This window comes from Taurulus bubalis (assembly GCF_910589615.1).
Source record: "Taurulus bubalis genome assembly, chromosome: 2".
In the NCBI taxonomy this organism is placed as follows: Eukaryota; Metazoa; Chordata; class Actinopteri; order Perciformes; family Cottidae; genus Taurulus; species Taurulus bubalis.
Genome location: NC_136590.1, coordinates 44454910 through 44599088, shown reverse-complemented (window position 1 = coordinate 44599088; position 144179 = coordinate 44454910). Strand labels below are relative to the sequence as shown.

Below are 144179 nucleotides of genomic sequence, written 5' to 3'. Positions count from 1 at the left end.
GTCATATACTGGTGATATACTGGTGATATACTGATAATATACTGGTGATATACTGATAACATACTGATGATATACTGATAATATACTGGTGATATACTGGTCATATACTGGTGATATACTGGTGATATACTGATAATATACTGGTGATATACTGATAACATACTGATGATATACTGATGATATACTGGTGATACTGGTCATATACTGGTCATATAATATATATATTATGACATATATTGTAATTTTTTATGAAATACTATACTTTATTTGATGATATACTGTCCTGTAACTTTCTGACAGACTATATTTGAAATTGGCTTTTTTTTGTTTAACCTACTTTTTGTAATGTTGCCTTTTTTTGTAATATATCTTTTTTTAATGTTGCCTTCCATGACTAAAATGTCATGAAAGGCATTCTGGGTAATCAGTACTTTCACTTTTGGTACTTTTAAGTAGTTTGATACCAAGACCTTTCCTGAAGTATGATTTAGGATGCATAGTCTTTACTTAATGTTAGTGTTTTTCTACTCTTACTTTAATTAAAAAGATATTAATACTTCCTCCACCACTGGTGGAAAATTATATTAAAAAAAAAATCCTAATTGATAACGTTCAAAATGTTGTGTCCAGTGAAAATCTGTCGGTACTGAACTCCCGTCTCTCGTCGTTCAGATCCAGAAGAACAAACTGGCCGAGGAGGCGGAGCAGCAGCTCGGACTCCGGAAGGACCAATGAGGAACGTCCAGCTGGAGAACGGAGAACACGAAGCCGGCCGGCAGAACACATCAAATGTGCAGGAGAAACAACATCCTGTGACCCTGTGATAAGAAACACGACTCTACCTGTACATGTGTATACTTATAGCATCAAGACCAAAACCAACAATGACTCCATTTTCCTTGTGTGTAAAAAAATAACTTTATTTACGTTTATTTTTGACTTATTTGAGGAACTATCTGAGGATCGTTTGTCTAAAAACCCCACAGAGCCCAAATGTTTGAGAAAGTTATACGCTTTTTATTTTTATTAAAGTATATATTCTGACCTGTGGCTGCACGGTGGAGCGCTCCCAGCCAGAGGCCCGGGTTCGGATCCCGGGCTGGACGGTCCCTCTGTGTGGAGTCTGCACGTTCTCCCCGTGGCAGCGTGGGTTCTCTCCGGGTTCTCCGGGTTCCTCCCACAGTCCAAAGACATGCAGCTCAGGTTAATTGGACTCTAAATTGCCCGTGAATGGTTGTCAGTATATATGTGTGATCGGCCCCAGATAATGCAACGGATGGACTTTCTGACCTGTGTGTGAGATTTAATTCTTCTCAGACAAACACATTGTTGGTTTTGGTTTTCACTCGTTTTTAATAATATTGATTATGAAGATCAGCGCAGAACTTGTTGCACATTTTGAACCACGGTTCTTTTTATCCTGTGAAAAGCTGCAACAGTATTTTTTTATCTCAACTTGAAATTAACTTTACCACATTATTAAAAAAACTCTTTTTCTAGGTTGAATAAGTGTATTTTTAATGTTGTTTAACTCTCTCCTTGGCTTGCAATGCATGAAAACATAACAATAAAATAAATGTACTAAAAGCGTTATAGAACAGTTTGTCATGAAAAGTAGAAAGACATTGGGAAAAGGCTGTTGTGTATTCATATATGATGTGATTAAGTCATAGTATGACAGGATTTTTTTATATTTTTTATTAAACTATACATTTGACTTTTTTTTTTAAAGGTCATATCCTCATGAGACAGTTGGAGAATATTTGTAGACACTGTTTATTTTTTGTGGGTTTTGTTAATAAGAATAACAGAACAGCGGACTTCTCCTTTAACATCATCCTCACGTTTATTAACATACAAACAAGCTGAAGACCGGCGTGAAGCTCATTTCTCCACCGGTCGTCTTCTGTATCCTGCACAAGAAAACAACTAAACTTTAAATATTTTTTGACTTCAACTTGACATAAGCGTTGCAGCACATTATTAAACGCAGACGTGGGCGGTTCTCTCATTCCAGGAGGAACGAGGGCGTCTCGTCCTCTTGGTGCTCGGCTCTCGGGCTCATTGAGGAACGCACACTTACTGAAAATGAGAAGTCTGCGGCGTTTGAAGAGGGCGAGCATCAAAGAAGAATTTCCACGCGCCGTCCAAATGACGGCGGGCTGCAAAGGATCGGATGTCGTCCGTCTGTCTAGACCTGAAGGACTCGGGGCCCAGAAATAGCTCCGGAGAAAACAAGCGCAGCTCCTGGCTCCTCAGACGGAACCTCAGGGTTTATTTTGCACTCTCTTTTTCTTCACTTCACATATTTTTGGGTCTGGATTCACGGTGCGCTCGTGGAGCGCGCCAAACGCCTACCAGTCGGGCTTGAAGGCGATCCAGCATCCGGTTTCCTTCAGAGGAAGTCACTTCGATGCCAAAGGAATGTACATTTAATAATAATAATGAGGTACTGATATTGATTCTACGGCCAGTGAGCCCAATTTTACATGTGAGATTTTAGTGACTTCTCTTTAGTTTAGAATTCAATAAAAATGTTTTTTTTTGTGCTTTTAGCAAACTATTAATGTCTCACAAAAACAGCTGGACGGATCTTCACTATGCAGTCTCCCCCGTGTGGTCAGAGAGAGTACAACACGGGAAATCTCATTGAAATATTAGATTTAAAAAAAGGTTCAGCTTCAAAAGTACATCATGTGGAATATTAAAGAAAAACAGCATGCAATGATATTTTAAATATATAAAAGATATATTTACAACTTTGTGGCAACAGTTTGTCTCGTTCCTCGGAGTTCAAAGACAGCTCCAAAAAATAAATACTTTTCACAGCTTGTGTGAAAGAACTGGACTCAGAGTTCTGACCTCAACCTCCTCCAAAACCTTCAAGGTCAAGTGGACCGGACCCCCATCATGGCGCTGGACCTCCCCGATGCTCTCGTGAGCCGAACACCCCCGTCTTAGTTCTCGGGCAGCGGGATCCCGACCGCAGTCTGCCGCCCCTGCGTCATCTGCCGCTCCGCTCGGGCCACCTGCTCCGCGCTGCAGCAGTCCTGCAGGAACACGGCGGCCAGGCTGCGCAGGCGGGCGCTCTCCGAGAGGGAGAAGCGCAGCATGCACTGCAGCACGGCCGGGTCGGCGACCCGGGAGCGGGACGAGGGCGCGGCGAGGTTCATCAGCGTGGTGATGGCCGACAGGACGGTCTCCTCCCGCCGGCTCGACAGACAATTCGTGACCAGGCTGATGCCCCGGCTCTCCAGGATGACGCGGCGGCATTCGGGGTCCATACTCAGGTTACACAGCCCCCCTGAACGAACACACACACACACACACACACACACACGAAAAGGGAGGGTATTTAAAAAGGTTGGGACATTTGCAAGATGTAAAAACAACGGCGGAGAGATAACAACGTAGTCACACCCATCCCAAACTCCACGAAGTTGTCGTTCTCCTCAGTGAGCATGTCCAAGAAGAGGTCGGCCACCTGCAGCTCCCTCAGGTGCTCCATGTTCTTTGGGTCGTACGCGAAGTTGGCCAAGTTGGCCAGCACCTGCTCCTTCGCCTCTGGCCGTGTGAAAAAATACAACTGAGAAATTACTACAAATGTATAGCCATTAATAAATTACATTATTCATGATATATTGAAATTGGAGAATGAATTGAACACTGAACTGTAATACTTCTGATATTAATAATACACTACCACAAATAGTTATCTTTTTTTAACGTTCTTTTTCATTCCAATATTCAATGTATTGATTGTCTTTATTACTTGTGATATTTAATGAGTATTGTAATGAGTAGTAATACCTAATATATTCTATTAATATTCACATTTTTCTCTTTTTCTGTTCTATCTCACTGTTTTGTCGTCCTCTTGATGTTATGTCTATGTATTGTCTTTTTACTTTTTCAAAAAAAAAGAATAAAATAATAAAAAATAGTAACACCACAGTTTAGAATACACCTTTAAAATCGTACTTTAGTAAATCCAAGAGTATTGGCATAAAAATATACCTTAAGTACCAAAAGTAAAAGTACTCTAATCATAAACATGATGTTCCTGGATTCTAATTATTTATGAATGAATGAGTTCATCACTTTTAATATGGCTGCTGATAAAGTTGGAACAAACTGTTAGATAGTCATATGTCATAAATTATAAGTTAATCATATTTTTTCTTATCTAAAAAAAAAAAAGTACAATATTTAGTATAGTATAAAGTAGCAGAAAAGTATAATTTATTAATTAATTTTATTAGAAAGTAAAGAAAAACACCCCCAACAGTTTTCAGAGGTGCAAATTCTCATTCAGTGTTTTTAATACTCTTTGTGGTTCTCATGGAACTTATTTCATTTAATCATGAAAACATAAAAGTAAAGCAGACCCACCGTCACAGTCCGTGTCCTGGAACTCGGTGACCAGAGTCTGAAGGTACTCGAACCGGTCGGAGCCCTCAGACGAGCCTTTCCTCCACATCTTTAGTTTAATTATCTTCCCTTGAATAAAACCAACACTAACAGATCACACTGACCGCAACAGGAGACTCGCAGCAGCTCAAACACACGCTGAAACACACGAATTAAAACGCAGACGGGTTACTTATCACCACTTCCTGTTTTGGTCCGTTTGTTGAATGTGTCCGTACAGAAACCCGCCCCTCCTCTAAGCTTCCTACTCACCAAAACCTTGACCGTTTTCACAATAAACTAGAATATCCACTTGAACTCGTTAAAGACACTTCAAAACATCATATTATATTTTATTCGAAAGTGGTTGAATATGTGTATTATATTTTTTTGCTTGGGGATAATTTGCGTTTCTTTAAAAACTGGGGAACGGAAGTCGTGTGACGCGAGTAAGAGCACTACAAGAAGGAGGCGTGTAACCAGCAGTTATCTAATGGTCGCTTCAGAGGTCAGATAAAAACACATGTAGGTTCTGGTTCTGCTCATATTTATATTATATATTTAGCAGTAATGAAGCAACACCAGCTGTCGGCTGTGAAGCGTCGAACGAAACCCATTTTATTTGGGACGCTGATCGTGGGACTCGCCACTGCTTTCTTCAACAGGCAAGTTGTGACGTAGTGCATGAGTATGTTTAATGTGCATTAACTGTCACGTGGGAATGTTCAGCATATACTAATAAAGGGGACCTTTAGATAATCGTGCATCGTAAACCTGCAGTGTTTTCTGATGCACGTTCCTTTACACAACACTGACATCTACTGCTTATTTCCCCTCTTATTCCCTTATTAATCTTGTTTAATTAAAATGCACTTATCAGTAATCAGCAGCTACATACAAAACATACAAAGTGCATGAAATATATATATATATTTGGCTTTTCTGCTTGAAAAATAGTTCATTTACTTTCTATTGATGGTTTGATTTGTTTAGGGGGATATTTGTGTCTTACATTAATACATCATCCTCCTCCTCCTCTTCCTCACCTTCCTCCTCCTCCATCATGCAGACACTGGTTCTTTCAGGATGTGGAGGTGCTCCGGGCTCAGGAGCGAGAACGCAACGAAGCCAAGAGGATGGAGGTCTTGGAGAGGAGGATGAGGCAGATAGACGAGGTGGCCAAGAGGAAGAGCGCTGCACTACACAACTCTTCAGACTCTCCGGGTGTGGACACGACAAAATAAATAACTCCCTGTACACAACCTAAAGACGTCTGTACTGGAGACTTCTGTACTAAATTCAGACGTCTGTACTGGAGACATCTGCAACGAAGCATCGGTGGATGAATGTTGGATAACTCGCACACATGAATAATAATGTAATCTTGTATTTTGTGTCTGTTTTGAGACATAATAATGATTAAATGACCAAATTGCTAAAATCAGCTCTTTTTCGTGTACTTACATAGTATCCCACCAGGGGGCGGTGTTGATCACTTAATTATAAAGTGCCATTTAAAAGGTGTTTTTACTCCTAAAGGTCAATCATGCTAATAGAAAAGATTAAATGTGATAAATTAGACTTCATTACTGCGTTATAATCATTATTACCATATGCTATAAAGGCAATTAAACCCAGTGTTGTAGCACCAGAACCTCAACCAATGAAGTGTAGCAGTTACTCCACAAGATGGTGTGGCTGCTACTGCTGTCAGACGTTAAATATATATACGCCAATATTAATAATACATTTTATTTGTATAGCGCTTTAAAAAGGTACTCAAGGCACTTTACATGTAAATACAAACAGGAGCAACAACAAAACAAGAAAGATGACAGTAGTACCAGCAGTTAGTTATTAAGGTGCATTATGCCAATACTACCAGGAGTAAGATGTATTATTGAGGTAAATTAGTGTTTGTATATGTGTGAAAAAAAGCAGATGTATGTATATATGTAGTTATGTATAAGAAAAACTAAAGAGACTCTTTATTTATACATATCAAATAATTACAATTTTCGAAATTATTGTATATAAATAATATTCAGTAAAAAGTACAAAAGAATATCTGCATTTTTAGCTTAATTTGACTTAATGAGGGGTTTGTCAGGCCTTCCTGGTGAGAACACAGATACTCTTACCCCTTTGAGACGGAGTCTTCCAACGGAGTGTGAACCCTGAGCAGGAATCATGGATCAGAGGAAACGCGGTGAAAGCATCATATAGCGACTGTGGCTCAGTGGTTAGCATACCCGTCACCGGTGGTTGGAGCCCCGGCTCCGCTGGTCCATGTCGTTGTGTCCTTGAGCAAGGCACCAAACCCTGAACTGCTCCCCGCTGCTGTGTGTACGGGGTGTAGAGCAACAATGTAAGTCGCTTGAGATAAAAGGGTCAGCTAAAAGTAATAGATGCTTCAGCGAAGACGTTCATCGTCTCTGTTTAGCTTTTAAGCAATGTCTAATGTTGTGCACCTTCCGCCAAGAAAAACTCCTTGTTTGTGTAAACATTCCTGGTAAATAAACGGTTTCTGATTTAAATGCTTATTGATATCATATTTGGCGATAAATGTGCATTTGCAAAGTCTTCGTTTAGTGAATGTATGTCATAATGTGACTAAAAGGTCATTTATTTATTTTGAGATAAAGTTGATATTACAATTCACTAGTTCAAGAATAAAGTTGATCAATAAAGTTGATCAATTCTTTATAAATTCCCAATTTGTCTCAATAATAGTCGCAACATTTCGCAATTGCATCATGTTGCAATTTTGAGATAAAGTTGATATTATAATTCACTAATTCAAGATTAAAGTTGAACAGTAAAGTTGAACAATCCTTTCTTATAATTCACGAATTCATTCACGTTTCCGCTGTTCAGTGTCTTCTCACACTCTTGACTGAAGCGTCATCAATGTCTTCAGGCTTTTCGGATTTCATTTGAGAGATCTGATCAATCTGTGAGGAGGATGTAAAAGTACCCAACCTGTAACTTCCTGTTGCCATTAGGTCGCGCTATTGCTATGATTCTAAATTGTCATGTGGATGTTATGGAGCATCAAACATTTGGCTCTGAGGCCATGACAAATATGGGAAAGGACACAGTGGATGATGGTGAATTAAAGGTGTTTATTATAATCAAATAAAGACAAAACTACAATTGTGAAGTGTGTCAGTCAGGGACAAAAAGGGACAAACAGCTGACAACGCCACACTTGCCGTCACAATGGCGAACACGTTTTTTGTCGTCAGGGATACATAGCTCAATAACTTTTTGATCTTTCGATAACTTTTGCAAAGGTCTCAAGATCATACTGACCGAATTGTAAGTCAATGGGGTTTAATCTCTTGAAGGAGTTTGTTAAAGCATGGTGCCATGAAATGGTCAAAAAACTGAAAATTAAAAAAAAGCGGACTTCCTATTGGGTTTAGAGCATACCTCCTTCATACGTCTCACCATGTTACAAATACCTATGAAATGTCACACAGCTAGGTGAAACCCACAGCAAGGGCTATACAATAGGGGGCCATAATAAACATAAACATAAGGAAAACAATAGGTCCTTCGAATTTTCTCAAGTGCATTGTGGAAATAATGAAATAATTGCTTGAAATGGGCAATCATTTAGATACAAGCACTATGCTTTTAATAAGCATACATGGCAAATGGCCACTGGTTCCACCTTCTTTATTGTGAATATCACATTTTTCTTTAGTCCCAGAGGCCCTGCGCTGTCCTATGACTATATTTTAAATTCCCAACTTCAGACAAGACCTTGCTTTGATAACATCGACACAGAACTGAATTGATTCCAACTCTATATCCTTTTGTTATTTGGCATTTTATCTTCTCCAACCAACTGAGAACAGATCTTTGCACCTTGAAATGTTCTGGTCTGATTCATAAAAGGTGCATCCTCAAAATATCTGTAATATCACAAGAGAATAGTCTGTGAAATGTGTGCGTCAAGGCAACATGAAAGTAAAACAAATGTTGCTGCCTTTGCAGCTACATTTGAGGGAATGATTCATGTTGCATTGGTTTCATAATAATAATTGTGGGTTCATTGCTAAAAGCAATCACATGTGGAGGTTGTAGTCTTCCATCAAAATCCTTCAGCAAAGCCCATCTGAGGCTTTACAATTCCCACAGGGTCAGTTGTCTCCAAGCTTAAGGTGAACCGGACAAGACTTTTACACCACCAGCATAAAGGCCCTTAATGTGCTGCTGATGGCAAACATGTGTGAACATATTTGTTAGCAAGTTACGGACGCCACCATTTCTTTTGGCACAAGTCCTCATTCCTATCAAATGTTTTTACCACATATCTATGCATTCCTTTGTTAGTTCCTCTGATGGAATGCAGTCCTTTAGTAATACCGCCGCCTTGACATCTGATAGCTGACCATTCTTTGGTCCAATATTTTTGGTTTTCAGTGACTGCTTCAATCTAGCCATATTAACCTTGCTGGAAATGCAATATTTGACCACGTTAATGAAAAAAAAAAAAAAAAAACACATTTGCAAAGGCTCAGTTATTCTAGACTTGTGAGTTTTGTTCTTTGCTATATAGCCTGCAACAGGTCACCATAAAATTATCTTCTCAAATCTTGAAAATATTGGTGAGACTTATATCAACCGCATTTTGGAACCGGGCGGATGACTTCACCCCACGAGAAGGTTGTTTCACTTCCCACTGGGATGTCGTGTACAGGGGTGAGCATCAATTCATTACATTAGGTCCAAAGCAAGAGAAGTGAAGACACATCTCTGTAATCTGATGGAAGACATTCACAGTAAGTTACTATACATAAAAGTTAAGTGAAGAAAAAGTGTCTTAGAATAAATGACCCAAATGACACTCAATAGGAAAAAGGAAGAGCAGACTCAATTGATTATTGCATAAATTCCATGATCACATCCAAACCAACTACTTCAATTAAAACCTCAAATCATTGAAATGGTGCGCGTGAACAAATTTCAAGGTTTGTTTTGATCTCTTAAAAAGTAAGATGGATGGTAATTATAGTGGCTGCAATTACCGTAAAAGTCGGGTTAGAAGCCGCTTCTACATTCGGAGGGTGTCCCTGCTGTAGCAAGCTAGCGCTGCTGCTAGCTAGCGCTACTGCTGCTGCCGCGTCCCCTCTGCCCGAGTCGGGTGTCGAGCCGGTGCTGGTCCCGCTTCCTTTGGTGGTTGTCGGGGAACTAGTGTGAGCTAGCAGGAGCGCTAGCAGGAGCGCTAGTGGCGCGCTAGCAGGAGCGCTAGTGGCGCGCTAGCAGGAGCGCTAGTGGCGCACTAGCAGGAGCGCTAGTGGCGCACTAGCAGGCTACAGCAGGGAGCTAGCGGGGACACCGACCAGAGGTAGTAGCGGCTTGTAACCCGACTTTACTGTATGTATGTATGTATGTATGTATGTATGTATATATGAAAGGCAGATTGTATACTTCTTTGTTAGGTCCGTTGGAAAACAAAAAAAGGAAAAGCTCATCAGTGGCCTGTAGTGCGACGCAGGACTTGGGGCTAACCCTGCGCTTTCAGTCCTATGACGGAGGTTCCCTTCATACCAGGGGTAGATTACGATGGTAAGCAGGTTATGATGGAGAGAAGAGATCACTGCGTATAAAAGCACCGTCTGTACTGTCCAATCAAAGCTTCGGCAATACTAAACAAATACAAAAGAGGTTTAAATCACAATCCAGAGTAAAAGCAAAATACTGATTAAATCTCCAAATGTGAAAAGGACAGCTGGCAAGAGACGGCATACTGTATGACTCTGTAAATGATCAGGCTTATAACATAACATTCACTGCCCATCTAGATAACGACTAATCAATGTAAATTGCATATGCGTATTCGGCTAAATGAGTGTTATTGTTTTGAATTATGTCTGTTTCACACCGCCGGGGTTGCCGTTGAAAGAATGAGGCTATTATTGTTGTATAAGAATACATCTAAGCAATACATTCTTTGAATAGAATACACAGTCAGATCTACTCATGTATAGATGCGGCAGTGATATTATAAACGTGTTTATTTACAATAAATCACACAATAGGCGATGTATTGCCAGCCATCCGTCCTGCTTTTGCCAGTGGATACTTTGTTAGTGTCAGCCTGTTTAACTTCTTCATAGGACCCGCGAAGCAGGATCAAGGTTGTTAGAGTCAGTCAGGTAAGCCAGGTAACAACACATAGCCTGGTATGTTGAACTTGCTCTGCAGCACAGGGCCCACGCTCTACATCTGAACCCAGGGCGCTCGTTCAGCCGGAAGGCAACATGTCACAGGGGACGCATCATTTCTCATTATACGAGTGCCATGTCTAACAGTTTAAAAAAAACATTGCACATAAATACAATAGCTAGTGTCAGAAATCTTAAAAGTAATATAGAAAAAAAGAAAAATAAGTAGTGCAATATATGCAACAAAATGGTAGCCGATATCTTTGGTCCAACCAGCGTCCACCAACACTATTGGAGAGTTTACATATCTCATGTTTCCAAGCTGCTTTCTCTTGCAGCTGAACTCCTGTAGCAAGGCCAGTTCTGTTCTCATCAATAATCATTTGCTTGCATGAAGTAAAAGGAAAAAATTGCATATGCCCAAATGTGCTGAATTGACGTTGCCGTGGCGAAGGCTCCCCTCCCCAGGTCAAAAGGTAGTGCATTTAAACAAAGTCTTCCACAGCGAATCATCCAACAGTGACAAAAAGAACATTCCTTCACCTTAAATGTTTGCATGTGTGGATTTGTGAATGTGTATGCTCTACATGTTGAATTTAACAGGAAGACATTGAATATCAGGCTCGCCTATTCATTTTTAGTCAACCTAAGAGCATACGAAGACTGAAATAAGAAAAGAGGTTTTGTCTACAATTTGGATGAATTAACCATCACTGTAAACAAAGGGCACCAAAAGCATCAAACAAAGTTGCATCAGAAAAACAGGAACATCTTTTACATTTTGAAGTTCCAGCTGCCACGTCATATTAACAAATTTATGGGAATTACAAAAGCTGAGATGAGACAGTAAGAGGGGCGGAGCGCCTCTGCTTTTTGCATCTTATTTCTGGATTTTCCTCAGATGATGAACAGTGATTTAGTGAAGGAATGAAGGAAATGTATACCATCTCCAGTCAGGCTGGATGTGTTTGATTGAATCAGTCAAACTGTGGTAAGCCGTTAGGATTTACATGTCTGCTTGTCGAATGAGCTGCTCTCCAAATCACTGAAATGGATGGTTTTTCCCCAGAGGTCATGGGGTCAGATGAGGATCTCCACCATGTCTTTTTCTACTTCCTGTTGGGTTAGAGAGGCCTGTTGGTGTGGATGGGACAGGACGGGCAGCCTTCGTTCCAGGGTGCTGCTTTGAAACACATCTGCAAAAGAGTTGACGAAAGAAGTTCAACAAATTATCAGTCCAGCATCTGGGATGATCCAGTATGTTTCGGACACTTTTAAACAGACAAAGTCGGAGTGAAGGACCTTTTGTTCTTTTCATAAATATTATTAAGGCCCTGAGCGCCAACGAAGTCGAAGCTAAACATGTCAGTGGGCAGTAGTGGAAATGACCTGTTCAGCATTAATACATAAGAACATGATGGTACATGTTGCAATGAATGATCCACACTACAATCTGAAAATGCAGAAGAGGCTAACATGACCACAAACTATGTGTAAATAAATGTTGACAGTGTTTAGTTAAAGTGTTCAAGTAAAAGTACTTTCAAAGTACTGTTCTTCCTCACCCTCTGCATTCACTGCCTGTCCCTTTCTCTGTGACTATTAACGGCGTTAATTATTTGATCATGCGTTAACTCGTTTTTGTTTTTTTTGGCATTGGAGGGGCTTAATGCTGCCGCACACAGGTGCTGCACTTTAAATCTCTCCCAGGCGGCGTAGTCCAGACCTGGGCATCTTACGGCTCTCCCAGCCCGGCCTTCTTTATTTTATCGTTTGAGTTGTGCAAAAATAAATAATAATATATATTAAAAAAAGGGCTCTACTTTCAGTCAAAATCAGCAATACATGCTATATGCATACGTGCTATATGCATGTATTTACATGAGGTAATATGCATTATATTGGTGCAAAATTGGCCGCTTTCTATGCAAATGAGCACGATTGCAAAAACAGTCCAACTCCCAAAGATCAGCGCTAATAGTCACACAGTTACAGTGACGACATTAGCATCTTGGTAACAGAAACTCATTCATAAGGGATGCCATGCTCATGCCATCTTTTACAGTCTGAAGGTGTGTATTTAATAACAATCTTCATGTTAAATCCCAAATATACTTTCTCTGTCATGTTTAAATTCCTTACCTGAAGTTGAGGAATGCCTCTAAACCTCCTCAGTAGGGACCTGTAGCTTACGATCAAAAAAATGCAAATGATCTTTTCTCTTTGCCATTTTTCTGCCTATGGTTTTTGGCACCAAGGCAACATTTATACTTTGCCACATTGCAAAAAAAAGAGAAGGCAAATTGCACTCAGCTGTAAAACGTAACGCAATCAATTCTTTGTGAATTTGCCCTCGAATTTTTTCCCTGATTACCACAAGATATCGCTTGCCAACTGAGACGCATGTGAGTGTGATCAGAGCCTGAAGACATCCACCAGCTCCTACGGATATGTCTGGCAGTGTGAGCTGACCTGCGATGCGGTCTGGGATGTACACTGGGCTGGGGCTGAACAGGCGAGCAGGCAGCGTCATGCTCTGCAGGCCGGGCGTGCCGGGCTTGCCGGTGTCCTGACTCTGTCCCTTCTCGGTCTGCGTGCAGCTGTCTCTGCTGCCCGTCTTTGAGTGACCTGCCGTCATGGGGGTGGAAGGAAGGACCGGTGAGGGAGATGAGGAGATTGACCCCGTCCTGAGAGACTCCGTACGAAACTCGTAACCCAGCAGACCCCCTGGAGGAACAACAGAAGAAAGCAATCTTTACTCACAAGCACTGTAGCCATGATGCCAACCTCCTGGCCATTCCACTGACCAAGCACCGGACATGGGGAGACAGAGCCTTCTCATAGCTGCCTCTGGAACTCTCTCTCCAAACTCAGACACTGCACACTTCCATATTCAAATCTCAAACGAAAAACCCACCTTTTCAGAACTGCTTATCATGTGTGTTCAATGTTTTATTGTATATCTTGTATGATGATTTTAATGTTTGTAAAGTGTCTGAGAATTTTGAAAAGCGCTATATAAATCAAATTATTATTATTATTATTATTATTAAGTAACTTCTATCCCCAATTCTCACTCATCGTAACATTCAGCTGCTGTTCTTAAAAAGTATTATCGTAAACGTCGGGTTACGAGCCGCTACTACCTTCGGTCAGTGTCCTGTTAGCTCCCCGCTGGCTCCTGCTAGCGCTCTGTTACTTCCCCGCTAACTTCCGCTAGCTCCCCGAAAACCACCAAAGGTAGCGGGACCAGGCTCGACACCCGACTTGGGCAGAGGGGACGCGGGCAGTAGCAGCAGCAGCGGGCAGTAGCAGCAGCTACTAGCTAGCGCTGCTACTAGCTAGCGCTGCTACTAGCTTGCTACAGCGGGGACACTGACCGGCCGTAGGAGCGGCTCGTAACCCGACGTTTACGGTACATGGGTAAAACGCTTTAGATAAGATAAAAATAAGATAGGAAATTGCAGGATTACAGCAGCATTGCACACAGGAGACACATAGTAAATACAAAAATCATCAGTAATATAAATAAACAGTAATACAAACAGTAAAGAAGAAGAATACAGTAGCAATATTAATTAAATATACAGACTGAATAAAAAATGTATATAACATTTTCCATAAACTGACATGGGGTAAATGCTAACAATGACCGCTAGTTCTGGTTCTTACCCAGACTGCCCTTCCAGCTGGTGTCCTTGCGTTCTTCAGTGATGGGGGAGCTACTGAGGCCCAAGCCGTGAGAGAGCACTCCTGATCCACCAGATCCCGTGTTGGAAATGGACATCAGGGACTTGGTGGGCCTCATGGCAGATTGCGCATCTGACTTGATGGGTTCCTTCCTGGAGCGCTGGTGAAGCACCTTGATCATAGCGTCTTTCTCTATGATCTGAGCGTGGAGATTCTTTATCCTGAATTAGGCAGAACAAGAGGGAGGACCATAAGGAAACCACTGGACCTCATTTGTCATCAATAACAGTCGTGTAGAAACTAGAAACTAGAAAAAACGTAATATTAGCGTAATTCCCAAATGTCTACTTTTAATTTAAAACCTGCCAACATACACAACACACCTCTCTTTTAACTTATTTTCACATTATTTTGCATCAGGAATAATCCATTCATTTTGCAACATTTAGGCCTACATCAGCTATAGATTCAGGTTTCTTTGTGCGGTGGCGTTTAAAGATTATTGAAATCTATGGTAATTTTAGGATAGGGCTAGTTTTAGGTCACGTTTAGCTGGACACCTTAGTGGATAAACGCAGGTAAACGGCATATTCCTCTTTCTTTCTTTTTTGTCCGCCATCCACTCCTAAAGCAACAATCTCTAATGCGAACGAAGCTCCTCAGGGATTGAAGCTGTTATTTTTCTAATTTTGACAATCTAACCAATGAAAACGCATTATTTAACCTTCCTCTTGTGTTAGGGTCGGCACCGACCCGTTTCAGGTTTTAAATGCACAAAAGAACCACATAACATGTGTTAATTACATCAAGAACCTCTATTTCAACAACATTTAAAAATGTTTCATTAAATTATAAAATGCTCTGGTTGAAATTATGACCTTTGTGTTGTTAGGGTCGGTTTTGACCCAATTATAAAAACAAGATTTGCTTAAAACGCACGGCCCGACACTGATGTTGTGTAATGACTTGTTCTGCTTTTCATTTTGTGTTTGTATTAAAGTTCTATTGCTGAAAAAAAAGCTTTTTAGCCTTTTTCTTGAAGTAAATATATATGGGTCGAAATTGACCTGCAACATCATAGATGTTACTATAGTTAATAATATTTAAAAAAAAAAAAAAAAAAAAAAAAACTAATTTATTTAAGAGATGTGTTCTAATACACAACAACAAGCTTTTATTTATTTATAATATTCTCTTGAGGTTCATTTTACCATTTTTTTTATTGAAATCGAGGTATCCTGACAAAGAAAAGGCCCAGAGTCCCACACCAAAAATATTAAAACATACAAAAATATGTTCATGGATAAGGAAGCCTAACAAGGAAACCAAGAGATGAGAAATAAATTGGATGATAGATCATTGTTTTTAGTGTATTTTACAGCTGATTTAAGACATGGGTCAAAACCGACCCGCTAACACAAGAGATGCTAACAGAAAGCTAACACAAGAGATGCTAACAGAAAGCTAACACAAGAGGAAGGTTAAGGTTTACAACCTTATCCTTCCTCTTGTACTGTGGCTGTCAATAGCTGTTCTTTACTTTGTTTAAGTACACTGAATAATTGTATGGGTTATTGTTGTCCATTGTATGTGGAGAGTGCTTTACCTGCTTTCCATGTCCAGACAGCGTCGATTGGCCATGAGAATCTCCTCTTCTTCCTTCTGGATTCGAGCCTCCACCGACGTGTCATAGCTGCTGCTTGGAAAATGGCTCATCACTGCAATAGATGTATCCCTGCAAAACAGACAGTTCAAAACTAACTCATCCACGGGACTTCAGACTAAATCACTGACCTGTTCTGAATGCTGAGATAGGGGGTCACACACATGCATGGAAAATATATATATATAAAAATACAATAAACACAATGAAATATAAAAAGCGGGTTATGCTCATACATTCAATTATTTGCTGCTGAATTCTGAAAGAGATCATTGGGATTTGGTCTGAGGGTAATAGTGTAATGTGAATTGAATATTCTTAGTTGTATTTTATGTTTCTATTTAAGTTAACTGGTGTCCAAACGTATATGTGCCATCTCTTATCCTGCGGTGGAGGACTGGCGGGGTTTATGAAGCAAAGCATACCTCCCGTACCTGGTGTCAAGTAATCAAATTACCTCTGTGGACAGGTCATAAATTAAAGGGCAGGACATAGACCTCTGACTGTTTTGGTAAAATGTGCCGTCACAGTAGCCCCCAACCAAATGCTGCAGACGCTGTTCGCCATGAAACAGGAAGTTGTTACAACTTGGCCGTATATTCATTAATCTGCTCAATAACATTTCATAGCTGATGGAAATCCACTGGTCTTGTTCAAATTTATCCCAAAATTGCCATACTTAAAAAAAAATATTGGCTTGAGGATGTCAACAAGCCAATTTCCCCTCAGAGTCATGGTGCCATTTACTTGAAAAAGTAGGTCAAAGCTATGTAACAAACCACTTTATGTGACATTTACATGATGTGTTGTACACTTAACATAGAGCAACATAATGCATTCCTGCACATTACATAATACATAATTTCCAGCGTCACCCACAGGAAAAAAAAAACCTTCTAATTTCTAATTTGTGCCCGTGGTCACATCAACCGGCATCCAGCAAGTACCGCAAAGGTGCGAGGGCCCGTCCAATGCTGCTTGTAGCTTTTTAGATTATTCGAGCCCATGCACTGTCAAAAGTGGAGTGGAGGATCTAATGATCTTCTAATGTTTTTATTATTATTCTATGTTACAACAAAATTCCTTCCCCCCTCTGTTGTCCTGGGCTGTGGGTGAGATACAACTTGCAGGAAACTACAAGTGTTATCACTCTCTCACACACACAGTTTCTTCAATAGCAATTGGATGGGTCTCTATGAACTGATCATAACCTGAAAGGTGGGGTCATAAAACATTGTAAGGTCAGCCGTACAAAGTCCTATCTTGAGCGTATCCAGGCATATGGTAAATAACTTCTTAGTGCTTTTTGGGTCAAGATTTCCCAAACATGTCTTTTGGAGCGGTCGCCAACTTGTACAAACTGTAAGGTGCAGGCCCCTTACCAACATCCCACATACTAATAAGACAACTTTTTGGAAAGACTAGGACCTAAATAATCGGAACCTGCAAAGAAAATCACAGAAAAACAAAGCTTAGGGCTGTTGTGACTGATTTTTAGTCAAAACACTGTGTTGTTTGGTTCAAAAATGCTTTTTTAAAAAAGGGAAAACCTTATCTCACTGAGGGCTGCTGGGTCTTTACATTTGCATAAGCCTTCCCTCTTGTTGGGTGACGTGTTTTTAGAAACATGGGCGGTACAGGAAAGGCACAAGACACGGAAATGCGAGACAGAGCGAAAAAACAAAAAACAAAGTTTGCCGTTTTGTGATCGTTCAGGTACTAATAGGGGGTTTATATTTAAGGTTAAGAAGTAAAAATTCTCCTGCCAAGTTCTGCTCAACTTTTCCAGAAGAGCAATATCCTGACTGGCATGAGCTATGCAAAGTAGCATGCCTATAAATTAACCTTTCGCCTTGAACATATGGCAACAGTGTCTGAAACAATGGCTCAGATAATAGAATGGCAATAACCGTCATGTACATGTACCTCTCAGTGGCGACAGAGGCGGCGGCGTCCAGGGCAAATTGCCTCATCACACTCTCCTCCAAGTACTTCTGCTCCCATTTGGTCATGTCAGCCTCCAGAGCCAGGATCTGCTCCTCCTTCTCCCTCAAGTGCTCCATCAGCGCTGTGGCATTGTACTCAGAAGGCACTGCACCACTGCTTTGAGGGCCTCCCTGACGCTGGGAGGGAGAAGAGGGGAAGCAGAAGGATGAGAGCGACCGTTCACGCCAGTTGTGGATTCAACATCAAATCTGTTGCTAGCTGTGTTAACTTCCACATCTACTGGTGTTGTATTGGGAGAAAAGTGTTGCAACATCTTAAACTTATTTGTTAGTATGTGTGGGAAAAGGTTGTGAACACAAAATTAACTCATCACTTCTCAAGTTTATATACTGTAAAAGTCGGATTACAAGCCGCACCTACCTCCTGTCAGTGTCCCCGCTGTAGCAAGCTAGGAGCAGCGCTAGCTAGGAGCAGTACTAGCTAGCACTGCTGCTGCTAACTAGCGCTGCTGCAAGCTAGCGCCCGCTGCTGCTGCTACTGCCCCTCTGCCCAAGTCGGGTGTCGAGCCTGGTCCCGCTAGCTTTGGTGGTTTTCAGGGAGCTAGCGGAAGTTAGCGGGGAAGTAACGGAGCGCTAGCAGGAGCCCCAGCTGGCTACAGCGGGGAGCTAACGGGGACACTGACCGAAGGTAGTAGCGGCTCGTAACCCGACTTTTACGGTATGTTGAACTTGAATGCATGTCCCATATTCTTTCTTTCTCTTTTTGCTCAGTTTTTGGTCCATCAACTCCTGACAGAAATATCTCCTTAGCTGCTAAATACTGCACTATATTCACCAACTGAGCCGAGTGACAACTAAAGGAGCCAATCAGTCAGATGTTGAGAGGCACTGAGACAGATATACACATCTGTGAGCTGAGGGTCCATTATATTAACGTCTATTTTCAAATTTAAAACATATATAGGGATTTACTAGCAGAACTAGGAGAGTGATGATAATTTTAAGTATTAAAATGGGAAGGGGTACAAGCACAACCTGATAGTCTCTCCATTCATTGATGGTTCGTGTAAACGTCAACCAGCATAGGGTGTTACCTGCTGCATGCGTAGCGACTCAAGCTCTCTCTCCAGTCTAATACGGAGGCGATGCTCAAGTTGTTCTCTCTTCTGACAGGCGGCCTGGAGCTGAGCCAGAGCTTGCTGCATCCTCTCCACCTTTTCCACGTAGACCTGCTTTTTCTTGAGCTGCAGAAAGAAAGAAAGAAAGAAAGAAAGTATGAAAGAAAGAAAGAAAGAAAGGAGTTCCAGGCCTGCTTTGACTGAACTAAATTGAGTGTTTTTAGATAGATCTGGATGACCTCCCTGACAAGTGTGTGCCAACTAAAACCTGTACATATAATTACAATAACAGTACCATCAGACCAGAAACACATTGACAAAGGAGATCAGAGTAGTAAAGAGTAGCTACAGGCGTTACTGGTTTCATTTGAGGAAATTGCCATCGCTATACCTACCATTAATGCTTTTATCATCATAATCATAACCATTACATCCACTGCTGCTGTTATTATTAGCATTGTTCTATTATTGCTCCTGCTATTATCATTAATCACCAATTCTCCTGCTTCAAACACACCATCATCCCGGTCCCCAAGAAACCCTCCAACACAGGATTAAATGTTGGTAATGAAACCTTGCTCCATCTCCATATTTATTTCCTTTTGTATAAATTCATGCACCATTAATGCACATAACTTTGCTCCTTTTTCCGGGGTCTTTGTGCTCTTTGTCCTCAGAGGTTTACATAGATCGTGGTTTTATCTGGACCCTGGTCCTGCCCGACACCTCCTGCTATAATCATTATTATTAGTTGTTGCATTGCAATTAGTATCGCCAATACCCTTTGTATATACCAATATTGTGTCTGTCTTTATGATATAATGGCGGGGTCAAAAGTGAAAGTGGAAACAAATTGGGGAGAGGGTTGTGATGCGACTGTGGCTCAGTGGTTAGCATGCCCGTCTTTCATTAAGAGGATCGGTGGTTTGAGCTGTGGTTTTGCTGTTATTATAGTTAGTTGTTACTTTTTCATCATGCCTACTGCTCAGTCATATTCATTGAATGTGTTGTAACTCTGTTATGTTGTTCATTCTGAAAGAGGGATCCTCCTCTGTTGCTCTCCCAAAGGTTTCTCCCCCTTTTCTCCCCTTAAAGGGTTTTTTGGGGAGTTTTTCATGAACTGATGTAGTTAAAATGATGGAAACGGAACAAAAACTTGGCAAACACATTTCAATTTCAAAATGTAGCTACCTGATGTGGCTGTGATGCTTGGGATTGGCAAGGGTTTGACCTAAATGTTTAAATTTGGTAGGTACATGTAGACTTAAAAATTTATTTATAATGTAGTTTTTGCCATTTCCGGGTGCTGGACTTTAACGTACTCCTCGGGAATTATTCGGACCCACTTCAAATTTGGTCAGGACAATCTAAATACCTTTGTGATTAAAAAAAAGCTATGGCACAGCCACCATTAAACGTGATTTGCCAAAAAAAACAAGCTGATGTAACTCCACTGGACTGGCGTTTAAACCTGTACCAAACGTGCTATGCTTGATAACAGTCATGGCCTGAGGATATCTATAAGCCAATTTTCACACAGCCATAGCGCCATCTATTGGCAACCGGAAGTCAGCGTTATTTGACAAACAGAATCCACTTTACATTTTCATGTGTTCTTTACTTTCTCTAGGGCCACCTAGTGGATACAGGAAGTGGTGGAACGTTTGCAATGCATTATTTCTAGGGCTGCAACTAACGATTATTTTAATAATCGATTAATCGGTTGATTATTTTTTCGATTAATCGATGAATCGGATAAAAAAGCAAAAAAACATGACTTTCCAACCCTTTGTTCAAAAACAGAAGTGACAGTGCAAATTCACAGTGCAAAACATGTTCAGAAAGCACAAACAGGTCGCTCCTTGAACATCCCCGAGCTGTTAATTAAACAAATTAGATTAAAATGGACTAACACTAAAAACATACACATGTATGCTTTACATCTGCCTTTTTACTGTAATTGATCTCCTTGGAGTAGAGGCTGCTTTAGCATGCCCTGCTTTATCAATATGTATGAAACACTGGGACAGAGGGAAGCTGTACTGCTCCTCTCACGTCTGTTTGGACCGAAACCTCCAGGCCCAGCTCCATCTCATCTCAGCTCTGCAAACTATTTCATTCTGGGCCTCTTACGACCACGAAATGACGTTGTTGGCTAAACCCAACTACGTGATTTGATTCAGTCTACTTTGAGTAAAAAAACAACCTGCAGCCAGATCCGCCAGTGTGCCGATTAAACGTTAACGAGTGACAGGTGAACTGAACCAGACCGGGGGGTGACGACATGTTTCACCACGTTACGGTTTTTTACAAGCAAGACTGAACTGTAACAGAACATAACGTAACTTTAACGACAATACACAACCCAAACATGTTAGCTAACGTGATAGCAAGCTAGCAAGCTGACTAGCTTCCATTAACAACAAGTTTGAGGGAAATGAAGCCGCTGTAGACGCTTAACGCTGGTTGGCCAAGACTCGACACGTCACATCTAAGGTGTTCTATTTTTGCTAAGATCACGGCTTCAGCGTTTCTCAGTCTCTCACTCCAATCTCAGACATGTTGGCGGCTCTGCGCCGCTCTTTTTTTCTCTCCGCGACTTTATGACTGCCGTAATAATCGCGCGACACAACGAATCGATAATGAAATTCGTTGCCAACACTTTTGCTAATCGATTTTTATCGATATTATCGATTCGTTGTTGCAGCCCTAATAATTTCTAGCGTCACACACTCCACAAGAAAAAACGTTGAACTCGTACACGAGGTGCCCGGTGGTCACAGACAGGCCGCATCAAACTCGCAAGTACTGACCCACAGGTTCACACAGTTATGTCTCTCTGCCATACGGAAAATGTAAAAAGTTGTCATACATATTTCAGATATAATCAACAAGACATAACTGGCCTGGGAAGCTTAGACTACCGTAAAAGTCGGGTTACACGCCGCTACTACCGTCAGTCAGTGTCCCATTTTGCTCCCCGCTGTAGCCAGCTGGCGCTCATGCTAGTTCCCCGCTAGCGCTCTGCTAGTGCTCCGCTAGTGCTCCGCTAGCTCCCCGACAACCATCGAAGGTAGCAGGACCAGCCCCGGCTTGACACCCGACTTGGGCAGAGGGGACGCGGGCAGAAGCAGCAGCAGCGGGGAGCTAGCAGCAGGAGCGGGGAGCTAGCAACAGCGCTAGCTAGCGCTGCTCCTAGCTTGCTACAGCGGGACACTGACCGGAGGTAGGAGTGGCTTGTAACCCGAATTTTACGGTACTGTAGCTGTTAAGATTATGTGTTTCTTGTTTAATAAGAACACTTCATGGTTGGAATAGTTCATCTTCATCGAGGCTTCTTTATCTGATTCTGACCCAAATCCAACGACCAGGATTATATCCAGTAAGAGTGGTGTTATTACCTCCTCCTCAAGCTTGACCACTTTGGCCTGGGCATTGTTGAGCGCCTGGTCTCTGATCTCGATGTGTCTTCTCTGGTCGTCTGTGGTAGAACGCTGCGCATTCAACTCCATCTCCAGCTTTTCCCTCTCACGGACCGTCTCTTTGTCTTGAACACGTACAAACACAATAACTTTTCTCCATATTTTTTTAGAAAAGGTTATTGTTATGCACAGCATAAATCACTTGTGTTAAATTGTAATCCATGCAAGATATGAGAACTAGATTTCTTCAGACACATCTAATCAGATACATGTGTTGTCACCGACATCATGCCTGAAAAACGCCTGGGGTAGCATGTTGAATGTGACGGCAGCTGGGAGGCACTCACTCTGTACAAGCAGCTGGGAGATGGTTTTGCGGTTGTCGTCTGAGCAGTCGCACTCTTTAGCAGTGAGCTGCTTATTGGCTGTCTCCATGCGCTCTTTTAAAAACAACAAAACACAAGAGTTGGGAAAAACACAGAAACATTAGCAGCAAATATAGGGACAAGCAGCCATTCCAGGTTCTAACCCTTTTTTGATCAAAAGAAGGAAGCAGCTCAAAGGATATTATCAAAATGGCAGGCAGCTCCAAGCTGGTTTTGGGGCTTCGCTAAGCTGAGGAACATCACCTTAGTTGGTATATATATAAATAAAGAAAGACTGAGGCCAATCACACACTTCTTTTATCATGACATACGTGGCATGTCAGTACTTGTACATTCAAAGTCCCACCAGACAAGTCTTGGCATAATGGGGACATGCACAGGATTGGAACGGTTGGCGCCACCTATTGAGCGATTTCAGAATAGCTTTCCATATTTGGTTTAACATCGTCATGCAACATATCCTACAAGTTTTGTTTTGAGTAAATAATTCTCATTTGGGCCCGAGCACCGAGCCGTTACAACTCGCCATGAAAAGGGAACGTTTGTTTGAGGGGACAGAACCAAAGTTGTCACACACACATTTAAAGTCCTAAATGTAATGACCAGATATGTTTGAGGTGCTTGAGATCGGCAAGGGGGCTCAATAGCGCCCCGTAAAATATTTTGACGAAGGCACATGTATTACATGTAGACTTTAAAATAAGTATCTTGGAGCCATGTTCTCAACCCAACTGGACGACAGACATTTTTTCGTTTTTTTTGCCACTTTATGCCGGTCCCATCCGTGTAGTAATATGTTGAATTTGCAGAAAGACTGTGACGAGTTATTGCATCTCCACGCTCTCTCACCTCGGAGGTCCCTGTTGAAGTCGTGCAGCCGGCGCACCTCCAGCTCCAGTTTATTCCTCATGGTTTTCTCCAGGGCTTCCCTCTTGGACGAAGACTTGGCAAGGTTTTCATACGCCTCTGACACCAGCTGGATCTCGGTTTCCAACTGCCCATAGCCACAGGAGAAGTTAAAGAAACAGAGCAAAGACAGGGAGATCCAAATGTGTCATTTATTTCTAAACTGTATATCCAAATTCACATCCAACTATTGACATGAGACAAAACGGTCCTCACCTAAACACCGTTTACAGCCTGATCTTCACCAAAAGTGAAGTCTTCCCTATTCACCCTGCCATGTCTGGGCTTTTTGGTCTTAACAAACTAAGAATCTAAAGCCAAACAGAATTCTATCGAAGCACAAAAGAATGATCATGCGTTTGTCCAAAAAAAGGGGGTTGAATTAATTATTTGAACCTGAACTTCAACTGTTAGCCCTTTGCACTGTAAAGTATGTCATCACATTTGCATGATGTACACCATCACTGCAAACACAATAACGATTGAATTAGCATGATAGTTGTAGTGCTGAAATATTTGATCTTTGAAAGGACACTGCATATATCCACTCTACTTTGCAAGATCCAAAATTTGTCCAGTTTCCCCTTTTAAATGAGAGAATGTCGACGCTTCATCGCACTGGATTTAGCATAGATGTGTTTGCTTAACGTCACATTCATTTTGCAGTTCATTTATTTTAAAGCAACTTCAGCACGACTGCAAAATTCTCATATAGAAAACTTTGAGCTTTTTACTCTTTGTGGTCACTATGCACAGGTGTAACAATTACAGCAATTACATATTCTTACCGTGTGCATTTGGGCATTTCCGTATGCATAAATCATAAAACATTGATAGACTTAAACCAATATTAACCAAATATTTCAAGCTTACCTTGTGCAACTTGGTGACTTTCTCGCGGCTGGCCTCCATCTCCTGTCTCATCATCCTGTTCTCCTCCTTTAGCACATCTACCATCTGGTGGGCGCGCACCATCATGCTGACCGGCTCCCCTTGCAGGTGGTAGAAGGAGTACGGGTGAGGGAAATGTCCGGCCTGGACTGCCGTCTGGGGCTGGGGAGGTGGAGGTCCTTGGAACTGCTGCTGCTGCTGCTGCTGCTGCTGGTGTTGATACTGATGGTGCATCCTCGGGGTGGAGCCGTAAGGGTCGTGAGGTAAACCGACAGTTCTTGGATGCGCCGGGTGAATGGGCCCCAGGGTGAAGTGCTCGCCTGCTTGGTGGGAGCTGGGACTCTGCGAGCTATGGAGCCCCATGCTTGGGAAGGGCTCTCCTTGGCTCCGGGGGTGCTGGTGAGGGAAGGAGGAATGGGTGGCACTGTGCATGCTGTTTAGGGTGGAGGACTGGGTGCGGGGCAAGGAGCCCACAGAGGTGACAGAGGAGGTAGGACTGTGCTGATGAAGAGACCTCTGGATGTAAACCGAACCCTCCTTACTGGACCTGAGGAGAGATCAGCTGTGTGGTTACACTGTTCTTAACCTCAGCTGGTGTCTTATGCTGATTTATAGCTGTTATTGGCTGATTTCATTCACATTTGACTCAAAGAGAAAATAGCTAGCAGAAATGTTATCAAACCATGTCAGTGCGCATTAGTATACATTATCTTTCCAGCATTATTACATGAGATTCAGGTTAAATATTGCATTGAAGGATCCACACTACAAAATACAGAAAAGACTCAAATGATCCCAAAACATCTGATCATGAATGCTAAAAGTGTTTAAATATTAATTAACATATGCACACTACTGTTCTCTTTCATCTACTGTATTCACTGCTCGTCCTATTTTGTGTGACTTCAATCATTTATGTATCCAAACATTATGTTATTACATTTTTTGTATCGTAGTTCACAGATGTTTTTTATCTCACAGATGATGATGCCTTATTATAGAGTAAACAACCCAGCAGCACATGAAGGAACTATGCTCCCCGTTGTGTCTGCGGTGTATAGAGCAAACATGCAAGTCACTTTGGATAAAAGCGTCAGCTACATGTAATGTAATTAAGATTAATTAGACCTTTACAAGCTGCAACATGCATCAATACATATATGACTAACATAATATATAGTGTTTTGGATGATTACTTGACTTTTGTTTCATTACTTTTTCTTTAGTAACATTTTTAAACAGAACATTTACTTTTAACAGAATATTCTACACTGTATTATTCCTACATTTCACACATGCATGTTAAAATGCGCTTCGTGAAATATTAAACTTTAGATGCATTTTATGTGCAGTGTACTGTGTGCACTATTTACCTTTGAATGTATCTCTCTTTTGTGTCCGTGTCTTTCTTTCTCTCTCCACTGAGACTTTGAACAAATCACGCTTACGTGGAGTTTTTATTATTACTAAAGTGAACCGTTTATTTGTTCTGGAGCCACGCCATAACATCAAGTGTGGCGTGTCAAGTAATTTAATGCAACGTGAAGTTTGTTAAATAAAATTTGCACCGTGTCTAATTCATATTTTAGATCACACGACATGGGCTCACTTCTTTGCATGAACTTATATCAACAAAAACGTATAATCCACATGGAACGATATGATTTGAGGACTGATTGCCACAGCCCACTTTTATAAATTGTATTCACAGCTACACTCAAAACATCCGACGCAAAAAGACCTGGCTACGCCGCTGGTCAAAGCAGGAAATCCAGTCCAACTCTACGTGCATCGTCTGCTCACGGAGATGCACGGCGGCGTCAACCAGAGTCCTGCTTGTACCCTCGATGAGCGCAAAAGTGAGCCTGTGAACCAGGAGGTCGAATACGACGACCACTGGTCCCATAGTTGGTAGTTTGATCCCCAAGTTGCTCTTGATGGTGTGTGTTTGTGTTTAAACGGGTGAATTTTGAAGCACATTTTGAAGCAGTCTGAATAAGAAAACATCTCAATGCTACAGCCGGAAAGTAATAAGACTGACTTTGGTAATTTGTTAATAACATTGCGAAGATCAACTGATGGGCATGCAGGCTTATGTCAGGCAAGATGGGAAAAAAACATCTTGCTGGCTCAACTCTTTTATATTACTTTGATTGAACCTGATTGAGTATGATGTGAAAGCACAGTGTCCTGGTTGTGTGTTTTCAAGATCCATGGGTGACTGACAGGTTACGGTAATTTAAAATGAGTGAATCAGTCTTTTCAGCAGCTAGGATCACGCATCATTTAGACGTAAGAACACAAATTCCTCAAGAGAGCGGTGTCATCAAGCATCTTTAAGTGCATATATTTGTATGTAGGTGAAGGGCTGAGTGTGTGTAATCTTACCTAAACGAGCCATACTCCGGCGGGGGCTGGTATCTGACGTGGGGCATTTCCCTTGAGTGCTCCCTCCCTTGCTGCTCTTGGTAAAAATGACTTTGAGACTCCTGCTGCTTGGTAGGAGAGCCCATTTCCTTGATGGGGTAGTCTGGTGGCGGACCGCGGTGCTGCGGCTTGTAGTAGTCACCTGGCGGCCCTGGCCGGGGCAGCTGGGGCGAGAGCGGGGCGCTGCTGACGGGAGCGTGGGCCTTCACGCCGCTGGTGGCCAGGGACAGCTGCATAAGTCTTTCGCTGAGAGACCGAACGTGTCCGTGCTTCAGATCCTTCAGCCCGTCGTCCTGGTGCACCCTTCCTATTCCGCTCACCCGCTGCACCATGGGGCGACCTTCAGTGCGCACCTTGGCACCGGTCAGCCCGGTGACGTAGAAGGCGGTGCCCACCGATGCGGGGAGAGGTTGCTGGGACTGATTGTTCTGCTGCTGAGGCTGAGGAGGAGGACCATGCCCACGGAAGTATTGTGACTGCACTTTGGCTTCTTCATACGTAGGGAGGTCCTCCAGGTTTGGGCACTGCCCTTGCACGCTCCCAACACCCCCACTGCTGCCACCTCCTGCTACTCCACTTCCACTCCCTGCACTTCCTCCCCCTCCATTGCTCCCACCATCTCCTACTTGGGTTGAGCCCAGTTTCTCCAGGCAGTTGTCCGTCTGCAGCTCCTGTCCCTGGGGCTCCTGACGGGCAATGTGCGGGGTCATGGAGTGCTCATCCGAGGGGCCCATCTGTCCCTGCCCTGAGTAACCTCCTCCTCCTCCTCCTCCTCCGACCCCAGCCCCTGCTCCTCCATGTTGTTGTTTCTGCTGTTGCAGCACGTAGTTCCGGTTCATCTGCTCCTGCAGGAGGCGCTGCAGGACGGTGCTGCCACAACCTCCTACACTGTTGTTGGACGATTCCTCGGCTGCGGCCCTCATCTCTGCCTGGCGCTGTCCACGCACCTCGTGGAAGGACAAGCTCCGCCCACGATCAATACTCTCTGAGAAGAGGAGAAAGTGGAAAGAGAGAGAAGGAGGAAAGGGAAGCAGTGTGAAAACGGGATGAGAATTAGAGTTTTACAAGGGTCAAGAATGTGAAGGAATGGAAAGAGAAACTATCCAAGAGAGGGACAGAAAAGACAGAAAGAGTGAATTTATTGCACACAAAAAAACAGGGAAAAAAGGAGGACAAGAAACTAAAAAGGGACTGAAGGTATAAAGGAAGAAGAAGCATGTGGACCATCCCTGTCTCCCTTGCAGAATGAGACTGGAGGAAGATTTCTGAAAACCGTAGGAACCAAAACCCCAAAGCTTGAACCCATACTGCTAAAGAAAGAAAGAAAAACATCAAAGCTTACATTTTAACCGAAGAATAAAGACTGTGACAGCTGCGTTATGTCATTTAACCCTAAGAGATTAACATAATACGGAAGTATTCTTTACTTGGTTTTGGGCACATGTTAGCATTGATTGCACTAAAACTACTGTGATTTTATGACTTAACACTTTACAGTGTGTTTGTTCTTGAAGAAAAAACGTAGGAGAATATTGTTCATATATATATATATATATATATATATATATATATATATATATATATATATATATATAGGCCTAATTGTAAAATCTTGGTTTTGGACAAAACTAAAATAACATCACATTTGATTTCACCTTGTGCTTATTTATTGGCATTTATCTCTCTCGTTCTTGCCCTTTTTAATGGATGAGATAATAAACTGATAACTCAAGGGAAATTTTAGTGTGATTTAAGTGATTTTTCAGAGGTCACATTGTCGAGGTACTTCAGGAATGCTTAAACATTTCCTTCCATCATGTGACACACAAATCATTGCATTTATGAACAATATTCTCCTACGTTTTTTCTTCAAGAACAAACACACTGTAAAGTGTTAAGTCATAATATATATGTATATATATATATATATATATATATATATATATATATATATATATATATATATATATATATATATATGCGCCTAATTGTAAAATGTTGGTTTTGGACAAAACTAAAATAACATATATATATATATATATATAAAAAACAGAAAAAAGTTGTCATTGAAGAAGCTGGGAGCAAAGAACAATTTGCAATTTGGATTAAATTAAATGAAACACCACGTCAGTCACCAAACAAGCAATGCGTTCTCAGTTGCATATCCTATGTTGTCAAAGTTGAAACCACCAAAAAAATGTTTTTGCTATGAAGGTGCAAATAAAGAGGATACTTTCCTCTTTTAAAAGAACCTGTATATAACATGTCAAAAAAAGTGAAATGACCTTTTCATATACATTAAAATAGTTTTCACATTTGTCTTCGTTTGCTTTTTTTACTTTTATATTTGTTTTTATGTTTCATTTATTTTTCTGCATTGACATTTGTGTGGTTTCTTCTGACAACACTGAATGTTAACAACTACATCATTTTACACTTTAGAAAGAAACGAGCATATCTAGCACCTTTCTCATCTAGCATTCTTCTCATTCTCAAGGAGGAAGATGCTTTTTTCCGAAACATCTGTAAATAAAAAAATAAAAGTGAGACAAAAGAAAACATGTTAGCGTTGAAGAGATGTCAGCAACTGGTCGATTATCTTCCAGCTGAAGAGACAAAAGACAAAAAAGCATTTACAGAATAAAATACACATGTAGTGGAAGTTTAGATTTCCAAAAAGCTTATATTAACTCAAAGACTTCGACAACATTTTAAATGTAAAAATAAGAAATCTAAACCAACAATCTAAGGTCACAAACCTTTCCGTTACACATAGATACACGTCGACAGTCTTAAAAGATAGAATAAGACACTTTTATTTTGAAATGTTCACAAGCTCTCATCTTCCAGTCGGCCGGACTATGATATGTTATGCTTGGTTGCTCGCATATTGGGATAGTTCTAAAATGTTTAGGCTTGCAAATCGTCAGGGACCAAGCAGGCAACAAGGAAACAAAAGTTGCGAAATAAAACATGTTTATATTTCCACAAAAAAATACAAAAACAACATTAAATCTGCAAGCAGCGACGTACGGGCCCTCGCACCTTTGCACGGGCCCGGGGTATTGTCTGGGTGCCCCCAGACCGCCGGACAACTAGGGGTGGGAATCACCAGAGGTCCCACAATTCCATACGATCACGATACTGCGATATATTTAGTATTGCGATATGTTGAGTATTGTAATTTATTCCCTTTTTTTCCAACTGCAAATTGTCCCCAAATGAAAACTTTGTCAACATATTTGATCTAATAAGATAAAGTTTTCAGTCTGTTCATCTCGCTTCAATCATTTTTATTGCAGCAAAATGTGAAGTCAAATTACATGATATCCACAATCTCCCATGGATCGTAAGGCGTCATTCAACACAGACACAGTCGTCAAAAAAGACCAAGTAGAAGATGTACTTCCTGCGCCGGCTCAGGATGTCCAACCTACCTCAGTGGCTGCTGATCCAATTCAACACTGCAATCATCCAGTAGTTTGGATTGGCCACCAAACAGGACAGCAGAACAAAAAGAGCCACTGGTGCCAAGCTGCCCTCTATTCAAGACATATTCAGAGTCAGGTAATAGCAGGAAACATTGCATGTCCACATACCCTTCACACCCTGAACACAACCTGTTCCAACTTCTCCCCTCGAATAGGCACAAAAGAGCACTGAACTAGACACACACCATTTACTCCCGCAGGCCATCACTATAATATATCATATAGTGTCAGATGCAATAACCCTGGGACACTTAAACATCCACTTCTTCCAATCTAGATTATATGTTTACAGTTGAAATGCAGAATGCTTTTAACATGGACATATCATCCTACATGCTGTATATATCAATCCATCCAATGAGTCAATACATACGCTTCAAACTTACAGAAACACTTAACTTTGACAGTGTGACCTTATTGTGTGACCAACTTATTCAGAATCTAAAAAGGAAAAACCAAACTAAGTTGTCTTTTAGTCTTAAATGCAAGTACGCACATGCTTTTCCACGCTGCCACATTCTTTAGTCGTCACTCATTTAATCTTAGGCTTATTGTTTGGATGTTATTGTTTCTGTTCAAAACATTTTAGAGGTTGCTTTTAGACATTTTTGCTGAGCACTGCTCTGAATACCTCAATGACAACAGATAGAACTGATTAGCGACCGATACTGTCCTGTTTGTGCTGAAAACAAAACATTTTCAGGAAGCATTGAAGTTCATCTTTTATTTGCATGTCTTTGAAATGCATTTAGTGTTTTAATCTCCTATTCACTCCGCAACAACTTAATTTATGGCTTTTTTTCCATTTTCTCTGTACACCTTATAGCCCGAACTAAATTACACATCCAGCCGTTTTCACCTCCACAGCATAAACTTGTATTCAGCTCTCATCCTGAGGCCATTTATTTTAGAGTCACTGGCGAAAACGGGCTCAGAAAAAAACTGTCTTACCTGCGTCTTCCTTAAACAATCCCTTCCTTATATTCTTCTAAGTGAAAAATAAAGTGGTAATCCAATGTTTGTCTGTTTCACCAACTGTCTCATTAATTTCTACCGCGCGCATGTTTGAGGCAGCACACCCCTCTTTCCCTCATTCCAACAGGTGGGGCCGGGAGGTAGAGACAGGTGGATCTGGCAACCAGTCAGCACTGAGCCACTCCTTCATACCTGTGCACCAGTGTAACTGCTTTACTAGCGTTTACTTAGCCAACCGTCAATGACATTTATACTTCCCCTTTTGACCAAAACAACAACCACATGGACTTCTGGGTAGTGTTTCCTTCTTGTACTCTGTGATTATAAAAAGATGTTGAAAGCAGAATTTGTACTACGCAGATAAGCTTTTGTTTGTTTTCATTTATAGAAGACAGTCCAGTTCAAGAACATAAAGTATCAGGTCTCTTTTGGGTCTCATGTGGTTCAATCAGTTTCTAGGCATGTGCTTGACATGTGGGCGTCTGTGGTTCAGTGGTAAAGCAGGGTCGTCCTTCAATCAGAGAATCGGCGGTTTGATCCCCAGCCCCGCTATAGTCCATGTGTCCTTGGGCTTAACTCCACTTAACCCCAAATTGCTGCCGCAGGTACCGTAAACGTCGGGTTACGAGCCGCTACTACCTTCGGTCAGTGTCCCGTTAGCTCCCCGCTGTAGCCAGCTGGGGCTCCTGCTAGCACTCTGTTACTTCCGCTAGCTCTCCGCTAACTCCCCGAAAACCACCGAAGGTAGCGGGACCAGGCTCGACACCCGACTTGGGCAGAGGGGACGCGGGCAGTAGCAGCAGCGCTAGCTAGCAGCAGCGCTACTAGCGTCCTACAGCGGGGACACTGATCGTCCGAAGGAGCGGCTTGTAACCCGACGCTTACGGTAGCTCCTCCCATCAGTGTGTGAATGGGTGAATGATGACATGTAGTTTTAAAGTGCATTTACCAAATATTATATACAGCTTATATACAGCTGGTTCAGACATGACAGGAAAACATGGTCTCAATGCATCAAATTGTCAAATGATTTGTTTAATTATTGCGGAGCAGGAAATTCCTGATAATAACCCTAAAAAACAAGTTGTTTGATGTTCACACTGACTTGATTTTAAACTTGATTACGTCTTGCCCTGAGGACAGAAGACGCGCCATCATGGCTGTCTCGTCTTGTTCTTCTCTGTATGTCAGAAACATAACACAGTACACCCGTCTCAGCTCGACATGTTGAAATGTTGCCCAAATTGTAAAAAGCTTCTGCAGCCCTTTGTTGAAACACTTCTGCAGCCTTTCTTCTTTATGTTCACAACCAAAGCCAAACTGCAAACGGCATGGTTCCCCATTTATATTTTGACAGCTGCGTAAACATTTTTTTTTTTGTCCTGGCCTCATGACTTCAGCATTGATGAGGCTACAATGGACATAATATTAAAATCTATTTAACTTTTGGGAGATTTATCTCTCAGTGTTTGTACAATGCTTAGTTAGACTCAATAACAAACAGACCAGGGCAAGTGAAAGGTAAAGAAAAACGGGCGTATAATAACCCATCAGTGGCAACAACAAGCACTTTTAATAGACGTATATGGACCGCGCGTAATTGCACTGAAGGACTATATTGCAGCACTCTCGCTCAATATCGGACCAATTTCAGATTGTGGTCTCCACTGTGAAATTAGCCTTTAAGTAGGAACGTTTTCAGGATGTAAGATGAAACTTGACATCAAGAGGAGTGCAGAACCTGCGTTATTGACATCTAAAAGTGACAAAAGCCAGTAGAAACAAAGACATGAGTCAAGCTGGGTGGTGTAATTACAAAATGACATCGATGGGAACCCAACCTCAGGTATTTGAACCGGCAGGTAGACTAAACAAATACAGGTCCAACAAGAAAGCTCCCAAAATATCACACACTGGGAAGGATGAAAAGAAGGAGGAAGAAATGATCCTTTATTGATCCCCTTGGAGAAATTCTTCTCTGCGTTGTATCCAGGGTAGCAATTAGGGGGCAATTTTTGCCCCCACCGACTGAAATCCAGGGGCATTTCAATAAAAATTGGGGGCACTTTTTGAAATAACATTTAACCGTTGTTCAAAAATAATAAATATACCTATTTAGGCTTAAAGTATATGAGCAATTGTCATCAAATGGCAATAACAAGACTATTAGGCAGTAGTCTACAGATTCAAAGTGTTTTCTTAGATTTTTTTTAACAAAAGAACAAACAGAAAATCATATTCAATTGTATTCTTATTTCTTTGTGGTAATTCATTGTTATTAAACAATTTTAAACAACTATTAACAATTATAACTTTTTTCTTTCTTTTTTTATAATTCAAAATTATATTTATTGATTTTTTTTGTTACCTTAATCACGTTGTACCTACTAGGGGTGGGAATCGCCAGAGGTCCCACGACTCCATGTCATCACGATACTATGATATGTTGAGTTTTGCGATTTATTCCCTTTTTTCCACCGCAAATTGTCCTCAAAGGAAAACTTTGTCAACATCTATCTATCTAAGAAGATAAAGTTCAGTCTGTTCATCGCACTTCAATCATTTTTATAGCAGTAAAATGTGATTGTCAAGCATTTAAGTCACCAACACTGTGAAAAATGTTGTTATTCGAGCTGGATGCGCCAAGGTTATTGAAGTTATGAAGATATTCAATTAATGATGCCGCTCGGAAAACAAAAACATCTTTATCTGGGAAAAGTTCAGTTAATTCAATTCAGTTTATTTTATATAGCCCAACATCACAAATACAAGTTTGCCTCAGAGGGCTTTACAATCTGTACACATGACATCCTGTCCCGGGACCTCACATCGGATTAGGAAAAACTCCCCCAATAAAGATAGTAAAAACCCTTTCACAGGGGAAAAAGGGACCTACAGGAGAGCAACAGAGGAGGATCCCTCTCCCTGGATCATAGTTAAACAATTCAGAGTTGCAACAGCTTTTGGAGCCTTTCACACACGACCCGAAATTATTTTTAAGACCTTGCACCGGCTTCACTACGGTGAATATAAACGTGTAACTTCTTAAAATGTATTTTACAAGTCCCCTCAGTAACATCTTTAAAACTGAAGCTGTGGATGGATCTTCCCGGGAGCCTCAAGTTTCCATGGATCGTGGCTGTGTCTGGAGCCGGTCCAGCCTCCTGCACAGGATACGTTTCTTTACGTGCCAAGATGGATGGTAAATGCACTTTTAATGCTACACGTCATCATTCACAGCCATCCATACACTGACGGGACAAATCAGGGTTAACAGTTTTGCCCAAGGACACATCGACATGGAGCAGCGGAGCGGTGATTGAACCACCTCTGATTGAAGGACAACATTGCTCCACCACTGAGCCACAGTCGCCCCGCTAGATACCATTTCATCCGTAATAATCCGATAGAGAAAGAACTGAACATGCATGACAGATATTCGGTTAGGTCAGGGGTCGGCAACCCGCGGCTCTTCAGCCCCTCTGTTGCCGTTTTAAATGAACAGTGGACAATCTTTCAAAGGGAGCAACCCTTATCTTGTTTGAGGTGATACTGCGTCACTAAAATTAAAAATGTTTTTACATTTCTTTTACAAAAAATGTGCGTCACATCGCATCACGTCGAGCCTCTTTCCCTGCAGGTGGCTAATCACGTTTCACACAGCTCCGTCCTCAGTAAACTGTCAATGGATAAATAAAACAAAAGAAAAATAGAGTTTAATCCTGCATGGACGTATTAATTTGCTTTCACTGCCAACTGTATGCTTGATATGTGCAAGGAATTTAGCAAACGAAACATTTAATGCTGAAAGACTCTTCCAGAAAAAGCACACAGTATTTGCTGAAAAGTATCAAGCTGCACATGAGCGAAGAAGAGCGATTCCTCAACTGCTGCAGCAAACGTAAAAAGTAAACGAACAAATCCATCCATCAATCCATCCACTTTCATCCGCTACCCGGGGTCAGCAGGCCGAGCCAGGCTTCCCTCTCACCCGCAACATTTACCAGCTCATTCTGGGGGATCCCGAGGCGTTCCCCGGCCAGCTGGGAGATATAATCCCTCCAGAGTGTTCTGGGTCTTCCCAGTTGGACGTGACTGGAAAACCTCTAATGGGAGGCGTCCTGATTTGATGCCTGAACCGCCTCAGCTGACTCCTGTTAACACGAAGGAGCAGCGGCTCAAGAGCTCCTTACCCTATTCTCCAAGGCTGAGCCCTACGGAGGAAACTCATTCTTACCCATCTCTTATGCTGCGTTCACACCGAACATTACCGCGTCAGTTTACTCGCTCGACAATAAAAGTGCGTTCACACCAAATGCGGCGCGAATATTCGTGAAAAGTCTCAAAAATCAAAAACAGTTTATTACCACAGAAAGTCACTCTGATGCAAATACAGTTATATCTGTGCCCAAAAATAACGAATCAGCCACTTCTCCACTATAAATCTGTTTAAAACGTGGTTGCAGACTTCATACATATTCATGCTCAACATGTATTTTGTTTCAATGTTGAGCTCAATTTTGTAATTGTTTGTTAGTGCTCTAACAGAAGTTGATTGCATCTTGAATGGTTCGCATCAATCGAATCACAAGAATCTCAGCTTTCCAAAGATACCTGCCTATACATGTGTACATAACTGGGTTCATACACATTCTGACCAATGGATTCCATGACTTTAAACCAAATTTCCATGACCAAACATTTTGTGAAATCTCAGTGTAAACATGAAAAAGTGAGAAAATGTAGTATTTAAACTAACAAAGACGATGAGAGCGTATGCCTGCTTATATTTTGAGCGTCTTTCTTTTTAAAAGCATGTTAATTATTTCAAACTCAGCGTAATTGAACACATGAATATAACACATTTACACGACATTTTCCAGGGCTGGAAATAACCATTTTAAAATCCCATGACTTTTCCAGGTTTTCCATGACAGTACGAACCTTGAATAGTTGCACACAACACATTTCAACAGCTTAAACGGTACATTTATTTTCTAATTTTCTACTAATTTAAAACTAAATGTTCATTATTTAGGAATGTGAAGGTTTTCAAATCAAATAGGTGTGATCAGGGATGCATGACGCCACGAAGGTTAGGGTATTAGTACCTGTACTTTCACCCCTGCACTACTTCTCCCTGTGAAAACCCTGTGATAGTCATCTCCACAGATTATAGTGAGCACGTGAACGCAACAGTGAAGCCTTGTAACACAACTTCCAAGCTTTTTCCGCCTCCCTGAAGCCCCTGGAAACACTTCACTTATGTGGCACTCGCACTGGAAAAAATCAAAACTCGACGCAAAAAACAAGCAGCTAAACAGAAACCTTCTGGTAACAAAGCCACGGGAAGAAGGAAACACTCAGCTACACTTCACACAATCCGTTTAGTTTAGCGGTATTTTCAGAAAATGCTCGAGTTATTTGGGAAGCACCCATCACTGAATGCAGAATAAACCCTGAGGGACTGACATGGAGATTAGATAACGTTAGGCCGAGAAAAGCGCAAGCATTCTGAAACAACGCGTTAGTTCTGATACTTAAGACACATTCTCTGAAACAACGTTGCTACAACATTGCTACACAGTATCACGCATACGCATGAGGGAGGGGGACTTTTTTTAAACTTCCGAACTATATGCCAAGTGACCGCATTACCTTTCAGTTGAGTTCTTCCGTTTACTTTCGCGGTCCTTCATCTCTGTTCATTTTTCTCCTTTCCTGGAGGACTGCAGCTGCAGATAATCTCCTCCACACAATGCGACTCGAGCCGTGGTTCAATGGTGGGTGTCGCCGCACGTTTGGATCCGTGCTTCGGCAAAAAGGGCCGTGTTCACGGCCACAAAGGGTTCGCCTTTCCCTGTAAATCTCATGTTTTTTACCGTAAAAAGAAAACGGGAACAGGAAGCCCCCCCTCCTGCTGGTCTGCAGAATGAGAAGAATGTCCAGCCTCCTCGCACTTCTCCGCTAATGCAATCTGGAGGAAAAGTTTGGAGTACGGAAATCCCTCCTCCTCAGATTTTCTCTAGTGTTTTTTTTCTTATCAAATACATCTCATTATTATCATGGTTCTTTTGGAAAAGTTATGGAATTTTAAAATGGTTATTTCCAGGCCTGGAAAAGTCATGGGAAAAAAATTAAATCCAAAAAATGTTTTGGGAAATGGAAATGTGTTCTATTCATGTGTTCATTTACGCTGAGTTTGAAATAATTAAAATGCTTTTAAAAAGAAGGATGCTCAAAATATAAGTTAGCATACACTCTATCTATAAATGTTTATTCTTTTAATCAAACTATACTGTACACTATGGAAGCCCGTTTCCTGACTTTTTTTATCTCATTATTATGACTTTATTATCTTATAATTATGACTTTTTATCTTTTTTTGTGTGTGTGGCTGAAACGGGCTTCCATAGTTTACTGTATGCTTTGGAATTCTCATTGTTAGTTTAAATACTACATTTTCTCACTTTTTCATGTCTACACCGAGATTTCACAAAATGTTTGGTCATGGAAATCCACTGGTCAAAATGTGTATGAACCAGCTTATTGAAGTAGCATAGTAGTTAAAGTGCTAAGTGGGTTTAAAGCACCAAAAAGGACGCCTAAATATTCAATACAATAAAATGGGTTCAATGGTCAAATTCCAGTATGCTTTAAATTTGGATGGTAACTTTTTTATGTGATCTTTTTAAGAATAAAGAGATCTGACAAAAGGCTCATCTTGAAATAGAAAAAAATATGAAAATGGAATATTCAATTCGATTTATCTTGTATAGCCCAACATCACACTTTGATTAAATTAAGTTAAATGTTTTTTAGTAATTTAATTAGTCCACATTTTCCCACATTCTGTAAGTCGTGAGCTTTCCAGAAAGGTGCGCGAATCATGTGTGGCATCAAGCTCGGGATATGATGATGTATATTTCCATAACTTGGGGAGCTATTTATGGTTGATGTTCATATTTATGGTTGAATTGTGTTATAAACATGTAAAATGGACTTATATACCCTTGTAAGGCCAGGCTGTGCCGTTTTCTTTTGCTATGTCACACCAGTGGCTCTGGTATTGATTCATGGGAGTAGAGGACTTGGAGACTGAGGAAGACCTCCTGATGAAGAATTTAGCCTCCGTTTTCAGGGTCTGTAATGTACATAATTCACAGTTCTAATGCGTAACTTTAACGTTCGAAAATCTTTTAACTTGAACAATTTTTTTGGGGCCTCGGATATGCATTGTTTCAGACAGTTCATAGATTGGTCCAATCAGAAAGAGTGTAGTTTTGCTCTGTAGTTTTGCATTCATTCAGTATATGATAACAGAAGAGACAGAATTTCAGGGTCATAGTGAACACAAATATGAACTTTTCTCAAATAACGAGAGAGAAATACTTTTCCTGCTTGTAAAGGAAAGACGGATAAACTAGCTTTCATATCCAAGTCGCTCCCAAATCCAATGGATGGAGACTTGTTTTATTTTGAGCAGAAGGGAATAAGATTTTGATCAACATTTACATCTATGTTGTTGTCTGTGTAGTTTTTACAAACCAGTGATATTTTATGCTAATTTGGACACTATCACTGAGATAAAGATGAGCTAGTTCAGTGTCAAATATAGCATTCAATAGAAGAAAAAAAACATGAATAACAAAAATTCGGAAGTGCTGCCGAAGAGCGTCCTGGGCCCTTTGGAGACCCGGGTGGCAGGTAAGTGTGGGCCAACTGGAGGACGTTGGACCGAAGAGCCTGAGAAGGTGGTTAGGAGGACTCGCACTGGGGCCGGCTTGACCCTTAGTGGCCCTCACTGATTCCTCAATCGCCGAGGTGAGGACGACTTGGCAGGAGTCAGGAAGGATGGAAGACGAGCCAGAGGTAGGTTCCTCCTCCGGCCAGCTTCACGACTGGTAGTTCCCGGTTGCCAATGTCATAGTTTCTCTCGGGCGGGGGAAAGCCGACGAGAAAAAAAAGGCGCAGGGATGGAGCTTCCTGTCAGGGGCGGAGCGTCGGGAGTTTGGGACAGACCAGGTAGTGACGGCTTCAACCTTCACGGGGTCCATTTGGATGGCCATGGGAAACGATATATCCCAGAAATTAAACTGTGGAAACGTGAAAGTCGCCTTAAAGAAGCTCAAAGGCTGTCGTGATGGCCGGCGAGGAGACGACGAGCAGCGGATGAGATGGATGGATGTGGTTAGAAATGTCCTGAACATGTACATATCGGTCAGCCATTCAGATATTATTCAATTTATTATCTTTCCATTAACCGTCAAATCAAAGATTAAAGACACTTCAAGCATAATTCAGTTGTATTTTTCCTTTTACTCACTAGTTGCAGGTCAAATGTTTTATCCTTAATGTCAGTGGTGGCCGTCAGGGCCTGCTAAGCCTTCTCTGCTGGTCTAAACAGAATCACAAAGTTAAAAATTGTTGAACTTAACAGACGGAGCATGCGTAGGTACCAAATCCAAAACGTACCTCCTAACATCTATTCCTGACCACTTCTCCTTGACCTCTGTGGAAAAGGCCACGGGGTCAAGGAAAGATGGGAAGGAGAATTCACGAGGAAATCTTCACTTTCTCTAAGCTACGTAGTTATAATGCGACGGCAGGCGGATGTTAGGAGATGGACTACAAAAAAGCGCATCTTAAATACTTTGTCTGCGTTCTTAGTGTTGCATCATGCAGATGACAAACAACCGGGTTACATTACATTTCATTTAGCTGATGATGATAATTTAGATATGCACTAATATTTAGGGAGTGTTTGTTGTTATTTTTATTTACACCTTAATATGCACATACATACTTGCACTCGTGCACTTCTACTGTTTAAGTTTAACTTAATTTAATTTAATTGAATTCCTAAATTAATACTCTATTCTTTCTTTCATCCAGCTATTTTATTGTTGTTATTTGTTATCTTTATTCTATTAGTATTATTATTGCATATATCTTTCATCCCTGTTTTTATATCTTATCTTATTTTCTGTGTAAATTGCTGCTACGCGACACAAAATTTCCCCTTGGGGATTAATAAAGTATATATTCATTCATTCATTCATGTCAACATGTGCTTTATAAACGTGTTTTAATACTGCTATTCATGGTTAATTCAGGTAGCTACTAGTCGTTAGTTAAGCATTTTATGTGACCTCATCTAAAGTGAGGGCTATCTATGCCTTAGAGCATTAATAAATGTCATGATTAATGCATGACATTTATAAATGTTAGTTTTTGTTCGCATATTCTGTAGAGGTGTCTTTTACTGACATTCTGATATTTTACGTTAGATGGAAACCGTTTTAATAATGCCTTTTCTACCATATTTACATTTGCTATAAAGTAAAGTAATGCCACCTGTTTGTACTAATATAATACATGCTCATGCGTGATTATTCAATGCTCATTGAGTAACTCCTTTAGGAGAGCGGAGGGAAGTACACCAAGCCCAAAAATGAACCCCAACCTTATCAGCTGACCCCAGACTCAGAGTGTGGTGTTGCCCCACCCGTCCATCGAAGAGTAAACAACTTCCTGGGTGTCACATCTCTGACAGCTCGACGCAGTGGCCACTCAACGTCTGGAGAGAAGAGATATACAATGTTTTTAGGATAACAGCACAAGCCTGCCACAGTCACACAGATATATAGTTTAACACCAACAAGCACAGACCTCAAAGGACTCGCTTAGATGTGCCGAGTACTTTGAGCCTCACGCTGTTTACTTTGTGTTTTTGTACACAACTCAAGACAAAAGGCAGATGAGGTAAGAACAAATGTGTGTGTATATGTATGTATGTATGTATATATATATATATATATATATATATATATATATATATATATATACATATATACATATATATGTATATATATACACACATATATATATGTATATATATATATACATATATATGTGTGTATATATGTGTGTATATATATACATATATATACATATATATGTATATATATACACACATATATATACATGTATATATATGTGTGTATATATATATATATATATACATATATATGTATATATATACACACATATATATATATATGTATATATGTGTGTATATATACACATATGTACATATATGTGTGTGTATATGTACACATATATACATATATATATATATGTATATATACACATACACATATATATGTGTATATATATATATATGTATATATACAAAATGAAAAAAACACAGGATTTTGTTTAACTTTTAACTTTTATTTTTTTCTATATATATATATATATATATATATATATATATATATATATATATATATTATAACTCTGCAATGCAATGCACGTTTTCTAGAATTTTCTAAATTAAAATTGTATTCTTACTCAAACCTGTGATCTCATTGAAAACACCAGTTTGTAATATGGAAACATATCTAGAGACCATGATAAGTGTATTTTATTCCTCAAAATGATTGTGTTTGGTGCATGAATGTGTTCTTATGAATCATCATTACACAGTAAACACACCTCACATTGTACAATAAACCTCCACTGAAACTCTTTAAAGCATGTTTAAAAGAATAGGTTTGAACATCTTATGTTTGTTTAAGTGAAAATACCTTTAAAACTGAAGGAGCATTGAACAGATAGCAACACATTATCCAATTCATTTGTAGTGGAAAACCTCCTGGAGGAGTTCAGGGAGCAGAAGCAACTGGAGCCATCATAAAGGCCTCACAGAAGACAACAACCATCACTGAGGAGCAGACCAGGCCGCCGTTTCAAGTTGTGGAAGAAGGAACATCACAATCCAAAGTCAACTTTTATAAGATACTTTCAAAGGAGGAACCTGGGTAAGACACACCTGGAAATATGCATTTTAAATATCAGCATAGGGCTGTTATTGAAGGTACAAGCGTACACACACACACACACACACACACACACACACACACACACACACACACACACACACACACACACACACACATACACACACACACACACACACACACACACACTAAAAGTCCAAAATAAGTCCTGTAGGAACAACCGTAACATATTTTTTAAGGTTTTACTTATTTGTAATCATTACCATGCAAGAGTATTCAGTCACTGCACAGTGTGTTTAAGCTCTTCTCAGTAAAACATATATAAAGTATGAGGTAACGGTTAAGTATCACACTATCATGATGTTCAACTGATGTGTTGTAATGTACAAAATGTAGTTTTTGGTGAGAAATGTGAATAAATCCAGTGAGATTTAATGAGATTAATGAGATCAGGCGAGCAGCAGAGTTCTGGATCTACTGGAGTTTATTTAGGGTCTTGGATGATGTGCCATAAAGACGGATGATGATGATGATGAAGCCTTTCGCAGGACTTCACTGTGGCAGGGTTTCGTCTGACCGTGCATATCAAACATTTGGAAATGTTAAACTTTTGGAGAACTTTAAAGAGTTGTGAGGAGCTAGTGGACGATACATGTTGTTGTTGCTTTTCTTTATGCTTTCTTCCTGTGTTTTGGGTTTCACTAAAGAGGATTAACATGCTCAACATATTTTCAGTTGGCTCTGTTGTTCCACACGTTTTTTTCTGTCCTGGTTTAGTATCAGATGTGGACTGGCAAGTGATATTCTGTTCCTTTTTCATGACCAACAGAGCAAAGAACAGCAGAATGACCCAAACCGAACACGAGTGGACAATGGAGAACAGCAAGCAAATGGAAGACAAACAAACACAAGCGTTCATAAAAACCAAGAGGGAAACCATTAAAAGACAAAGACAATTAACGTGTCAAGTACTGGGAGAGCTTGAAAAGCTTTTGGAAGAGACAGAAAGTCAGAGAGATGAAATTGACTTCCTGAAGACAAATACAGAGCAACAACAGGAGGACATTGACAGACTGACAGCTGAAAAACATGAGCAGCACTTATTAATAAAAAGACTGAGGTTACAGGTAGAAAATGTTATTGAGAAACTCGAGGTGAATAAAAATGAAGCTTCTCAGGAAAAAATGCAACTTCTGAAAATGCAGACTGAAATATACCAAGAGAGGGAAACTCTGGAAAGACGCCGCAAAGAGCTCATTAATGAGCGACACAAGTGGGAAATGATCAAATGTGAGCAGGCAAAATGGAAAGAAAGTAAGGGACCCGTGGAGCAGATGAAGAGAGAGCAGGAGATCACAGAGGAGATCACAGAGGAGATCACAGAGGAGATCACAGAGGAGATCACAGAGGAGATCACAGAGGAGATCATGGCCGACAGTATGCTGAGTCGGATTCAAGAACATACAAAAAGAATGCTTGCAGAAAAGCAGGTAAAAGAAGAAATGAAAAAAACCATGGCGGACATAAAGCGAGAGATAAATAGAAATAAAAAGGTTATTTCACAACATCAAGATCACATTTACCACATCAAACATAATATGAATGTAAATATCAACAAGATGAAGCGAGGGTGGACCAACATGCAAAGCAGGGAAAGGCAGAAAGAAGAAAAAGACGCTTCTGGAAGGGTCAGAATTGATTTCAGCAGAATCCAGGAAGAGATGGAGAAACTTTGGGAGACGTTAGAAGAGGGTGAACTTCAACTGAGAGCGACTGTGAGAGAAGGGCAGCAGCTGAAGACAGAGAGCGGTCGAGCGGAAAATATGAAATCTGATTCTCAAAAGCAAAGAGAAAGCATGAAGACAACACACTGGGAAACTGATATGCAGACGCAAAATCCAAACCGAGAAAAAACGTTGGCACTGCTCCAATGTGAAGAAGATGACGTACGAAACATCAAGACTAAAATACTGACTGACAGGGAAAACATGGAAGAGGCTGAAGCTGCTAAACAAGACATGGAGGGAAGACAAGCTAAGAAGATCATAATTCAGGTGGACAGAACCAGAGATTTAACACAACATGAAGAAAATCAGTTTGAGGAAGACAACATAGACCCAAGCAACGAGAATGAAGTGAGAGAAGATGCAGAGCAAAGCAGGCGAGACTCCACAGAAGAAAAGAGACAAATCCAATGGAGGAATTTCCGAGTAAAAAAAAAGAGCCGCGAGCTTGACCGGCGGCTGGAGAGAACCATGAGAGAGAGGGATGAGGTAGAACTCATGAAGGTGAAGATACAACGACAAGGGAAGGAGATGGAACAAAAAGTGGAAGACACAAGGACTACCATCCGGACTATGAGTGAGATAAAAGCCAGCATGGAAAACGCTGCTGCAGAGATGAACCTCACCAGGGAGGACATGCTCAAAGTCCAGAGAAAGATGGACCAGAACAAGGACGAGGTCAAAAAGATCATGGTAAGTAAATGCGTCTCTTGGGCCCGTAATTATCCATACAGCCTCAGCCGTATTTAATGTATAGATTCATTATTTTGAGCATATCCAGCTCAAAAGTATCTCTATTGTTCAAATTCGTAAAAATAAAAACCCCAGAAAGAAAACAGAGATTATGTACCATGACACCTATAGCTAGCCCAGAAAGAAGCATTACATATTACAAACATATTGTTTAATTTCTTTATGCAAACGTTTCCTTTTTGTACATTTACAGGTTAAAATGTAATATGTTGTTGTCACAGTAACACATGGCTGCTTACGTTTCATTTACATTTTTAATGCAAACCTTTACTGAGTCAGATGCCAGAGAGGCAGAGCTTATTGAAGTCTGGTATCATTACTTTTAATTAAGTCAAATATGTGAGTGCTTCTTCCAACACAGCAGCATAGCAGTGAGTTTAATCATTCGTAGGATGCACAGCTGTATCGCTCGCTTATAAATACAAAAGTGTGAGCGTCTATTAAAAACATAGTTGATTTTACTCAATAAATACAAGGATAATATACTAATAAATAAAACTAATGCCGCAATGACATTAAATCGTGGGACGTTCTTTGGTTGGTTGACCTTCAAATTACAAGAAAAACAATGACAATTATTTCTTTTTTTGTGAAGGACAAGATGACTTCCATGAAAGCTCAGGTCAGCAAATGGATATTGACTGAATCTGCAATCAAAAATTGCCCTTTTGCAGGGAATACATCTAAACATCAGGAACCACAGAAAGAAACCGATCAAACATTTGAAATTCCAACAGACAAAGAAGATGCAGAAGATGAAATGACTAAAGACACCGTGTCTTTGCAAGAGTCCGTAACATTAGAAGACTGGCATCGAAGTGAAGAAGTAAAGGAACAGGAAGATATGCGTTCAGAGCACGAACAGAGACAAGACAACCAGAAGGAAGAGTATAATGTTTTCTTACAGATGCAGACAATAATTCATGAAGAAACATTAATGGATGATGATCAGAGAAAATGTGCAATGCATGTAAGAGAAATGGAAGAAGTCAAAAAGCAGATATCCAAACTCAAAGAGAGAGAGGAGAAAATAGGGGAGCAAATCAAGAATGCCATAGAGAGCATGGAGCAAAAGAATCAAGAGATTAAAAGGCTCATTACGAGTATAAATGTCATGCAAAGTCAAAAAACAAAGATTGAAGATGGTTTACAAATTAGAGTCAGAGAAAGCACACGTGTTTTCGAACGTGAAATAGTTCAATATGAATTGAAGGTGCACAAACAGGAGAAAAGCAGTGAGCTGAATCAAGAAGTGAACGATGTTCAGAAGCAAAAACAAGGTCAGGAGTCAAGAGAAAATATACAGACCCAGACTGAGGAGATAGATGGATTTCCTGGTGAAGCAGACTCAAGAAGTACGGATACACAAAGACTTCGGGGAGAGATTTATAGAACACGAGAAATCATAAGACTAGTCAATCTAGAACTTGAAGACCTCACTGAAGTAAGTTACATCAACGCACACGATGAGGAGGAGGAGGAGAGTGAAATTGAAGGATTGCTCCATGACATGAAACTGTTCCAAGAGCTTTTGAAACACGTAAAAGCTGCAATAAGGCAAAGCGACGTGCATCTGAAGGATGAAATGAGGAACATGAAATCGATAAAAACCGCAGCAAAAAAACAGAAAATAAAACTGGATCAGAGGTTGGAGAAAACTTTGAGAGAGAGAGATGAATTTGATATTTTGAAAATAAAACTGCAAAGACAAACTGATGTGACTGAGCAGAAGTTGGAGAAAATGGCAAAAGTCATGGGCACCATAGAGAAAATTGCTGCCAAGACTAGACTGAAAAGTGAAGACGTAAAGATTGTTATGAAGGAGACTGAAGTACAACTGAGACAGATGGAAGACCTGCACGATAAGATTGAGGCTTCAAAACAAGAACTGGAAGACAGACATCCTTTAATATCCCGAGGAAGAGCTCACCTAATAAAAGTCAACACTGAAATCTGTCAGTATAAAGGTAGAGAACGTGCCTTTGAAAGGACTGAAAGAGAGGAGCGATGCATAAAGAAACAGGACAGAGATGAAACTGATTCAGAAAGTGACAACATGACAAAGAACAGAATGGAAAAAGAAAAGGAAGATGAAATCTTCCAACTGAGATCAGAAAACTGTGAAATTGAACAACTGAAAAAGTCTATATGTGAGGAGGTGATTGAGAGAAAAGATAGTGAGATGCTGACTCAACATATTCACATAGAGAGGGACAATGTGAGAGGAGAAAGACAAGCTGAGGCAGAAATACACGAGGTGAACCGTTTGAGAGAGAGCATGGAAAGACAGAAACAGGAACTTGATGACAAAGTGCAAATGACTAAAAGAGAAATAAGAGAAATGGAGCTGCTGATGTCTGAGCTGGAAATGAAAAAAAGAGAAAGTAAACATGTATTTAGAAAAAGTATGCAAATGAAGGAGGAGAGTGAAATAAAGTGGAATGACCTACAAAGAGAAAAGAAAGTGCTGAGGAGAGAGACCAAAAAGAGAAGAAGAGAATTGGAGCAAAGACTTGAAGAAACCATGAGAAAAATGGATGAGTTAGAAATATTGAGGATGAAATTGCACCAGCAGAAGGAGGCGCTGGATGAGGAGAAGCAGAGATTCAAAGACCAGACTACTCTTATCCAAGTTTCCAGAGAGGATGATGAACAAAGTCTGGAAAAGCATCCATTGAAAAAAATCAGAGAGGAAGTTAAGATGATACAGCAAATCTCAAAAGTCACACATTCCATTATTGACCTTCCAAACATAAGACAAAAGATTCATGTACATTTGGAAATGATGCAGAGGGAAATGGGACTTCTGGAAAATGTAAATGTGTGTTTAGGGGAACAAAGAGAAGGACTCAAGGCATTACAAACTGAGAACAGGACTGTAAGAGACAACATGAGCCAGATAAAATATCAGATAAAAATGGCAATACAAGCAAACGCAGAGATGGGTGAAATGATCCACATGCGGAATAAGATCCAAAAACAAAAAGAGGAGCTTGGAATCAGACTAGAAGAAGTGAAAAGAGAAAGAAGAGAGATGGAAGTGTTGAAGTCTGAGTTGGAGATCGAAAAAATCGAAAATCAACAGATGATCCGAAAAGGCATTCAAAAAGAGCAGGAAGGTAAAAAGATGTGGGCTCAGGTAAAAGTTGAAAAAGATGCACTGAAGAGGGAGACACAGAAGAGGAAGAAGGATCTGGACCAGCGACTGGAGAGGATCAACAGAGAGAGGGATGAGCTGGAGATCATGAAACTGAAGATGCAGAGAGAAAAAGATGGGAGAGAAGGTGGAACGGGAGAGCGGTTCATTCAGTTTCAAAATCTTGTTCAAAAGCACGGGAAACTAATTCAGACATGTATGGAGAAATGTAAAGTCATGAAAGAACAGAGTGAAGATGTGAATGAATACTTTAAAGATCAAAAACGGCACATGGAGGCCGAGGCAAAACATATAACCCAGGGAAGAGAAGAAGTGGAAAATATCAAGATGGACATTAAAAGACAAAAGGAAATTATGATATGTGCTTTAAAAAATGTGCAAGAAATGCAAACGCATTTGGAGAAAGAGAAGGTAAATGCCACCAAAGTCAATATCAATCAATCAATCAAAAAAGAAAAGGAGAGAATCATAGAAAAATCTGAAGATTTACCACTGAGAGAGAAAGAGTTGGGTGATGAACAGCTACTCAAGGACAAGGTAATTATGCTCAAACATGAACAGCAGAAAGAAAAGAAAGAACACAATGAAAAGAAGAGACGGATTAATGATACAGCGAGTGAGAAAGAAATTAAAGTCCCAAGAACTAAAAGGAAACTAATGCAGAAGAAGGGAGATGTAGAAAAGGAAATAATGGAGAACGTCCAAAGTGGAAAAGGGCATAATGAAGAAGAGGTGTTGATAAATGAAGAAATACCGTCAAAGGATTCTGAGGACGCTCTTCTTTTACAACTGAATCAACCATCTGAAGACAGCGTTAAAGAAGAGGCAGACATTTTAAGAACCAAGAAAAAACTACACGTGAAACCTGAAATTACACGACGGCAAAAGAAATTGCACTGGAAAAGGAAACATGGAGAAGAAAATGAAACCAGGAGAGAAATACAAGATATTGGGCTGGCAAATAGAGAAGAACTGGAACCGGATAAAACAGAAGAAAAGAGTGAAAAGAGCGTCAGACTTTTAGAAAGAGAAGGTCTGATAAGAAAATCAAATGTGGTCATATTAAAACAAAAAGAACAAGAACTCAAGGAAGATGAGTTCAAAAGACAAACACAAGAACTGGAAACCAGCAAGAACATGGTACTGGCTGAAAGAGAGGAACTGGTTCTTTGGAGGAAGGATCTCAATAACAAGAAAGAAGAGGTTGAAGCTGCCATGAACATCATCAATGGAGAGAAAGAACAACTCCGTCAGATGAAGAGTAGTACTGACATGGACAGACACAGGTTGGAAACTGAAAAGGATAGACTGGAAGGAGAAAGGTCTGAACTGCAAATAAGAGAAGATCACCTCGAGAATAAAATGAAATCAATTGAAACTCTAAGAGAAAAAATTCAACAGCTGAATGAAAGGATGAGTAAGGACATGGAAAAGAAGATGGAAAGATTACAACAAAACAATGAAGGGACAGTAATGCTGTACTCTGTATTGGAACAAACGCTTGCAGCTCAAGATGATCAGAAGGAAAACATGGCTTGTTACACTGAGCTGATAGAGAGAGAAAAGGAAAGTCTGAGAAGTGTACTATCAGACATGGTCATCCAGAGAGAAGACATGGAAACCCAATGGAAGCAGAAGTTTGATTTGGACAAACAAGATGGTAACAAACTGAAGGCAGAGCTGAAGAAAAACAGAGATGATCTGGATAGAGAGAGTGAGATGATGAACAAAGAGAAGCTGGACTTGGATTTGATGAGATCTGAGATCCTGAAACAAAGAGACATGTTAGAACAAGAGAAACAAGATATGAAAGGGGAAAGCTTCAAGCTGGCAATCACAAAGACTGAAATACAACAGAAGAAGGAACTTGCAGAGAGTCAGCTTTATGAGATACAAAGAGAGAAAGGAAACATAGAAGAAGTGACCCTTCAACTTCAGACAGAGAGAGACACACTTCAGAACAACATGAACATGTTTATCTTACAACAAAAAGAACAAGAACTCAAGGAAGATGAGTTCAAAAGACAAACCCAAGAACTGGAAACCAGCAAGAACATGGTACTGGCTGAAAGAGAGGAACTGGATATTTGGAGGAAGGATCTCAATAACAAGAAAGAAGAGGTTGAAGCTGCCATGAACACCATCAATGGAGAGAAAGAACAACTCAGTCAGATGAAGAGTAGTACTGACATGGACAGACACAGGTTGGAAACTGAAAAAGATAGATTGGAAGGAGAAAGGTCTGAACTAAAAATAAGAGAAGATCACCTCCTGAATAAAATGAAATCAATTGAAACTCTGAGAGCAAAACTTCAACAAGTGAATGAAAGGATGAGTGAGGACATGGAAAGGAAGATGGAAAGATTACAACAAAACAATGAAGGGACAGTAATGCTGTACTCTGTATTGGAACAAACGCTTGCAGCTCAAGATGATCAGAAGGAAAACATGGCTTGTTACACTGAGCTGATAGAGAGAGAAAAGGAAAGTCTGAGAAGTGTACTATCAGACATGGCCATCCAGAGAGAAGACATGGAAACCCAATGGAAGCAGAAGTTTGATTTGGACAAACAAGATGGTAACAAACTGAAGGCAGAGCTGAAGAAAGACAGAGATGATCTGGACAGAGAGAGTGAGATGATGAACAAAGAGAAGCTGGACTTGGATTTGATGAGGTCTGAGATCCTGAAACAAAGAGACATGTTAGAACAAGAGAAACAAGATATGAAAGGGGAAAGCTTCAAGCTGGAAATCACAAAGACTGAGCTACAACAGAAGAAGGAACTTGCAGAGAGTCAGCTTGATGAGATACAAAGAGAGAAAGGAAACATAGAAGAAGTGACCCTTCACCTTCAGACAGAGAGAGACAAACTTCAGAACAACATGAACATGTTTATCTTAAAACAAAAAGAACAAGAACTCAAGGAAGATGAGTTCAAAAGACAAACACAAGAACTGGAAACCAGCAAGAACATGGTACTGGCTGAAAGAGAGGAACTGGTTCTTTGGAGGAAGGATCTGAATAACAAGAAAGAAGAGGTTGAAGCTGCCATGAACACCATCAATGGAGAGAAAGAACAACTCAGTCAGATGAAGAGTAGTACTGACATGGACAGACACAGGTTGGAAACTGCAAAAGATAGATTGGAAGGAGAAAGGTCTGAACTGAAAATAAGAGAAGATCACCTCGAGAATAAAATGAATTTAATTGAAACTCTGAGAGCAAAACTTCAACAGCTGAATGAAAGGATGAGTGAAGCCATGGAAAAGAAGATGGAAAGATTACAACAAAACAATGAAGGGACAGTAATGCTGTACTCTGTATTGGAACAAACGCTTGCAGCTCAAGATGATCAGAAGGAAAACATGGCTTGTTACACTGAGCTGATAGAGAGAGAAAAGGAAAGTCTGAGAAGTCTAGTATCAGACATGGCCATCCAGAGAGAAGACATGGAAACCCAATGGAAGCAGAAGTTTGATTTGGACAAACAAGATGGTAACAAACTGAAGGCAGAGCTGAAGAAAGACAGAGATGATCTGGATAGAGAGAGTGAGATGATGAACAAAGAGAAGCTGGACTTGGATTTGATGAGGTCTGAGATCCTGAAACAAAGAGACATGTTAGAACAAGAGAAACAAGATATGAAAGGGGAAAGCTTCAAGCTGGAAATCACAAAGACTGAGCTACAACAGAAGAAAGAGCTTGCAGAGAGTCAGCTTGATGAGATACAAAGAGAGAAAGGAATAAGTGAAGAAGTGACCCTTCAACTTCAGACAGAGAGAGACACACTTCAGAACAACATGAACATGTTTATCTTACAACAAAAAGAACAAGAACTCAAGGAAGATGAGTTCAAAAGACAAACACAAGAACTGGAAACCAGCAAGAACATGGTACTGGCTGAAAGAGAGGAACTGGTTCTTTGGAGGAAGGATCTCAATAACAAGAAAGAAGAGGTTGAAGCTGCCATGAACACCATCGATGGAGAGAAAGAACAACTCATTCAGATGAAGAGTAGTACTGACATGGACAGACACAGGTTGGAAACTGAAAAAGATAGATTGGAAGGAGAAAGGTCTGAACTGAAAGTAAGAGAAGATCACCTCCTGAATAAAATGAAATCAATTGAAACTCTGAGAGCAAAACTTCAACAGCTGAATGAAAGGATGAGTGAAGACATGGAAAAGAAGATGGAAAGATTACAACAAAACAATGAAGGGACAGTAATGCTGTACTCTGTATTGGAACAAACGCTTGCAGCTCAAGATGATCAGAAGGAAAACATGGCTTGTTACACTGAGCTGATAGAGAGAGAAAAGGAAAGTCTGAGAAGTGTACTATCAGACATGGTCATCCAGAGAGAAGACATGGAAACCCAATGGAAGCAGAAGTTTGATTTGGACAAACAAGATGGTAACAAACTGAAGGCAGAGCTGAAGAAAGACAGAGATGATCTGGATAGAGAGAGTGAGATGATGAACAAAGAGAAGCTGGACTTGGATTTGATGAGGTCTGAGATCCTGAAACAAAGAGACATGTTAGAACAAGATATGAAAGGGGATAGCTTCAAGCTGGAAATCACAAAGACTGAGCTACAACAGAAGAAGGAACTTGCAGAGAGTCAGCTTGATGAGATACAAAGAGAAAAAAGAAACATTGAAGAAGTGACCCTTCAACTTCAGACAGAGAGAGACAAACTTCAGAACAACATGAACATGTTTATCTTACAACAAAAAGAACAAGAACTCAAGGAAGATGAATTCAAAAGACAAACACAAGAACTGGAAACCAGCAAGAACATGGTAATGGCTGAAAGAGAGGAACTGGTTCTTTGGAGGAAGGATCTCAATAACAAGAAAGAAGAGGTTGAAGCTGCCATGAACACCATCAATGGAGAGAAAGAACAACTCTGTCAGATGAAGAGTAGTACTGACATGGACAGACACAGGTTGGAAACTGAAAAAGATAGATTGGAAGGAGAAAGGTCTGAACTGAAAATAAGAGAAGATCACCTCAAGAATAAAATGAATTTAATTGAAACTCTGAGAGCAAAACTTCAACAGCTGAATGAAAGGATGAGTGAAGCCATGGAAAAGAAGATGGAAAGATTGCAACAAAACAATGAAGGGACAGTAATGCTGTACTCTGTATTGGAACAAACGCTTGCAGCTCAAGATGATCAGAAGGAAAACATGGCTTGTTACACTGAGCTGATAGAGAGAGAAAAGGAAAGTCTGAGAAGTGTACTATCAGACATGGTCATCCAGAGAGAAGACATGGAAACCCAATGGAAGCAGAAGTTTGATTTGGACAAACAAGATGGTAACAAACTGAAGGCAGAGCTGAAGAAAGACAGAGATGATCTGGATAGAGAGAGTGAGATGATGAACAAAGAGAAGCTGGACTTGGATTTGATGAGGTCTGAGATCCTGAAACAAAGAGACATGTTAGAACAAGAGAAACAAGATATGAAAGGGGAAAGCTTCAAGCTGGAAATCACAAAGACTGAGCTACAACAGAAGAAAGAGCTTGCAGAGAGTCAGCTTGATGAGATACAAAGAGAGAAAGGAATAAGTGAAGAAGTGACCCTTCAACTTCAGACAGAGAGAGACACACTTCAGAACAACATGAACATGTTTATCTTAAAACAAAAAGAACAAGAACTCAAGGAAGATGAGTTCAAAAGACAAACACAAGAACTGGAAACCAGCAAGAACATGGTAATGGCTGAAAGAGAGGAACTGGTTCTTTGGAGGAAGGATCTGAATAACAAGAAAGAAGAGGTTGAAGCTGCCATGAACACCATCAATGGAGAGAAAGAACAACTCAGTCAGATGAAGAGTAATACTGACATGGACAGACACAGGTTGGAAACTGAAAAAGATAGATTGGAAGGAGAAAGGTCTGAACTGAAAATAAGAGAAGATCACCTCGAGAATAAAATGAATTTAATTGAAACTCTGAGAGCAAAACTTCAACAGCTGAATGAAAGGATGAGTGAAGCCATGGAAAAGAAGATGGAAAGATTACAACAAAACAATGAAGGGACAGTAATGCTGTACTCTGTATTGGAACAAACGCTTGCAGCTCAAGATGATCAGAAGGAAAACATGGCTTGTTACACTGAGCTGATAGAGAGAGAAAAGGAAAGTCTGAGAAGTGTACTATCAGACATGGTCATCCAGAGAGAAGACATGGAAACCCATTGGAAGCAGAAGTTTGATTTGGACAAACAAGATGGTAACAAACTGAATGCAGAGCTGAAGAAAGACAGAGATGATCTGGATAGAGAGAGTGAGATGATGAACAAAGAGAAGCTGGACTTGGATTTGATGAGATCTGAGTTCCTGAAACAAAGAGACATGTTAGAACAAGAGAAACAAGATATGAAAGGGGAAAGCTTCAAGCTGGCAATCACAAAGACTGAGCTACAACAGAAGAAAGAACTTGCAGAGAGTCAGCTTGATGAGATACAAAGAGAGAAAAGAATAATTGAAGAAGTGACCCTTCAACTTCAGACAGAGAGAGACACACTTCAGAACAACATGAACATGTTTATCTTACAACAAAAAGAACAAGAACTCAAGGAAGATGAGTTCAAAAGACAAACACAAGAACTGGAAACCAGCAAGAACATGGTACTGGCTGAAAGAGAGGAACTGGTTCTTTGGAGGAAGGATCTCAATAACAAGAAAGAAGAGGTTGAAGCTGCCATGAACACCATCGATGGAGAGAAAGAACAACTCATTCAGATGAAGAGTAGTACTGACATGGACAGACACAGGTTGGAAACTGAAAAAGATAGATTGGAAGGAGAAAGGTCTGAACTGAAAGTAAGAGAAGATCACCTCCTGAATAAAATGAAATCAATTGGAGCTCTGAAAGAAAAACTTCAACAAATGAATGAAAGGATGAGTAAGGACATGGAAAGAAAGATGGAAAGATTACAACAAAACAATGAAGGGACAGTAATGCTGTACTCTGTATTGGAACAAACGCTTGCAGCTCAAGATGATCAGAAGGAAAACATGGCTTGTTACACTGAGCTGATAGAGAGAGAAAAGGAAAGTCTGAGAAGTGTACTATCAGACATGGTCATCCAGAGAGAAGACATGGAAACCCAATGGAAGCAGAAGTTTGATTTGGACAAACAAGATGGTAACAAACTGAAGGCAGAGCTGAAGAAAAACAGAGATGATCTGGATAGAGAGAGTGAGATGATGAACAAAGAGAAACTGGACTTGGATTTGATGAGGTCTGAGATCCTGAAACAAAGAGACATGTTAGAACAAGAGAAACAAGATATGAAAGGGGAAAGCTTCAAGCTGGCAATCACAAAGACTGAGCTACAACAGAAGAAGGAACTTGCAGAGAGTCAGCTTTATGAGATACAAAGAGAGAAAGGAAACATAGAAGAAGTGACCCTTCACCTTCAGACAGAGAGAGACACACTTCAGAACAACATGAACATGTTTATCTTACAACAAAAAGAACAAGAACTCAAGGAAGATGAGTTCAAAAGACAAACACAAGAACTGGAAACCAGCAAGAACATGGTACTGGCTGAAAGAGAGGAACTGGTTCTTTGGAGGAAGGATCTCAATAACAAGAAAGAAGAGGTTGAAGCTGCCATGAACACCATCAATGGAGAGAAAGAACAACTCAGTCAGATGAAGAGTAGTACTGACATGGACAGACACAGGTTGGAAACTGAAAAAGATAGATTGGAAGGAGAAAGGTCTGAACTGAAAATAAGAGAAGATCACCTCCTGAATAAAATGAAATCAATTGAAACTCTTAGAGCAAAACTTCAACAGCTGAATGAAAGGATGAGTGAAGACATGGAAAAGAAGATGGAAAGATTACAACAAAACAATGAAGGGACAGTAATGCTGCACTCTGTATTGGAACAAACGCTTGCAGCTCAAGATGATCAGAAGGAAAACATGGCTTGTTACACTGAGCTGATAGAGAGAGAAAAGGAAAGTCTGAGAAGTCTAGTATCAGACATGGTCATCCAGAGAGAAGACATGGAAACCCAATGGAAGCAGAAGTTTGATTTGGACAAACAAGATGGTAACAAACTGAAGGCAGAGCTGAAGAAAGACAGAGATGATCTGGATAGAGAGAGTGAGATGATGAACAAAGAGAAGCTGGACTTGGATTTGATGAGGTCTGAGATCCTGAAACAAAGAGACATGTTAGAACAAGAGAAACAAGATATGAAAGGGGAAAGCTTCAAGCTGGAAATCACAAAGACTGAGCTACAACAGAAGAAAGAACTTGCAGAGAGTCAGCTTGATGAGATACAAAGAGAGAAAAGAATAATTGAAGAAGTGACCCTTCAACTTCAGACAGAGAGAGACAAACTTCAGAACAACATGAACATGTTTATCTTACAACAAAAAGAACAAGAACTCAAGGAAGATGAGTTCAAAAGACAAACACAAGAACTGGAAACCAGCAAGAACATGGTACTGGCTGAAAGAGAGGAACTGGATATTTGGAGGAAGGATCTCAATAACAAGAAAGAAGAGGTTGAAGCTGCCATGAACACCATCAATGGAGAGGAAGAACAACTCCGTCAGATGAAGAGTAGTACTGACATGGACAGACACAGGTTGGAAACTGAAAAGGATAGACTGGAAGGAGAAAGGTTTGAACTGAAAATAAGAGAAGATCACCTCGAGAATAAAATGAAATCAATTGGAGCTCTGAAAGAAAAACTTCAACAAATGAATGAAAGGATGAGTAAGGACATGGAAAGGAAGATGGAAAGATTACAACAAAACAATGAAGGGACAGTAATGCTGTACTCTGTATTGGAACAAACGCTTGCAGCTCAAGATGATCAGAAGGAACACATGGCTTGTTACACTGAGCTGATAAAGAGAGAAAAGGAAAGTCTGAGAAGTGTACTATCAGACATGGTCATCCAGAGAGAAGACATGGAAACCCAATGGAAGCAGAAGTTTGATTTGGACAAACAAGATGGTAACAAACTGAAGGCAGAGCTGAAGAAAAACAGAGATGATCTGGATAGAGAGAGTGAGATGATGAACAAAGAGAAACTGGACTTGGATTTGATGAGGTCTGAGATCCTGAAACAAAGAGACATGTTAGAACAAGAGAAACAAGATATGAAAGGGGAAAGCTTCAAGCTGGCAATCACAAAGACTGAGCTACAACAGAAGAAGGAACTTGCAGAGAGTCAGCTTGATGAGATACAAAGAGAGAAAGGAAACATAGAAGAAGTGACCCTTCAACTTCAGACAGAGAGAGACACACTTCAGAACACCATGAACATGTTTATCTTACAACAAAAAGAACAAGAACTCAAGGAAGATGAGTTCAAAAGACAAACACAAAAACTGGAAACCAGCAAGAACATGGTACTGGCTGAAAGAGAGGAACTGGTTCTTTGGAGGAAGGATCTCAATAACAAGAAAGAAGAGGTTGAAGCTGCCATGAACACCATCAATGGAGAGAAAGAACAACTCAGTCAGATGAAGAGTAGTACTGACATGGACAGACACAGGTTGGAAACTGAAAAAGATAGATTGGAAGGAGAAAGGTCTGAACTGAAAATAAGAGAAGATCACCTCGAGAATAAAATGAAATCAATTGAAACTCTGAGAGCAAAACTTCAACAGCTGAATGAAAGGATGAGTGAAGACATGGAAAAGAAGATGGAAAGATTACAACAAAACAATGAAGGGACAGTAATGCTGTACTCTGTATTGGAACAAACGCTTGCAGCTCAAGATGATCAGAAGGAAAACATGGCTTGTTACACTGAGCTGATAGAGAGAGAAAAGGAAAGTCTGAGAAGTCTAGTATCAGACATGGTCATCCAGAGAGAAGACATGGAAACCCAATGGAAGCAGAAGTTTGATTTGGACAAACAAGATGGTAACAAACTGAAGGCAGAGCTGAAGAAAGACAGAGATGATCTGGATAGAGAGAGTGAGATGATGAACAAAGAGAAACTGGACTTGGATTTGATGAGATCTGAGATCCTGAAACAAAGAGACATGTTAGAACAAGAGAAACAAGATATGAAAGGGGAAAGCTTCAAGCTGGAAATCACAAAGACTGAGCTACAACAGAAGAAAGAGCTTGCAGAGAGTCAGCTTGATGAGATACAAAGAGAAAAAGGAATAATTGAAGAAGTGACCCTTCAACTTCAGACAGAGAGAGACACACTTCAGAACAACATGAACATGTTTATCTTACAACAAAAAGAACAAGAACTCAAGGAAGATGAGTTCAAAAGACAAACACAAGAACTGGAAACCAGCAAGAACATGGTACTGGCTGAAAGAGAGGAACTGGATATTTGGAGGAAGGATCTCAATAACAAGAAAGAAGAGGTTGAAGCTGCCATGAACATCATCAATGGAGAGAAAGAACAACTCAGTCAGATGAAGAGTAGTACTGACATGGACAGACACAGGTTGGAAACTGCAAAAGATAGATTGGAAGGAGAAAGGTCTGAACTGAAAATAAGAGAAGATCACCTCGAGAATAAAATGAATTTAATTGAAACTCTGAGAGCAAAACTTCAACAGCTGAATGAAAGGATGAGTGGAGACATGGAAAAGAAGATGGAAAGATTACAACAAAACAATGAAGGGACAGTAATGCTGTACTCTGTATTGGAACAAACGCTTGCAGCTCAAAATGATCAGAAGGAAAACATGGCTTGTTACACTGAGCTGATAGAGAGAGAAAAGGAAAGTCTGAGAAGTGTACTATCAGACATGGTCATCCAGAGAGAAGACATGGAAACCCAATGGAAGCAGAAGTTTGATTTGGACAAACAAGATGGTAACAAACTGAAGGCAGAGCTGAAGAAAGACAGAGATGATCTGGATAGAGAGAGTGAGATGATGAACAAAGAGAAGCTGGACTTGGATTTGATGAGATCTGAGATCCTGAAACAAAGAGCCATGTTAGAACAAGATATGAAAGGGGAAAGCTTCAAGCTGGAAATCACAAAGACTGAGCTACAACAGAAGAAAGAACTTGCAGAGAGTCAGCTTGATGAGATACAAAGAGAGAAAAGAATAATTGAAGAAGTGACCCTTCAACTTCAGACAGAGAGAGACACACTTCAGAACAACATGAACATGTTTATCTTACAACAAAAAGAACAAGAACTCAAAGAAGATGAGTTCAAAAGACAAACACAAGAACTGGAAACCAGCAAGAACATGGTACTGGCTGAAAGAGAGGAACTGGTTCTTTGGAGGAAGGATCTCAATAACAAGAAAGAAGAGGTTGAAGCTGCCATGAACACCATCGATGGAGAGAAAGAACAACTCATTCAGATGAAGAGTAGTACTGACATGGACAGACACAGGTTGGAAACTGAAAAAGATAGATTGGAAGGAGAAAGGTCTGAACTGCAAATAAGAGAAGATCACCTCGAGAATAAAATGAAATCAATTGAAACTCTAAGAGATCAAATTCAACAGCTGAATGAAAGGATGAGAGAAGACATGGAAAAGAAGATGGAAAGATTACAACAAAACAATGAAGGGACAGTAATGCTGTACTCTGTATTGGAACAAACGCTTGCAGCTCAAGATGATCAGAAGGAAAACATGGCTTGTTACACTGAGCTGATAGAGAGAGAAAAGGAAAGTCTGAGAAGTGTGCTATCAGACATGGCCATCCACAGAGAAGACATGGAAACCCAATGGAAGCAGAAGTTTGATTTGGACAAACAAGATGGTAACAAACTGAATGCAGAGCTGAAGAAAGACAGAGATGATCTGGACAGAGAGAGTGAGATGATGAACAAAGAGAAACTGGACTTGGATTTGATGAGGTCTGAGATCCTGAAACAAAGAGACATGTTAGAACAAGAGAAACAAGATATGAAAGGGGAAAGCTTCAAGCTGGCAATCACAAAGACTGAGCTACAACAGAAGAAGGAACTTGCAGAGAGTCAGCTTTATGAGATTCAAAGAGAGAAAGGAAACATAGAAGAAGTGACCCTTCAACTTCAGACAGAGAGAGACACACTTCAGAACAACATGAACATGTTTATCTTACAACAAAAAGAACAAGAACTCAAGGAAGATGAGTTCAAAAGACAAACACAAGAACTGGAAACTAGCAAGAACATGGTACTGGCTGAAAGAGAGGAACTGGATATTTGGAGGAAGGATCTCAATAACAAGAAAGAAGAGGTTGAAGCTGCCATGAACATCATCAATGGAGAGAAAGAACAACTCAGTCAGATGAAGAGTAGTACTGACATGGACAGACACAGGTTGGAAACTGAAAAGGATAGACTGGAAGGAGAAAGGTCTGAACTGCAAATAAGAGAAGATCACCTCGAGAATAAAATGAAATCAATTGGAGCTCTGAGAGAAAAACTTCAACAAATGAATGAAAGGATGAGTAAGGACATGGAAAGAAAGATGGAAAGATTACAACAAAACAATGAAGGGATAGTAATGCTGTACTCTGTATTGGAACAAACGCTTGCAGCTCAAGATGATCAGAAGGAAAACATGGCTTGTTACACTGAGCTGATAGAGAGAGAAAAGGAAAGTCTGAAAAGTGTACTATCAGACATGGTCATCCAGAGAGAAGACATGGAAACCCAATGGAAGCAGAAGTTTGATTTGGACAAACAAGATGGTAACAAACTGAAGGCAGAGCTGAAGAAAGACAGAGATGATCTGGACAGAGAGAGTGAGATGATGAACAAAGAGAAGCTGGACTTGGATTTGATGAGATCTGAGTTCCTGAAACAAAGAGACATGTTAGAACAAGAGAAACAAGATATGAAAGGGGAAAGCTTCAAGCTGGAAATCACAAAGACTGAGCTACAACAGAAGAAGGAACTTGCAGAGAGTCAGCTTGATGAGATACAAAGAGAGAAAGGAAACATAGAAGAAGTGACCCTTCACCTTCAGACAGAGAGAGACAAACTTCAGAACAACATGAACATGTTTATCTTAAAACAAAAAGAACAAGAACTCAAGGAAGATGAGTTCAAAAGACAAACACAAGAACTGGAAACCAGCAAGAACATGGTAATGGCTGAAAGAGAGGAACTGGTTCTTTGGAGGAAGGATCTGAATAACAAGAAAGAAGAGGTTGAAGCTGCCATGAACACCATCAATGGAGAGAAAGAACAACTCAGTCAGATGAAGAGTAGTACTGACATGGACAGACACAGGTTGGAAACTGAAAAAGATAGATTGGAAGGAGAAAGGTCTGAACTGAAAATAAGAGAAGATCACCTCGAGAATAAAATGAATTTAATTGAAACTCTGAGAGCAAAACTTCAACAGCTGAATGAAAGGATGAGTGGAGACATGGAAAAGAAGATGGAAAGATTACAACAAAACAATGAAGGGACAGTAATGCTGTACTCTGTATTGGAACAAACGCTTGCAGCTCAAGATGATCAGAAGGAAAACATGGCTTGTTACACTGAGCTGATAGAGAGAGAAAAGGAAAGTCTGAGAAGTCTAGTATCAGACATGGCCATCCAGAGAGAAGACATGGAAACCCAATGGAAGCAGAAGTTTGATTTGGACAAACAAGATGGTAACAAACTGAAGGCAGAGCTGAAGAAAGACAGAGATGATCTGGATAGAGAGAGTGAGATGATGAACAAAGAGAAGCTGGACTTGGATTTGATGAGATCTGAGATCCTGAAACAAAGAGCCATGTTAGAACAAGATATGAAAGGGGAAAGCTTCAAGCTGGAAATCACAAAGACTGAGCTACAACAGAAGAAAGAACTTGCAGAGAGTCAGCTTGATGAGATACAAAGAGAGAAAAGAATAATTGAAGAAATGACCCTTCAACTTCAGACAGAGAGAGACAAACTTCAGAACAACATGAACATGTTTATCTTACAACAAAAAGAACAAGAACTCAAGGAAGATGAGTTCAAAAGACAAACACAAGAACTGGAAACCAGCAAAAACATGGTACTGGCTGAAAGAGAGGAACTGGTTCTTTTGAGGAAGGATCTCAATAACAAGAAAGAAGAGGTTGAAGCTGCCATGAACACCATCGATGGAGAGAAAGAACAACTCATTCAGATGAAGAGTAGTACTGACATGGACAGACACAGGTTGGAAACTGAAAAAGATAGATTGGAAGGAGAAAGGTCTGAACTGAAAATAAGAGAAGATCACCTCGAGAACAAAATGAATTTAATTGAAACTCTGAGAGCAAAACTTCAACAGCTGAATGAAAGGATGAGTGGAGACATGGAAAAGAAGATGGAAAGATTACAACAAAACAATGAAGGGACAGTAATGCTGTACTCTGTATTGGAACAAACGCTTGCAGCTCAAGATGATCAGAAGGAACACATGGCTTGTTACACTGAGCTGATAGAGAGAGAAAAGGAAAGTCTGAGAAGTGTACTATCAGACATGGTCATCCAGAGAGAAGACATGGAAACCCAATGGAAGCAGAAGTTTGATTTGGACAAACAAGATGGTAACAAACTGAAGGCAGAGCTGAAGAAAAACAGAGATGATCTGGATAGAGAGAGTGAGATGATGAACAAAGAGAAACTGGACTTGGATTTGATGAGGTCTGAGATCCTGAAACAAAGAGACATGTTAGAACAAGAGAAACAAGATATGAAAGGGGAAAGCTTCAAGCTGGCAATCACAAAGACTGAGCTACAACAGAAGAAGGAACTTGCAGAGAGTCAGCTTGATGAGATACAAAGAGAGAAAGGAAACATAGAAGAAGTGACCCTTCAACTTCAGACAGAGAGAGACACACTTCAGAACACCATGAACATGTTTATCTTACAACAAAAAGAACAAGAACTCAAGGAAGATGAGTTCAAAAGACAAACACAAAAACTGGAAACCAGCAAGAACATGGTACTGGCTGAAAGAGAGGAACTGGTTCTTTGGAGGAAGGATCTCAATAACAAGAAAGAAGAGGTTGAAGCTGCCATGAACACCATCAATGGAGAGAAAGAACAACTCAGTCAGATGAAGAGTAGTACTGACATGGACAGACACAGGTTGGAAACTGAAAAAGATAGATTGGAAGGAGAAAGGTCTGAACTGAAAATAAGAGAAGATCACCTCGAGAATAAAATGAAATCAATTGAAACTCTGAGAGCAAAACTTCAACAGCTGAATGAAAGGATGAGTGAAGACATGGAAAAGAAGATGGAAAGATTACAACAAAACAATGAAGGGACAGTAATGCTGTACTCTGTATTGGAACAAACGCTTGCAGCTCAAGATGATCAGAAGGAAAACATGGCTTGTTACACTGAGCTGATAGAGAGAGAAAAGGAAAGTCTGAGAAGTCTAGTATCAGACATGGTCATCCAGAGAGAAGACATGGAAACCCAATGGAAGCAGAAGTTTGATTTGGACAAACAAGATGGTAACAAACTGAAGGCAGAGCTGAAGAAAGACAGAGATGATCTGGATAGAGAGAGTGAGATGATGAACAAAGAGAAACTGGACTTGGATTTGATGAGATCTGAGATCCTGAAACAAAGAGACATGTTAGAACAAGAGAAACAAGATATGAAAGGGGAAAGCTTCAAGCTGGAAATCACAAAGACTGAGCTACAACAGAAGAAAGAGCTTGCAGAGAGTCAGCTTGATGAGATACAAAGAGAAAAAGGAATAATTGAAGAAGTGACCCTTCAACTTCAGACAGAGAGAGACACACTTCAGAACAACATGAACATGTTTATCTTACAACAAAAAGAACAAGAACTCAAGGAAGATGAGTTCAAAAGACAAACACAAGAACTGGAAACCAGCAAGAACATGGTACTGGCTGAAAGAGAGGAACTGGATATTTGGAGGAAGGATCTCAATAACAAGAAAGAAGAGGTTGAAGCTGCCATGAACATCATCAATGGAGAGAAAGAACAACTCAGTCAGATGAAGAGTAGTACTGACATGGACAGACACAGGTTGGAAACTGCAAAAGATAGATTGGAAGGAGAAAGGTCTGAACTGAAAATAAGAGAAGATCACCTCGAGAATAAAATGAATTTAATTGAAACTCTGAGAGCAAAACTTCAACAGCTGAATGAAAGGATGAGTGGAGACATGGAAAAGAAGATGGAAAGATTACAACAAAACAATGAAGGGACAGTAATGCTGTACTCTGTATTGGAACAAACGCTTGCAGCTCAAAATGATCAGAAGGAAAACATGGCTTGTTACACTGAGCTGATAGAGAGAGAAAAGGAAAGTCTGAGAAGTGTACTATCAGACATGGTCATCCAGAGAGAAGACATGGAAACCCAATGGAAGCAGAAGTTTGATTTGGACAAACAAGATGGTAACAAACTGAAGGCAGAGCTGAAGAAAGACAGAGATGATCTGGATAGAGAGAGTGAGATGATGAACAAAGAGAAGCTGGACTTGGATTTGATGAGGTCTGAGATCCTGAAACAAAGAGACATGTTAGAACAAGATATGAAAGGGGAAAGCTTCAAGCTGGAAATCACAAAGACTGAGCTACAACAGAAGAAAGAACTTGCAGAGAGTCAGCTTGATGAGATACAAAGAGAGAAAAGAATAATTGAAGAAGTGACCCTTCAACTTCAGACAGAGAGAGACACACTTCAGAACAACATGAACATGTTTATCTTACAACAAAAAGAACAAGAACTCAAGGAAGATGAGTTCAAAAGACAAACACAAGAACTGGAAACCAGCAAGAACATGGTAATGGCTGAAAGAGAGGAACTGGTTCTTTGGAGGAAGGATCTCAATAACAAGAAAGAAGAGGTTGAAGCTGCCATGAACATCATCAATGGAGAGAAAGAACAACTCAGTCAGATGAAGAGTAGTACTAACATGGACAGACACAGGTTGGAAACTGAAAAAGATAGATTGGAAGGAGAAAGGTTTAAACTGAAAATAAGAGAAGATCACCTCGAGAATAAAATGAAATCAATTGGAGCTCTGAAAGAAAAACTTCAACAAATGAATGAAAGGATGAGTAAGGACATGGAAAGAAAGATGGAAAGATTACAACAAAACAATGAAGGGACAGTAATGCTGTACTCTGTATTGGAACAAACGCTTGCAGCTCAAGATGATCAGATGGAAAACATGGCTTGTTACACTGAGCTGATAGAGAGAGAAAAGGAAAGTCTGAGAAGTGTACTATCAGACATGGTCATCCAGAGAGAAGACATGGAAACCCAATGGAAGCAGAAGTTTGATTTGGACAAACAAGATGGTAACAAACTGAAGGCAGAGCTGAAGAAAGACAGAGATGATCTGGATAGAGAGAGTGAGATGATGAACAAAGAGAAGCTGGACTTGGATTTGATGAGGTCTGAGATCCTGAAACAAAGAGACATGTTAGAACAAGATATGAAAGGGGAAAGCTTCAAGCTGGAAATCACAAAGACTGAGCCACAACAGAAGAAAGAACTTGCAGAGAGTCAGCTTGATGAGATACAAAGAGAGAAAAGAATAATTGAAGAAGTGACCCTTCAACTTCAGACAGAGAGAGACACACTTCAGAACAACATGAACATGTTTATCTTACAACAAAAAGAACAAGAACTCAAGGAAGATGAGTTCAAAAGACAAACACAAGAACTGGAAACCAGCAAGAACATGGTACTGGCTGAAAGAGAGGAACTGGATATTTGGAGGAAGGATCTCAATAACAAGAAAGAAGAGGTTGAAGCTGCCATGAACATCATCAATGGAGAGAAAGAACAACTCAGTCAGATGAAGAGTAGTACTGACATGGACAGACACAGGTTGGAAACTGCAAAAGATAGATTGGAAGGAGAAAGGTCTGAACTGAAAATAAGAGAAGATCACCTCGAGAATAAAATGAATTTAATTGAAACTCTGAGAGCAAAACTTCAACAGCTGAATGAAAGGATGAGTGGAGACATGGAAAAGAAGATGGAAAGATTACAACAAAACAATGAAGGGACAGTAATGCTGTACTCTGTATTGGAACAAACGCTTGCAGCTCAAGATGATCAGAAGGAAAACATGGCTTGTTACACTGAGCTGATAGAGAGAGAAAAGGAAAGTCTGAGAAGTCTAGTATCAGACATGGTCATCCAGAGAGAAGACATGGAAACCCAATGGAAGCAGAAGTTTGATTTGGACAAACAAGATGGTAACAAACTGAAGGCAGAGCTGAAGAAAGACAGAGATGATCTGGATAGAGAGAGTGAGATGATGAACAAAGAGAAGCTGGACTTGGATTTGATGAGGTCTGAGATCCTGAAACAAAGAGACATGTTAGAACAAGATATGAAAGGGGAAAGCTTCAAGCTGGAAATCACAAAGACTGAGCCACAACAGAAGAAAGAACTTGCAGAGAGTCAGCTTGATGAGATACAAAGAGAGAAAAGAATAATTGAAGAAGTGACCCTTCAACTTCAGACAGAGAGAGACAAACTTCAGAACAACATGAACATGTTTATCTTACAACAAAAAGAACAAGAACTCAAGGAAGATGAGTTCAAAAGACAAACACAAGAACTGGAAACCAGCAAGAACATGGTAATGGCTGAAAGAGAGGAACTGGTTCTTTGGAGGAAGGATCTCAATAACAAGAAAGAAGAGGTTGAAGCTGCCATGAACATCATCAATGGAGAGAAAGAACAACTCAGTCAGATGAAGAGTAGTACTGACATGGACAGACACAGGTTGGAAACTGAAAAAGATAGATTGGAAGGAGAAAGGTTTGAACTGAAAATAAGAGAAGATCACCTCGAGAATAAAATGAAATCAATTGGAGCTCTGAAAGAAAAACTTCAACAAATGAATGAAAGGATGAGTAAGGACATGGAAAGAAAGATGGAAAGATTACAACAAAACAATGAAGGGACAGTAATGCTGTACTCTGTATTGGAACAAACGCTTGCAGCTCAAGATGATCAGAAGGAAAACATGGCTTGTTACACTGAGCTGATAGAGAGAGAAAAGGAAAGTCTGAGAAGTGTACTATCAGACATGGTCATCCAGAGAGAAGACATGGAAACCCAATGGAAGCAGAAGTTTGATTTGGACAAACAAGATGGTAACAAACTGAAGGCAGAGCTGAAGAAAGACAGAGATGATCTGGATAGAGAGAGTGAGATGATGAACAAAGAGAAGCTGGACTTGGATTTGATGAGGTCTGAGATCCTGAAACAAAGAGGTGTGTTAGAACAAGAGAAACAAGATATGAAAGGGGAAAGCTTCAAGCTGGCAATCACAAATACTGAGCTACAACAGAAGAAGGAACTTGCAGAGAGTCAGCTTGATGAGATACAAAGAGAGAAAGGAAACATAGAAGAAGTGACCCTTCAACTTCAGACAGAGAGAGACACACTTCAGAACAACATGAACATGTTTATCTTAAAACAAAAAGAACAAGAACTCAAGGAAGATGAGTTCAAAAGACAAACACAAGAACTGGAAACCAGCAAGAACATGGTAATGGCTGAAAGAGAGGAACTGGTTCTTTGGAGGAAGGGTCTCAATAACAAGAAAGAAGAGGTTGAAGCTGCCATGAACATCATCAATGGAGAGAAAGAACAACTCAGTCAGATGAAGAGTAGTACTGACATGGACAGACACAGGTTGGAAACTGAAAAAGATAGATTGGAAGGAGAAAGGTCTGAACTGAAAATAAGAGAAGATCACCTCAAGAATAAAATGAATTTAATTGAAACTCTGAGAGCAAAACTTCAACAGCTGAATGAAAGGATGAGTGAAGACATGGAAAAGAAGATGGAAAGATTACAACAAAACAATGAATGGACAGTAATGCTGTACTCTGTATTGGAACAAACGCTTGCAGCTCAAGATGATCAGAAGGAAAACATGGCTTGTTACACTGAGCTGATAGAGAGAGAAAAGGAAAGTCTGAGAAGTCTAGTATCAGACATGGTCATCCAGAGAGAAGACATGGAAACCCAATGGAAGCAGAAGTTTGATTTGGACAAACAAGATGGTAACAAACTGAAGGCAGAGCTGAAGAAAGACAGAGATGATCTGGATAGAGAGAGTGAGATGATGAACAAAGAGAAACTGGACTTGGATTTGATGAGATCTGAGATCCTGAAACAAAGAGACATGTTAGAACAAGAGAAACAAGATATGAAAGGGGAAAGCTTCAAGCTGGAAATCACAAAGACTGAGCTACAACAGAAGAAAGAGCTTGCAGAGAGTCAGCTTGATGAGATACAAAGAGAGAAAGGAATAATTGAAGAAGTGACCCTTCAACTTCAGACAGAGAGAGACACACTTCAGAACAACATGAACATGTTTATCTTACAACAAAAAGATCAAGAACTCAAGGAAGATGAGTTCAAAAGACAAACACAAGAACTGGAAACCAGCAAGAACATGGTACTGGCTGAAAGAGAGGAACTGGTTCTTTGGAGGAAGGATCTCAATAACAAGAAAGAAGAGGTTGAAGCTGCCATGAACATCATCAATGGAGAGAAAGAACAACTCAGTCAGATGAAGAGTAGTACTAACATGGACAGACACAGGTTGGAAACTGAAAAAGATAGATTGGAAGGAGAAAGGTTTGAACTGAAAATAAGAGAAGATCACCTCGAGAATAAAATGAAATCAATTGGAGCTCTGAAAGAAAAACTTCAACAAATGAATGAAAGGATGAGTAAGGACATGGAAAGAAAGATGGAAAGATTACAACAAAACAATGAAGGGACAGTAATGCTGTACTCTGTATTGGAACAAACGCTTGCAGCTCAAGATGATCAGAAGGAAAACATGGCTTGTTACACTGAGCTGATAGAGAGAGAAAAGGAAAGTCTGAGAAGTCTAGTATCAGACATGGTCATCCAGAGAGAAGACATGGAAACCCAATGGAAGCAGAAGTTTGATTTGGACAAACAAGATGGTAACAAACTGAAGGCAGAGCTGAAGAAAGACAGAGATGATCTGGATAGAGAGAGTGAGATGATGAACAAAGAGAAGCTGGACTTGGATTTGATGAGGTCTGAGATCCTGAAACAAAGAGACATGTTAGAACAAGATATGAAAGGGGAAAGCTTCAAGCTGGAAATCACAAAGACTGAGCCACAACAGAAGAAAGAACTTGCAGAGAGTCAGCTTGATGAGATACAAAGAGAGAAAAGAATAATTGAAGAAGTGACCCTTCAACTTCAGACAGAGAGAGACAAACTTCAGAACAACATGAACATGTTTATCTTACAACAAAAAGAACAAGAACTCAAGGAAGATGAGTTCAAAAGACAAACACAAGAACTGGAAACCAGCAAGAACATGGTAATGGCTGAAAGAGAGGAACTGGTTCTTTGGAGGAAGGATCTCAATAACAAGAAAGAAGAGGTTGAAGCTGCCATGAACATCATCAATGGAGAGAAAGAACAACTCAGTCAGATGAAGAGTAGTACTGACATGGACAGACACAGGTTGGAAACTGAAAAAGATAGATTGGAAGGAGAAAGGTTTGAACTGAAAATAAGAGAAGATCACCTCGAGAATAAAATGAAATCAATTGGAGCTCTGAAAGAAAAACTTCAACAAATGAATGAAAGGATGAGTAAGGACATGGAAAGAAAGATGGAAAGATTACAACAAAACAATGAAGGGACAGTAATGCTGTACTCTGTATTGGAACAAACGCTTGCAGCTCAAGATGATCAGAAGGAAAACATGGCTTGTTACACTGAGCTGATAGAGAGAGAAAAGGAAAGTCTGAGAAGTGTACTATCAGACATGGTCATCCAGAGAGAAGACATGGAAACCCAATGGAAGCAGAAGTTTGATTTGGACAAACAAGATGGTAACAAACTGAAGGCAGAGCTGAAGAAAGACAGAGATGATCTGGATAGAGAGAGTGAGATGATGAACAAAGAGAAGCTGGACTTGGATTTGATGAGGTCTGAGATCCTGAAACAAAGAGGTGTGTTAGAACAAGAGAAACAAGATATGAAAGGGGAAAGCTTCAAGCTGGCAATCACAAATACTGAGCTACAACAGAAGAAGGAACTTGCAGAGAGTCAGCTTGATGAGATACAAAGAGAGAAAGGAAACATAGAAGAAGTGACCCTTCAACTTCAGACAGAGAGAGACACACTTCAGAACAACATGAACATGTTTATCTTAAAACAAAAAGAACAAGAACTCAAGGAAGATGAGTTCAAAAGACAAACACAAGAACTGGAAACCAGCAAGAACATGGTAATGGCTGAAAGAGAGGAACTGGTTCTTTGGAGGAAGGGTCTCAATAACAAGAAAGAAGAGGTTGAAGCTGCCATGAACATCATCAATGGAGAGAAAGAACAACTCAGTCAGATGAAGAGTAGTACTGACATGGACAGACACAGGTTGGAAACTGAAAAAGATAGATTGGAAGGAGAAAGGTCTGAACTGAAAATAAGAGAAGATCACCTCAAGAATAAAATGAATTTAATTGAAACTCTGAGAGCAAAACTTCAACAGCTGAATGAAAGGATGAGTGAAGACATGGAAAAGAAGATGGAAAGATTACAACAAAACAATGAATGGACAGTAATGCTGTACTCTGTATTGGAACAAACGCTTGCAGCTCAAGATGATCAGAAGGAAAACATGGCTTGTTACACTGAGCTGATAGAGAGAGAAAAGGAAAGTCTGAGAAGTCTAGTATCAGACATGGTCATCCAGAGAGAAGACATGGAAACCCAATGGAAGCAGAAGTTTGATTTGGACAAACAAGATGGTAACAAACTGAAGGCAGAGCTGAAGAAAGACAGAGATGATCTGGATAGAGAGAGTGAGATGATGAACAAAGAGAAACTGGACTTGGATTTGATGAGATCTGAGATCCTGAAACAAAGAGACATGTTAGAACAAGAGAAACAAGATATGAAAGGGGAAAGCTTCAAGCTGGAAATCACAAAGACTGAGCTACAACAGAAGAAAGAGCTTGCAGAGAGTCAGCTTGATGAGATACAAAGAGAGAAAGGAATAATTGAAGAAGTGACCCTTCAACTTCAGACAGAGAGAGACACACTTCAGAACAACATGAACATGTTTATCTTACAACAAAAGGATCAAGAACTCAAGGAAGATGAGTTCAAAAGACAAACACAAGAACTGGAAACCAGCAAGAACATGGTACTGGCTGAAAGAGAGGAACTGGTTCTTTGGAGGAAGGATCTCAATAACAAGAAAGAAGAGGTTGAAGCTGCCATGAACATCATCAATGGAGAGAAAGAACAACTCAGTCAGATGAAGAGTAGTACTAACATGGACAGACACAGGTTGGAAACTGAAAAAGATAGATTGGAAGGAGAAAGGTTTGAACTGAAAATAAGAGAAGATCACCTCGAGAATAAAATGAAATCAATTGGAGCTCTGAAAGAAAAACTTCAACAAATGAATGAAAGGATGAGTAAGGACATGGAAAGAAAGATGGAAAGATTACAACAAAACAATGAAGGGACAGTAATGCTGTACTCTGTATTGGAACAAACGCTTGCAGCTCAAGATGATCAGAAGGAAAACATGGCTTGTTACACTGAGCTGATAGAGAGAGAAAAGGAAAGTCTGAGAAGTCTAGTATCAGACATGGTCATCCAGAGAGAAGACATGGAAACCCAATGGAAGCAGAAGTTTGATTTGGACAAACAAGATGGTAACAAACTGAAGGCAGAGCTGAAGAAAGACAGAGATGATCTGGATAGAGAGAGTGAGATGATGAACAAAGAGAAGCTGGACTTGGATTTGATGAGGTCTGAGATCCTGAAACAAAGAGACATGTTAGAACAAGATATGAAAGGGGAAAGCTTCAAGCTGGAAATCACAAAGACTGAGCCACAACAGAAGAAAGAACTTGCAGAGAGTCAGCTTGATGAGATACAAAGAGAGAAAAGAATAATTGAAGAAGTGACCCTTCAACTTCAGACAGAGAGAGACAAACTTCAGAACAACATGAACATGTTTATCTTACAACAAAAAGAACAAGAACTCAAGGAAGATGAGTTCAAAAGACAAACACAAGAACTGGAAACCAGCAAGAACATGGTAATGGCTGAAAGAGAGGAACTGGTTCTTTGGAGGAAGGATCTCAATAACAAGAAAGAAGAGGTTGAAGCTGCCATGAACATCATCAATGGAGAGAAAGAACAACTCAGTCAGATGAAGAGTAGTACTGACATGGACAGACACAGGTTGGAAACTGAAAAAGATAGATTGGAAGGAGAAAGGTTTGAACTGAAAATAAGAGAAGATCACCTCGAGAATAAAATGAAATCAATTGGAGCTCTGAAAGAAAAACTTCAACAAATGAATGAAAGGATGAGTAAGGACATGGAAAGAAAGATGGAAAGATTACAACAAAACAATGAAGGGACAGTAATGCTGTACTCTGTATTGGAACAAACGCTTGCAGCTCAAGATGATCAGAAGGAAAACATGGCTTGTTACACTGAGCTGATAGAGAGAGAAAAGGAAAGTCTGAGAAGTGTACTATCAGACATGGTCATCCAGAGAGAAGACATGGAAACCCAATGGAAGCAGAAGTTTGATTTGGACAAACAAGATGGTAACAAACTGAAGGCAGAGCTGAAGAAAGACAGAGATGATCTGGATAGAGAGAGTGAGATGATGAACAAAGAGAAGCTGGACTTGGATTTGATGAGGTCTGAGATCCTGAAACAAAGAGGTGTGTTAGAACAAGAGAAACAAGATATGAAAGGGGAAAGCTTCAAGCTGGCAATCACAAATACTGAGCTACAACAGAAGAAGGAACTTGCAGAGAGTCAGCTTGATGAGATACAAAGAGAGAAAGGAAACATAGAAGAAGTGACCCTTCAACTTCAGACAGAGAGAGACACACTTCAGAACAACATGAACATGTTTATCTTAAAACAAAAAGAACAAGAACTCAAGGAAGATGAGTTCAAAAGACAAACACAAGAACTGGAAACCAGCAAGAACATGGTAATGGCTGAAAGAGAGGAACTGGTTCTTTGGAGGAAGGGTCTCAATAACAAGAAAGAAGAGGTTGAAGCTGCCATGAACATCATCAATGGAGAGAAAGAACAACTCAGTCAGATGAAGAGTAGTACTGACATGGACAGACACAGGTTGGAAACTGAAAAAGATAGATTGGAAGGAGAAAGGTCTGAACTGAAAATAAGAGAAGATCACCTCAAGAATAAAATGAATTTAATTGAAACTCTGAGAGCAAAACTTCAACAGCTGAATGAAAGGATGAGTGAAGACATGGAAAAGAAGATGGAAAGATTACAACAAAACAATGAATGGACAGTAATGCTGTACTCTGTATTGGAACAAACGCTTGCAGCTCAAGATGATCAGAAGGAAAACATGGCTTGTTACACTGAGCTGATAGAGAGAGAAAAGGAAAGTCTGAGAAGTCTAGTATCGGACATGGCCATCCAGAGAGAAGACATGGAAACCCAATGGAAGCAGAAGTTTGATTTGGACAAACAAGATGGTAACAAACTGAAGGCAGAGCTGAAGAAAGACAGAGATGATCTGGATAGAGAGAGTGAGATGATGAACAAAGAGAAGCTGGACTTGGATTTGATGAGGTCTGAGATCCTGAAACAAAGAGACATGTTAGAACAAGATATGAAAGGGGAAAGCTTCAAGCTGGAAATCACAAAGACTGAGCTACAACAGAAGAAAGAACTTGCAGAGAGTCAGCTTGATGAGATACAAAGAGAGAAAAGAATAATTGAAGAAGTGACCCTTCACCTTCAGACAGAGAGAGACACACTTCAGAACAACATGAACATGTTTATCTTACAACAAAAAGAACAAGAACTCAAAGAAGATGAGTTCAAAAGACAAACACAAGAACTGGAAACCAGCAAGAACATGGTACTGGCTGAAAGAGAGGAACTGGTTCTTTGGAGGAAGGATCTCAATAACAAGAAAGAAGAGGTTGAAGCTGCCATGAACATCATCAATGGAGAGAAAGAACAACTCAGTCAGATGAAGAGTAGTACTGACATGGACAGACACAGGTTGGAAACTGAAAAAGATAGATTGGAAGGAGAAAGGTCTGAACTGAAAATAAGAGAAGATCACCTCGAGAATAAAATGAAATCAATTGAAACTCTGAGAGCAAAACTTCAACAGCTGAATGAAAGGATGAGTGAAGACATGGAAAAGAAGATGGAAAGATTACAACAAAACAATGAAGGGACAGTAATGCTGTACTCTGTATTGGAACAAACGCTTGCAGCTCAAGATGATCAGAAGGAAAACATGGCTTGTTACACTGAGCTGATAGAGAGAGAAAAGGAAAGTCTGAGAAGTCTAGTATCAGACATGGTCATCCAGAGAGAAGACATTGAAACCCAATGGAAGCAGAAGTTTGATTTGGACAAACAAGATGGTAACAAACTGAAGGCAGAGCTGAAGAAAAACAGAGATGATCTGGATAGAGAGAGTGAGATGATGAACAAAGAGAAACTGGACTTGGATTTGATGAGATCTGAGTTCCTGAAACAAAGAGACATGTTAGAACAAGATATGAAAGGGGAAAGCTTCAAGCTGGAAATCACAAATACTGAGCTACAACAGAAGAAAGAACTTGCAGAGAGTCAGCTTGATGAGATACAAAGAGAGAAAAGAATAATTGAAGAAGTGACCCTTCAACTTCAGACAGAGAGAGACACACTTCAGAACAACATGAACATGTTTATCTTACAACAAAAAGAACAAGAACTCAAGGAAGATGAGTTTAAAAGACAAACACAAGAACTGGAAACCAGCAAGAACATGGTACTGGCTGAAAGAGAGGAACTGGTTCTTTGGAGGAAGGATCTCAATAACAAGAAAGAAGAGGTTGAAACTGCCATGAACATCATCAATGGAGAGAAAGAACAACTCCGTCAGATGAAGAGTAGTACTGACATGGACAGACACAGGTTGGAAACTGAAAAGGATAGACTGGAAGGAGAAAGGTTTGAACTGAAAATAAGAGAAGATCACCTCGAGAATAAAATGAAATCAATTGGAGCTCTGAAAGAAAAACTTCAACAAATGAATGAAAGGATGAGTAAGGACATGGAAAGAAAGATGGAAAGATTACAACAAAACAATGAAGGGACAGTAATGCTGTACTCTGTATTGGAACAAACGCTTGCAGCTCAAGATGATCAGAAGGAAAACATGGCTTGTTACACTGAGCTGATAGAGAGAGAAAAGGAAAGTCTGAGAAGTGTACTATCAGACATGGTCATCCAGAGAGAAGACATGGAAACCCAATGGAAGCAGAAGTTTGATTTGGACAAACAAGATGGTAACAAACTGAAGGCAGAGCTGAAGAAAAACAGAGATGATCTAAATAGAGAGAGTGAGATGATGAACAAAGAGAAGCTGGACTTGGATTTGATGAGGTCTGAGATCCTGAAACAAAGAGACATGTTAGAACAAGAGAAACAAGATATGAAAGGGGAAAGCTTCAAGCTGGCAATCACAAAGACTGAGCTACAACAGAAGAAGGAACTTGCAGAGAGTCAGCTTTATGAGATACAAAGAGAGAAAGGAAACATAGAAGAAGTGACCCTTCAACTTCAGACAGAGAGAGACACACTTCAGAACAACATGAACATGTTTATCTTACAACAAAAAGAACAAGAACTCAAGGAAGATGAGTTCAAAAGACAAACACAAGAACTGGAAACCAGCAAGAACATGGTACTGGCTGAAAGAGAGGAACTGGATATTTGGAGGAAGGATCTCAATAACAAGAAAGAAGAGGTTGAAGCTGCCATGAACATCATCAATGGAGAGAAAGAACAACTCAGTCAGATGAAGAGTAGTACTGACATGGACAGACACAGGTTGGAAACTGCAAAAGATAGATTGGAAGGAGAAAGGTCTGAACTGAAAATAAGAGAAGATCACCTCGAGAATAAAATGAATTTAATTGAAACTCTGAGAGCAAAACTTCAACAGCTGAATGAAAGGATGAGTGGAGACATGGAAAAGAAGATGGAAAGATTACAACAAAACAATGAAGGGACAGTAATGCTGTACTCTGTATTGGAACAAACGCTTGCAGCTCAAGATGATCAGAAGGAAAACATGGCTTGTTACACTGAGCTGATAGAGAGAGAAAAGGAAAGTCTGAGAAGTGTACTATCAGACATGGTCATCCAGAGAGAAGACATGGAAACCCAATGGAAGCAGAAGTTTGATTTGGACAAACAAGATGGTAACAAACTGAAGGCAGAGCTGAAGAAAGACAGAGATGATCTGGATAGAGAGAGTGAGATGATGAACAAAGAGAAGCTGGACTTGGATTTGATGAGGTCTGAGATCCTGAAACAAAGAGACATGTTAGAACAAGATATGAAAGGGGAAAGCTTCAAGCTGGAAATCACAAAGACTGAGCTACAACAGAAGAAAGAACTTGCAGAGAGTCAGCTTGATGAGATACAAAGAGAGAAAAGAATAATTGAAGAAGTGACCCTTCAACTTCAGACAGAGAGAGACACACTTCAGAACAACATGAACATGTTTATCTTACAACAAAAAGAACAAGAACTCAAGGAAGATGAGTTCAAAAGACAAACACAAGAACTGGAAACCAGTAAGAACATGGTAATGGCTGAAAGAGAGGAACTGGTTCTTTGGAGGAAGGATCTCAATAACAAGAAAGAAGAGGTTGAAGCTGCCATGAACATCATCAATGGAGAGAAAGAACAACTCCGTCAGATGAAGAGTAGTACTGACATGGACAGACACAGGTTGGAAACTGAAAAGGATAGACTGGAAGGAGAAAGGTTTGAACTGAAAATAAGAGAAGATCACCTCGAGAATAAAATTAAATCAATTGGAGCTCTGAAAGAAAAACTTCAACAAATGAATGAAAGGATGAGTAAGGACATGGAAAGAAAGATGGAAAGATTACAACAAAACAATGAAGGGACAGTAATGCTGTACTCTGTATTGGAACAAACGCTTGCAGCTCAAGATGATCAGAAGGAAAACATGGCTTGTTACACTGAGCTGATAGAGAGAGAAAAGGAAAGTCTGAGAAGTGTACTATCAGACATGGTCATCCAGAGAGAAGACATGGAAACCCAATGGAAGCAGAAGTTTGATTTGGACAAACAAGATGGTAACAAACTGAAGGCAGAGCTGAAGAAAAACAGAGATGATCTGGATAGAGAGAGTGAGGAGATGAACAAAGAGAAACTGGACTTGGATTTGATGAGGTCTGAGATCCTGAAACAAAGAGACATGTTAGAACAAGAGAAACAAGATATGAAAGGGGAAAGCTTCAAGCTGGCAATCACAAAGACTGAGCTACAACAGAAGAAGGAACTTGCAGAGAGTCAGCTTGATGAGATACAAAGAGAGAAAGGAAACATAGAAGAAGTGACCCTTCAACTTCAGACAGAGAGAGACACACTTCAGAACAACATGAACATGTTTATCTTACAACAAAAAGAACAAGAACTCAAGGAAGATGAGTTCAAAAGACAAACACAAGAACTGGAAACCAGCAAGAACATGGTACTGGCTGAAAGAGAGGAACTGGATATTTGGAGGAAGGATATCAATAACAAGAAAGAAGAGGTTGAAGCTGCCATGAACATCATCAATGGAGAGAAAGAACAACTCAGTCAGATGAAGAGTAGTACTGACATGGACAGACACAGGTTGGAAACTGTAAAAGATAGATTGGAAGGAGAAAGGTCTGAACTGAAAATAAGAGAAGATCACCTCGAGAATAAAATGAATTTAATTGAAACTCTGAGAGCAAAACTTCAACAGCTGAATGAAAGGATGAGTGGAGACATGGAAAAGAAGATGGAAAGATTACAACAAAACAATGAAGGGACAGTAATGCTGTACTCTGTATTGGAACAAACGCTTGCAGCTCAAGATGATCAGAAGGAAAACATGGCTTGTTACACTGAGCTGATAGAGAGAGAAAAGGAAAGTCTGAGAAGTCTAGTATCGGACATGGTCATCCAGAGAGAAGACATGGAAACCCAATGGAAGCAGAAGTTTGATTTGGACAAACAAGATGGTAACAAACTGAAGGCAGAGCTGAAGAAAGACAGAGATGATCTGGATAGAGAGAGTGAGATGATGAACAAAGAGAAGCTGGACTTGGATTTGATGAGGTCTGAGATCCTGAAACAAAGAGACATGTTAGAACAAGATATGAAAGGGGAAAGCTTCAAGCTGGAAATCACAAAGACTGAGCCACAACAGAAGAAAGAACTTGCAGAGAGTCAGCTTGATGAGATACAAAGAGAGAAAAGAATAATTGAAGAAGTGACCCTTCAACTTCAGACAGAGAGAGACAAACTTCAGAACAACATGAACATGTTTATCTTACAACAAAAAGAACAAGAACTCAAGGAAGATGAGTTCAAAAGACAAACACAAGAACTGGAAACCAGCAAGAACATGGTACTGGCTGAAAGAGAGGAACTGGTTCTTTGGAGGAAGGATCTCAATAACAAGAAAGAAGAGGTTGAAGCTGCCATGAACATCATCAATGGAGAGAAAGAACAACTCAGTCAGATGAAGAGTAGTACTGACATGGACAGACACAGGTTGGAAACTGAAAAAGATAGATTGGAAGGAGAAAGGTCTGAACTGAAAATAAGAGAAGATCACCTCGAGAATAAAATGAAATCAATTGAAACTCTGAGAGCAAAACTTCAACAGCTGAATGAAAGGATGAGTGAAGACATGGAAAAGAAGATGGAAAGATTACAACAAAACAATGAAGGGACAGTAATGCTGTACTCTGTATTGGAACAAACGCTTGCAGCTCAAGATGATCAGAAGGAAAACATGGCTTGTTACACTGAGCTGATAGAGAGAGAAAAGGAAAGTCTGAGAAGTCTAGCATCAGACATGGTCATCCAGAGAGAAGACATTGAAACCCAATGGAAGCAGAAGTTTGATTTGGACAAACAAGATGGTAACAAACTGAAGGCAGAGCTGAAGAAAGACAGAGATGATCTGGATAGAGAGAGTGAGATGATGAACAAAGAGAAGCTGGACTTGGATTTGATGAGATCTGAGATCCTGAAACAAAGAGCCATGTTAGAACAAGATATGAAAGGGGAAAGCTTCAAACTGGAAATCACAAAGACTGAGCTACAACAGAAGAAAGAACTTGCAGAGAGTCAGCTTGATGAGATACAAAGAGAGAAAAGAATAATTGAAGAAGTGACCCTTCAACTTCAGACAGAGAGAGACACACTTCAGAACAACATGAACATGTTTATCTTACAACAAAAAGAACAAGAACTCAAGGAAGATGAGTGCAAAAGACAAACACAAGAACTGGAAACCAGCAAGAACATGGTACTGGCTGAAAGAGAGGAACTGGATATTTGGAGGAAGGATCTCAATAACAAGAAAGAAGAGGTTGAAGCTGCCATGAACATCATCAATGGAGAGAAAGAACAACTCAGTCAGATGAAGAGTAGTACTGACATGGACAGACACAGGTTGGAAACTGAAAAGGATAGACTGGAAGGAGAAAGGTTTGAACTGAAAATAAGAGAAGATCACCTCGAGAATAAAATGAAATCAATTGGAGCTCTGAAAGAAAAACTTCAACAAATGAATGAAAGGATGACTAAGGACATGGAAAGAAAGATGGAAAGATTACAACAAAACAATGAAGGGACAGTAATGCTGTACTCTGTATTGGAACAAATGCTTGCAGCTCAAGATGATCAGAAGGAAAACATGGCTTGTTACACTGAGCTGATAGAGAGAGAAAAGGAAAGTCTGAGAAGTGTACTATCAGACATGGTCATCCAGAGAGAAGACATGGAAACCCAATGGAAGCAGAAGTTTGATTTGGACAAACAAGATGGTAGCAAACTGAAGGCAGAGCTGAAGAAAGACAGAGATGATCTGGACAGAGAGAGTGAGATGATGAACAAAGAGAAGCTGGACTTGGATTTGATGAGATCTGAGTTCCTGAAACAAAGAGACATGTTAGAACAAGAGAAACAAGATATGAAAGGGGAAAGCTTCAAGCTGGCAATCACAAAGACTGAGCTACAACAGAAGAAGGAACTTGCAGAGAGTCAGCTTGATGAGATACAAAGAGAGAAAGGAATAATTGAAGAAGTGACCCTTCAACTTCAGACAGAGAGAGACACACTTCAGAACAACATGAACATGTTTATCTTACAACAAAAAGAACAAGAACTCAAGGAAGATGAGTTCAAAAGACAAACACAAGAACTGGAAACCAGCAAGAACATGGTAATGGCTGAAAGAGAGGAACTGGTTCTTTGGAGGAAGGATCTGAATAACAAGAAAGAAGAGGTTGAAGCTGCCATGAACACCATCAATGGAGAGAAAGAACAACTCCGTCAGATGAAGAGTAGTACTGACATGGACAGACACAGGTTGGAAACTGAAAAAGATAGATTGGAAGGAGAAAGGTCTGAACTGAAAATAAGAGAAGATCACCTCGAGAATAAAACGAATTTAATTGAAACTCTGAGAGCAAAACTTCAACAGCTGAATGAAAGGATGAGTGAAGACATGGAAAAGAAGATGGAAAGATTACAACAAAACAATGAAGGGACAGTAATGCTGTACTCTGTATTGGAACAAACGCTTGCAGCTCAAGATGATCAGAAGGAAAACATGGCTTGTTACACTGAGCTGATAGAGAGAGAAAAGGAAAGTCTGAGAAGTCTAGTATCAGACATGGCCATCCAGAGAGAAGACATGGAAACCCAATGGAAGCAGAAGTTTGATTTGGACAAACAAGATGGTAACAAACTGAAGGCAGAGCTGAAGAAAGACAGAGATGATCTGGATAGAGAGAGTGAGATGATGAACAAAGAGAAGCTGGACTTGGATTTGATGAGGTCTGAGATCCTGAAACAAAGAGACATGCTAGAACAAGATATGAAAGGGGAAAGCTTCAAGCTGGAAATCACAAAGACTGAGCTACAACAGAAGAAGGAACTTGCAGAGAGTCAGCTTTATGAGATACAAAGAGAGAAAGGAAACATAGAAGAAGTGACCCTTCAACTTCAGACAGAGAGAGACACACTTCAGAACAACATGAACATGTTTATCTTACAACAAAAAGAACAAGAACTCAAGGAAGATGAGTTCAAAAGACAAACACAAGAACTGGAAACCAGCAAGAACATGGTACTGGCTGAAAGAGAGGAACTGGATATTTGGAGGAAGGATCTCAATAACAAGAAAGAAGAGGTTGAAGCTGCCATGAACACCATCAATGGAGAGAAAGAACAACTCAGTCAGATGAAGAGTAGTACTGACATGGACAGACACAGGTTGGAAACTGAAAAAGATAGATTGGATGGAGAAAGGTCTGAACTGAAAATAAGAGAAGATCACCTCCTGAATAAAATGAAATCAATTGAAACTCTGAGATTAAAACTTCAACAGCTGAATGAAAGGATGAGTAAGGACATGGAAAGGAAGATGGAAAGATTACAACAAAACAATGAAGGGACAGTAATGCTGTACTCTGTATTGGAACAAACGCTTGCAGCTCAAGATGATCAGAAGGAAAACATGGCTTGTTACACTGAGCTGATAGAGAGAGAAAAGGAAAGTCTGAGAAGTGTACTATCAGACATGGCCATCCAGAGAGAAGACATGGAAACCCAATGGAAGCAGAAGTTTGATTTGGACAAACAAGATGGTAACAAACTGAAGGCAGAGCTGAAGAAAGACAGAGATGATCTGGATAGAGAGAGTGAGATGATGAACAAAGAGAAACTGGACTTGGATTTGATGAGGTCTGAGATCCTGAAACAAAGAGACATGTTAGAACAAGAGAAACAAGATATGAAAGGGGAAAGCTTCAAGCTGGAAATCACAAAGACTGAGCTACAACAGAAGAAGGAACTTGCAGAGAGTCAGCTTGATGAGATACAAAGAGAGAAAAGAATAATTGAAGAAGTGACCCTTCAACTTCAGACAGAGAGAGACACACTTCAGAACAACATGAACATGTTTATCTTACAACAAAAAGAACAAGACCTCAAGGAAGATGAGTTCAAAAGACAAACTCAAGAACTGGAAGACTTCACTAAGAATATGAATACATCAGGGCCGACATCTGGCAACATGCTTCCTTTTGACCGTTTGCAGAAACAGAAGAAACAAATGGTGACATTGAAGTTTGACAAGGAAGTACAAACTGAGATTGTAAAAGAATGGCTCCAGGAGAAAGATGTCGAGGAACAGTATTTGAATAAGCCTCTAGAATGTATCCGTGAAAAGGCTGTTCTTAAGTTTGATGTTGCAATCCAGACTGAAATACTTGAACATCAGTGGAAGTTAGAGGGAGATACACATCATTTTGGAAGAAAAGGTAAATACTTGAAAACTGAGAGGGAAGGTCTGCTGATGCACTTCAAGAATGAAGTGAAAAATGAACAGAAACAGAAACTTGCAACAACGTTTGAGTCAGTTTCAGATCAAGATGATTTTACAGACTTGAAAATCTCAAAAAGAGATAGTTTGCGACAGATCTGGAAGGACACACAAATTGACCGGAAAGAGATTGATCAGTTGAAACGCATCAGTCATGAGATGAGAATCCACCTCGAGAAAAGATTAAAGGTGATCAGTCACTTTGTTAAGATAACTAGGTCACAGAATGAAAAGGAACCATTGGAGAAGAAACTGAAAAAAGGACAAAGTAAGGACATGACTTCCCAGAGTGAGCGTGCGAAAGGCTTCACAACACTCGATGAAAAATACACAGAGCTCCAACAATTTGAGGATCAGATGCTCCGTGAGATTGAGGAACTCTGTGTCAAAGACAAAGTATCAAGGACAGTGACAACTAGTGACAAAGCAAATCAAACTTCCCAGGTCGAGTTGATCAAAGGGAATGCAACAGTGCAGGTAACAGAACATGCTAGTGCCAAAACATATCAAGGGCAGATGAAGGTAGAAGAAACTGAGGCAGTTCCAGAGATGTCCAGTGGACTTCTGTGTCAGCTCCAGCATTACTGCTACCGATGCTGCTGCCACTGCTGTGCATGCTGCAAGCCAGTCTTCCAAGAGGACAAATGAGAGACATTTCCTAACATTTGAAACACAGTATCAGTCAATGTGTATCACATCAAGAATGAACAGATACCAATTTAAATTACCATCCTGATGTCAGGTTTTTAATATGTCACAATGATGCAGGATTGTCATAATCTTAACAATATATTGTGCATAGTATGCCTTTAAGGGGAATTAAACACTTGTTTAAACCCCCATGGGCACTAACATGGTAACTCAAAATGTCAAAGTATTTCTGCAGATTAAAGTGCAACATGTGTGAGCCTTGTGTGTCTTGAAAAAAAAAAAAAAAAAAAAATATATATATATATATATATATATATATATATATATATATATATATATATATATATAAATATATATATATATATATATATATATATATATATATATATATATATATATATATATATATATTGTACTGGTTACTGCACCAGGTTTGTTTGCATATGCAAAACATTGTCATTTGTTGGTGAGCAAAATACGATTTAATAGTGCACTTAAACCTTTTTTAAGATTGAATACTTCAATCTATTAAACTTAATTTACAGTGTATAATATTGAAGAACTAACCATGTGTGACAGCCTTCTTTTGGTTGTTTCTGCTGCTAGATTGCTTTTCTTGATCCGCTTTGACAATATTCATTCATTTACCATTGTATTTAGGAAAACTAAATAAATCATTCACAAATAAAATAAAGAAATAAAATAAAAATGAGTTCTACGTGTATACAATCAATTTAAGGCAAATACAATTGTGCACACCTTTACATAATTTTTCTGCATCCATATTGATTTACTTATATTAAGCTGCTTGTTATTAAAATACTATTATACTATTGTGTACTTTTATTTTTTTACCATTTGCTACAAAGCTAGTGAACTTACATATATTGAAATACAAGAATACGATATGATGAGATACAATGTTTGATTTAATATATCTGTTAACCATGCGTCTGCTATACAGCCTTTATTATTGCAGTGTGCACTGTTTCCCATATACATCAATACCTTTACTATTATGTGTGTAACATAGACATCGTCCATGTGGATCATGGGTCGGCAACTCACGGCTCCTTGAGGCTTTGACAAAAAATAAATAAATACATTTAAAAAAATATTACATTTTGTACCCAGTCGACAATCTTTCAAAGAGAGCACCTCTTATCTCGCAGTTTGAGGTTTAAGGATTAAATAAAATGTGCGTCACATCCTATCACGTCGCAGTCAAGCCTCTTTCCCCGCAGGTGGCTCATCATGATTCACAGAGCCCTCAATAAACTGTCCATGGATAAATAAAACTAAAGAAAAAAGTCACGGAGAAAAATAGAGTTTAATTCTGCATGGACGTAATTAACCCATTCACATACTGATGACAGGACTTACTAACCCATTCACATACTGATGACAGGACTAACTAACCCATTCACACACTGATGACAGGGCTAACTAACCCATTCACAAACTGATGACAGGAGTAACTAACCCATTCACACACTGATGACAGGGCTAACTAACCCATTCACACACTGATGACAGGAGTAACTAACCCATTCACACACTGATGACAGGACTAACACATTCACACATTGATGACAGGCCTAACCCATTCACACACTGATGACAGGACTAACCCATTCACACACTGATGACAGGGCTAACTCACCCATTCACACACTGATGACAGGGCTAACTCACCCATTCACACACTGATGACAGGGCTAACTCACCCATTCACACATTGATGACAGGACTAACCCATTCACACATTGATGACAGGACTAACCCATTCACACACTGATGACAGGGCTAACGAACCCATTCACACACTGATGACAGGGCTAACCCATTCACATATTGATGACAGGACTAAGCCATTCACATATTGATGACAGGGCTAACCCATTCACACACTGATGACTAACTAACCCATTCACACACTGATGACAGGGATAACTCACCCATTCACACACTGATGACAGGGCTAACTAACCCATTCACACACTGATGACAGGGCTAACCCATTCACATATTGATGACAGGACTAACCCATTCACATATTGATGACAGGGCTAACCCATTCACATATTGATGACAGGGCTAACTCACCCATTCACACACTGATGACAGGGCTAACTAACCCATTCACACACTGATGACAGGGCTAACCCATTCACATATTGATGACAGGACTAACCCATTCACATATTGATGACAGGGCTAACCCATTCAAACACTGATGACAGGGCTAACCCATGCACACACTGATGACAGGACTAACCCATTCACACACTGATGACAAGGTTAACTCACTTATTCACACACTGATGACAGGACTAACCCATTCACATATTGATGACAGGACTAACCCATTCACACACTGATGACAGGGCTAACTAACCCATTCACACACTGATGACAGGGCTAACCCATTCACATATTGATGACAGGACTAACCCATTCACATATTGATGACAGGGCTAACCCATTCAAACACTGATGACAGGGCTAACCTATGCACACACTGATGACAAGGCTAACTCACTTATTCACACACTGATGACAGGACTAACCCATTCATACACTGATGACAAGGCTAACTCACCCATTCACACACTGATGACAGGGCTAACTCACCCATTCACACACTGATGACAGGACTAACTCACCCATTCACACACTGATGACAGGACTAACTCACCCATTCACACACTGATGACAGGACTAACTCACCCATTCACACACTGATGACATGACTAACTCACCCATTCACACACTGATGACATGACTAACTCACCCATTCACACACACTGATGACAGGACTAACTAACCCATTCACACACACTGATGACAGGACTAACACATTCACACACTGATGACAGGACTAACCCATTCACACACTGATGACAGGACTAACCCATTCACACACTGATGACAGGACTAACCCATTCACACACTGATGACCTGGACTAACCCATTCACACACTGATGACAGGACTAACTCACCCATTCACACACTGATGACATGACTAACTCACCCATTCACACACTGATGACAGGACTAACTCACCCATTCACACACTGATGACATGACTAACTCACCCATTCACACACTGATGACATGACTAACTCACCCATTCACACACACTGATGACAGGACTAACTAACCCATTCACACACACTGATGACAGGACTAACACATTCACACACTGATGACAGGACTAACCCATTCACACACTGATGACAGGACTAACCCATTCACACACTGATGACAGGACTAACCCATTCACACACTGATGACCTGGACTAACCCATTCACACACTGATGAGCACCTTACAGTGGAGGGGTGAAAGAAGTGAAGACACAAACATAAGGCTGTATTAAGACAGTTACAATGTGTATTGGATCAGTCTTTCCACATTACATTCATAGACAAATTGAAATAAATTGAAACCATATACAATTCTTTCAACCATTATGAATTTCCTTAATTGGAGACTATCAGTGAAGGAGGTTCAGGGTACATGAAAGGATGAGGAAAAATAACAAAAACAATTTCAAAAGAGCAGATGTGATAGGAGCCCTGTGAGCACAGGAAGCAGGCTGTCTGCACCAGCTCCTTATGCACTACCAGTGACTCATCAGCATAGCACCAATACAATGTTGGGTGCATATTCATGTACAGTATAAAACCCAGTATTGCAAATCTTAACGGTTTTAACATTTAATGATGTGCAGCAATTAATAATAGATGGTAGGAACTGGAAATAATGAAAAGACATATTGCAGGTCATTGCACTCAAACACTAAATCTGACAATGGACCATGTTCATGATACACACAGCTCGTGGATGACTGTCCAGCTCAGACAAGTGTGAGAAGCAGCAGTGATGTACAAAGAGATGACAGATACACAATAAACCAGGAGGGCATTCAAACAGGTTACGTCTCAATGGTGGGTTCTGATCCGAGGAAAGACTACTTTCATAGAAAGTCTACAAAGATACGTTATAATAAAAGGTATGAGTGAATTGGAAATATTACAGTGGTAGCTTTGAATGCTAAGAAGGGATGATACTTCAAATATGAACATGTGCTCTGAAAGCACTGTGAATTTATTTGTTTGGTGCCATTTCTTTTCAGAAATAGTGCCGATGCAACACCTGAGTTTCAGGACAGATGCAATACTTTAACGTTGAGGGTTTCTACTTTTTTTTTTTCCTCATAATTTATGTAATACAAATACATTGTTTGTATCAGGATTAAGAATCGGACAGTTGGTATCTCTCAGTTTGGGAAACTCTGTGTCAGATTTCCATGAGATGTTTAAAAAAATTAAAAAAAAAGCACCAAAACCAATCCAGGAAGCTTTCAGCTACATTATGAACACGGTCCATCTGAGAAATATGAGGTCTGCTTCCAATCATTAAGTGCTTATTAAGTCTCGTAAATCACATGGATGGTGTGTATATTGCTGATCAAGACAGATACAAAATGTGTTGGAATAAAAATAAAACTTTTAAAAATAACATACACCTTGTGCATTAAGGTATTCCCAATTCCCATTAATTGACGCATCACACCTGACATGTCTGTTCACAGAGATCAATTTCTGAGATGAAAGCAAACTAACAAACAAGTGATTTGTTTTCATTGCAAACAGTTTACAAAAGGACAATTCATGCTTAGTCAACGCGGCTCGTTACGCGTTATCAATTCATCCGTCGTTCCTGATGCATGTCGAGCGTCGTAATAAGACACGCGAAAGCTCATGCTCTCACAGACTCACTGACTGAACTGATGATCCAGTTTGGATTTTATGACGCCCTTTTCTCAACAAAAAAACACGAGGAAAAAAATATCCACACACACACACACACCTAAGAGAAAAACACACAACAAACTGCCCCGCTGCTTCCTCCCTCAGATACCAACCTATCTATCACCGGTGGTAACAGCTAGCTCTGAAGAAGAGCATCATGGAGGAACTGTATGGCTTCCGTAAAGAGCATAAAAACAGTGTATTAAAACGATTGGTGGTTTACAGTCTGAAAAAGCAGCAGGAGTTGTTTATAGGCCATCCAAAGGTGCTACAGGCATTGTGTTGTTGAGTTGTGCTGATGACTATGTGAAGTCCGGTTTGATACAGTATAGCCAGTGTGGCCAGGCTTTGTCCGTGGTGTAGTGAACAATATGTCCACCAGCTGAGGCACTTAGATCCTGATGGACTAAAACCTCATTGGAGATGGAGGTTCTGCTCATTTTATACCTGCAAGGATGTGGCTCAGGTGTTCATATCTCCTGTGTTTTTGTGTGTGTGTGGCAGAGATGCTATCACTCTCTTATGCTAGCAGAATAGGAGAACTGGGGGAAATGTGCTTGTTGGCTGGGATCCTCGCAGTCCAGACTGTTATCTGTAAGAAGAGCAGAAGTCAGTGGTCACATTCCAGTCCCAGACTGTGATCATGGACTCTGGTGGATCAGGCACTGACACAGGGTCGCTGTCCAGTCAGAGGACACTTACATTTGTCTGGAGGAGTGAGCGTGATAGTCTGTGCTGTGAACTCATCATCAAAGTACCGGGTGTCTGTCTCTGAAGTCACTTGTGGTCTGAAGAGTGGGGTGAGCTGATGATGAAGGGGAGAAGTTTAGTAAAATGCCCTTTGATTGGACAAACACTGGATTTATGACTAAATGTAGGCACTGTTTAACATACTGTCTGTGTGCTTTGTTCATATCTGAAGAATATCAATTATATCCACTAGGGGCGGAGCAGGGTTGTATCATTCCTGACCGACAGCGAGATATCAATATAAAAATAGCTAAACTCAACAGGGTTTCTATGTTGGTAATGTTAAGAATACAAGTTCTATTAGTTTCTCTTTCCACCATTGTTGTTTTTTGCCGTCTCTGGAATTCAGGATACTCAGGGTTTCCATCATGCAAGTATAGAAAGATGAATACACTCTTTCTTAGTTGCAGTAAGACATTATAGGAGAAGTGCATTTTAGAGTTTAGGTTTTCATAAAGCAAGCTACAGAGAACAACATTTATTAAAGCCTAATAAAAGTGTCTGATATCACCCCATATGACTAGAAGCAAGCCTAGCTTTCACTTCCTTAGTCTCACAATGTCTTACCTTCCTCTGCACCACATCCTGCCAGTTGATGGTGATGAAAAATTTGTGACTCATTACTTCTTTGGCATCGTTGGAACCTCCACCCAACCTGTCAGTCCAAACACGATCATGTAAGAATTAAGATGGCATTCCCATCACACACACACACACACACACACACACCCCCCCACACACACACACACACACACACACACACACAGTACCTCTGTTTGGGGTCCTTCTTGAGCAGGCCGGCCAGCAGGGACTTGGCCTCAGGCGACAGGTTCCTGGGGAAGCGGATCTCCTCCATGAGTATGAGCTCAAACAAGCGCTCATGGTCCTGGTTGTAGAAAGGCAGACGGCCGCACATCATCTCGTACATGACGACCCCCAGACCCCACCAGTCCACTGCCCGGCCGTAGTCGTTATCCTCTAGGACCTGAGAAACAGACATTTGTCTGAGTGAGATAATACAATCCCCTCTTGCTGCACCTCTTGTGAGAAGAGGAGAGGCCAAGCTATGGATAATATTGTACATGAGACAAACATGGACATATTTAAATCATGTTCTCCCAACTAGACAAGTTATATTTATTTAGTATAGAGCAATGATGAGAGAGAACAGACTTGTTATCAAGGATCTTGAGTGTACATTTACACAATGACTGTGACCAGTTTGTTATACAGTAAGTTATATGGGAAACAACCATAGAACGCATACATGTCTTAGCTGCCTCTGTTAAGGCCTTTTTCACCTGAGATTTAAATGATAATTTGGAATCAAAAAAGTACTCCAAGATACTTTTATTCAGGTACAACCTGAAGCCTCTCCCGAGATACAAAAACATCCGGCTCTGTTTTGGTAAAAACCATTAGATACTGTTTCGGATACATTAAGTTGTAAACAGCAATGCTTTAACCATGCAGTTACATAAACCATGGAGTTAGTGGCTTCATTTCCAACGTAAGTAAGTTACAGTGCATACATTTGGATATTGGTATCAGGACATGATGATGGCAGATCATTGATATATAAGGAAAGTAGCAATGGGCCCAGGACAGATCCTTGTGGGATGCCTGTGCAGTAGATTGATTGTTCTGTATTTAGACATACTGTGATCTATTTAGCAAAGACGATTCAATTCATTTAAGTGTACCTGAGGAGAAATTGTAGCTGGGCAACTTAGACAAAAGAAAACTATGATTAACAGTGTCAATTGCCTTCTTGAGATCAATAAAAATTCGATTTGTTCCTGTGAAGTGGCTGTTTTAGTAGAATAATTGCATTGGATGAAGAGCAAAATGGCTGGTATTCAAATGGAAGATAATTTGCTCAGCTACCAACTTCTCTGCAACCTTTGATACTGTTGGCAGGATACTGATGGGTCTGTAACTAGAGGTAGAAAGAGGGTCTCCCTCTTTAAATACTGGAACAACAGCAGCCGACATCCAAACACTGAGAAAACATGCTCTGAGAGATTGAGTGGTCTTCTTGTGCGTAAAATAAACATCCCACCAGTCAGGTCCAACACCAGACCCCGTATGTATAAAGCAGAGTAGAACTGTGGTCTATAGCACATCAAAATTATAAAAAATAGCACGCACACACACGTGTACTACCCAGTCAGTTTCAGTATCTTACCTCAGGTGCCAGATATTCAGGAGTCCCACAGAAGGTTTTCATGGTAGCGTCAGGGGTGATGCCCTCCTTACAGAGGCCAAAATCTGTGATTTTGATGTGGCCGTCTTTATCCAGCATCAGATTCTCCAGCTGAGAGAGAGTAAATGACAAACACATCAGATGGGCCTCTTTCATGGCTACGACAGCTTTTGAGCTGAGAATTAATTAGTTTTTTTATCAAACTAATGGGGCCACTGAATAGTCAGGAATTCCTGCTGAGATTTGCTGCTAAGTTAAAGTTCACTTGAAGAGTGATTTATTGTAAGCCAACTCAGGGCTTCCTCCAAGAGCCATGTTTCAGCAATTAGTGACACCTGCTGGCCAATGGCACCAAATCAGTGGCCAATAACCAGTTGGAAAAATGAGCACATCGTTGGTCGTTGACTGAGTTCTGCCACATCAATAAGCAGCTCAGCGCTGCATTTTATCCCCAAATGTGTGTTGTAACTGAAGACTTCTTCCATCAGGCAAACATTTTCTGCTGGAGAAAGAAAGAGAGCTGAGCACTCGATGAGCCATGTTTTTTAGTTTGATAAAAAGTCTTAATTTGCCCCAAAATACATGGTAACTTAGTGAGGCTTAAGATTCATTTAGCTTGATCTGAGCCAAAGTCTATCTGTGGTCTGTATTCTTAGTGCTGGTTGATGAAATCATATTGATATGAAGAATATTTAAACGGTGCACATCAGGGTTTTGAAGGGGTGGCCAGACAGAAACTAATCTTAGGAATAATATTTGTAATATTTGTTACTCCCATTTCATCTATTGGTTCTTTCTGTTTGGAAAATATTGACCCAAATTAATTCCAATACTTGTGTTTATTGTATGTATCTGTTCAGCAAAGTCTTGGGAAAAAAATGTATATCTGCAAAAAAAAAAAAAAAAAAAACAGTTTTAAAAGATATTTTGATCAAAACTATGAACATCCAGCACGATATGAGCAAGATTTCCCAAAAATGCCTCCTCAAACTGTATTATGGAGCCCTAACAACAGCCCACATACTAAGACGACAGCTTTTTGGAAAGATTAGGACCTAAAGAATCGGAAAAATCATAGCAGTAGCGCTAGCTAGCAGTAGCGCTGCTCCTAGATTGCTAGAACGGGACACTCACCGGAGGTAGGAGCGGCTTGTAACCCGACTTTTACGGTACTTTCACGGTACTTTCAACAGATATTTTGGGTTACCTGTCAAGAGTTATTGTTCAACTACATTTGATGGAACAAAGGAGCACTCTGCGTTGTTATACAAGGGAAATAACTAGATGTGGACATACAATGCGCTCCAGACACCACTCAGGCTGTATTTCAGAAGCCATTTCTTAACTACATCAGAATTTAACAGTGAACGATTAACATTTCCAGAGAATTTCTACTGGAAATGTAACTTTGATTGAAGTATCAATAAAAACAAACTGCCGACAAATGCTTTTAAATGCTTGAATTATGGATTAAAAAGTAAAATCTAAAACCAGAATCCATCACATGGTATGAATATTGTATATTCACCTTCAGATCCCGGTAAACAACGTCGCGTGAATGGAGGTACTCGAGCGCCGACACAATCTCAGCCCCGTAGAAGCGCGCCCGATCCTCTGTGAACACTCGCTCCCGCGACAGGTGGAAGAAGAGCTGGAATGGAAAGGGCAGTGTTTGAATGTGCAAGGAAAGCTGTTGACGTCGAGTGACACTTAGTGCATCTCCATGAGGTCTCACCTCGCCTCCATTGGCGTATTCCATCACAAAACAGAGCCGATCGTGAGTTTGGAAAGCGTACTTCAGTGTCTGCAGGAAGGAAATGATCACAAGTTACAGCAGGCGAGTTTCCCAGAAATCCCCTAAGTGATGAGTGAACTCTGGTTGTGTGACTGAGGATTGAACATAGCAAATGTTGAGACATTCCACTACAGTGGTTCTGATTTGAGAACCACTGTAAATGACACGTCCAACAGTGAGGCTGTACTTCCACTGCTTTCACCTAAAAGCTAACAATGACAAGAACACTGTTCAGCAGGTCAATTTAAATTCAATATATTTGTATAGCCCCAAATTCCCGGGACCTCACATCGAAAAAGGAAAACCTTCCCACTCTTTTGGTTTAGCATTCTAGCATTTACTAATTAGCACTGGATACGTAACCCACAATGGGTTTTGCAGGTATTTAATCATTGTAGTATTGGACAAACTAAGATTTTACTGCGTTAATTTCGCAGTATCGTGATGCTATCGTATTGGGACTCAAGTATCGTGATACTACCAGGTGGCTCCTTCAAGTGTTCTTACCGTGAGGAAGGGGTGTCGTGTGTTTTGTAACACTCTGCTCTCTGTAACTGTATGGGCCACTTCATCCTGCCAACCAACACATTATTATCAGAAACACCGAAAACATGCAGTATAAAAAAACAACGCTTGACTATCTAGTTTGATATGATCTTTGAATCTGACGACAGCAAAGTTTAAACAGTAGTCTCTTATTCTGAAAGCCATTATTTCCATTCCAACACCCGGGGTTGTATGTGCACTGACAACCTCCGAGTAACAACTGTGGGTGAGGTGGAACCCTGAAAGTGGGAGTTCTGCAGTACAACGCACTTTAAGGCAGAACTGAACCTGAAAAGAAGAAAGTAGAGCAGCCAAGAAACAAGAGTGAGGTTCAGGAGGAAGACAAGGACAGACAGGCCTTCCTTAATGTTCGAGAGTATCCATGTTTGGGAAAAATAAATACATGCATTACTTCAAATTCCAAGGCACGGATAATTAAGGAGGTGTTGTAGACAACCGTTGCCCCTAACTCAGGGGTGAGGAACCTTTCCTGTCCAAAGAGACATTTTGCCATTTTTTCCACAAAAAAAAAAAAAGTTTCTTGAGCCACAAAAGCTATTTGATATCACAGCTTCTGAAGTTTTATGTATATACACAAACAACTATAGTTTGTTGTATTTATGAAATTATAAAACAAGAATAAAGACAATTTTTGACATTGTATTGCTATTTTACCCGTTTATAACTATCAAAATCTTATGAAGAGGAGACAAAAAATAGTCATGTGTCGACTACATTGAGGTCAATTAAAAACAACTGTGCGGACCTTGAATACTGTCTATAAATGTGGCTCATGTGGTAGCGTGTTCGAGGTAGGCAACCCGGCCTTAAAACATGCAACTCAACTGTAGTTCACGGGAAAAAGATTGTAGTACTACAACTACATAACATAATTGTTACTAATGACGTTGCAGATTGAGCTCACTAAAGATAATGATTAAAACAGAATAGATTACTATTTATTAAACTATCCAGCATCAGACTAGAAGTTAAGCTCCACTTGAACAGACGTTAAGTCAATTGGAGTACATTCATTGTGCTGATAATTCCTCTCTTTCACTCTGCACTTGAAGTAAACATCTGAATGCTGAAAAGCCTTTTTAGGCTGTTTCTTCTTCTACCTCTGCCAATTACCAACATTCCTCGTATAGCTGACCAAATATGTACTCATATGCATTACCCCAAATAGCACATAAAACAAGGAATAGTAATCATCAGTATTCATTATGCATCAACATTCATTATTACGAGTTATTCTCAGACAGATTTCTCTGGTTGTTGAGTGTAAAGAATGTTTGAACTTCTTTTTTAAACTTGATTAATGGACTAAATAATGGGGATCCGGGGGCAGTGGTTTAGTTTGGTGCATTCTGGGCCATCATTTTTATCCGAGCAAGGGCACCAATTGATGCACGAAAAGTATCGAATAAAACATTTTACCTTCAAAACGAATGCGATTTTTTCCCTTAACGGAAAAAAAACCGGAATAAAACTAACAAACTCTGGAGTTACCTTGGCTATGATGACCTCTTTGCGCAGTATTTTCATGGCATAATGAACTCCGGTGGCCCTCTCTTTGACCAGAATCACCTTCCCGAATGTCCCCTTCCCAAGAAGCTTCAGGTACTCAAAGTCACTCATTGTCTGTAATGTGTAGAAGGTGAGAACTCATTAGGGATCATGTTTTTAAATAATTCTGTTGACATATAAAAAAAAAAAAACAGATGAGCATTTAATACAAGTCACATATCTCTTCTACATTATCTGCACATTTTTTGGTAAGGTTCAGTTAAGATGTTGTCCGTATGTCCATCATACATTTAAAAAAATCCTTCAAACTGTCAAAAATAAAACCCCAGTGTTAAATGTCAGACTTTTAGAAAGACCAATGACATCTATGGAAAAATACATTGACAGCACCCATGTGACAATGTGAAAGAGTCTCTGGTAGTCTTGAGAATTATCAGCGGAATCTGCAGCTCATTATTCGTGCAATAAACTTGCATGCTGTTCAAAACTGAGAAACTCCAGTCTTTAAAATTCACATTTGTATTAGTATAGAGGGAAACTGTGTGCAAGACAAACGCTAGTCTGGGTCTGAAGAAATCATACCGTAGAAAACAATGTCAATAGAATATAGCACCCATCAAAATGTGTCCTTGTTTAGGTTACCAAATATCCTTGCAAGGACATTTTTTAACTTGTATTCATACAGTCTTTTGGATTTCATCAAACTTAAGCTTCTATGTTTCCAAACACGGATTGTCTCACCACTTTGGAGCGATTCTTGGACATGGACACCTCCATCTCCTCCAGGCTGCTTTCGCTGGGCGAGCCAAACAGATCCATTGGCTCCTCCTCCTCGTGTTCCCTCATCTTTAGACCGTTTGCCACCGACTGGATCGCCCGCATCCACTCCTCTCTGAACGGCAAAAATCCCAAATATCGTTTGGCATTATATCAAAACAGATACACCAAAGTTCAGAGTCTTTTCACAGACACTGAACCAAGCAACAGCGACCCTGTGTGTGACTTCAGAAAACACGCCAGCATCACAGCGGCAACCTCTAGCGTGACGTATAACGTAAACGATGTGCAGAAAATGGCAACTTTTCCGTCCTTTGTTATATGCCAGTACTTTACTTGGAGGGTAAGCGGTGGAACAACTGTCAGCCTCCGTAGCTTTCATACAGAACGAGGCGGAACAGGCTGTGTGAAAAACAGGCTTCCATAGTTTGACACAAGGCTTGTAAAAAACGTATTGTTAGTATAACATTTGACCATGTTCTTACCTCTCCTCATTGCTGTCCACGTGAAAGGTGCGTTCAATAACAGTTGTCCACTGTAGGCAACGAATGACAAATGTGTTGGGCCGGGGTCTTTCAGTCTTCATTAACTGGCACTCTGTGAAAAACACAATGAAGAACAATTGTTTTTCGTTTGTAGGTACAAGTGAAGCCCAATCTAAAGGTGGTTTTCTTTTGTAATGTTAAATAACTGTCAATATGTTTTGATGGCAATAAAAAACTAAAACAAAGATGGATGTTGACAGGAAACTACGATGCGTGTTAAACAATGAATTGTATGGAAGTCAAAACAGCCATCTAGCTTTGAAAAGCAGAAAGCACTGGTTGCAGAGGAAAACAATGATGGGTAAGCATCTGGAGGACTGACCTGCTACTGAAAAGTTGTTGAGTGGTGGTGAGATCTGGTCACTTAGATCAGGCTTCTCTTTGTAGCCGATGAAAGAACCGTCACTCTTCAAGATGAAATACCTCGGCCTCCATGTTTTGATATATTCACCTGAATCAAGTACATCCAATCAATAGGCACAGTGGCATTTTTAGATTAATCCTTTAGCTCCAAAGGGTTTCCTTTAAGAACACTTGTAGTGTATTTCCCTCGACCTTACATCATGCTCCTTACCTCGTTTGTGAAGCCAGCCCTCTCTGACTATATTCACTTCATTCATGGTGAGAGATGTCATTCAGAGAGGGTCAGGAACAGGAGGTTGGGTAGGGGAACAGTGGATTTATCTCTGGCCTGTTCAAGTCTCAGTAACAGCTCTCAAATCTGCACAGCACCTGCTGAATGAAACAAGCAAACAAAGAAAACAACATGTTCAAATACTTTCAAATAAGAAAACATTAAACAAAATAGAGTAGCGTAGACAGTCAACAGTCGTTACAGAGGTCAATTTAATTCACTTTATTTCCAGACCATTGTTTTATAAAGTTAAAGTTAAAAACACAATCTGTTGTGCGTCTAAAGTTTAACTTTATGTAATGAAGTACTTTTGAAGACTTTCATAACACGGTCCCTTTACCAAGTCAAGAGGGCAAGCTATACCATATGATGATGTTAAAACAGTAGCAGCAGGGCTGTAAATAACTAAACGATAATATTGTAATCACTACTAATGAATAGTATGGTTCTAATTATTATATTGTTCAGTTGTGTCATTCTGAATGCTACCATTAAAGTGACATCTGTAGATGACAAGCTGCTAACCTTTTCCAGAAAACAAGTGAATCAGATGACGTGAAACGAACTGGACACTATTCATTAACATCCCCGTGTTGCTGTAGGCAGAACTGAGTAAACAAAACGTAAAAGCACCTCTGCAAAAACTGTGACGTTGCCACATATCAATATCATTTTCCAGAAGCACATAGGACGTTAACGTGATGGCTCAGTTGGTTCCAAATCGCTCGCAAATCTGGTTCAATGTTTGATTTTACCAAATAAATCAGTGTTTAGCTTTTATAAGGTTGACAGCTAACGCTAGCATTAGTTAGCTAGCTAGCTAACGAGCTGTTAGCGCTTTAACGCTGACAGCTGTTAGCGGAATGCTAACAGTGATACATTAACTTTCAACGAACCATTTACGGGAGATTAAGTTAGGAAATGTAAATATACTAATTACTTAAACATCTGACAATGCATCTATATAAACTGAGCACCTGAAACATCGACAGACTAAACAGAAATCGCGAATTTCAAATAGGTTTACGTTAAATGTCACCAAAGTTGGAAGTCACTTTGCTAATACACGTTAAAGCTTAGTATCACATATTTAGCTTGTGTTTTACAGTGAAAAAGACATACTTATGCTTCCATACGGTGACGTCACTTGTAGTTAAAGCTATCCTAGTGTTACGAACGAATTCTGTATCTGTCATAAATTGGAAATATTGTAAACATTGTCTTACGTTTGCGATCATATGCCTTCTTGTAGGTTACTGATGTAGCCTTGCTAATAGCGAGGTACGTTAACGTCAGTCAAATACATATTCCTATTAATTATGCGTTACGGGCTCCTCAACGTATCGCGAGATCCGATATATTTGACATTACATGATATCACAGCAGGCTTTAACCCACATTTCACTGACTTTATCCCACGTTGCTCTCGTTTCAATGCAGTTCTGACAGGCTAGATCCAGAGCAGGCCATCCACCCAGGAAAACACGGCTTTCTTCTTCTTGGGAGCAGATAGATGTGGCGGCTGATCTTTAGACACACTGCCACCTGCAGGCAAGACGGCGCCAATGCATCTCAAATTGCTGTGGTTGCTGTGCAGCAGCAGCAGCAGCAGCAGCAGCAATCTCAGAGAAACATGATCGTAGCGTTTGTTTTTAATGGACCGATAAATAGTCACATTCGATCATATAGTAGTAGGAATAGAAAATAGGAGAAACAAATGTATTATAGAAAAATATATATGAATGGATATTTAAAGGTACAGTGTAGCCTAAACAGGGATTTCATGATGTTACTTTGAGATTGACCATTTACCTAATAATAGTAATGCCATTATCGAAGAGATGATTTAGATTTTTTGCTTTTCATATGTATATATATATATATATATATATATATATATATATATATATATATATATATATATATATATATATATATATATATATATATAATATTGTAGTTGCTGTTCATTATTGATTGTGGTATCTTTAAATGATCTATCTTCTAATACACTAAATGCACAAAGACTGTGAGGCTTATTGACTGACAGCTCAGGGGCTTGATGGCAGATTTTTCTTTGGGGTTTCCATCAATTTCTGATGAAATATGACTATATGTATTATTTATTACAGTTTCTGGCAATAATATCAAATGAAATGTGATAGATGAGTTAACATTTGAAGCATGTTTTATTCAAAAGTTGAATAAAATATTCAAATAAAACATATCCATTGTTTTGATTTTTGTCAGAGAGTAAATATTTTCTTGTTGCAGAATTTTCCCACACCATGTCAGTGTGAAAGCCACTGAAAAACTCTTTTAAATCTGTTTACACACTTTTCTATTGCAAACTCATACCAATATATTTATCTTAATATTATAATGTAAGATAAAAAAAGTGTAACATAACAGTTATTACACATGGCATAGAAACATAGATCCACCAGCCATATTATCCATGAATAAATGCTTATAATGTGATTTGTTGCAGAAAGCAACGTTTCCCAAATACCGCACTTAAGAACAATTTGGAAGGAGTTGTACTTTACATGAGTATTTATAATTCATACAACTTCGTCCTTTCAAAAAGAAATGTTGCACTTTTTACTCCATTACAGCTGACGGCCATGACGTTGGTGACGTGGGTCTGCAGCGGTGAAACTACAATGTTCTGAAGATGGACTACAAAAAAGATCATCTTACGTCGTCCGTGTTCTTAGTGTTGCGTCATTCAGACGACTTAAAACCCGCTTCAAAGTATGACTGTATTAACAAGGTTGGAATAGAAATTAGAAAAATAGAAAAAAGACGTGTCTCCATCACATTTGTCCAAAACTAGAAGGATATTCTTCAAATGCAATATGAAACACAAGAGGCATTCTTTTAAAATAAAAGTTTGTGAATGTTACATGTTCATGTCAAATAAATGAATATAGACCAATATCTCTTTGTCAGATTTGTTTTACTCTTAAAAATTTAAATTATCTTCAAAAATCCAATGTCGGTCGGGATATGTAGAAATAGCTCACTTCTATCAGGTAAAATACATTGTCCAGGTATTGCACAATAACACTTTCACATCTATACATTACTCTCCTGATGGATTCTTCAGTCTTTCAGTCTTCTCCTTTTGGCTGTGCACTTTTCAGCTCCTGAATCAGTGCTGGAAGAGAAAAACAGTGTATAACACCGAATAATGTGTTTAATATTAGCTTAATAAATAAACCTAATGACAACAGACAGCTTGCAAGGTAGCGCTCACCTGTGATAATCTCCTCCTTCACTTTTTGAAGTTCTTGTTTCACTTCTTCAAGAATTTCCTTCAAACACATATAATAATATTATAAGACCGTGGAATTAAAAGTTCTTACTTGCCAAATCCTTGATTAAAGTAATTAAAGTCAATCAGTATTTCAGTATACATATCTATGCAATACCGTGGCACATTAGTGGCATCCTGAACTTTTCTAGCATCTTTGTTCATTATAAACAAAAGCCACAACATTTCCTGTGCCATGAAAATGATGTGGTTTTTGATAACTTAAAAGTTGATTATAAACAAGAAGATGAAAAAGTCATAGCACAGCGCTCTACGGTTAGTCTAGGTGCAGATGCTGTTTTATGTTTAAAAGAGCAACCAACCTGTCTGAATCTTTCCATATCAGGATAATTTCCTCCACCATCAGAGTTCGTTTTCACCACCTTCATCCTAGAATAGAAAAGACCGTTGGCAAAACAGACTTCTGGAGATCAAGAAAGAGCTGGATAGGAGAAGCAGCGTATGTTATTTCAGACAGAAGGTACATAGGCATGACAACATATATATATATATATATATATATATATATATATATATATATATATATATATATATATATATATATATATATATAAGGATTTCACAGGTCAGCATTCAAAGCAAAGAGCACTGAGACGGAGACTCTCAGGACAGGAGAGAGCTGTGGCAGGTGGGACTGATACCTGGACGCTGTGGCGGAGTTAGAGGAGCTAGAGGTGGTGCAGCTGGGGTTGGAGTCCTTCTGATTGTTGGTTATGAATTTGGGCCTGTTTGCAAAAACATGCAGATCCTTTTAGGCAACTGCTAAAATGTTTGAATGTGCATGGATGTCTCAGGGAAGACTGCTATTTGGCACTAAATATTAATAGTATCACGATATTTTGCGTGGAGATATTGTATCGCTACAAGAAACTTTTTGGTCCTAGAATAATAAAATCAATTGTTTTTTCAGTCCACTAGATGGTGCTGTGTGGTTTTGTGGTGAGGTCAGCAGAGGTCCCGGATCAGCGTGATTGGGAGGAAGTTGGTCAAAACAAACATGGAGGTATTGGAGAAAGAAATTAGAAATGCGGCGTTAAATCAAACGTCTGGGTGTCAGGTGTATGCCACATTTATGACAGTGTTGGTCAGTTTGTCTGCTTGACAAAAGGTAATAAATCGCAATACTCAATATATCGCAGTATCGCGATAATTTCGCAGTATCGTGATACTATCGTATTGGGTCTAAAGTATCGTGATACTATCGTATTGGGTCTAAAGTATCGTGATACTATCGTATTGGGACCTCTGGTGATTCCCACCCCTACTAAATATGAGAGCTGCCTGTGGAATGTGATGACTGTATTGATCAATCATGTGGACAGTGGACATTTTATTGATCAGCGTCTTACCTTGGCTTGATGGCAGATTTTTCTTTGGGGTTTCCATCGATTTCTGATGAAATATGACTATATGTATTATTTATTACAGTTTCTGGCAATAAGATCAAATGAAATGTGATTGATGAGTTAACATATGAAGCTTATTTTATTCAAAAGATACCTGTACAGTGACTGTAATGCAGACACGACTCACCTCCTGCTCCTGATAATTTTGATATTGAGGAGTCAGAATCCTCCTGTGGTCATATAAACATGAACCAAAGTTATCATCGACTCTCATCTTAAATCATGCTGCTCCTTCCACAAATGAGAGGAAGCTAAACAAATATGAAATCACTGACACGAGACTTACGTTGTGAGCTTCTACGGTTTTTGAAGCAGGATTATCAGCAGCTTTCCTCCTGTATAAAATAGTTGTATAATAGACATTCAGAAGGCCCTAGCTTCAGATCATCATATACATATCTGTCTTACATGTCTTGTTTGTAACAACGTACCTCCTAGCAAGGATGGCACTCATCTCTCCCATTATACCGTCTCCTCCACCTCCACCAGATGAGGCTGCAGGTTTGGGAGGTGAGGCTGCTCCCTCATCCTGGAAACACAAGACCCCTCTAGTCAAGTTGTTCATAGATCAGCATACTCAGTCTGTCATTTACTAGAACATGGAAACCCAAATGCATCATTTGTGCTTCATCTTTGCTACAGTCTATGCAGCAGAGCGAGTATGCATGAAGGCGTTGGTGGAGTACAAACAGGTGAACATAGCTTGTACCTTACCTTGACTGCTTTACGCAGTTTGGCTCCTAACAGAGCTGCAGCCAGATCGTTTCCACCTCCACTTCCTCCAGCAGGGGGCGGGGGAGGTGCAGGTGGAGCCGTGCCCCCAAGAGGCGGAGGTGGTGGAGGGGCAGGTGGGCACGACCCTGAGGGAGGTGGTAGGGGTGGAGGTGGCGGGGGTGCTGGTGGGCCGGGGGGAGCGGCCGGTGGGGCGGGAGGAGCAGCAGGGGTCTGCATCTCCCTCTCCAGACGCTCCTTGTCCTGCCTCTGGCGCTCTAGTCTGGAAAGACATACATGTTCTAAACGGTTCATTGAAAATCAAGACAGCCAAAGATTAGTTGCAGCCTCAGTGTCGCTTATAATAAACGGTACCTTTTCTGCTGTTCAAGCTCCTGTACAGATGGTCCCGTCTGAGCCACGCCTGAGCAAAAACATTGTTTTGATTAGTGTGTGTGAGTGTAGGCCATTTAAACAAAAAGAAAGGAGAAGATGTCCAGAGAAAACCCAACTAAACCTGAGCCTCAATATCATTTTGATAGCACACATTCATGGTATACATTGTAATAGGTGCTATCAAGTTTATGAAATATCTATATGCAACTACATTTGAGGATGTTAGCTGACAGTAATGTGTCAGCTAACACTCTTTTCATTGAGCACAGCACTCAACATATTGCTTGATTGTGGATGTATTTCCATTACCAACTAGCACAGACAAATATTTTACCTGTCGGGACTATCACAAGAGACATTTTAACAATCGCAAAATCCACTGGTTCTAAAGTGCCCTCTTGCATTGCTGCGTTTACCTGTGCCCGCCGGTGCATTGAGAGCCTCTAATGCATGCAACATGGAGTTGGCAAAAAGATCAGCATCCTCTTTACTGCCAAAGTTCAGCCCCCACACCTGTTTGGGATCCCGCCACTGGTGGAAAGTTGGTGTGGCATGATTATACTTCATCCCTTTGATGATGGGACAGTTGATCACCACCTGGCATGAACAGGAAGCACAAGATAGTGACTGTATTGACGATTTGAGACTTTGGGAGTCATAGCTTATAATGTCATGTACATCCATCCATTTTTTGCCAAAACAAAAACAGCAGAAAAGCCTCAGCTTTTTGTCGGGGCGGTGGGGCATGAACATTTTTCTTCTTCCAAAGTGGGGCGTGACAAAAAAAGTTTGAGAACTACTGGCCTGAGGTGTAAGGGCTGTAATGTGACTAACATCCACTGGGTGGTAATGACACTGTATCGTTCAAAAGGAGAACAGGAAATCATTTCCAATCTGAGCTCCAGTTCCCTGCCACCCACTCATCTTAGCCTCTGATGGTCAGAATTCACTAAACTTGTACAACGCGAAGGTGACTGTCTTGTTGGCGGTGTGTGTATGTGTGTGTGTGTGTGTGTGTGTGTCTTGTACCTGCTGGTCGGCCTGCAGCTTGCGGCCGACCACTCTGAAGGTGTCGGCCGCAGGGTTGTGATAGATCTGGACGCGGCTAAAGGAAGGCCCGTCAGATCCCGCCGGCATCCACCGCTTGTTGCCGTCATCGTACAGCATGACTGTTGCCCTCACTTGACAGATACTGGACTCACTGTGGGACGCAGGAATGATGAGGAACAGATGATGAGATGCAGAGTACAAAACCAAAAGGGTGGAAGGAAGTGGAGAGCAAAAAAACAAGTGCGTATGGTGATATGTCGTGTGGTAGTAGTAGTATAGAAACAGACAACTGAAAGAGGTTCTCCATGAGTTTTAAGGTCACCTGTTCATGGTGTACCTTGCCTCTAGGAAGCATTTATGAATGAAGGGCTGAATAGAATATGGAATAGAACATTAATATTGGGCGATTCACCATTTTTTTTAAAAATATGGTCAAGGTGTGGTCAAGGTTAGACAACAAAGAGACAAATATGGATGTACATCCATAACTCTTTTGGTGTAACGCAATCCCAAGATCTATCTATCTATCTATCTATCCATCTATCTATCTATCTATCTATATAGATAGATAGATAGATAGATAGATAGATAGATAGATAGATAGATAGATAGATAGAGAGCCCTACTCAACAGTAAGTGTTTTCTGAAAAGAAAAACTCTTTCATGGTTGGCTGGTGGAGGAAGTATTCTGATCCTTTACTTAAGTAATACCACAATGTCAAAATACTCTATCGCAAGTTAAAGTGTTGTATTACACGTAAGTAAGGAATAGTAAGGAAGTATCAAAGCAAATGCACTCAATCTGTCGCAGAGTGGCTGCTACACAAATTATGTTTTTACGATTACACCGATACATATTAGCAGACACAATCTAGCTTGTTTTAATAAATTATATATAATGTCATTTTTGAACAAAACATTCAAAAGGTGCAATGTAGTTGTAGAAATAAATGTAGTTACTTCTCTTTGAAATGTCGTAATGTACAGTAGAAGTTTAAAGGAGCATCTAATGGAAATACTCAAATGTACAAGTATCTCAGTACTGAAGTAGATATACATTCAACCACTGTAGAAGTACTAGACATAGGTTGGCATCGGATATGTTATATATGCACTGAGGTCTTTGTAAGACTTAAATGTATTTAATCATTTTGATTGTTGTCAAGAAAAAGTAAAGACATAGAAAATAGAGGTGTGTTAGCAGGAGTAAACTACTGCAAACACTTATTTACATATGTATATACTCTATGAATCATTATGACAGTTTCAGTCTTCTTGGTTTTGCAAAGTTTGTAGCCTGGGGGAAATATTTACTTCCTGCAGAAACGATTCTCATGTGTTGACCACTTCCTGTGCTCAGCAGAACGCTACCTAATATGGACTGCATTGTCTCACCTGTCAGCGATTTAAACCAACTTCTCCAAAGCTATAGACTTTTTAAACATACTCTCTTCACAGAAAATCCAGATAATCCACCTCTGGTATTGTCATTTTTTGTATAAGATGACTGTGAAGCGGAACATGCGCTCCAGACACACAGCAGGAAATGGAGGCAGAACCATACAGCTTTAAAAGTATAGAGTTGATAGAAAGCAGCATCCTACTGTTTTGCATATTTTCACTTATTTAAGCACGATAGTCAACGTGATCTGGGAGAAAAACACAATGTTGAGTAGCATTATCACTGTTATTAAAAAACGACTCACCCCATATTCCAGCTGTAGTCAATATTTGTACCAATCTGCTTCTTCTCATCAACTTGAATCCCCTCTCTCACAAGTACAACCGTCGTCTATTCGATCTAACCTGCTGTCAATCATGCACACCTCCCCTGCTCTCTCTCTCATGACATTGTTTAACACCAACCACATGCACTTCTGCCTTTATATTCTCATTTCCGACACAGGTTTTTTTTTCTCTCTTCCTGTTCTTGTCTCCTTCACTCGTTCGTTTAAATCCTTTTTTTCACACCTCAGTCTTTTGCTGTCTTCATGTGGCATAGCTCTGATTTCTGTCTGCTTTCCTCCTTTCCTTTATTTCATTTTGTATATTTTGGGGGGGGGGGATACCTTTTAGTACAAGTGGTTCCCTGCTGAATGTGTGTGTGTATGTGTGTGTGTGAAGGACGACAAGATATACCCATTTGCACTCTAGTCATGAGTCCTGTTCATATCAATATTTAGACTACGTCAGATAAAGAGTTGGAGGTATCGCATGTGGCGGTTCAGTAAAACTCTGCGTGTTAGTTACGTTATCTAACAGCAGTAGTAAAGAGTTTTATTGTATTCTGAACGTATTAAAATGGACCCAAACAGGATTGGCAGCAGTAGTAATAGTAGAACTGGTAGTACTAAATGTACATTTTGCAGCATGTGGGTCAGGCTTAGTGAAGTGGAGTTGAAGGGTAACGGAAGCCACAAAGAAGGAACTGCCTATTAAAGCAACTCACTGTTGATGTTTTTTTTTTTACGAACGCCATTAAGCTTTTTATCAAATCAAAGGGAAATCAGATGCTGTTGTGTATGCAGTATCAACTGTACTGGACTTGGTGTTCATGTTACTCCATAACAGAGTTATCCCTCTCAGCACTACTAAACACAAGAAGAACTGAGTTTTTTCTGAAGACAACCCTGAGCATAATATCACTAGAAATAAGGTTAAAACTTTACACATATAAGCAATTATACAAAAGTGAACATTCCTGAACAATATTTATCAGTTTTTATCTGAGAAAGCTTCTTATCTTAGTTCAATAGGCAGTTGGATGATTGAGCCATTGATACAACAGTTTAATCAGAATCCATGAGAAGAGAAGCTCCAATGTAATTAATTGGTTCAGTGCATTTCTTAGACTGCATTATGCAAAAGAAGTCATGTTGAAATCTTGTCTTGGACAATGTGCCGGCTGCACACACACTCATGCATGTGTGTGCAGCTCGGAGAGTGGGTGGTGTATGTCATGAGGGTCACTAACCCACCCAGAGGACATGCTATGTTACCTCCCACCCTCAACATGCACATGTCAGAGAGCATCTAGTCCACACACCACAGTGCTTTCCTTTCTTTTTATTTCTGTGTGTGCAAATTTCCCATTTGTTTTTGACAGTTTGACAGTGAAGAGGCCGACTGGAAACTATCTAGCCTTTTAAATCTGATCTCTTGCATCATATACACAATAAATACAACTAAAGAATAGCTGACAGTGGTGACTGTCAGTGAAATGATCAACTGCACAGCGTCCCCTCAGTAAATACAGCACATCCCTATCCAAAGTGAACATATCTCACAGTTTCCAGTGCTAAGAGTTGAGTCAGTGGACAAAAAGCTTGAAATTAGACAGGTCACAAGGCCATTTTTTGTCATGCTCGCACAAAGAAATGCTGAAGCTACCTTTTTACCATTTAATTTCCATGCTGCTGCACACAGGCTTCTGTTTTGCATACAGTTAGAGTGCAGCTCAGGAGGGCAACAACACACAGTACAGCCAACAGTCCCAGCAGGCCTTTAAGGACATCCCATATCATCACACAGTATTAGGAGAGTTATGATCAAAAGGCATCTTTAATCACTGCATCGAAAGAATACACAAACTAATAATGTAAATAGTATGAACTGTTAATGATAATGTGATGTGGGGAGACCCATATAACGCAAAAAAGACTTAACTAGGGGTGTAGCTGTTCCTTTTTAATATACATGAACCACTTTGATAACTTCTTTCTTCCTCCGTGGGACAACATGGACAGTACTATGAAAGGTACAGCTGAAATGTGGGACTATCGAGCCGTAAGCCAGGGCGGAGGTGTGTTTATCCTACTGTACAGTTTGTACACAATCCTCCTGATGTTCTTGGAGTGACCTCTACTACTATTTGCATGATGGGGCTTAGTCTCAAGCTGCATTTGTATTTGCCATGCAGAGTTCAGTGAAATAAGATGCATGCAGTTCATTTCGCTCCTAAGCATGCGCTGACTGTGATTACAATTAGACATGGTCATCAACCTTTTCTGTTCAGCCTTCCCCCAGAATCAGAATCAGAACCATTTATTCGCCAGGTATGTTTACTGACCCAGCATGCACTGGGCCAGTGGCAGGGAGCAACACATCACGTATGTGCAATCATGTAAAGAACACAGTCAACGGACAGCGAGTACTTGAATGTGTGTGTGTGTGTGTGTGTGAATAGCCTTTGTGTGGATTTTTAAAGCTTCATAATCCCACCAAACAATTGCAACAGAAAGAGGCTAAAAGGAGAAAGGGCTGATTTACCTAGCAGTTAATGCTGTGGCTCCTCTCTACTTGTTCCTGTTACTCAAACCGTGCCCTTTGTCTAGGGCCAGGGCTTGGTCCGGGGCTAACATTTGCATGCCAAGGGCCACTTGAATGCGAAGCTCCCCGGATTCTCACTACCTGAAATGCAAAACTAGTGGGGACCAGTTAAAATGGCGCACGCGCACAATCAACACAGGTGTACACCAGTCAAAGTGCTGAGCCTCTTACCTCTTACCCCCCGCCCCCATTCTTCAGAGCTCCAAACCTTCCTTCTCTTCCCAGAGAGTGTTATGGAAATGAGCGCTGTGATTTAGCTGACATACTGTACCTGCAGGTTGTTGACTGATGAGGCTTGGATGTGAGGATTGGAGGAACGGTGATATCTAGGTTGGTCCACACAACTAAAAGTAGTGTCGCTGCAAGGATCAGAGATCGAGTGCGAGATATAAGATCAACAGAAGTAGAAGAAAAAGAGAACTAATTCAAAGGATGCCGAGGTCTTTCCTTGTGAAAAAGAAACGTGGGCCATGTGGAGCATGGCAATGGAAAGAGCCAGAACAGCTTGACTGGAAAGAAGACAACACACTTGGTAAGAATTTGCAGTATCTTCAGAGAGCTTAAGTTTAAATGTCAAAGTGAAGAGGGAACATCCAAGTGAGTTTATTCCTCTAGATCATGTAGTATTGTGTGATTAATTTCATCTTGTTAATTCACTTACAACAATTGTTTTCTTTTATCCTCTTTCAGTGAATGAAATGTCTATGGAGCAGACGCCTTGCTGTCCTGACACCCAACAGCCTGCAACTGTGTCTCCGGCAGTAGTCACCTTAGGGTGTGGGACAGCAGGAATGGTAGTGTCAGCACCTTTGGCAGAATCAGGAGCACCGGAGGCGGACATCAGGCCGGACTGGTCCACACTTATGCTGCGGCGCTCCATCTACCATTCCACTTCGCTGGCACTTCACAGAGCAAAGGTTAGAGACCCCATCTTGTCTTTTCTATAATATGAGCAAGTTGACTTTGCATGTGAATGCTCACCCTACCCACTTTGTGTTATTGTGTATTGATGAGTGTCATAACTGACTGTTGTGAATAGAGACGCTGACAGCTGACTGGAGGAGATGGACTTTGACTGGGAAATGTGGGCTGGTAATCCATGGTGGCAGCAACTTAGCATGTTAGACTGCATTTACCACTACAAGTAAGAAAAAGAGCATACTTCAAAGGGCAGCAAGAGCAGGTTTAAAAGATTACTCGCAGGCAGGACCTGCTATTGACTTGAGCACTTCAGTGGAAAGCATAAAAGATAGAAGAAACACAACTGGAGATTTAAAGCCCCGAATGGACCTATACAGGTCCTTTTTTAAAATTTTAATTAAACTGTGTAAAACATTACAATAATCATGAACAAATATATTGATGCTACACATCAAATTAAACAAGGGAACCTGGGCTACAATAATTAGTCAGCCATTTCAACACAACTCAAACACCAACTAAAATAATTATTAAAATAAAATAGTTATAATTTTGTCACGAGTCAGCCCACTCTGCATGTTTCCGGAACTAGCAGCCCGTAGGTTGGTGCTTTTAGAAAAAGACAAATAGCAAAAAGCAAGACAATTCCACACAGATTCCAAATCTATTCACCAAATCCCTCTGCTGCAAAGCATCACTGAGATATGAACCAAAGAACACAGCAACATAAATCGCTGAGTCAGCACATTTTGAAACTTTATTTTTTTTTGTTGAAAAAATGCATTTCCCCCAGTAAATCCACACTGATACAAGTTTATTTAGCACCATAAGTCATATGAAAGTGAAATATAAGGTTTGCTACATGAAAAAATTCAAATGTCACAGATGCGCGAAAATATGAGCAAATGTGCCGAAATGCAAATTTTGGAAACCTCGCCTGAATTCTCTCTGTACTTTACCCAATCTGACTTTGTTCTGCTTCACTTTTTCAAGTGAAAACAGTGCAGAGAGACTGTTCACATATTGTGCTATGATTTGGAGAGCCTCAGGGCTTCTTCTTCTTCTTCTTCTTCTTCTTCTTCTTCTTCTTCTTCTTCTTCTTCTTCTTCTTCTTCTTCTTCTTAGTGAAGCATCATTTCAAGGAGATAATCATCCTGAAAGTGCTTTTTTCTATAGGCGGACCTGGAACTTCTATTTGTTCTGTGTTTCAATCTTTATTTACTCTTAGCCAGCAACATATATACTAATATTTACACATCTGACCAAAAGCTCACAAGGGTTGCCTTTATTATAACACCAGAATTATTCAAATAGCCCTTGTGGTTGCAGAGATACACCCTTTTTAGTTTGGGTATGCTATTTCGAGCTAAATCCTAAAAAATGCCTTGGGGCTTTAAAGGTTAAATGAGTGTGAAGTCTAGTGACAGGCTAATAACCAAAGTTCACAGAATAACAGCATTCTGCGGGGACAGTAGGCAGCTTAGGAAAGAGAGGAACGACGGCCGACAGCCAAAGTAATGGCCGAGGGCTACAATGAAGGCCAGATGGGCGACTGTTTATTCAGGTGCTGAAAGAGACAGTTACAAATAAGGCAAGAGAAAAATCCTGATGCCTATTGTCATATTCAACAAGCACTTTTGTCTTTCCAGCCCCGGCCCCGCTCCTCCCCCGGATCAGGGGACTTTGTGTGCTCGCTGTGCCACAAGATATTCCCCCTGCAGCGCATGCTAACGCGACACCTGAAGTGCCACAGCTTGGTGAAGAGACATCCTTGTCGATTTTGTGGCAAAGGATTCAACGACACCTTTGACCTCAAGAGGCATATGCGAACACACACAGGTCAGGAATGAACCCTGCTAACACACACACACACACACACACACACACACATTATAAATACTACATTTTTTAAATGTAACTTGAACTATAGCTGTAAAGTAAATGGTGCTCAGTAAAACTCAGTTTACGCTACTATAAGGAACTTTTTATGTGTTGATTTGGGCGGTCCCTGTGGCTGAAAGTTGGAGTGTGGTGTAGAGTCCTTCCGCTTCATTTGAGTTTGTCTGTGGTGGACTGGTCTCTAAAAACAGTCACAGAGTCAGTCAGCCCATGACAAATATTAGCAGAGAGGCAGACTCAGCAGCAACAAACATGAAGCTTTAAACTTTAAATCTGGTGTGAAGAAAATAACTCTGGATTTCATGATTGATTAATCCAAATTGAATATTATTAGGTTGACAAATGAAATATCATGGATGGTTAATGACATGGAACTTGTGAGTGAGTGAGTGAGTGAGTGAGTGAGTGAGTGAGTGAGTGAGTGGGTGAAAGAGTGAGTGAAGTCCACACTCCTGTCCCCGGTCTGTCTGTCTGTCTCTCACCTTAATGTTGCCATAGGCAACACAGTCTGCATTATTCCTTGTGATGCAACTTCATCAATTGATTAGTTGTTTTAGGAGGTCTTCCAACAGCCCTACTCCCTGCATTCATGCTTAAACAAATAATAATCTCAATAAATAAATACAAACATCTGTAGGAAATACCTGATCAAATTCAATGTTTATTAATGAATGAAAGGTTAGGCTGTAAATGTCCTGAAACTTAAATTCTATGCATTGGTTAGTTTGACTTTGACATCACAGTGACATTAGAATTCATAGCATACAATATGCCCCCAAAAACAGATGCACTGTGTTAAGTGTATATAGCGAAATGTTAATTTCCAACACCAGTCCACAGGAGGCTTTTTTTTATAGAATAAAATGTGATGAAATAGAATAAAAAAGAGAATACATCCACAGATACATACATAGATACACACACAAAGTAAAAGTATGCCTTTTATAAACTTATATCAAGGAAACTGTCTGTGGCTTCAAGGCAAACAGAGACAATTAAGCTGTAGGATTTACAGCTATACTGCAGCCAGCCACCAGGGGGCAGTGTAGATGCTTTGTCTTCACTTATGGGGAGCAGCATGATGTCCTTCTTTATACACAGTCTATGGGTGTTTGTAAATGTAAAGGATGCACATGTAGGTCAATTAAAATATCTATAAAATCAACAGGAATTTGTACAATTATAGTTTATTAATGTACAAAACATACAATTGATGTGCTTTTTCAAACACAATAGAAAAAGACTCTTTCCACTGTTCCAACAACCACAAACTAAATAAAGCTGTAATGTACAGAGTTGGATGTTGAAAAACACAGCAATTTTACCTCGGCGATTGTAACTTATTTCAAACTCGACATAAACAACATGAAACTCATCTAAACCGTCTTGGTTAGTTGTTCCACTGCCAGCAGTTGCTCACTGTGGGTTGGTGGAAATAAAGCCGTAACTAGTTACCGGCTCTAGACACTGTTTTCCCTGCCGTTGCCAGTGCAGTCTCAGTGCTATTAATAGCCTGCGTTAGCAGTCTGTCACTGTGCAACAAACACACTTTTTAATTAGGTCTCGTAGATCAAAGATCTGTGAAGATTCAGCAACTAGATTGACAATCGCTTACCGATAATTTACTCAAACAGATGTTGGGAGACTGCTGAGGTGAAATAACTGAACGTTTACTTTACTTACAATTTTGTGGACAGGAAATGCATAGTGCGCATATGATTTGGGATGTTTTGAGAGTGCGGGGATACGCATCAGAATCAGAATCAGAATCTGTTTATTTGCCAGGAATGTTTACACAAACGAGGAATTTTTCTAGGCGGAAGGTGCACACATTAGACATGAGACGTTAGACGAGACAATCAACGACAACAACAGTGCAATGATATTAAATCAAGTATAAGATGAAGTGCTCAGACAAACAGATAACGTAAAAGTAAGTGTATGTTAAAGTGACATGTGTGTTTAAGTTAAAGTGTATGTTAAGTGGCATGAGTGTTTACATATGAAGTGTGCAGGGGAGTCACCGGTAAGAAGAAAGAAAAGAAAGGAAAAATAGTCCCGGGGGTGAAAAAATAGTCAGAAAAGTGTGACTTAGTCCTTGTTTGAATGATCCAAAGACATTGGAATATTCCTTTGTCAGGAATCGGTGATGAAGCATCCTTGGTATTCAGTCGTTGAAGAAACACCCCAACTAAAAGGTGTTGTGTCTCCCTCTGCTGCAGGTATCCGCCCCTACAAGTGTGAGCTATGTGAGAAAGCCTTCACACAGCGCTGCTCTCTGGAGTCCCATATGAGGAAGATTCACAGCGTCCAACAACAGTACGCCTACCGCCAAAGACGCTCTAAGATCTTCGTGTGTGAGGATTGTGGTTTCACCTCGAGCCGCCCCGATGAGTACTTCCTCCATGTGAGACAGTGCCACCCCGGCAGTCCTGCCCTCCGGAGGTACTACCGCCGCCAGGCCCATGAGAACAGCACCTTTGCTCCAGCGGGCAGAAAGCTCAACCCCTATTTGTTGTACTCAAGCCCTGCATACTACATGTAGGGCTCTTTCCCATTCTGAACTACATATAAGTCATTCATAATGACAGAGTAAACAGACCATTTGTTATTTTAAATGAATTTTTGTGAATTTTTGTATTCAACTGTGTTCCACTTTTCACTTTTTCTTCTGTGTTCATTAGTCAATTGTTTTTAATGCAAATTACTACTTTTTATCCACTGCTTTTCTCACTTGTAGTGTTTTTGTATATTTTTTTTCCTGCACTAAGTTTGTTGTTATAATAAAAATGAATCATCAAAATGTTTTCTTTCTGTTTTTATTGTTATGATGTTGTTTTGTTTGGTGTCCTGTTTTATTGTGAAGTCCTTGTCTTGTGCGTCCTCTGTGTTCCTGCACTTCCTCCCCTGTGATCGTCCGTGATTGTCTGTCTGCCCTGTTCCCTGATTGTGTATTCCTTTCACCTGTGTTGCCCTCATTGTTTCCACCTGTTCCTCGTTACCCTCCTCTTGTATTTAAACCCTGTTTGTCTCCTGTCCCCTTGTCGGGTTGTACTGGTCCAGCCATCATCCAGCCATCATCCAGCCATCATCCAGCCATCATCCAGCCATCATCCAGCCATCGCTGCAGTACTCTGTGTGGAAGTGCAGCAAGAGAGCCAACCCATTTGCAGACCCCTCCCATCTCCACCAGCAACATGTCTAATGCCGTTCGGTTTTGCCAGGCCATCCGACTGGCTTTGTCCAATTGATCATGTAACCCCTCTACCGCATCTTTAGTATAATTGATCAATCTTTGTTGGTTACAGTATATCATTTATTCCAGAATTGTCCTCAGCATTAAGACTTAAAGGTCTGTATTCAGAATTTCTATTAAGTTTGGTCCTTAAAACTGATAAGGTAATTATTGTAGGTGATTTCATCATTTCAATATTCATGTGGATGTCGGCAATGGTGGCCTAGATTCGATTGGCTTCAGTCAGAGAGTACAGGAACCCTCTCACTGCTTTAACCACACCCTGCTGTTGCTAGATTTAAGGAAGCGATTCCTTCTGTGTTTGATTCATTACCATGTCTCAATATAACAGAGGACTCCAGGGAGGTATTCTTCATACGTGGCTCAACAAAGTCAATCAAATGTCCTAATCTCCATCTTAAATGAACGAGATGATTGACATCAGGCTATCTCGGTTTCTCCACGGCTGATCCGTGCTGAAACCAGACGATAGTCATCTGGATAAATGCGCCCGCTCCTCTGCAGAAGGGATAATAATCGAGCACTGACACCACGATGTTCTGTAGTACAGTACAATGGCAAATAAACTCAGAGGAACCTTTTTTTCTCTCCGCTGAGAAGCAGGAGATGATCATGAACGCATGTGAGGAAGTCAATACCATAATCATTTACAGCAAACGCGTTGCGAATATTCACAACGTTTTTGCAACGTTGTTGGTGTGAACGCAGCTTAACGCCGCCCCCGCTGCGAGACACAAGCGTCGCAAATATATCTAAACATAGCGTCATTTAAACTATATCTCCATATAAGTTAAATGCGTCAGTGTTGGGAAAATGTATCGGCTAATTTTAAGCGCTTTATCACCCAAATCAATCAGATTATATTTATTTAAATGTGCCTGCTGGCAGTAGTATACAAATAAATATATACTTATGAGGATATATGTACTGTATGCGCAATACATGTACAATATGTGTATATTCATGTAGGTGTAGATTACCATATAACTAGGAGTTTGAATATGTGTATGGGCGGATCAGTATGTATGTATTATTCATAATCAGAAATTCAATTAATTGAAGCAATGAAAAGAAATTGTGTGATTCCCTGTATTCTTATCACGATCACCTTAATCATGTTCTACAATAATGAATGAATGAATATATACTTAATCCCCAAGGGGAAATTTTATGTCAAGTAGCAGCCATTTACACAGAAGATAAGATATAAAAACAACAGGGATGAAAGATATATAAGATATATACAATACTAAAAAAAATAACAATAAAATAGCTGGATAAAAGAAAGAACAGCGTATTAATTTAGGAATTAACTTAAACAGTAGAAGTGCAAGAGTGCAAGTATGTATGTGTGTATTAAGTGTGTGAGGTGTAATTAAAAATAACGGCAACAACAAACAATAGGAGAGTGCAAAAATGCAAATAATGTATGTAATATAATATGTTAAGTGTGAAGTGTAGATAACCATAAACATGTGCAGTGGTTAATCTACAGAGGATCTGGCAAGCGGTGACTTGTTGTAAAGTCGTATTGCCGTCGGTAGTAATATACTTGATATGTATGGTGTACTAATAACACTGTCATATAATTATGAGCGCTTTCAACACATCCATAGGTTTCTTAAGCGCTAAATAAACTTAAGAACAGCGCAGCCTGCAGCGGTGATAGTCTATGCATACGTCTGTGAGACGGGTGATTGGCTGCGTCTGTGGTGATCAATGTCCGCGGCTCGAGAAGCTCGTAAATAAATGATTCCTTGTCGGCAGAATGGATAGCGCTCGTACAGGAAGTCATCATGATGTGAGAACGGATCTTGTCGATCTGGAAGAACTCTCTCTCTATAAAACTAATATAACTAATATCGCTCCTTCATCAATGAGGAAAGGAGCTGCCTTTTCTGTCCGGTGGGAGTGGCCAGCTTATCCAGTGAAGTTCAGTTAGCCTGCGCGGGAGCATGTTTAAATTTTTGGCTGTGTTGCTATGGTGATTTTTCTAAACTTGCTTCGAGGAACCGAAAAGCCTGACCTACGACATCTTATCCTGACAATTAGCCGGCTAAGTCAGGAAGCCAGGTACGAAGAATAGGGCCCTGTGCTAACTTTAGTCTGTCTCAATGTATTTTTATCTTAAGTAGGTTGGAAAAACTGACTGGTACAGAGAAATATCCACACATTTGAAGAGTTGTACAAATCACATGTAAACGGGATCATTGGGAGGCTGCCTGAGTTGGAGTTTCAGCCGTAATATCTACACATTGACAGATGTATGTATGCTTTTACAGATTTGTCAACACATTTACAAATCTCCACACGCATGAGAATCTAGTCTGATTATGCACACACAGGTTCTGAATACACATTTGCAGATTCCTGTACACATTCATAAATCTCAGTATGCATTTAAAGATTCTTTTACATATTTTTTTTATCTTATTATGGACGCAAATTGAGAGACAGATACTGAATTATCTACACACATCTGCAAATAGTTCTGCTACAATAATGGCAGCATAGACATGCATTTACTCTAAAACCTTGCAGGTCCCTGTTTGGTAACCTTATCTTGGAGTGTTTTAACCAACCACAGCATCAGCAACTCTGCTGAATGATGTTAGAAGAGTTAATTGGAGGAAAGCTTCTGGCATTAATCCTTATGTAAAATAAATAATGAATGTGTGTAGCCAGTACAGCTCACTTGTTAATCTGAATGTAGGAGGCCTTGTGTTGCTGCGTGCTCACATGTTACATCAAGGCTTTGTTTGTAAATCAAGGTGACACTAAGCTCGTCAGCTTGAAAAGCAGGTTTGCACCTCAGTCTGAATATGCAATGTTGTGTGCGTCACTGAACGGGACAGGAGGAGGGTTGGGGTGTGATTCAATAAAGGAAGATGCACCTGTGACTGGCAGGAAAAAAGAAAGCGACTGACGGCATCGACTGGTCAACCTGCAAACGAAGACTTTTGGAAAATCATCTTGTTTTGATCTTCTGGGTTTTTAAATAATGTAAAGATGAGCTGTATTCCTGCCTCACACAGGTAAGCTACACAACTAAAATACTTAATACTCTCTAAAGAGACATTTTACACAACGGTCTCACAGCTGTGAGAAATGAAGTGTGTTAAGGTAAAAATGAGGCTTGATTCAAGCCTTAAATAACATTCACTGCATTGATATTACACACCAACACACTGAGATAACAGGTCACTCATACTGTAGGTTACATTCATATTGCAATAGAGCTGAAAACGTATTGTTAAGTGTTGTGATTGCAGACTGGCCAACATAAACATCGATGTGTCCCTTTTTTATTCCAATGCTCCATATTGACATTATCAACATACTATGTACTTTCCTTCATCTGTATTTATGGCTACCTGTAAGTCATGAAAAATGACATTGGATTGTAAACATCACATAGGGAAATCAAACGCTCTCTTAACTTCGTGATAATAATTACCCTGCAGGGCCTTCTTTCTTTATCCAGCTCCCTCACTCCTCCCCCATCCTTGGAGTTGAGTGGTCACTTGTTGTTTAGGCCTGTTATGTCATTAAGTGCTTACATGCAGATTAGCACAGGAGGGGACATTATTTCCCTGCCCCCATTCCCCTCATCCCTACACTTGTTGTCAAAACCGCTCACACATATGGAAACAGTCTTTCTTCCACTGTAACCTGAACTCGGGTTGCTCTGACTGTCTGACTGTAGTATTTTGTGGTTATTGTAAATGATTTCTAGTTCAATTAATTGCTGAAACCTTCAAATCACTGTTGACTTGGAGCAAAACAATGCATCTTTAAATTCTGTACTGCTGAAAGTCAGTGAGCCAGTCATGGTATTGATATGTTATATATATATATATATATATATATATATATATATATATATATATATATATATATATATATATATATATATATATATATATAGACCACAGACAAAATGTACCCAAAATGTGTTTTGTGTGTTTTTGCAGCGTAAGCACGATTCTCAGTCAAACAGAATCTGAGATGGAGAAGAGTCCAGAGAAGGGAAGAGAGAGCAAGGCTTACCAGGTACAACAGAAATCTTTATTCAAGGGTCTTTGACTTCACTTTAGCACAGTGACCTGCCTTCTTTTCCCCTGTTCAAATAACATCACTTCTCTTCAAAGAAATTGTGTTTGTGCGCTGGTTGCTACTAAGGATGTGACGCAGTGGCGGCCGGCCAATAGAGGGCAATATTATTAATTATAAAAAATATAATAATTTTAATAAATTGTACAAATTGTCAATATTTGTGCTTTTGAGCTAGTGAATATACCCAGTAATATTTGTAAAATAGGATATCTGCGCAAAATATATGCTTTTCCTGCTTGTCCCCTCTGCTGCTAGTGCACGTCTCTGCTGCTAGTGCACGTCTCTGCTGCTAGTGCACGTCTCTGCTGCTAGTGCACGTCGTGGGGCTAGATCGATTCTGACCAAGGAAGACGGGTCTAATATGCAGTTTAGCCAATCACTGATTAAAGAAAGAAATGAATGACATACAATTGATCCAATCAGCGCCCTAAAAGACTTCCTGGAGGGCTGTTCTCATCTGTCTCGGGCAGACGAGGCGCCACCCATGATAACACCATGACAGCGGCGAGTGTGAGCAGGAGCGCTGCTCTTCACAGAAAACCAAACGCTAACTCGGTATAATCTCTCCTCCAACACCCAGTTGAGAAAAGACCTTTGGCTGAGAAACTGCAGGTAGAACACCTGTTCCCAGATCCAAAAGCAACGCAGATTTCGGTGCTTCCTTTCGGTGCCTGAGACGATTGAAATACTTTGTTTACACTACTCTGTAATGTTGCACGATACTAAAAAGGTAGCGCGGTACCCGTACGTCAAAAACGATATGATTTTGCATATTTTTAGTATCGATACTTTATTAAAATAGCGCGGATCAGAGTCACTCACTGCTCCGCTCTCTGTCATGTATGCGTGCATAGACTGCAAGGGGGCGGGGCTCAAAGGGGCGGGGCTCAAGGGGGCGGGGCTGCAGCGCTCAGAGTGATCAGGGGAAACATGCAGGAGCTTTTGCGGACCGTACTCGGCTTGTTGGAACAAAGCTCTCCCATCGATATGATGACGTGTAGTCCAGTAAAGCAGCAGTTTGTAGTTCTGTTGCACACGGTCCCTACAGGCCACCTGATGCTTGTGTCTGTTCTTTTTTTAAGTATATTGTTTATAGTTCGAAGTTAAACATTTTGAAGCTGTAGTTTGAAGTCAAGTGTATTTATTTATATTTATAGTATACTTTAAACAGTTAATATTAAAAAAAATTGCCCTTGTGTGTTGGTTCAGGCACCGGTATCGTGAAAAACCCAAACGATGCCCATCCCTAATTATAATATACTGAATTGTTTTAATAAGATGTTCTTATGTCAAAGTGTTGGAATCAATGTTAAATATTTAAATGCAAAGTAGTAATGCGTGATACCTTTTTTTTTCATTGAATCATACTGGGACTAGATGGCCCTGCCAAAAAAAATCGCCGCCACTGATGTGACATGACCCGATATAATAGCACTGTCTCAAATTTTAACTTGTCTACATTCTTTGTGAAGTTTGTTTTGTATCTTATGATATTTAGACTGGGCCAACATAAAGCATAACACATCTCCTCCCTGGACCAGATTTTTCCTGAAGCCAACTTGAGTGAAGATGCAGATTCCAGCTCCTACCCCGAAGGCTTTCTTTACAAGAGGGAGCGTCTTCCCTCGATAGTCGTGGAGCCCACGGAGCAGGAGAGCGGGGAGCGCTGCCGACGCCTCATGGGCATTAAAGTAGAGGAAGAGGACAGCGACGCTGACCGCACAGACGGATCTGTGGATGGAGAGCAGCAGGAAGACGTGGGGATGGAAGAGCGGTAAGAACCAATGACTGTTTGAGGACGGTTTTTGAGAACTCCTGGTTGCTGCTGGCAAATTGTTTTATTACCACAATATCTAACTGTATTTTCACTATTAGGGGACTTTTGCATTCAATTAAAATGAAAGTAGAATTCTAAAAGAAGCCCTTCTGTATCCAATGTACTACCTGGCTGTTGTTTATTTCCATTTCCACTGTTCAAGGTTGGTGGCGAGGAAGTCTTCTATTGAACCGTCTCAGAGTCAACGGGCCCTCTCCCGGCTAACCCCACCTACCTCCCCAACTCCGCCCGAGGCTGCACCGCCGTGCCCGAGGAGCTGAGCCAGTACAGCCAGTACAGCCAGTACAGCCAGTACGGACTGATAGCACTGCAGTTCACCTGATTTGTGTGTAACTTTTAAAAATGTGTAACCTCTGCATGTCTGACTTTCACAATGAAAGAGAAACCCTTTGGGAAGGTTAAGATGACGACACATATTTGGACTTAGTACGGTCCATTTCAAATAATGAATACTAAGCTGATCCCAGTACGGATATTTTTGGATTGATACTTCTAGTTTAAAATGATCTATGGTTAACTTCTGCAGTTTGCTGGTACTGCGGACTGAAAGTAACCAGAGAATGTAACTACAACCTCCAGGACTTTCCTTTTCTCATGCAAATCTCACCCCACTGATTCATGATAACCAGGGCCAGTTTACTCAATATTAGCATGGAAGCCTGGCTCAGGCCCAGCAGTTAGTTGAAGTGGCTTATGTGGGTGTTTTTTAAGGAAAGACTTTAGGAAGATCAAGTTAAGTGGTAAGAATGAATCATCCATGTATGTTCGATATTGTTAATTTACATTGCAAAATAAAAAAAATGGTGTCAAGGTGTCATATCCTCTTTAATGGCATTCAAATGATGTTGGGACACTACAGTGCTACATTTAAGAAACCCACATCGTTGAAAAGATTTACTGCAACAGTTATGATGACCTGATTCTCTGATACACGTGTGCAGTCCATTCAAAACATAAACAGTCATACAGGGAAGTCACATTATTGTCAATATTCTGTACAGAAACATTTACAATGAATAACTGGTCTCCATTAACCATCCATAACTTTTTTTTTTGTTTGTTGAGAACAGTGTTAATTGTTTTAACAACTAAAGTTGTGTGCTGCTTTTTCCTTCAAAGCATATTTACGTATTTATGTCTTTATCTAAAGAACACGAGACACACATGAAACCAAACACAACTCGTATGAGAGATGGAGCAGTTCGGTTACACGATGCTCATGCAGACCGTGCGGAGGCAGCAAACAACAAAGCCTGTTAAATGGCTACGCACATACTCACAGGCCATGTTATTGTTAACCTCAATTAACTTTGCATAGCTTTGACTTACCCATAGATACACTGACTATTATAAAACAATTTCAAAACTTCTGAGAAAGATGAAAGACAATTACAGCACAAACTGCATGTTTTAACACTTTGGCAGTGTAAATAAATGCTCTAATATATCCACTTCTGCTGTTATTATTTGTCCTACTAATGCTATTGCATCCACTGTCATATGTTTCATTGATTTAATGTGTTATGTTCATTCTACACATTACATCTCTTACACGTCTGTCCATCCTGGGAGAGGATGGTCACTGAGGTTTCTTCCTTTTTACCCGCTAGTTCATGCTGAGACCCAGTGTTTGCAGGTGCTGTACAACTTCCACTGTGTGAAGTGCAGTTTTTCTCCTGGAAGTGACCAAAAGGATTATGTCGTCTAAATTGGATAAAAGCCTGATCCCTTTCCTGCATCATGGTTCCAAGAATCATACGCTGAGCAGAAGAATAGCCGAATGGTAGCCAGTATTACTGGTATTGTATGGACTGAAAGAAGACACATGTCTGATTATTAGCATAGTTTGCCGCTGAGCCTTCTTTACAGCTGGGACACGAGTGTTCTTTCCCAAAAACCCACGTGAAAAAAGGCCGGTGCTGGCCTTAGCATTGTAAACTGACAGACACGAGTCGTTCTGGAAAATCCCACCTAACTCACCCTGTGAGGTGGTTCGTCCACATTTGCACATAATGCACATTTTAAAAGACGATTGTTACTTGTGAAAATATGAGGTGCAAGCTATCAAGATATTGAGTGCAGCTTTGCTCCAGAAGGTGTGTTTCCTCATCCTCTCTGCTTCATTGGCTGCTGCGGCGGAAAACCACAAGACATGTTCATCTTTTCTCCTTCACTTGTTGCCTGCTTTAGGACAAAGACGGATCTTAAGCACAACTATGGCCACACGGTTGTTATATGTCACCATTGTGGACGGAAAGGGGGCCGTGGAGAGCACAATGGCTCAAACACATCTTCATGAATGCACATGCCAGCAGGGATGAACCCAATAGCCACAGCTCGTAGAAAACGAAGCATATACACATAGAAACATTGACTACAGACTCTTTATGCAGGTGCTTGGCACCCTCTTTTGGACTTTTAGCCTAACTGCAACACTAATCTTAGCATTTCATGTCACTGATTATATGTTAAATGTATGGGGGTGACACAAGGAGAAAAACACTACAATTGCGACCAGCAGAAAATCATAAACCTGGACATGGCATTACATGAGAAGAAGCACAAGAGTCCATAAATAATATATCACATATGGTTATATCAAGCAATAATGCTGTAGATACTGGGATCAACTTCCATTCTGAAATGCGCCTTTGTTTGTTTTATAAATACTGAGCAGGTTTTATGCAAGATATACTTGAACTTCTCATGTCTGTCTCCCATTTATCAGAGTCAAAGGTAACGCTTGGGGGATGGGGCCCCTGGGGACGAGCTAATCAAGGATGCTTGGCATTTCCTAGTGATTGGAGAAACTACGCTGACACTGAGCCACAGTATGTGTGTCTCTTTTCTGGAACTCTGCCTAATCTGATTGTCCTATCCTGCCTTGTCAAGACTTCTTCTTGAAATGATTCCTAGACTAAATATCCGACTCAACTGCTGTGGTCTGTGCACGGCAACTGGAAGACACATAAAGGAAATCTATATTTCAGCTGTTGCCATAGTTGTTATTTTACAAGTTCTTGGAAAACACAATGTTAGAGAAAACACAACATACTGTCTTCTAAATGAACTCCTGTTCTCAGGGATTGTAACGTAGCTAAAAATAAGATGAAGTAATGGAAAGACATGGTTAATGATGAAGCATGGATTTCTGGCTGGTAATGTTTGATGTTTGATATTTAATACTAAGTAAAGACATGGCAACAGTAAAGTTATGCTTGGCACCGACAGACCATTTGTGTGGATAAGACAGAGGGAGAAAGAAAAGCAAACAAATAGTTAGAGATAGAGAAATGGGGAGCGCCTTGAATCGCCTTCGTGCTTCTACGTCTACGGAGACAAAACAAAGTTGCATCCAGGAATTTGAAATGTGGATGAACTGTGTAGGAGTAAAACAAAAGAACAAAGACAATAGAGGAGAAAAAAATAGGTCAATCACTCTCTATCCCCGAAGGTGCGAAAAAAATAAAAGCCCCTCTGTCTCCTCTCTCTCACCACCACGCTCTCTTCTGGCTAATCGAAGCCAGATGTATGAGCACGAGGCCTTCATGCAGCCTCCTCCTTCTTTCCCCTTCCCTCCCTCTCTCAGCGTCTGTTTCTTTTTCTCTGTGTGGGTTTCCTCCTCATGCTCAGTGCCTCTCTGTTCTCCCCTTTGTCTCCTCCTCCTCCACCCTTGCCTCTCTCCCCCTTGCTCTCTGCAAGGCAGGAAATACTACGGGTCTCTGGCCCTGAAGGGAGCATGTTTCTTCTAACCACTAACAGATGGAGGGATGAAGAGGGAAGAGATGGATATGAGAGTGAGAGGATGGCGGCTGGAAAAATGTTGTTGATACTAAGATTAGTTGCAAGATGATAGAAAGCTTCAAATGTTGCACTTGTGAGAGGTTTTGTTATTTCAAATGGGAACAGAGCTTTTATGAGCCATTGCGCCTCTTCTTTCCAGTCCTCTTTCTCTCTACTTTCTCTCTATCTCTCTTTTCCACTTGAATGAATGTCGGCAGCTGGAACTGAATCCTAATATCAGCCAAGGTCATTGAAATCCTCTCTGGTGCACAACACACACACACACACACACACACACACACACACACACACACACACACACACACTGATAGACAAACACTATAGGATCTCAATGACTTTCCCAGACAGAAACAGGTTTATATACTTTATTGGTACAAGTAGTATACTGTAGTTCTTCTAAACCTTCTACCTTTCTCGTAGACCCCATCCTGACGAGGCTGCTAAAAGAGTTTTACCTTTAATAAGTACCTCTCTACTAGATATTATCAACGTGTCTTTACTAACAGGTCACGTACCACAGTCTTTCAAAGTAGTTGTAATTACCGGCAAACCTCTTCTTAAGAAGCCGATCCAGAGGTGTTGGCAAACTACAGACCTATATCTAACCTTCCCTTCCTCTCTGAGATCCTTGAGAAAATAGTCGTGAATCAGTTGTGGGACTTTCTACATAATGATAGTTTATTTGAGGATGTAGAAGCACTGGTGAACATTACTAATGACCTTCTAATTGCATCAGATAAAAGACTTGTCTCTGTTCTTGTCTTGTTAGACCTTAGTGCTGCTTTTGACACCATTGACCATGACATCTTATTACAGAGACTAGAACAGTCGATTGACGTTAAAGGTGCTTAAGCTGGTTTAAGTCCTGTTTATCAGATCGATCTCAGTTTGTATTTGTAAACGGTGAAGCCTCGACGACCACCAACGTTAGTCACGGAGTTCCACAAGGTTCTGTTCTAGGACCAATTTCAGTCAGGTACCTGTACTTGTAAAGCGCTTTTCTAGTCTTCCGTCCACGCAAAGCGCTTTCACACTACTTGTCATCATTCACCCATTCATACACTGACGTGAGGGGCTAAAGCCTAATTTATGGTTCTCCGTCAGGTCTGACGTGACGCCGTCGTTGAGCATTCGAAGTTCTGCGTCGAGGGACCGCGTTGCTCTGCAATTAACCGCCATGCCGCCAGGGGGGTGTGCCTGTGTGCCTGTGTGCCTGTGTGGTTTCAGGGGTTATAGCCGAATTCCGGTCACAGTAAACAATGGCGACCAAGTTGGAGCGGCTGCATTAAAGTTGGAGCTCATCAATATTGAAGAGCAAATGCTTGTATTGCAAATGTTGAAACGCAGGCGACAGAGAAGACATTTGCGGAGGTGGTCTGTACGACCACTAAACCGGTCGAGGCTGGGAAAAAGCAACTGCTTTTTTATCAGAAAACAGCCTATAAACGTTCATTGTTATGCAGAATACTCAATCATATCTATCAATCAAGCCAGATGAAATCCACCAGGTCGCTAAACTTTAAGCATGTCTTAAAGACATAAAAACATGGATGACCTGCAACTTCCTGATGTTAAACTGAAATTATTTTACTCGGCCCAGAACACCTCAGAAATCAATTATCTGATTTCTAGTTTCTCTTGATGGCATTGCTCTGGCATCCAGCACCACTGTAAGGAATCTCAGAGTTATCTTTGATCAGCACTTGTCCTTTAACTCCAACGTTAAACAAATCTCAAGGACTGCCTTTTTTCAGTCAACGTGACATTTAAAAAATCTGGCACATCTTATCTCAAAGCGATGCAGAAAAATGTGTTCATACATTTGTTACTTCTAGACTAGACTACTGAAATTCTGTATTATCAGGCTGCTTTATTACGTCTCTTAAACATCTCCAGTTGATCCAGAATGCTGCAGCTCGTGTACTAACAAAAACTATGAAAAGAGATCACATTACTCCTGGATTAGCTGCTCTGCACTGGCTCCCTGTAAAATTCAGAATCACATTTAAAATCTTATTAGCCAGTTGTTTGCCAACTTGTTGACACTGTTTGGTCAGTTTGATACAATGAAGAAAAGCACACACGATTGTTTTGGTATTTTCTAAAACAAACACTTTTATTTCATATAATACATTTTGTCAAACAAATTTCATACAAAAAGAAGCTAATAGTTAGTTGGCTAGTGCACTTTAATTAATACTTGATAAGTATTTAGTTTAATATATACTCAAGTGACATTGTAATGTTGCATTCTTTGAGCAGGCATGTTTTTATTAGCCTACTATTAACATTAAAGTATTTCAAGAACACTTAACTCTGTGAGTGAGACATTTGATCTCTCCAAAACTTTAAAAAGATTATTAAAGATATGAAAATGATTGATGTATCTTGCTGGTTTGTGTCTGCTGCTAGAAGCGGATTGAACAATAACGTTATCTCATCCACAACTTCTAGACAAAATGTCTTGCAATACATTTGCACTGTACTAACAATCCACTCCTTCACATTCACATTTCCTTTGTCCTACATTTATTTCCAACCACAATATATGTAATAGCTGTATGTTTATACAGAAAAACATGTAAAAAGCACTACCTTGTGGTTGTTGTCTTGAGTTATCACCCTATTCAAATAAAGTATGACTAATAACAGGTATGCGTCATTTTAGCAACAAAATAATCCAAACATAAGGACCAAACTGTAATCTCTGTCAACATTGTCGGCTACTATATAACCAACAATATGTTTAAAATGTACACATTTGTATCTGTTGGAGAATTAGCTTAAAACAAGATAGAAACCAGAATGTTAAACTTTTAAATGGAGACTGACAACCTAGCAACAAAAACATACTTTTTAAAGAATCTGTAAAAAGCAAAGTGTTGGTTATGCAAATAATACAATCTCACAAATGCACAGTTACCCATGAACAGGTGGCATACATCAGGTTGAAACTAAATATTTTTTTGCGGTTAAGCAGTTTGATGAATCTGACACTCATATGAACAAGACAAGTTTAGGCTAAGAGTACAGAGATGCTCTTGCATGAGGCCCAATGCCCCTGACAATGGTAGGTTTATTAGAGCCATACGATACGGTTCTCTGTGACCTCAACGACAATGCCAGCATGGACTTTGACATACTAGATCACTGGATATGTGCATGTTGAGGGTGGGGATATTTAGGGGCCAATGTGGCCAATTTTGGAATCCTTTGACGAAACATGAGCAATCCATATAAGACTTTTAGTAAAATGTAACACTTCATACATCATTTTACATCTCATTTTTGAAACAACAGCTGATATGGTGATGCCTATTTCCTTCAATACTTGTAAAGGCTTATCTAAAGCCGTCCAATCAATTATTCCAACCAAGAACGTAGAACTTTCATATACACATTGTTTTTTATATTCTTTGTCGTTTGTGGTCTATTGTTCTAAGTAGTCCAAAGATCTGCTGTCCATTTTAGTTTGGCCAGTATTCCACTTTATACAGTGGTCATTACTTTCAGTGAACCAGTGCGGAAGCGCAGGATCTTCTTCTTAAGAGCATGGGAAGCCTTAATCTTGACAAAAGCCTTGGGCTGCAGAGGTGGAACAGAAGGCGAAGGGAGGGCCAGTTGAGGGGGTAGTTGTTGGGGCCAGACGAGACCACCGTTCTCATCTGAATCACTGGACAAAGAGCTGGACTCTGGAGAGTCGGCTTCGCTCATGCTTGACTCAGACTCACCCTGACGTAGGTTTGGGTATTCCTCACTAGGCTGACACAGTGGCACTTGTTCCCTCTCTAACTGGTACTCCATGGGCTGAAGATGGTGGGAGTTGGGATGGTGTGGGTAGGCATGCGGTGCATGTGTAGGGCGAGATTTGCGTGTGCGCCTTGCACAATGGTCCCTTTGGTTTGAAGCTGAAGAGCCTCGCATGGGTGCTTGCATGGGTGGTTGGTCAGTCTCATCTTGGCTGAGCTCCAGGGTGGACTGCCAGCGCCGACAGCTCCCACCTCCTTGCTGTTGTTTCTTGCTCCTGGATTGACTACTACGGCTTCCCCTTCCACCGCTTCCACTTCCTCCGCCATCCCTCTCTACTGTATTGCACTTGCGATCTGGAACCCTTTGCAGGCTATTCTCGGACTGAGACCTACATGCTTTCTTCCCCGGCTTCCTGCTGGCACCATTTCTATCTTCACTCGAGTGACACTTCTTTGCTCCCCCTCGGGATCTGGACGTTTGGATCTGAGGTGCTGTGGGCTGATGCTCTTGTTGATGATGGTTTCTTTCTGGAGAATATGTGGTTCGGTTGGGCACCCCGGGACCCTTGTAGGGGTTGGAGTGGTGATGAGCATACGCTCTGGTGAAGGCTCGGCAAGGATGGGCTGGAATATACTCTGCTTTGACCAGCTGCTCTTCAGGGGAAAGTGGCTGATGAGGCTTTGACAGAGCTAGAGGGGAAGGGTAGTTGTGGAAATGTTGAGGTGAATTAAGCTCAGCATTACCTGAGTCTGGGTGGGCTTGCAACACTCTGCAAGATGGATAATCTAGCAAGGTTGAGCGGAAGGTGTTAATCAAGGAAGCCTGCCTGGGCCTATGATGAAGCCCTGGTTGATGTTGGATATTTTGCTGGAGATTTTGGTGGTACAGGGGCGGGACTTCTTCAGTAAACCCTGTCCCTATGTAAGGGTCCCGATCAAGGTTATGGCAAGCCTGTGGAGCAGTTCCCTCTGAACTGTGGCACGGGGTAGAGATCTCTTGAACCGACACCTGCTTTGGGGAATGTTGCTTCTCCATGCGGCATATACTACTCTGCCTCACCACATTGACAGCTCGGGCATCATGTGCCAGGCTGGTACGGAGCTTTGAGGAGTGTGTGGGTAGAGCTCTGCGTTGGATCAATCCATATATATAAGTCCTAACTTTGTGGGCTTGTTGAAAATCCTCCTGACTGGGGTCAACATCCCTCATCTCCCCCAAAGCACCAGTAATCGTGGCCCATCTTGTTAGGTCTGTTTCTCCTGTCTCTGTTTCTCCTGTCCCATCAGATGCTGAGAGGGAACGAGGGACCAAAGGTTGGTAATTTGATTCAGGAGATCCATTTTTCCTGGCTACAAGGACCTCTCCTGATAAATACAGTTAAAACAAGAAAAGTGATCAAAATCATTCTTGCATCCACTTCAGATGTACAAAACACATTCTGCGTCTACAAATCTTGACCATTCTCAAAGAAAAAAACACCAAAGTTTCCCACACATAGACTTTACTTTGGCAAGCTGCCCAGGTATCATAATGGCTGCAAAAGTATATTTGGCAACCCATTTTGTTCTGCACATGATATAGCTAAAAGACAAAAAAACACTAACAACACACTAACTAAACACTAACATTGCCAAGAGAAGGTGACCGTAAAATCTTAAAACCTACAATAACAACAACACACCTTGTGAAATAAATTATTATTTTAGTTATGGAAGTGCATTAATTACTTGTAGTATTCTTACAGTGAAAATATAAGATATAAAATAATATAAGCACAATGACATGGCAACTAGAGCACATAATAGCTAATTATCCTTTCATGCAGATTGGACCTCAACCAGACTTTTTAATTCAGTCAGTTTTAGAAAAAATAATAATCGGTGATGAATCCATAAAGTCACTAGAGGAGATTTGTTCAGTATTTGTATTCTAAACCAAATTGAGATATATAGCTGTTACAATGTACTGAAACCTTGTATGTGTTCAGATCAACCAACGTTGTGTCTACCTCAACATTTGCATGTGCTTTGCAGTGGAATTTTGTTTTTGGGAGGAAGCAAAGTTGATTATTTACCTGAAATTTGTTGGCAGTCAGTTGGAGAATCTGCTGATTGGACCTCAGTGTTCATTTTAAGCTCTGCCACTTGCTGTTCCAAAGACGCCTTCACACCACAGGGCATACACTGGAGACTGCTCTGAAATGCACATAATGAGACAAATTCACCAATTATAGTGCATGTATATTTTCTGTAACTTACAGAAAATCACAATCAAATGTGGGAAGTTTCTTTCACTTTTTGTCCTTATCGGATATTTGGATAAGGTTAGGGGAACACCCTCAAATTCACAACCCAGACTGCATCATGAGAAATATGTGAATACACTTCAAATGCACATTCATTTGGAGTGTGCATATCAAATCCCTGTCCCTCCGCCAAGATGATTGGTAGCGACACAGAGAGGAACACGCTTCACATCCACAGACAGCTATGGCCGCAAAAAAACAAACAGTGCACAGAGACAGAAAACTGAAATCAACGTCACTAAAGAGAAGTATTGGTTCTAAAACACTCCCAATCATGAAATGTTTCACTGTTCAGATACAGCAGTTGGTCAGCTGATTTTCATAGATGCCCTCACATGTTTAAACAAAATCCACGTTTCACATTTGAGATACTTCTACACGTTTCAAACCCTGCTTACTGCAGAAAATCCAGCAAATTAATCAATACAGTCTATTTTATAGTATTTTGTTTTTTAATGCCAAAAACAGTGAAATGATTCAGCCAAAATGATACACCGCGTGAATCCCTAGTATCCCTAGTATAAGAGATAAAAAAGATCCTAAACTAATATAGTTTATGATTATATGGTCAGTGAGGAAACATTTTTTTGTCATAAAGAGGCCATTTATAAAACTCTGTAATGCAAATCAGAGCCAGGAAGATGCCAAAACATGCAGAGGGAAGTGTTCTTTCTTCTTTCTTTTCCAGGAGAAAAACCAGATGCAGTTATGATCTTTTTTCATCATCTCTTCAACCCAATTTTTGACAGAATATCCGCTTGTGCAGTCTGTTTTAGCCTTCTTATCTTAAACAGGTGGCTGGTACATTGCCTTTCCATAAAAGTGTTTCTAACAGCATGTGCCACAAAGTCCATGTCTTCTGAATTTAAATAAACTGCTCTTTGGTTGCCGTTGTGTATGTTCTAAATATAAAAACTTATATTTTCACATGTTACTATTGATACGGTTATTTTCCCATACATATTTTGGTTGATATCCACTAGACTTTTCCTGGCATTGTCCATTTTAATGAGCTTGACTTTTAAACGTGCCCTTCACTGTCTCTCCAATTTTTTATATAGCTTAAAACTGAAGACTTGAGTTTTGCTTAATCTCTTGACCCATCCATACGCCTGGCAGAGGTTCCTCCTTAAAGCATCAGCTGTACAGGAAGTGCACAAACAAATACAGGAAAGACAGTTGAAAGTAACATTACAAAATTGTTGATGTTGAATAGATCATTATTCATTCTGGTCACATGACATCTATTGCTTCTATCCATCCGGGGAGAGGGATCGTCCTCTGTTGCTCTTCCCTTTTTCACCTGTGGAAGGGTTTTTTACTATCTTTATTTGGGGGAGTTTTTCCTGATCCCATGTGAGGTCCCGGGACAGGGATGTCTTATGCCCTCCGATGCAAATTTGTATTTGTGATTTTGGGCTATACGAAATAAACTGAATTGAATCATAATATTTAGTTACCTGTTGCATGACCTGTAATGAGAAGGTAGAATACGCAGTAAATAGTCAAGTCACGCAGGACTCTTTGTCTTCATATACACTTGTCATTTTCCCAGAACATCATATGGAAGCTCAGTTAAATTATTATTGGAATAGAAAGAGAGCATAGTAAGTAGGAAACCAGGGGTGACTGCTAATTTTTGAACAAATCCGTGCTCACAATACCTCCAAAGTCTCTTTAAGCTTTAAGTTATGAGAATCTCATAAATCTAATCAAGCTGTCTGTTTTTCGCTGCAAAATGCAACCCTGTCTCCTTGAAGATTGAAATCATTAACTAACTTAGTCTGAGCATCACAAGACTCTCCAACACATGCAGACTTAGGATTCAGATTAGATGCAGTATGTGTGTGTGTTTGTGTGTACATGCCTTTGCATGCTATGTTAAGCTAGGTTTTGCTTCAGGCTTGCACTGCATGAAAGGGGTTGTGTGTGTGGCTTTAAGCAGCTATTTATGTGAGACCATCCTGGCTCAATGGTTGCTTGTTCCCCTCATGTGAGTGCATGCTTACACACACATGCTCATGTCATGTCTAGACAAACACACAGTCATGAATGAATGCACACATGCATGCTTACACACATGCACACCTTCAGAACCATTGACGCCGTAATGCTGAAAAAGCGCACTTCCAGTGGTTCTACAGGTGTCCAGCTCTAAAGCATTGGTACAGTTGTGCCCCAGACATGTAACACTCTCTGTAGTCTAGTTTACTGCAGCTAACTTGACTTTAACAAAGTCATACTTGGCAAGAACGCAAATGTGTGTGTGTAGAGTTTGCAATGTTTTCCATCCTCCGTTTAAGTGTGTTTTTTTGTTTGTTTTAGTCTTAAAAGTTGCCAATAATATTCACTCTGGCTTGATGCAACATCCAAAATGAGCAATACTTCATGCACTTATTACATCTAAATCGCTGACTAATAACACATGCAACTATAACAATCACCTGCGCACAAAGAATGAACATGTCACAAACACAAGCTGTCTCTTCACAGGAATGCATTTGTCAACAGTGTGCTTATATTGGTATTACATTTGATTTGTTAATTTCTCACAAGCAGTTGCAAAGTGACAAGAATTAAGGAGTGGCACAGAGATGTGCTCTACTGAACTCGAAAACGTAAATGGAGACATGCATCTGTTTGAAACATGAGCACCGATGGATAGATAAACCATGTGAGTGTGTTAGTGGTTGCTTGGGTGTGGGGGTAGGAATGCTTTTTGAGAAGACTGTCTCAATGAAGGGTCATTTCACAGTGGTGGACTTGCAGATATGCAGCACATGTATTTGTGTGTGTACTAATAAACAGGAACCTTGAACATTAGATTATAAATAAAATATATGTATTTAAGAAATGTTTGAAAGCCGCTGCTGTCACCAAAGATGAAGAGGCAAAGAGCAGGATCGAAGACACAAAAAGGCTCTCCCTTTTAAGGTAAGGGGAGGAGAAAAGGAGATGATGAGACAGAGGGAAACATATGATCTGGACAGAAGCAGAAACACAGATTAATGTAAGAAATGTTTTAAAAGAGCAAACATAACCAGAGATAGACTGAAAACACAGACCCTGTTATTTCCTGTGATCAATAACTTAGATCTTCACATGTTCTCCTTCTAGCTGGTAATCACCCACCGTCGCTCAGTGGTGAGGAGGGCCGTCCTTCAATCAGGGGATCAGTGGTTCATAGTCATATTAGATATACAAAAACTATAGTTTGTTACTCGCTGGACATTGTTGGGCTGTCTTTGCTGACACGACTTTTCAATGTCGCATGGGGGTCAAGAATAGTGCCCATGGACTGGGGTGGTGGTTCCCATCTTTAAAAGGGGGGACCGGAGAGTGTGCTCGAACTATCGGGGTAGCACACTACTCCTTATGCCAGGGGGCTGGAAAGGAGGGTCCGACCGTTTGTCAAACCTCAGATTCAAGAGGAACAGTGAGGATCCCGTCCCGGCCGTGGACCAGTGGACCAGTGGACCAGCTCTTTACCCTCGCAAGACTACTGGAGGGGTCCTGGGAGTTTGCCCAACCAGTCTACATGTACTTTGTGGAGTGGACTTGGAGAAGGCTCTATACCGGGTCCCTTAGGGGGTCTCACCGGACGGTCTACGTTCCGACCCTCACCCATGGTCACAAACTCTGGGTCGTGACTGAAAGAACGTGGCCGAAATGAGTTTCCTCCGTAGGGTGGCCTTAGAGATAGGGTGATCAGACAGCTCGGAGTGGATCTGCCTATCCTTCGCATCAAAAGGCACCAGCTGAGGTGGTTTGGCATCTAATTCGGATGCCTCCTGGCACCTCCCACTGGAGGTTTTCCGGGCCCGCCCAACTGGGAGGAGACCCCGGGGAAGACCCAGAACACGCTGGAGGGATTATATCTCCCAGTTCGCTGGGAACAAAATGAGCTGGAAAAAGTTGCGGGTGAGAGGGAAGCCTGGGTCAGCCTGCTGCCACCGTGACCCGATCCCAGATCAGCGGACGAAATGGATGGATGGCTGGAGTTCCTACAACATGTTATTGTTAACCTATTTTTCTTTCCATTGCTAGATTATCAAAACGCAGGTCGCTACCACTTACATATAAACATGATTTGCCCCTGTGTTTATTAAAAAAGTAGTTGATGAAGAGAGAAAAAGAGAGGTCACAGAGAAGTGACAAACAGTGAAACAGAGAGAGAAAGAAAAAAAGAGTAGAGGATGGTAAGAGAAATTAACAGAATCATTTAATGTTGAAAGCAGGGAGACAAGAGCAGTGTGTCCTGAGAGCCTCAGTAGCAACATTTTGTGGGGTCTTCTAAAATCATAAAACCAATATTCCTCAGTTGCAATCGTCACTAAAATGTAATTCAAAAAGCTCACTAAACAAAAAGCAGAGCAGTTTTCATTATTACGTTTTTCCACCGTAAATGACGTACATTTCGCAGACTGGACGAGAGCAAATAGGAGATGAATCATGAAGTGCAACATTTACCTCATTCTCATGTATGAGAGCTTACAGGTACATCAGATGCCCTTGAACCCCCCTAGCAAGCTCAGTATTTGGACCTCTGTATTTGTAAAACCCAGCGTTTGGCCCAGGATGTGAAGGCCAATTGTCTGTTGTAAAGCTCACGACCAACACTGCCCAGGATCCAAGCCATGTTTTTCAACTGACTGCTCTGTTTATTAGCGTCAGATAGAGAGCTGTAGAGATGGTTTCTTGTTTCAATGTTTCACATCCTCAATTTTTATATCCCGTAAAACTCGGGTTACAAGGGTCAGTGTCCCACTGTAGCAAGCTAGCGCTGCTGCTAGATCCCTGCTCCTGCTAGCTCCCTGCTCCTGCTGCTAGCTTCCCGCTGCTGCTGCTAATGCCCGTGTCCCCTCTGCCCGCGTCGGGTGTCAAGCCGGGGCTGGTCCCGCTACCTTCGGTGGTTGCCGGGGAGCTAGCGGGGAGCTAGCGGAGCACTAGCGGGGAACTAGCATGAGCGCCAGCTGGCTACAGCGGGGAGCAAAAGGGGACACTGACCGAAGGTAGTAGGGGCGTGTAACCCGACTTTTACGGTACTACTTTTTCATCAATTAATACAAGCAGTCAGATCAATCTGAAATGCTTTCCAATATAAGACTACATATCTATAACATACAAAAGCCACATCTTAGTCTCAGCCTTCAGTTAGTAGTGTCTTTCCTCACTCATAGCTCTACTCTTACTTGGTTTAAGTCACTGTATCTCCAGACAGAACCCCATGGTTGAATTTCAGTTCGCATGCATGTTTTTTCAGCCCAACATTGTTGAAACAGATCAGCTAATTGGTAGCGAGAGGTAGTGGACTGCTGAGAGTTTGAATGCTCTGCACATGTTGCTTGAGTGTTTCTTTGCAAACCTCTGTCCTCAGTGAAACACCAACAGAGGTGAGAAAGAGGAGTGAACAAATAACTGCTAATGGCAGCAAAATGCAGTTTATTAATTTAAACCAAACTCCCAATTGTGTCGTGTCACCGCATCAATGCAGAATCGCTCATGTCCGCATTGGGATGCATTTTTGAATCACCTCTAACATACTGTATTTTATTGGTTACATTGCTACTGGATGTTGTTGCTTATATTATTTGGATCAGGTGGTTTATCCTTGGCACGAACTATGTTTACTTGAAGATGTTTTGCATAGCGAACGCTCTCCATGAGTGAATATAGAATGTGTGTGTGCTAACCCATTTGCCAAGCAGTCTGTATGCCACTTTTCAGTTTGAATTTTCTGTTTCCTACATTATCTATACATTCATATTTGCACGAACCGTCAACCATAGCAAGAGGCTGTCGCTTTGATTATTCCTCAGATCATTTCTTTTGTCTCGCCTAACTTGAAATTTTGTCATTTACGATGAGGACCGTTTTAGAAATAAGCTTTCTGCTTTCTTGGGGTTTTGTTTGAGTTGTATATTGGGACTGCATGATTTTTGTCTTGGTTTACGTTTACAATCTTATCCTCTAACAACATGTTTGAGAATGGTTTGTCATCAAAGCTTTTTTTTACGGAAACATTTCGGTGTCTTTTGTGTTTTGGCTTGTAATTATTTTTGTTGTGTCACTTTAATAATCAGGTCACAAGGTACAAATCAAGACAAAAACATGGTATGAATCCCCAAAACAAAACAAAAAAACATGCTAAGTATCAAATTAAACATAAAAATCAGGGCTACAATAATATATAATCCCCATGTACAACCTCTAAACACAACTCAAACAATAAATAGGATTAGGGGTTAGGGTGAGGGCTTAAAGGGCTACGTAACCAGGTGGTAGTTTGGGTTTTGGAGACCTCACAAGTGAGTGAAAACCCCCCGGTCCCATCTCCCTACCCCACGAGGAGCTGAGACAGCTACAGACATACAACTGTGTTTGTTCAACGTAGCAAGGTGTGAAATGTAGGCACAACACATCCATTACAGTTGAGAATGTTTGTGTTGGCTTCAGTTGGTCACACAACTCATTTATATTGGACGACAGCACAAACACACACACTACTTACATCCCCATACCAAGTAGAATACACATGCACTCATCGAGGAAAGCCAGTGTTTAACTGAAGCAATTGGTGGATTGATGCCTTGCTCAGGGGCAATTCCACAGCAGCTGTTGTGGAAGGGGAGAGTGTTTCTGTTCACTCTCCTCATCATGTTTTGCCAGCTGCTCTACTGTTAAAATAAGCAACTCCACATTCATAATCCTGTAACACTAATTATGCCTCCACTTTCATTACTCTCAACCAACACATCCCTTTTTACCTGATGCTGTTATTTAGATCCCCTCATTGCAATCACATGATAAGATACGTTTAGGTGAAGGAAATATTCCTGATCATTTCAAGACCTTCTTCAAAGTCAATTCACAGATTCATTCTCACTCAACTCGTCAATCTTCACATCTTCATCCTCCTAAATTACTGACTAGCAGAGGTCAATTCTCTATTAGATTTAGGGGAACCAAGTTGTGGAACGACATTTCCCACCTAACAAAGAAATGTCCCTCTATAAAAAATGTTTTCTTGTTTTAGCTGTTATATCTACATTTTTAGTTACCATTGCTTAGAAAATGCCACAGAGGTATGATCCAACATCCCTGAACAAACGCAAGCCATGCTGACTTTCACGCACGCACACACACACATACACACGCACGCACACACACACGCACACACACACATACGGCACATGCACAGACTCGACATAATTACATTATTTTTCTTTCTTTTCTTTTGTTGTCTATCTTATGCATATTTCAATTTATGTTTGTAACTTTGTAAACATTTTAATCTTACATAGGTGGAGGCTTCAAATAAGCCCAGTTGGCTTTTTGTCTCTTCCTGCACTGTGATATTCATTTTCTGTTATGATTTTTTATTTTATTGTTTGAATTGTGCAAAATAAAAAAAAATGTATGAACTCTCTAAAATGTGAAGTAATTGCCAACACTGTGACACTCAAGGAATGTTCCTGTCTTCCAAACATGACGGTGTTTGCTGCAGCGTTGGGACCCTGCGGCTCTAAGAGACACAAACCACATAATCACATTTGCATGTGCACAGATTGAAAAGCCCTCTGAGGCAAATTTGTAAATTTGGACTATTCAAAATAAATTTAATGTGTTACATTTTCATTTTTGTAAGCTAAAGTCAAGTCATGCTGGCAAGTCTGAACGTTGTTTTGACGTCTCAAACTGCACACAATGGTCATTTGTCTGAGATTTGACTGTTATTTCCTGTGGCCTGTTTGTCATACTCCAAAGAAGAGAACATTGAACACATGCTATAAGTATAGTTTACGTTTGTCCCTATCAAAAAGAAAAATAGCTCATTTGAAAACACTGATGTTAGTTTCAGAATGTATTTTAAAGAGTTTGATGCAATCAAGACCACATCTGGAAGAGTGAGGCAAAAATTCAGCTTCAATGTGATTAATTATTCCATGTGAATGATGATTGAGCAGCACTGTGGATAGAGGTGTTTGGATAAGGCATGCTCTTCCTTGTGAAATGACTGGCAATGAAGCTCCCCCCTGAATTTGCCCTTAAATGGTAAAATATGTGACTTTCGGACCTTCTGGTTGTTCATATCTGCACCCTGAGGACAAGCGAGCTGAGGGTTCAGAGACTCACAACAGAAAGAATATAAAGCCATGACACAACAAGGAGGCATATACATGTGTAATGAGCACTACCTCATTACACATGTACATGTACACACATCTCTGCAGACTACAGCACATTCATGGGCCGAGTCCCCTTCTGCCAAGAGCGAGTCTCCTGGAGCTGTGGGTCTGTGATCCAAAAGGATCCATAGCGGGCCCTCCATAAGACCATGCAACGTTTACGAAACGCGACACTACTCTAAAGTCTGCTTTACTTTCATGACCCCGCACTATCTTTTACAACATTAAACCAACAGACCTTCATTACAGGCATCGCGATGCAAAAGAACCGACATAACTCACAGTTTGGAGCCTGCGGCTGTAGTCATCCGACGCGTTGGCGTTTGGTGCGTCCAGGGCGCATCGTGCCGACCGTAGGGCTCCCCAAGGCGGCCGGCCGGGACCCGGAGAGTCCCCGAGGCACAGAGCGCTCAGCACCCGGCATTCTTGCCTCTGTTTAAGCAGCTCCAGCTCACACAAGCCGGCCAGGCTGGCCTCCAGACGCTCCTTGTTCCGTCTGCGCTCCGCTTTCATGGACGCTGGGAACATGGCTAAAACGAGCCTGCAGCTTTGCTTATCCTAAAGTTCCCCGTTTTTGACTCCTCGCTGTTTCCCAAAAAAAGGGAGACGCAATAAATCTGCTGAAATGTTAATCCACTCGTCTCCTGCTGTGGAAACCCACAGCGGAGCAGCGGAGGCTGGAGGTTTCAGCTGCTGGATTCACCGCTGGAGAGCTCGGACCCATTCCCTCCTCTCGCCTGAGCTCACGAGTACTGCGGTGAAGTTGGTTTCCATTTGGGTATCTGGACCCAGCGCCCGCAGAGCTTTGAAAAGATACAGCGACAAAAAGTATAGTGCACGGGGAAAAGACCTTCAACATAGCATAACTTTTTTACAGATTATTTGAAGACATTGATTAAACTTTTCTATTTAGACCACATTTCATTTAGATTTACATTAGTGCATTTTTTCATCCACTTTATTATGAGAATAACAGCTTTAGTTAGGCACATAACTAATAACTATGTTATTAGTTATTAGTTATGAGTTATTATAAGTCTGAAGTCCAGAACCACGAGACTGACGAACAGTTTCTATCCGCAGGCCATCAGGCTGGTGAACATTGGACATTGTAGCAATGCATAGTGCACTTTATACACTGAACAATACTCATACTATTATCATATTTGTATTTATTATTATTATTATATTCATTATTATAGTTAATATTTGTATTACATATTTATTAATATATATATATATATATATATATATATTATTAGATTAATTATTATTTATTATTAGTATTATACTATTATTATTATATATTATTATATTTATATGTTTTGTGCAATACTGTTATATATTTAATATTTTGTGCCTTATTTTTATTTATTTTTTACCTTAAGCTTATTCTAATTCTGTGTGGACCTAGCAAAATAAGCATTTCATTGTATAGAATAACTCTAGAATAAGTTATTTGTGCATATGACAGTAAAAACATCTTGAATCTTGACTCTAATAGTTAGGCACATTTAGACTAAATTTCATTGAGATTTGTGATAGCTTTTAACTGAGACATGTGGATGAGACATCAGTGAAATATAGTCTAAATGTGAACATTTAATTAACGTCTTCAAAAAATAAAAACAGATGTCTTTGGGGAGCTTCTTTGGAAAGAGGAAAAGGCCCAATGATTGAGTGACTTTAAAGAATATCAGGAGTCCTACTTAAAATACGGGTTTATCGCTACAGGTGATTCTCACGCACCTGATCTGCATATGTTGGATAATTCAGCGTAATGGTGAATCATTTGTTGTATGTACTTTATATTTGTTTTTATGCCGGTTGTATAATTTCATTTCGTCATATTTATCCCCCACAAAATTAAAATAGCTGGGATGAAAGATATGTACAGCGCAGAGAGTATTAATCTAGGAAATTCAATTAAACTTAAACAATAGAGTAGTGCAAAAATACAAAGTATGTATAAACAATAGGAAGTGGATAGGATATAGGATATGAAGTGTAGATAAACATAAACGTGTACAGTGATTAATCAATCTAACCCATCAAAGGGGTCCACTTTAAGGACAAAGAAAAAGACACAGGAAGCAATACATTTGTATTTATTACGCAACAATTTAAATACAACATGATCAATGTTGTACTACAAGTACAATGAAATAGAAAATATATGATCGTAAAAACAATAACAACAGCTCTCTTTCCATCTTTAAATGGAGTTGTTTCAGATGGTCTGTCATATTTAAGGTTGACATCTGTGAATAAAGTTAAATTAGAAAGAAATATTCACTTTTGAACCAGTTTTGAATGTCCTTTCACCAACAAACATCGTAGTTTTTAAACGATTCTTGAAGGAAAACATGCTCACTGGGATTTCACGTAGTATAATACTGTACACTATTTGTATGTTGATGAATGCCGAACAACAATGTTTTATTCTACATTAGTGTACAGAACTGCTCCCATTACGATTGGCATGGAAGCTTCTTGTTGGCCGCACACAGTCTATTTAGTTGCATATTTATGACATTATATATGAAACATTAAATGCATTGACATGTTCCATTAAAGCAGTGGTTCTCAAACTTTTTCTGTCACGCCCCACTTTGAAGGAAGACAAATGTCCGGGCCCCACCGCCCCAACAAAATTGTAATAAAATGGTCCAACTTTTTGTGACTCCTCCATCCGTGCTTTTCAAAAAATAATAGAATGAAGAAAATTGAAATCCCTTTCACGTAAACCAGATTGCTCCATCAGACAAAAATGAACAATGCAAATAAAGTTCTATCTGTGCAAACAATAACTAATATTTGGCAAAACCTATTGTGGCTGCAAATAACCTGTTTTGCTCTGAATATATTTTTTGGTAAAATGTGGAGAGAATAATTCCCCATTGTGGGGTTAGAAAGGATACAAATATATATATATATATATATATATATATATAGTACCTCCGCGTCCCACTAGAGGGTCGCGCCCCACAGTTTGAGAACCACTGCATTAAAGGATTCATACAAATGAGAAGAAGCACTAAAATCCCATTTGAAGAAGTGAGTGTCTGTGTGTCTTGTGTAGTGTTTGTGACTGTAGTTCCTGGACAAAAATGCCATTGTTTTCTATTAAAATATGTATGTGAAATACATGAACTACACATTAGTAGACCTGATCAAAAGAAGGTATCTGATTGTGTGGTAATCCAACAGTAATATATCGATGATGTCGAAACGAGATGAACTAACTACCACTGGAGGGGTCACTGGAGACTGGCTGTCGAATAGCCAATCTAAAACTAACTTCATCGCAACCTCGGACATGTAGTCTCTCTCAGCAGCTGGTGGAGCCTGAAGCATGCAGTGGACACCCACAACCACCCGAGGCCAATTTAGTCTCTAACTCAAATGAATGCTGACATCTATTTAATACAAATTTGAAATGTAATAAAAAGAAATATATATATATATACCCATGATGTCATAAAAGAGGGACATAAGACACACTACTAAGAGCATACACACCGGCATGTGTGTCGTGTTTATTAATGTGACTCATTTTGAGTATTTTTTGGGTAAACCGTCAATGGTTAATTTGGTTTTATTGTTTGTATTGGGTTTGTTACATTGTTTAAGGCAGTGGTTCTCAAACTGTGGGTCGCGACCCTCTAGTGGGGCGCGAAGGTACTGCAGGTGGGGTGTGGGGGAGAGATGCAGATTCTTAAAAAAAAAGAATATATATATATATATATATATATATATATATATATATATATATATATTTTTTTTTTTTTATCCTTTATTAATCCCACAGTGGAGAAATTATTCTCTCCACATTTTACCCAAAAATATATAAAGTGCAAAACAGGTTATTTGCAGCCACAATAGGTTTTGCCAAATATTAGTTATTGTTTGCACAGATAGAACTTTATTTGCATTGTTCTAACAAATTGAGTGCACATGTTATTCATTTTGGAGCAATCTGGTTTACGTGAAAGGGATTTCAATTTTCTTCATTCTATTATTTTTTGAAAAGCATTAGAATTCATTGTTATTTGACTAAATACCTCATAATATAAGCTTATTTTTTGTTTATTAGAATTCCGAGTATAAACCTGACAATGTGCAGAATATCAAATTTAAGCGAGCGTCCTGTGCATCAACCAAAACAGGCACATGATATTTGGACCATGGGCTCAATGATACTAACTAGCTTGCAAAGCAACTTACACCACGCAGTTCCATGCTGCGTAGCTAAATTACAGCTAGCTGGCTAACCTTAGCGTAGCTTACGTTGTGTGACACACGCATTCAGCGGTGGGTGATTATACTGTCAGTGTATGACTACTTTCCCACTGTCCTTTGCCTTAGACCAGCGACACAGGGACAGCCGTGACTTCAGCTCTTGTCCACTCACTGCTGGCAGAGCATATACAAGCGCATATAGAGCACACGCAAGTGTATAAGTGTGTCATGGAGGGCTAGCCAAGTTAGAGGAATACTTGGTGTTTTTCATGAAGAGAAATAAGTTTTCCACAGAGCAAGGGTGTCTCTTATGGGGGAGCAGAGTCATTGTACCCTCAAAGATGAGAATGTTGCCGTGTTAAAGGAGATTCACTCGGGGCACCAAGGCATATTAAAAACAAAGGCCTTAAGCTCGGAAGTATGTGTGGTGGCGGAACCTTGACTGACGTGAAGAAGATTAGCAAGGAATGTGAGACATGCCAGTTGGACCAAAAGATGCCACAGCAGGTTCCACTACGCCCCTGGGAGTTTCCGGGTGATTCCTAAACTGCTGAGAGCTTGAGCCATTGCTGAACCTGATACAGATGTCATGGGATCACAGGCTGAACTGGGTTATGGTAAAGACTGCAGAGTTCACAGGAAGTTGTTGACTACGACATGCAGACACCTGAACTCCTGGAGCCCGAACCCAGGGCTCCAAGGCGCTCCAACCGAGTGATTAAACTACCAAGGAGATACATGCCATAAGACTCTATACCCCTACAGAGGACTGCATCCTTTACATATACTCGGAGGGACAGCCTGAACACACTTACCTTATACATAAGGGCATGTCAGAAGATGTCAAATATTGTGTTACCTTAGGCCAAATGTTGTTTTTTGTTTTGGCAAAGTCTAGAAAAGCGGTATACAAGTACAGGTCTAATTACAATTTACCATTTAGTTGTTCAGTTTGGGTAGTTTAGAATTGGTTTAAATAGTGTAATGTGCAAATTAATGAGTAAATAAAGCTGCCAGACAAATGTAGTGGAGGTCTTAATACTTGGTTAATAGCTATTGTCATGAATATACTGTTTAAATAGTACATACCATGTATTTGGTCCTAGCTAACTCATCACAATGTGGAAAAATTATAGTGAATACTTTTGCACTACTGCCTCAATTTGTTTGTAACTGGGACACACAGTTGCATGTTAACCTTTTTAGCCCGCGGAGCCCATTATCGGACAAGGAAAGAGGAACATAAGTCAAGTATTTAATCAGAAACAAGCCACTGTTGCTGTTGCTGCTACTGTCGGGTGTCGAGCCGGGGCTGGTCCCGCTACCTTCGGTGGTTGTCGGGGAGCTAGCTGTTGTGTTTTTAAATACACATGAGACTTGAGAACAAGCTGCTCTTAATTGTAACTCCTTTATTGCTTAGGCCGCCATGCTCTAAACTCCCGATGCAGCAGCCCCCTGTCACAGGTTGTGCTTCCCACCTGAATCCCGCCCTGGGTCCCTACATGTACTATTTGTTATGAACATCCATTAAACATACGTGAATCACAATGTACCAAAATACACTTATAACAAATACCACACTAGCTGCTGCAGCTAGCGCTGACAACACCTTTTTGTTTTTGTGCTGAATTTTCAGTGTTGTTTACTTGAGCTCAAACAGTGCAGCCCAGCAGAGGCAGGGGTTCCCTCGCCGTCAGACCTGCTTTCCATCGCGCCTCCTCGGGTGAGCGCGGTGGCATCGTTGGTGGGGGCCGGCGGAGAGCTAAGCGGGTTGGCGGGGTGACCTGCTGCTACATTTAGAATCGGAAAAATCCACAAATTAGCCGCACCGATACTTAAGCCGCACGGGTCAAAGTTGAGGAAAAAAGTAGCGGCTTATAACTCAGATTTTACGGTAACTAAAGCTGCCAGTTAAATGTGGATTTAAAAGTACAATATAACAGAGATGTCGTGAAGTGGAAGTACAAAGT

The 144179-nt window shown here is 40.3% G+C and overlaps 8 protein-coding genes across 8 annotated transcripts in view; 3 read left to right on the top strand and 5 right to left on the bottom strand.

The window, feature by feature from the left end:
* Nucleotides 1–1542, top strand: part of acsf2 (acyl-CoA synthetase family member 2) — a gene marked incomplete at its 5' end in the record, with an annotated part of 20090 nt that extends 18548 nt beyond the window's left edge. The window contains one exon of the mRNA XM_079237944.1: nucleotides 673–1542. Coding sequence (XP_079094070.1) covers nucleotides 673–735 — 63 coding nt within the window. The 3' untranslated portion in view covers nucleotides 736–1542. The remainder of the gene's footprint in view (nucleotides 1–672) is intronic.
* Nucleotides 1543–2936: 1394 nt separating this feature from the next.
* Nucleotides 2937–4563, bottom strand: armc7 (armadillo repeat containing 7). Its single transcript, XM_079237992.1, has 3 exons — nucleotides 4393–4563; nucleotides 3421–3564; nucleotides 2937–3304 (listed from the first exon to the last, which is right to left on the bottom strand). The coding sequence occupies exons 1-3, from the start codon at nucleotides 4478–4480 to the stop codon at nucleotides 2958–2960; spliced, it is 579 nt and encodes a 192-aa protein (XP_079094118.1). The 5' UTR covers nucleotides 4481–4563; the 3' UTR covers nucleotides 2937–2957.
* Nucleotides 4564–11669: 7106 nt separating this feature from the next.
* amot (angiomotin) lies at nucleotides 11670–29557 on the bottom strand (the record flags this gene model as incomplete). The annotated part of the gene is made up of 12 exons (XM_079237983.1): nucleotides 29504–29557; nucleotides 27000–28023; nucleotides 24594–25158; nucleotides 23664–23808; nucleotides 22776–22868; nucleotides 22408–22553; nucleotides 18983–19132; nucleotides 17869–18065; nucleotides 15886–16014; nucleotides 14262–14500; nucleotides 13062–13316; nucleotides 11670–11785 (listed from the first exon to the last, which is right to left on the bottom strand). Exons 1-12 carry the CDS (start codon nucleotides 29526–29528, stop codon nucleotides 11670–11672), a joined length of 3084 nt encoding a protein of 1027 aa, XP_079094109.1. The 5' UTR covers nucleotides 29529–29557.
* Nucleotides 29558–41159: 11602 nt separating this feature from the next.
* On the top strand, nucleotides 41160–87669 carry LOC306754031 (uncharacterized protein; the record flags this gene model as incomplete). Its single annotated transcript, XM_079237943.1, has 5 exons — nucleotides 41160–41269; nucleotides 42154–42330; nucleotides 43139–44786; nucleotides 45442–49420; nucleotides 87656–87669. Exons 1-5 carry the CDS (start codon nucleotides 41265–41267, stop codon nucleotides 87667–87669), a joined length of 5823 nt encoding a protein of 1940 aa, XP_079094069.1. The 5' UTR covers nucleotides 41160–41264.
* On the bottom strand, nucleotides 86444–96644 carry LOC306751025 (RAC-beta serine/threonine-protein kinase-like; the record flags this gene model as incomplete). The annotated part of the gene is made up of 13 exons (XM_079234534.1): nucleotides 86444–88467; nucleotides 88578–88680; nucleotides 89193–89280; nucleotides 89396–89610; nucleotides 90814–90942; nucleotides 92360–92482; nucleotides 92567–92635; nucleotides 93134–93199; nucleotides 94685–94816; nucleotides 95444–95594; nucleotides 95965–96076; nucleotides 96347–96475; nucleotides 96599–96644. The coding sequence occupies 13 exons, from the start codon at nucleotides 96642–96644 to the stop codon at nucleotides 88388–88390; spliced, it is 1443 nt and encodes a 480-aa protein (XP_079090660.1). The 3' UTR covers nucleotides 86444–88387.
* A 2551-nt stretch (nucleotides 96645–99195) lies between these two features.
* On the bottom strand, nucleotides 99196–105407 carry LOC306754030 (vasodilator-stimulated phosphoprotein-like). Its single transcript, XM_079237942.1, has 13 exons — nucleotides 105268–105407; nucleotides 103541–103712; nucleotides 102928–103108; nucleotides 102491–102539; nucleotides 102119–102398; nucleotides 101836–101933; nucleotides 101691–101739; nucleotides 101532–101574; nucleotides 101348–101390; nucleotides 100640–100723; nucleotides 100301–100367; nucleotides 99921–99978; nucleotides 99196–99821 (listed from the first exon to the last, which is right to left on the bottom strand). Exons 1-13 carry the CDS (start codon nucleotides 105270–105272, stop codon nucleotides 99775–99777), a joined length of 1176 nt encoding a protein of 391 aa, XP_079094068.1. The 5' UTR covers nucleotides 105273–105407; the 3' UTR covers nucleotides 99196–99774.
* Nucleotides 105408–108322: 2915 nt separating this feature from the next.
* Nucleotides 108323–113255, top strand: LOC306754029 (putative transcription factor Ovo-like 1; the record flags this gene model as incomplete). Its single annotated transcript, XM_079237941.1, has 4 exons — nucleotides 108323–108422; nucleotides 108581–108807; nucleotides 110461–110650; nucleotides 112933–113255. 4 exons carry the CDS (start codon nucleotides 108323–108325, stop codon nucleotides 113253–113255), a joined length of 840 nt encoding a protein of 279 aa, XP_079094067.1.
* A 13957-nt stretch (nucleotides 113256–127212) lies between these two features.
* LOC306754028 (uncharacterized protein) lies at nucleotides 127213–138480 on the bottom strand (the record flags this gene model as incomplete). The annotated part of the gene is made up of 3 exons (XM_079237940.1): nucleotides 127213–128837; nucleotides 129548–129668; nucleotides 138250–138480. 3 exons carry the CDS (start codon nucleotides 138478–138480, stop codon nucleotides 127213–127215), a joined length of 1977 nt encoding a protein of 658 aa, XP_079094066.1.
* Between the last annotated feature and the right edge of the window lie 5699 nt (nucleotides 138481–144179).

Coding starts and splice junctions, on each gene's coding strand:
- armc7 (XM_079237992.1), bottom strand. CDS start 4,480: ATGTGGAGGAAAGGCTCGTCTGAGGGCTCCGACCGGTTCGAGTACCTT. Junction 3,565..4,392: donor CCAGGACACGGACTGTGACG/GTGGGTCTGCTT, acceptor TCACACGGCCAG/AGGCGAAGGAGCAGGTGCTG. Junction 3,305..3,420: donor CTTCGTGGAGTTTGGGATGG/GTGTGACTACGT, acceptor GTGTTCGTTCAG/GGGGGCTGTGTAACCTGAGT.
- LOC306754030 (XM_079237942.1), bottom strand. Junction 102,540..102,927: donor CAATGCACCGGCGGGCACAG/GTAAACGCAGCA, acceptor GTTTTTGCTCAG/GCGTGGCTCAGACGGGACCA. Junction 101,934..102,118: donor AACTGCGTAAAGCAGTCAAG/GTAAGGTACAAG, acceptor TTGTGTTTCCAG/GATGAGGGAGCAGCCTCACC.